This window comes from Mobula birostris, chromosome 2, assembly GCF_030028105.1.
Source record: "Mobula birostris isolate sMobBir1 chromosome 2, sMobBir1.hap1, whole genome shotgun sequence".
NCBI classification, from domain to species: domain Eukaryota; kingdom Metazoa; phylum Chordata; class Chondrichthyes; order Myliobatiformes; family Myliobatidae; genus Mobula; species Mobula birostris.
The window spans coordinates 171,816,287-171,960,465 of NC_092371.1; the positions used below are offsets into that span (position 1 = coordinate 171,816,287).

Consider the following 144,179-nt stretch of genomic DNA (forward strand, 5'->3'; position numbering starts at 1 on the left):
CAATTTGAAACTGTAAATAGTCTATGAAGCCCTGATTAACCTTCTTTAAAACAAAAACTGTTTCTGATTCTGAGTTATAGTTAAAGTATGTGCTGGCATTGGAGAGGGCACAGAGAAGGTTCACAAGAATAATCCCAAGAATAAAAGGGTTAGTGTATGAAGAGTGTTTGATAGCTCTCGGACTGTACTCTCTGGAGTTCAGAGTAATGAGTGGGAATCTCATTGAAACATGTTGAATATTGAAAGGCCATGATAGAGTGGATGTGGAGGGGTTGTTTCCTATGGTGAGGGAATCTAGGACCAGAGAGCACAGCTTAAGAATAGAGGGATGTCCATCTACAATAGAGATGAAGAGGAATTTCGTTAGCCAGAAAGTGGTGAATCTGTGGAATTCATTGCCACAGATGGCTATGGAGGCCAAGCCATTGGCTATATTTAAAGTGGAGGTTGATAGGTTCTTGATTAGTAAGGGTGTCAAAGGTTACGGGAAGAAGGCAGAATGGCGTTGATGAAATGGTGGAGCAGACTCAATGGACTGAATGGCCTAATTCTGCTCCTGTGTTTTATGATATTATAAGATAAATGACTATCCTAAGAGATATTACATTATATTAAGAGCAAAAGAGCAACTAACAAAGGATAACACAAGGTTAGGCACAGAAAGAGGCACGCCAGATCTGTGTCAAACATCAAACATCAAACTACTATTAACATCGATCATAAACACAAGATACTCTGCAGATGCTGGAAATACTGAAAGACACACACAAAATGCTGGAGGAATTCAGCAGGTCAGGCAGCATCTATGGAGTGGAATAAATAGTCAAAGTTTCAGCCCGAGACCTCTATTCCTTTTCATAGGTGCTGCCTGACCTGCTGAGTTCCTTCAGAATTTTGTGTGTGTTGTTCATTAACAACTTTTTAAAAATAGTCTCCAATTTCTCTCGGTTCCACTCATTTTCTGCCAACCCACCCCATCTTTTTAATTGCAATAGCTATTGAACCTACCAAGCCAGACATGTGGGAAAGATGTCAGGGGAAACCTACATGGACACAGGAGAACATGCAAACTCCACACAGACAGTACCAGAGGTCCAGACTGAACCCAGCTAGCTGGAGCTGTGAGGTAGTGACTCTATCTGCTGCACCACTGTAGTATGTTGCAAAAAGCTTTTGCACCAGGGTAGTGGGATCTGGAACACACCAGTTGAAAGACTGAGACCTTCATCTTATATTTTTTAAGAAACTATCAGTTTTTTAATGAGGCTGTTTAAAATGTTCTGATTGGTTTCATCATAGTCTGGTACAGCATTTTGAATACTGCAGAGAATAATGAATTCTGTGCAGCACAACGCAGAGCACATCCCTCCCAACCATTAGTTGTATCTACAGGAGGCACTGCCTCAAAAGGCAACACCAATCATCAAAGATCCCCGCCATCCAGGCCATGCTATCGTCCCACAGCTGCTATCAGGCAGGAGGTACAGAAGCCTGAAGACCCACACAATCAGGTTCAAAACCAGTTGCTATCTTTCAATCATTCAGTTCTTGAATCTACCTGCACAATTCTAATTACATCAGTATAGCAACACTGATCAATTTGCACTAAAATTTACTTCTTTTTTGTCCTAGATGTGTCCTCTCTTGTAACAATTGCATATGATTTGTGCATAATTTATGTTTTCCTTGTGAATGCTGTTTATCTGATGCTACATGCCTGTGATGTTGCTGCAAGTAAGTTTTTCATTACACCTGTGCATTCATACATTTGTGCAGACAATGATAAACAACTTTGGCTATGGTGGCAAAGGTAGGGAAAAGCAGTCAGTCTGTTAAGCCCAGTTGTAACTGGCAGGGTTATGATGGGCCACATGGCCTCACCAGGACCAAGTGTAGAGGATAGTGCAGTGCTTCACAGCAATCATAGTCCAATTTCTGCCACTGTCTGAAAGGAACTTGTACATTCTCCACGTGGTCATGTGGGTTTCCTACCACATTCCAAAGACGTACAGTTAGGGTTGGTGAGATGTGGGCATGCTACATTGGTGTCAGCATGGAGACACTGGTAGGCTGGCCCGGGCACATCCATGGACTGTATTGGACACTGACGCAAGTAATGCAGTTCAATGTATGTTTCGATGTAGATTTGAAATATAAAGCTAATCTCTATCTTCCAAAATTCAGACTAAGTTCAGTCTCACCTGGATTCTGGTCAAAATATATGGGAAAATATCATCACACTTGGAGTATTGTGCTCAGTTCTGATTGCTTCATTAGAGGAAGGATGTGGAAGCTTTAGAGGGAATGCAGAGGATATTTACCAGGATGCTGCCTTAACTAGAGGGCATGTCCTATGAGGAAAGGTTAAGCGAGCTAGGGCTTTTTTCTTTGGAGTGAAGGAGAATTACAGGTGACCTGATGGAGGTGTACAAGATGATGAGAGGCATAGATAGAGTGGGCAGCCAGAGACTTTTTCCTGAGTGGGAAGAGCTAATATGAGGGGGCATAATTTTAAGGTGATTGGAGCAAAGTTATAGAAGGGATGTCACAGGTAAGCTTTTTTACATGGAGAATGGTGAGTGCTTGGAACACGCTACCAGGGTTGGTGTTAGAGGCAGATATATTAGAGACACTTAAGAGACTCCAATAGGCATGTGGGTAAAAGAAAAATGGAGCGCTATAGGGGAAGGAAGGGATCGATTGATCTTAGAATAGGTTAGAAGGTTGGCACAACGTCATGGGCTAAAAGGCCTGTATTGTGCTGTATTTTTCTAAGTTCTGAAAAAGCAGCTTAAGAAGCATCATTCTCTGCCATGGTGAGCTTTAATAATATGAGTTACAAGTTTTAAAAAATTGATGCCTTCAGCGACACATCTTCGCGTTTGATATTCATTGTGTCGAGATACACAAGTCATCAGGCACCGTTTCCAGTGAATGCGCTGGCCTGTAAAGTAGTTACATTTGTAAGCACTATGTTCTCTGATGTTCTGGAGCTGTTGCTGTAGTGTGACATCTGCGCAGTCAAGGACTTATGGCTCTCGGTGCTTGTCCGCCCCCTGGTAAGATGCTCCTCGTTCTGACGATCGCTCCGGTCAAAGCACGAAAATGCAGTCTTAAACTCTTCCTGAAATTTGCCTTGAAAAAAGAGTAGAACCCTTTCAATCAATCATGAAATCTTCTCAGGTAATCAGTGATTAATAATAGCTGGAAAAGAAAATCAGAAAACGTGAAATTGCCCCCACCTGAAGTTAATGATCAGCAATTTTGTTTTGCTGACTAGGGGACTGGTGGTGCTGTTGGACTGGACTGCTCAATTGTTATTTTCTTTGCAGTTTAACAACTAATTGCCTGTTTATATTTTATACAACTATTTGTTTACATGTAACTGTTTAATATAATTCCTACTGGTCACAGTATGCATATGCAACTGTTCAGTGTGTCCCCTAGTGGTCACAGCTCCTGGCACGATTCTGGAAGCTTTTCTTGGTATCACATTATTTGAATATGGGCTATCTGATTGGTTTACTCTTATCTACAAATTTGAATGGAATGTTTCTTACCTATGGTACAAAAAAGTTGAACACATTGCCCTGCTATCCTTTTAGTCGTTTCCTGTTCTTTGCTCTTAGCTATTCGACATTTGTAGCTCTATGTTTCCCCTCCATACCAGACAGTGATGCAACCTGTCAGAATGCTCTCCACAGTACATCTATAGAAGTTTTTGAATGTATTTGTTGACATAGCAAATCTCTTCAAACTCCTAATGAAGTATTGCCTTCTTTATAACTGCATCAATATATTGGGACCAGGTTATGTCCTCAGAGATCTTGACACCTAGGAACTTGAAACTGCCCACTCTCTCCACTTCTGATCCCTCTATGAGGATTGGTATGTGTTCCTTCATCTTACCCTTCCTGAAGTCCACAATCAGCTCTTTCATCTTACTGATGTTGAGAGCCAGGTTGTTGCTGTGACACCACTCCACTTGTTGGCATATCTCACTCCTGTACACCCTCTCATCTTCATCTGAGATTCTACTAACAATGGTTGTATCATCAGCGAATCTGAAGATGGCATTTGAGCTATGCCTAGCCACACAGTCATGGGTATAGAGAGAGTAGAGCAGGGGGCTAAGCTCAAACCCCTGAGGTGCACCAGTGTTGATCATCAGTGAGGAGGATATGTTATCACCAATCCACACAGATTCTGGTCTTCTGGTTAGGAAGTCGAGGATCCATTTGCAGAGGGAGGTACAGAGCCCCAGGTTCTGCAACTTCTCAGTCAGGATTGTGGGAATGATGGTGTTAAATGCTGAGCTATAGCTGATGAACAGCATTCTGACGTAGGTGCTTGTGTTGTCCAGGTGGTCCAAGGCCGTGTGAAGAGCCATTGAGATTGCGTCTGCTGTTGACCTATTGTGGTGATAGGCAAATTGCAATGGGTCCAGGTCCTTGCTGAGGCAGGAGTTCAGTCTAGTCATGACCAACCTCTCAAAGCATTTCATCATCATCACCTAAGTTACAGAGAACAAGTTGCGTCTTTATTCTTTGGAGCGTAGAAGGTTGAGGGGGGACTTGATAGAGGTATTTAAAATTATGAGGGGGATAGATAGAGCTGACATGGATAGGCTTTTTCCATTGAGAGTGGGGGAGATTCAAACAAGAGGACATGAGTTGAGAGTTAAAGGGCAAAAGTTTAAGGGTAACATGAGGGGGAACTTCTTTACTCAGAGAGTGGTAGCTGCGTGGAATGAGCTTCCAGCAGAAGTGGTTGAGGCAGGTTTGATGTTGTCATTTAAAGTTAAATTGGATAGCTATATGGACAGGAAAGGAATGGAGGGTTATGGACTGAGTGCAGGTCAGTGGGACTAGGTGAGAGTAAGAATTCGGCACGGACTAGAAGGGCCGAGATGGCCTGTTTCCATGCTGTAATTGTTACATGGTTATATGGTTATATGATTATCACTATAGCTGTGAATGCTACTGGGCGATAGTCATTAAGGCAGTTCACATTATACTTCTTAGGCACTGGTATAATTGTTGCCTTTTTGAAGCAAGTGGAAACTTCCGCCCACAGCAGTGAGTGGTTGAAAATATCCTTGAGTACTCTGCCAGTTGATTGGCACAGGTCTTCAGAGCCTTACCAGGTACATCATCGGGACTTCCTGCCTTGAGAGGGTTCACCCTCTTTAAAGGCAGCCTAACATTGACCTCCAGGACAGAGATCACAGGGTCACCGGGTGCAGAAGGGATCTTAACAGCTGTAGTTATATTCTCGCTTTCAAAGCAGGCATAGAATGCGTTGAGTTCATCTGGTAGTGAAGCATTACTGCCATTCATTGGGTTTCGCATTCTAGGAAGTAATGTCTTGGTAACCCTGCAAGAGTTGTCGTACATCCGATGTCACCTCCAACCTCGTTCAAAATTGTCTCTTCATCCTTGAAATAGCCCTCTGCAAGTCATACGTGGTTTTCTGGTACAGACCTGGGCTGTCAGACTTGAATGCCACAGATCTAGCCTTCAGCAGACAGCATGCCTCCTGGTTCATCCACAAGCTGCCTTAACTTTGGAAACACACCATTCCAGTTATGGATTTGTTAACAAGATGCAAGCAATTTACTAACAACTTAAACCTAATTTCAAATCTATAATGGAAGCAAATTTGGTTATAGATGTAACACAATGCAAATAATTCAAAAAAGGGAACTTACCACTCAGAAAATTATAAATGATAGGATTTGCTGCACTGTTGGCATAGACAAGCCAATGGGAGAAGGTGAACAAAGCATAGAGTGTTGCTCTGTCATTACTACTATTAAAAATCCCAAACACTCTGTGGATGTGAGCAAACAAAAGGCAGAGTGAATTGATGGGCCAAGTCATGGGAATAAACCACAGATGTAAATTTAATGTTAAAGGCATTAAAGAAAGTCCTGGAAACACTCAGCAGGTTAGGAGAGTGAAACTGTTAGGTGAATGATTCTGAATTTAAACTACCATAAGTCTATAAGAGCAGAATTAGGCCTTTCAGCCAATCAAGTCATCTCTGCTATTCCATCGTGGCTGATTTATTATCCCTCTCAACCCCCATTCTCCTGCCTTCTCCCTGTAACCTTTGATGCCCTGACTAATCAAGAACCTATCAACCTCTGCTTTAAATATAGCCAATGACATGACCTTCCCTGCCGTCTGTGGCAATAAATTCCACAGGTTCACCACCCTCTGGGTAAAGAAATTCCTCCTCATCTCAACACTCACTCGAATTTTCTCTCCACAGAGCCGGATCTCAAATAGTATTGAGTGTGAGTACAGAAAGGAGATGGAGAGCTTAGTGACACGGATTCATGGCAACAACTTTTACCTGAACATCAGCAAAACAGAAGAGCTGGTCATTGACTTCAGGAAAAGGGATGGTTCACATGCTGCTATTTACATCAGCTCTGCTGAAATTGTGAGGCTTGAGAGCTTCAAGTTCCAAGGAGAGGCTATCATCAATAGTCTGTTCTGGTCAAAATAAGCATGGCATAGAGAGTGCCACAGTACCTCTACATCCTAAGGAACTTGAGCATGTCCCTGTTGACCCTCACTAATCTTTATCAAAACCCTATAGGAATCACCAGACCCAGAAGCATCCTGGTTTGGTCTGGCAACTGTTCTGCCCATGACTGCAAGAAGCTGTAGAGAGTTGTGGACACAGCTCAGCACATTGCAGAAACCAACCTCCCCTCTTTGAACTCTATCTACGTTTCTTGCTGCCCCTGCAAAACAACAAGTGTAATCCAAGAATCCACCCACCCTAGACATCCCTTCTTCACCCCTCTCCCGTTGGGCAGACGATACAAAGGTCTAAAAGCATGTACCTCCAGGCTCAAGAACAGCTTCTATCCCATGGTAATGAGACTATTGAACAGTTCCCTAGTAGATGGATTCTTGACCTCACAATTTATTTTGTCAAGGTTCCTGCACCTTGTTGTTTATCTGCAGGCCTTTTTCTCAGCAACTGTAACTCTTTATGCTATGTTCTCTTATTGCTTTTCCCTTGTACTATCTCAATGCACTGATATGATGAAATAATCTACATGGATGGCATGCAAAACAAAGTTTTTCCACTGTACATAGTGTTTTAGAGGCATAGAGCAATACAGGCTCTGTGACTGTATGATACTAGTATTGAGGTTTCAAGCCCTTCGGCCCAACAACTCCATGCTGAACATAGTGCCCACCCAGCTAATGGCAATTTCCTGTGTTAGACGCATAACTCTCTAAGCTCTGCCCCTCCAAGTACCTCTAAGTACCTCTCCAACTTCTATGAAGTACATACAAAAACATCCAAGTTTTATGAAGAGCTCTGATTGTTCTCTGAACTCGCGCTGACCTTCAGTAGTGGGGTGTGACCGCTCATTAAGTGTGATGTTCTCCTCAAGTAGCAGGGATCCACATACTCTGGAATGTTAGGATGTTAGCGAGGATTCACTGTGTGACTTTCTTTAATATGTGGAGGCTAATCCACAGGCAGCCACCACATGGTCCTTGACAGAGCTGGGGCTAGGTCCACTAGCATGGAGTGCAAGACAACTGGGGGCCCTTCACTACCACAGCCTTTCTCTGGCAGCCTCCACTGCCATTTGACATGTCGTCATTTCCTGCCAACTCCACTGTTGGAAGTCTCGATTGGATCACCCTTTGTCTGGAACCTTCACCTTGACCATACCACCATGGACCCTACCAGGAACTGAACACCAGACGGCTAAGTTCCAGATGACATCACTCTTAATATCGCAGGAACTCACAAGCCTGTCCACCATGACAAGATGATGATCCTCAGAGAAGAGATGGGCATACAGGTGACTTTTCACATTAGCTCCACCTCCCCACATTATTCCCTGTTTCTACATTTCTCCTTGTGACCAAACACCTACGAATCTCATTCCTGAATATACTCATCAACTGAGGATCCAGAGATCATAGAACAGCAGAATGGCAAAGAGTCATAACCTCAGGGCAAAAACATTTTCCTTAACTTCATATTGTACATCCTCATGAGCTGGAACAGTAGTATAGTGGTTAGCATAATGCCACACTTGTTTCCTTTGGGTGCTAATCTTATGCATATAGGGCCACACTCAACAGATACTTGTATGTTGTTTTATAGGACTGCTTTTATACTTACTGTGTTTTTTATACTTACTGTATCTGATCCAGAGTAACAATCATTTCATTCTTTACACTTGTGTACTGAAGAATGACAATAAACAATCTTCGACCTCAAGAACCAGGTTTATAATTATATCTTCTGAAGTGAAATTTGTTGTTTGCAGACACAGTACAGTACATGGTATAAAAATTAATACAAGTTAAAAATAAATAAATAGTGCAAAAGGGAAATAGTGAGGTAGTGTTCATGGACTGATCGGGAATCAGTGGAGGGGAAGAAACTGTTCCTGAATCATTGAGTGTGGGTCTTCAGACTCCTCTGTCAAGTGCACTGGGTATTAGACATCCAGTAATCTTGAATATCTGGTAGTCTGGCCCCACCAAAGTGCTGGGTGTTAGACTATAGGGTTTTTTATGTGGTTGCTAATCAGATTTGTGCTGGCACTCAGAAATGGTCACCAATCTTGCCTCCCAATCTACTGCTTTGCAGTTGGCATTGTAGTAGTAGGAGACGTCTCAAATAGTGATGAGTCCGAATACAGGAAGGAGACAGGGAACTTAGTAACGGGAGTCAAGACAACAACCTTTCCCTCAATGTCAGTCAAGCAGAAAAGCTGGTCAGGAAGGGGAGCTGTACACCTGCTCTTGTCTACATCAACAGTGTTGAGGTCAAGAGGGTTGAGAGCTTCAAATTCCTAGGAGTGAACATCCCCAACAGCCTGTCCTGGTCTAACCATGTAGATGTCACAGCCAAAAAAGATCATCAACACCTCTACTTCCTCAGAGGCTAAAGAAATTTGTTATGTCCCAATCAACCATTACCAAGTTTTATGGATGGATCATAGAAAGCATCATATCTAGATACATATTGGCCTGGTATGGCAACTGCTCTACACATGACCTCAAGAAACAGAGAGTTGTAGACACAGCTCAGCACATCATGGGAACTAGCCTCCTCTCTATGGACTCTGTCTACACTTCTCACTGCCTCAGTTAGGCATTCAGTATAATCAAAGACCCCAACCATCCTGGAAATTTTCTGTTCTCGCCTCTTCCATCCAGCAGAAGATAGAAGAGCTTCTGCCAGTAACAAGGGCAGGTTCTACCCAGCTGTTCTAAGAGAATTAAATGGATCCCTAGTGCAATAAGATGGACTGTTGACTTCAAAATCTACCAAGTTATGATCTTTCACCTTAGTGTCTACCCACACTGTACTTTCCTCTTTAGCTGCTTTATTTTATTCTGTATTGTTATTGATTTTCCTTGTTCTACCACAACACACTGTGCAATGATGTGATATAAATACAGTAGTATGCAAGCTTTTCATTGATAGTAAACCAATCCCATTTCCAATACCAATACCTTAATGCTTAAGGGCCTTTGAATAATCCTTCCCTTTAGATTGACTCAGAGAATGAAAACATTGATAGAAGCAGTCTGCCCCATAATTAGTTATCCAATTACTCCAACTCCCACCTCTGTTCCTCTGCATGTGTCCAAGTGATGGGCTTTGCAACTCCTTACATATTGTAAATGAAGACAGATGCAAAACGAGCTGAAAATATGCTGCTCTCACAGAATAAGGTAGGGTTTTCAGACAGATCCCTTTTGACAACCCAGGAGCTGAACATCACAAACTTTAGAAAAATTAACACTGGGAATGCTTGAATCATGGAGAGAATCACCATGGAAATAGGTTTCTGGCTGCAAATGTATTAAAATTGGTAAAGTAATTTGCGTTCCCAAAAATTATTCAACAACTCACCTTTTCAAAATATTTAGAACACTGATTGGAAGGTAGCAAAAAGCAAAAAATATCAACACCACCACAAGCATCCGTGCTGTTTTGCGTCTTGCTTGGATCTGTTTGATTTCTGCAGTGACTCCTCTAGTTCTTGACCTGGTTTGGTCTCTCCTGATGCTTTGCGTCGAACACTGCAAGGCAAGAGGCTTCCAGTTTCTTTGTATTACTGATAAAGTGCCTGGAATCTGCAATTTCAGCAGAAGGCCATGATGAGTGACCAGCTTTTAGAGTCAGAGTCATAGAGCAATATAGCACAGAAACAGGCCTTTATGGGCCTTCTAGTCCAAGTCAAACAATTAATCGGCCTGGTCCCATCGACCTGCACCCAGACCATTGCCCTCCATACCTCCATGCACCTATCCAAATTTCTCTTAAATGTTGTGAAGTTAAACCCACATCCACCACTTGCATTGGTAGCTCGTTCCATGGTCTCACCACTCTCTGACTGAACAAGTTCCACCTTATGTTCCCCTGAAATGTTTCACCTTTCACCCTTAACACATGACCACTAGTTGTAGTCTCGCCCAATCTCAGTGGAAACATCCTGATTTGCATTTACTCTTATCTTATCATAGAGTCATAGAAATCTACAGCACATTACAGGACCTTTGGCCCACAATGTTGTGCCAACCATGTAACCTACTCTAGAAACTGCCTAGAATTTCCCTACTGCATAACCCTCTATTTTTCTAAGCTCCATGTACCTATCTAAGAGTCTCTTAATAGACCCTATTGTATCCGCTTCTACCACTGTTGCGGGCAGTGCATTCCATACACCCACTACTTCTGTCTGAAAAACTTATCCCTGACATCCCCCCTGTACCTACTTCCAAGCACATTAAAACAATGCTCTCTCGTGTTAGCCATTTCAGCCCTGGGAAAAAGCCTCTGGCTATCCACACGATCAATGCCTCTCATCATCTTATACACCTCTGTCAGGTAACATCTCATTCTCTGTCGCTCCAAATAATATATCCCAAATAATATTGTATACCTCTATCAGTGCAGATCCCCTTGTGGCCAACCCCCTCAACAACAGGCATATCACCTTGGATACTGTCGGGGGGCGGTGGGGGGGCGGCGGGGAGGGTGGTGGGGATGACCAAACAGAGGAAAGTCACAGTATTCAGGTATCTGGCACCAAGTCTGCCTCTGGGACTCAGAAGGGAAGGGAGAAGAAGTGGCACATTGTGGTTTTAGGAGGTTCCTTAGCTAGGGGAATGGACAAGAGGTTCTGTGGTCGAGTGTGAGATTCCTGGATAGTATGTTACCTCGCAGGTGCCAGGGTCTGGAGTAACTCAGGTTGAGTCCTCAGCATTCTTAAGTGGGAGGGTGACAGCCAGAAGTTGTGGTCCACATAGCTACCAATGACATGGATAGGATGAGTGACGAGGTTCTGCATAGGGAGCTCAAGGAGTTAGGTGCCAGGTTATAGGGTTATGACATCCAGGGTTGTGATCTCAATTAGTGGAGAGGTTGTGGAGGCGGATGTTGGTAAGACCTCAGACAAAGTTAGGGATCAATAGGTTAAGCATGGTGCAACAAAGTTGAAAAGGAATATAAGACTAAAGGTGTTATTGTTATATCTGAATGCGCACAGTATATAGAATAAGGTAGATGGACACAGTTACAGATTGGCAGGTATGATGTTGTAGGCACCACTGAATCATGGCTGAAAGATTGTAGTTGGGAGCTTGACGTCCAAGGGCAAACATTGTATCTAAAGGACAGGCAAGAAGGCAGAGGGGGTGGCATTGCTCTGTTGGTAAAAAATGAAATCAGATCATTAGAAAGAAGTGACATAGGGTCAGAAAGTGTTGAATCTTTGTGGATACAGCTAAGCAAGTGCAAGGGTGAAACGACCCTAATGGCAGTTGTATACAGACCCCCAAACAGCAGTAAGGATGTGGCCTACTGATTACAGAGGGAAATAGAAAATACATGCCAAAAGGGCAATGCTACAATAGTTATGCAGGACTTCAATATGCTGGTAAATTAGGAAAATTAGGTTGATGCTGGATTCCAAGACAGGGAATTTCTAGAACGCCTATGAGATGGCTTTTTAACATAAGAACATAAGTAATAGGAGTAGTAGTAGGCCTGTGCCGCTGTAATGTTATTGTTCGGTGGCCGATAGACAACTCCCACCAGTGATTTTTTTTTCCCTTTACTATTCCTAATCTCTACCCAGATGGATTCAACATTCTATTCTACTCCTTATATCTTATATCGTCTCTCATATCGCCCTGATCTCATCTTTAATTAAGAGTGTTATGCTATCTCCCTTACCTTCCTGCTTATCCTTCCATAATATCTGATGTCCTTGGATATTTAATTCCCAATCCTCTCACCCTGCAAGCACATCTCTGTAATGGCCACTAAATCATAACCTCATAACCCTTTGTACTGATCTGTGCCACAAGTTCACTGATCTTGTTTCAAATACTAAGGGCATTCAAATAAAGTGCCCTGACACACATTGGCTTTAAAAATCTTGTAATCTTTTACTCTTCTGCATTTGACTTTTCTTCACTTCACTCTTACTTTTCTCTTCTTTATCTTTTGGTTTTTCTTTACCTTCATCCACACTTTTCCTTTTTATGGTATCCATACTTCTCCGACCTGTTGAACACTCCCCCCCCCACTATTTAGTTTTAAGTCCTACGTACAGCCCGAGTTATGGGATTCACTAGGATCCAGGTCCCATCCTGGTTCAGATGGAGCCTGTCCCATTGGTACAGCTCCCTCCTTCCCCAATACTGGTGCCAATTTCCCATGAACTCAAACCCATTTCTCCCACACCAATCCTTGAGCCACGCATTTAACTCTCTAATCTTCTTAACCCTGTGCCAATTTGCACATGGCTCAGGTATTAATCCAGAGATTACTACCTTTTTGGTTCTGCTTTTTAATTTAGTCGGTAGCTGCTCAAATTCTCTCAGCAGAAACTCTTTCCTCATTCTACCTCTGTCGTTGATACCCACATGGACTATGACAGCTGGATCTTTCCCCTCCCAGTGCAAATTCCTCTGCAGGTCAGATAGGCTGTCCTGAACCTGGGCAGCAGGCAGGCAACACAGCCTTCGGGACACTCTATCCTCATGACAGAGAATTCATCTATTCCCTGACTATACTATCCCCAATTACCACTACATTTCTCTTCTCTCCCACCTCTTGAATGGCTCCCTGAATTACAGTGCCACTGTTAGGTTGCTCATCCTTCCTACAGCCCCCACTCTCACCCACACAAGGAGCAAGAATCTCAGACCTGTTGGACAAGCTCAAGGGCTGAGGCTCCTCCAGCACCGTCTCTCAGACCCCACTACCTACCTCACTCGCAGTCACAGCCTCCTGTCCCTGGCCACAGACCGAATTCTGAGATAGAGAATCCAAGTAATGCTCCCCCTCCCTCATGTGCCACAGTTTTTGAAGCTCAGATTGCAGGTCATCAACTCCTGCTGCTGTCCTTGAAAATTTTCTCTGTACTCTTTCAATCTTATTGATATCTTTCCTGTAGGTCGGTGACCAAAACTGCAGATAAAACTGCAAATTGGGCCTCACCAACATCTTATGCAACTTCAACATGACATCCCAACTGCCGTACTCAGTACTTTGATTAATGAAGGCCAATGTGCCAAAAGCTTTCTTTGTAATCCTTAAATGGACATGATGATAACCTTCCGGTTAATTGCTTTACCATAAACTCACCTGTCGACACCAAAGTTTTTGAAATATTTGAAAGTAGGCCAAAATTATTAGACACAAAGGAGCCATATATGTGACAATGAAAAAGCAGATATGATATATCTTGGCATAAGTGTCATCTGTAATGAAATAACAATGATTTATAAAAGACATATTAAAAACAAACACCAGTGCAATTTTTATAGGTTATAATAATTCTGAACTATGGCTTGGTTTTAACTTAAATTTTACTTCCATTGATTAAGTAAAAAGATTAAGATGATTAACTTTATTTGTTATGTGTACATTGAAACATACAGTAAAATGCATTGTTTGCGTCAAAGGCCAACACAGTCCAAGGATGTGTTGGAGGCAGCATGCAAGTGTCTCAGTGCTTCCAGTGCCAACACAGCATACCCTAACGCTAACAGTATGTCTTCAGAATGTGGGAGGAAACCAGAGCACCCGGAGGAAACACACGGTCATAGAAACTTCTCAGACATCTGCAGAAATGAATCCTGATTGGTGATGGCTGGTGCTGCTAAGTTTTGTGCTAACTGTTTCTATATTTAACTGCTTTGTAATGTTGCTGAAAACACTTCCATAGATTCCTTTCCATTTTAGATTTCGATGAGAGATGACATCCTATTTTCTTAAGTAAGGCTCAATATGCGTGGTAATGTAGTGGTCAGTATAACGCAATTACAGTGCCAGGGACCTGGGTTCAATTCCCACTCTATCTGTAAAGAGTCTCCAGTATTCTCTTCCGTATTCACCAATGAGAGGGAACTTGATGATGGTGAAGACAATATGAGTGAGGTTGATGTTTTGGAGCATGTTAACATTAAGGGAGAGGAGGTGTTGGAGTTGTTAAAATACATTAAGACAGATAAGTCCCCGGGACCTGACGGAATATTCCCCAGGCTGCTCCACAAGGCAAGAGAAGAGATTGCTGAGCCTCTGGCTAGGATCTTTATGTCCTCGTTGTCCACGGGAATGGTACCGGAGGATTGGAGGGAGGCGAGTGTTGTCCCCTTGTTCAAAAAGGGTAGTAGGGATAGTCCGGGTAATTATAGACCAGTGAGCCTTACGTCTGTGGTGGGAAAGCTGTTGGAAAAGGTTCTTAGAGATAGGATCTCTGGGCATTTAAAGAATCATGGTCTGATCAGGGACAGTCAGCATGGCTTTGTGAAGGGCAGATCGTGTCTAACAAGCCTGATAGAGTTCTTTGAGGAGGTGACCAGGCATATAGATGAGGGTAGTGCAGTGGATGTGATCTATATGGATTTTAGTAAGGCATTTGACAAGGTTCCACATGGTAGGCTTATTCAGAAAGTCAGAAGGCATGAAATCCAGGGAAGTTTGGCCAGGTGGATTCAGAACTGGCTTGCTTGCAGAAGGCAGAGGGTGGTGGTGGAGGGAAGTACATTCAGATTGGAGGATTGTGACTAGTGGTGTCCCACAAGGATCTGCTCTGGGACCTCTACTTTTCGTGATTTTTATTAACGACCTGGATGTGGGGGTAGAAGGGTGGGTTGACAAGTTTGCAGACGACACAAAGGTTGGTGGTGTTGTGGATAGTGTAGAGGATTGTCAAAGATTGCAGAGAGACATTGATAGGATGCAGAAGTGGGCTGAGAAGTGGCAGATGGAGTTCAACCCGGAGAAGTGTGAGATGGTGCACTTTGGAAGGACAAACTCCAAGGCAGAGTACAAAGTAAATGGCAGGATACTTGGTAGTGTGGAGGAGCAGAGGGATCTCGGGGTACATGTCCACAGATCCCTTAAAGTTGCCTCACAGGTGGATAGGGTAGTTAAGAAAGCTTATGGGGTGTTAGCTTTCATAAGTCGAGGGATAGAGTTTAAGAGTTACGATGCAGCTCTATAGAACTCTGGTTAGGCCACACTTGGAGTACTGTGTCCAGTTCTGGTCAGCTCACTATAGGAAGGATGTGGAAGCATTGGAAAGGGTACAGAGGAGATTTACCAGGATGCTGCCTGGTTTAGAAAGTATGCATTATGATCAGAGATTAAGGGAGCTAGGGCTTTACTCTTTGGAGAGAAGGAGGATGAGAGGAGACATGATAGAGGTGTACAAGATAATAAGAGGAATAGATAGGGTGGATAGCCAGCGCCTCTTCCCCAGGGCACCACTGCTCAATACAAGAGGCCATGGCTTTAAGGTAAGGGGTGGGAAGTTCAAGGGGGATATTAGAGGAAGGTTTTTTACTCAGAGAGTGGTTGGTGCATGGAATGTCTGCCTGAGTCAGTGGTGGAGGCAGATACACTAGTGAAATTTAAGAGACTACTAGACAGGTATATGGAGGAATTTAAGGTGGGGGCTTATATGGGAGGCAGGGTTTGAGGGTTGGCACAACATTGTGGGCCGAAGGGCCTGTACTGTGCTGTACTATTCTATGTTCTATGTAAATAAAGCTCAAGAAGTGAAAAAGGCTGCGGAATTGTTGTTAATTTGAAGCGTCTGAAACTGTCATGATTATTAACATTTAGTAAACTGGAATATCAAATTTGCATATAACACCAAGATTGGGGGCATAGTGGACAGCAAGGAAGCTCAAAGCCTGCAGGAGGATCTGGACCAGCTGGAAAAAATGGCAGATGGAATATAATGCAGAGACTTGTGAGGTGTTGCATTTTGGGAAGACAAACCAGGGTAGGATTTGCACAGTGAAGTGATGAATGTGGTGGAACAGTGGGATTGCAGAATACAGATCTATTATTCCTTGAAAGTGGCTTCACAGGTAGATAGGGCTGCAAAGAAAGCTTTTGGCACATTGGCCTTTGTAAATCAAAGTGCTAAGCACAAGAATTGGGATATTATGTTAAAGTTGTACAAGATATGGATGAGGCCTAATTTGGAGTATTGTGTGCAGTTCTGGTCACCTACCTACAGGAGAGATATCAATAAGATTGAAAGAGTACAGAGAAAATTTACAAGGGTGTTGCCAGGACTTAAGGACCTGAGTTATCAGGAAAGGTTGAATGGGTTAGGATTTCTTGGAGCGTAGGAGAATGACAGATATTTTGATAGATGTATACAAAATTCTGAGCGGCATAGATAGGGTAAATGCAAACAGGCTTTTTCCACTGAGGTCGGATGAGGGTAGAACTAGAGGTCATGGGTTAAGGTGAAAGGTGAAAAGTTTAAGGGAAACACATGGAGAACCACTTCACTCAGAAGGTGATGAGAGCTGCAACGAGCTGCCAGTGGAAGTGGCGAATGTGGGTTCAATTTCAACATTTAGGAGACATCTGGAAAGGTACATGAACAGAAGGGATATGGAGGCTATGGTGGGGGTCGATGGCACTAGGCAGAATAATAATTCAGCATGACTAGACGGGCCAAAGGTTCTGTTTCAGTGCTATAGTGCTCCATGAATCCATGACTTAAAAAAGCCCCCTGCAGCCAGCCTGCATTCTTGAGCTAGTAGTTATGAAAGGTGAGCTTTATTTCAGTTCAGATTGTTTTTACCTTCCCAGTGTTCATCGCAGATGGTGAATAGAAGTGTTTTGTTTGCTAACTCAGGTACCATGATGTTGCACTCCATGACGGTTGCTTGAGGAATCATTATCACACAGGACACAATCCATATCGTTATGATGCTGCTTCGTGCCCGCTTGGCTGTACTCTTGAACATCAGGGGGTGACATATAGCATACCAGCGATCCAGCACAATGCAGATAAGAGTCAATACAGACACAGAAACTGCCACAATCTGCAACAGAGAAAAACAAAGAGTTATCAAATCTAATCTCTAAAAAAAATCATAAAACGCTGGAGGAACTCAGCTGGTCAGGCAGCAACTATAGAGGAGAATGAACATTCAACATTTTGGAACAAGGCCCATCATCAGGACTGGAAAGGAAGGAGGCAGAAGTGAGAATAAGAAGTTGGGCAACATGGTAGTATAGGTCAGGAAGGGACCAACCCCCCTCTTCAGTCTAGCAATAACCCACCAGTGTCACGGTAGCATTGCGATTAGTATAACAGTTGACAGCGGCAGCAATCGGGGTTCAATTCGCACTGCCATACATTCCACTGTACGTTCTCCCTTTGCTCATGTGGGTTTCCTCCGGCTGCTCCGGTTTCTGCCCACATTCCAAAGATGTACAGGTTAGGATTAGTAAGTGGTAGGTCTGCTATGTTGGTGTTGGAAGTATGGTGAAGAGGGGTGTTAGTCACTTTCTGACCGAGGGCACAGCAGCAGCCAGGCCATTGGCACTGTGGCTGCCTCTGAGGCTCAGTAGGGAAGGGTAAAGTCGGACAGAGTGATAGCAATAGGAGGCTCAGTAGTTAAGGGAGTGGACAGGAGATTCAGTGGCCATAACAGCGAAGCCATGAAATGTGTGTTGTCTCCCAGGTGTGGACCAGAAAGCCTCAGAATGGCTGCAGAATATAGTCACGGGGGAGGGTGAGCAGCCAGAGGTCATGGTGCACATTGGCAATCAATGACAGAGATAGAAGGGGGGAAGAGACTATAGGGAGTGGGGAAAGAGGCTGAAGAGCAGGACCTCCAGGGAAGTAATCTCTGAATTACTCCTAGAGCCATGTGCTACTCAGGGCAGGAATAGAATGCTAGCACAGATGAATGAGTGGCTGTAGAATTGGTTCTGGGAGCAAGGTTTTAGTTACTTGGATCAGTGTAACCTCTTCTGGGGCAAGGGTGACCAGTACACGAGGGGACAGGTTGCACCTGAACCGGAAGGGAACCAATATTCAGGTCGGGAGGTTTGCTGGTGCTACTCGGGTGGGTTTAAATTAGTTTGGTAAGAGGTTGGGAACCAGAGCACCAGTTCAGAAAAAGAGGGAATGGAGAGGCAGGTAGATGTTGAGGCCAATAAAAACAGGCAGGAACAAAATAATAGATATGGTAGAACAGATAGCCTGAAGTCTGTGTATTTTAATGCTAGAAGTATTATGGGTAAAGATTATGAACTTAGAGCATGGATAAATACATGGAATGATGATGTTGTGGCCATTACTGAGACTTGATTGTGAGAGGGACAGGAATGGGTACTTAACATCTCAGGGCTTCAATGTTTTAGAAAGGATAGAGAGGGCAGTGAAAAGGGAGGGTGGGGGAGAGTTACTACTTAGGGACAATATCACAGCTGCACTCGCGGGGGACATAACGGAAGACTCACACATTGAATCTGTTTGGGTAAAACTCAAGAATAAGAAGGGTGTAATCACTTCTGACGGGATTACACTACAGACCACCAATGGTCACCAAGACAATGAAAAACAAATATGCATGCAGATTAAGAAAATATATAGAAACAATAGGGTTGTTGTCATAGGGACTTTAACTTCCCTAATATAAATTGGGACCTTTGTGTTGCAAAAGGTTTAGATGGGGAAGAATTTGTTAGGTGCATCCAGGAGGGTTTTTTAATTCAATATGTAGATTTAGTATGTCCAACAAGAGGAGGGTTTATACTGGACCTGGTGTTGAATAATGAGCCTGGCCAGGTGACTCACCTTTCAGTGAGTGAGCAGTTAGGGATCAGTGACCCCAACTTCTCAAGTTTTAAGATAACTATAGATAATTGTAAGTATCAACCTTGTGAGAGCATATCAAATTGGAGGCAGGAACTAGGGAGAGTTAATGGGGAACAACTGTTTTTGGCAAGTCCATGTCCAACTTGTGGAGGGTGTTTAAAGAACAACTGCACAGAGTACGGGACAGGTACGTTCCAGTCAGAGGAAGGAAAAGGACGGCAAGGTAGGGAACCTTGGATGTTGAGGGAGGTGATTAATTTAGTCAGGAAGATAAAGGAAAAGTACGTAAAGCTTAGGAAGTTAGAATCAAACAGAGCACTTGAGGATTAAAAAAGAAGCCAGTAAAGAACTCAAGAAGGGAATTAGGAAGCCAGAAGGACCCTGAAACGTTCTCAGTAAGTGGGATTAAAGAGAATCGCAAGGTATTCTATAAATACTTCAAGAGCAAGAGAATAAGTAGGGAGAGGGTATGACCACTCAAGGATAAAGGGGATACATTTGCTTGTATGAGGAGGACGTGGGTGAGGTCATTAATGAGTAGTTTAATCTGTATTTACCAAGGAGAAGGACGTGAAGAGTAGGGAGATCAGTGTATTAATATGCCAGGACATTTCAAACTAAAGGAGCTGGTGTGTTGGGTCTCTTATAGAGCATTAAGGTGAATAAGTCCCCAGGGCCTGATGCAATATACCTCAGGTTATCGAGAGAGGCAAGAGAAATGATTGCTAGGACCTTGATCAATATTTTTGTGATCTCTCTAGCTACATGTGAGGTCCTGAAGGACTGGCAGGTAGCTAATGTTCTGTTATTTAAGAAGTGAACCAGGGATAATCCTGGAAACTATCGACCAGTGATTCTCTCATCAATGGTAGGCAAGTTACTGGACAGAACTATTATGGATAGGATTTTGAGGACTTGGAGAACCATGGCCTAATTAGGGAGAGACAGCATGGCTTTGTGTGAAGCAAGTAAATGTCTTTTTAACTAGATTGAGTATTTTGACAAGATGTTGAGGGTGATTGATGAAAGTAGAACTGTGGATGTTGTCTACATGGATTTTAGTATGGTGCTTGACAAGGTCCCTCAAGGGGAGATTATCCAGAAGATTAAGATACATTAGATCAAGAGTCAACTGGCCATTTGGATTCAGAACTGGCTTGCCCATAGAATCAGAGGGTAGTGGTCAAAGGGACTTATTCTGGCTGTAAGTCTGTGATCAATGGTGCTCCACAGGGACCTCTACTGTTTGTGACATATACAAATGACCTGGATGAAAATGTACATGGGTCGGTTAGTAAGTTTGCAGATGATATGAAGATTGGTATTTTGTGAATTGGGTAGAAGGCTTGGAATAGAATACAGCAGGATATAGATCAGTTGCAGATAGTGGCAGAGAAATGGCAGGTGGAGTTAAACCCAGACAAACGTTAAGTATTTCACCATGGTAGGTCAAATGTATAGAGACAATACACTAACAAGAGAGAATTTGCAGATGTTAAAAATCTAAGCAATACACACAAAGGCGTCTTCACTCTGTGGGTCACTTCTTCAGAACGAAGACTATCATCCTGGACCTCGAAGGATACCCACGACGATGACGATCCTTTCTAAAATAAGGAGCCCAAAATTGCACACAATACTCCAAGAGTGGTCTCACGAGTGCCCTTTAGAGCCTCAACATCACATCCCTGCTCTTATATTCTATACCTTTAGAAATGAATGCCAACATTGCATCTTGTTGCAAGAAACAAAAGGTTGTGATAGCAGGTGAAGGGAAAGAATTTGTCAAATATGTTCAGGCAAGTTTCCTTTCCTTAATCAGTACATAGAAGTCCCAACTAGAGAGAGTGCAATACTAGATATCCTATTTGTGAATGAGACAGAGCAGGTGACAATGGTTTGTATAGGGGAACGCTTTGCATCTAGTGATTATAATGTCATTAGTTTCAAAGTAGATATGGAAAAGAATGGGTATGTTCCTCAGGTTGAGATTCTATATCGGCAAAAGGCCAGTTTTAGTGGTATCAGAAAGTATCTGGCAAGTGTGGACTAGGACAGGTGGTTTCCTGCCAAAGGTGTACTTACTGAATGGGACAACCTCAAAAGTGAAATTTTGAGAGTACAGAGTTTGAATGTTCCTCTCAGAATAAAAGGCAGGGGTATCAGGTTTAGAGAATCATGGTTTTCAAGAGATATTGAGGCCCTGATTAAGACAAAGGAAGAGGTGTGTAGTGGATTTAGGCAGCCAGGGGCAAGTATAGTACTTGAGTATAAGAAATGCAAGAGAACACAAGGGATTTGGGAGGTCTAAAAGAAGACATGAACTTGCTCTAGCAGACATGGTGAGGGAGAATCTCAAGGGCTTCTACAGATAAATTATGAGCGAAAGGATAGCAAGGAACAAATTTAGTCCTTTGGAAGATTAGAGCAGTAATTTCTATGTGGAGTTTAAAGTGATGGTGAAGATCCTAAATGGATTTTTTGCATCTGTGTATACTCAAGAGTTGGATACAAAGTCTATAAAAATGAAACAATGCAGCAGCGAGCTCAGGAATCCTATACAGATTACAGAAGAGGGGGTGTTTGCTGTCTTGAGGCAAATTAGGGTGGATAAAGCCCCAAGGTCTGACAAGGTGTACCCTTGGATCCTGTGGGTGGGTAGTGCAGAAAATGCAAGAGCCCCATTGGAGATATTTAAAACTTCCTTAGCTATGGACGAGGTGCCAGAGGATTGGAGGATAGCTAATGTTGTTCCATTGTTTAAGAAAGGCTCTAAGAGTAAGCCAGGAAATTATAGGCCAGTGAGCCTGACATCAGTAGTGGGAAAGTTATTGGAAGGTATTCTAAGGGATCGGATATACAATATAAGTTCTTGGATAGACAAGGAATGACTATGGATAGTCAGCATGGCTTTGTGCATGGTAAGTCATGTCTAGCCAATGTTATGGAGTTTTTCCAGGAAGTTACCAGGGAAGATGATGAAGGCAAGGCAGAGGATGTTGTCTATATGGACTTCAGCAAGGCCTTTGACAAGGTCCCACATGGGAGGATGGTTAAGAAGATTCAGTTGCTTGGTATTCAATGAGGGAGTATATTGGATTAGACACTGGTTTTGCAGAAGAAGACAGAGTGGTTGTAGATAGCTGAATTATTGACTGGAGGCCTGTGGCTAATGGTGTGCTGCAGGGTTTGATGGTGGTTCTGTTGTTGATTGCCATCTATATCAATGGTCTGGATCAGCAAATTTGAAGATGACATTAATATTTGGGGCATAGTGGGCAGCAAGAAAGACTCTCAAAGCTTGCAGCGGGATCTGGACTAACTGGGAAATTGGGCTGAAAAATGGCAGATTCGACTTAATGCAGACAAGTGTGAGGTTTTGCAATTTGGGCAGACCCACTAGGCTAGATCTTGCATGGTGAGGAAGGGCATTGAGGATTGTGGTAAAACAGAAGGTTTTGGGAGTACTGATGAATAATTATTTGAAAGTGGTATCACAGATAGATGGGGTCATTTAGAAAGCTTTTGGCATATTGGCCTTCATAAATCAATGCATTGAGAACAGGAGTTGGGAAGTTATGTTGAAATTGTATAAGATCTTGAAGAGGCCTAACTTGGAGTATTGTCTGCAGTTTTGTTCGACTATCTACAGAGAAGATATAAGTAAGATTAAAGGAGTGCAGAGAGAATTTACAAGGCTGTTGCTGGGACCTGAGGCTCTGAGTTATAGGGAAAGATTGAGTAGGTTAGTATTTTATTCCCTAGAACTTAGAGCAGAGATTTAATAATGTTAGACAAAATTATGAGGGGTATAGATAGGGTAAATGCAAGCACACTTTTTCCACTGAGGTTGGGTGAAACTAGAACTAAAGGACATGGGTTAAGGGTGAAAGGTGAAATGTTTAAGGGGATGCTTCTTCACTCAGAAGGTAGTGAGAGTGTGGAATGAGCTGCAAGTGCAAGAGATGGATGTGGGATTGATTTCAACGATTAAGAGAAGTTTTGATAGTTACATGAATGGGAAGGGTATGGAGGTCGATGGTCAATTAGACTAGGCAGATTAATGGTTCAGCAGAGAGTAGGTGGGTCAAAGAGTCAGTTTCCATGCTGTGTATCCTTATAGTGTTTTATGATGGGATAGAAAGGGAGAGTAGGTGAAAGAATGATGGAGATTGGGAGGGCAAAGGAGAGTAATGGAGGAGCTCTGAGAGTGACAACTATTGACTCACTTTCAAGTACTCCACAGCTCATGTACTCAGTCTTATTTATTTATTAATTTATTTTTTTTATTTGCAAAGTTTGTCTTCTTTTGCACATTGGTTGTACTTGTGTAGTTTTTCACTGATTCTATTTTATTTCTTTGTTCTACTGTAAATGCCTGTATGAAAATGAATCTCAGGGTTGTATATGGTGACATATACATACTTTGATAATAAGTTTACTTTGACCTTTGGAAGTGTCGGTGATGGGCAGATGGAGGAGGTGAAACAGATGGGGTGATGGGAGTCAGGTGGACCAGGAGGAGAGAGAGAGAGAGAAAAAGGGCAGACAGGAGCATAAACCGATAAGACCATAAGACAGAGGAGCAGAATTACAGTAGGTCACTGAGTCTACATACCACCATACAGGCCCATTTTTAACTTCACAAAAGGCATTCACCATCAATAGAGGGATCTGTGATAATTTACCCGGTGGCAGTAACTTCTCTCCTTTTTCCTTCAAGTCTTGGCTCTCCTAGATGTGCTGATGAAGAGGAATATGGACAGAAGTTTGGAATGAATATGGACCAATTCATCACATCACAGCTATCAACCCAACTGCCACAATCAATGTTGCGTCTGAACGCCATTTAACCGAGTGCAGTAGCACAGATCTCAAGAAGAAAGAAAATCACCTTTTCAAAGTACTCACATGCAATGGCTATCCTAAAAGCTTCATCAGAAGGTGTCTCATCCAGAGAAACAACCTTTTAACTCCTACTGAACAGACAAGTAAAAGGCTAACTCTACCATACATCAGGAATATTTCCAAAATGATGACAGGACTGCACCAACCACATGGAATAATGGTAGCACACAAACTCAGCACAACCATCAGAACACGCTTCTTGAGACCCAAAGATCCAAAAGCCCACATGGAGAGAAGAAACGTAATATACCAAATCCAATATAGAAACTGTCCCCAAGCACTATGTAGGACAGATGGGGAGAAAACTATCCATGAAACTACAAGAAAATCAACTAGACATAAGAAAGCATAATCCTCTGTCACTCATCTCAGTACATGAAGATCAAGAAGGACACAAGTTCATCTGAGAAACTACAAAATTCCTGGCAGAAGCACAAAACATGAAATCAAGCAAATTGTTAGAAGCCTAGTTCTCAATGGAAACCTCTATTAACAAGCATATTGAACTGGAGCAATTTACAAACCTATATGCCTGCAAGATCGAGGCCAAAGGGTGAATCGCAGACACCAGAGTAACCAAAGCTCATGATAACCAATAACCAGGGATACTGGCTAGTGGAAACCACTCAGCTATCTGGTTGGCCAGGATCCAACGGAGACTAGCAGCCAAACAATTAGAGCAATGTGTCTGACCAATAGAAATGTGAGCACTCAGTAGAAACATCACTCAGTTGAACACAATTGATGTCACCTCAACTGGTGACAAAACACTTACGACCTAACCTTCAGGCTTGGCGAATAGCTCTACAAACAAGCAGCCAACATAACTCTACCAACAAACAACTAACCCAAGCTACCAATCTTCTCTTTCATTCCAGTTTCTGAGGTACTCAAATCATTCCATCTGGCACCAATAATAATTCCATGGTCAAAGTCATGCAGATCAGATTTCTTCCCCATTCTGATGTTTGGTCTGAATAACAATTGAACCTCCTGACCATGTCTGCATGCTTTTATGCATCGAGTTACTGCCAATGATTGGCTGAATAGATATTTGCATTAATGAGCAGGTGTTCAGGTGTACCTAATAAAGTGGCCACTGAATGTACTTGGGTCAAAATCAAAAATTCTTTTGGATCTACTTTGTTTGAATCCTTTCCTTTAGGACATTTTGACAAACTAACCTGTGAGATTTATGATCATCTTAAAATTGAACTATCTTGTTTAATCTTGCTGAAGAACTGAAACAATTTATCTTCACTTACGTCCCTTTATATTCCCACTTTTCTGAAAGCATCAATAATTCTATAGCAATGAGATCTCTCTGTAGGATTGTGACACTCTCATCAATGCAAATATCTTAGTGAGCTACACACACTTTTTCTGTTCATTTTTACTTGCTGTGATAGCATCATGATCTGCATATACAATTCCTGAAAGGCTAATCAGATCACTCTACATTAAAGCCTTGTTTGCACAGCCTTTCTCTCCAGATACAGAATTCAAATGTGTTTTAATGAGCTTTATCTACAGCCTGTTTCACTGATTTATGAGTCAACACTTCAAGACTCATTTAAAACCCCTCCACTTAAATGCATATTTCCTTTTCCTCATTTTATCCACTTCCTCGGATACACTCCCATTGGAAAATAGAGTAACATTCTGTGACCAAATGAGGGGAAAGGTATCACCCACGCCAAAAAGGGTTGAACTTAGTTACCAAGACGCAAGTGAGAAAAAGATTAAAGATATGATTTGTCACATGTACTGCATATCCAAACATTGAAAAACACTGTGAAATGCATTGCTTACGTCAAAATAAATCAGCAAAAATTGTGCTGGATAACCCCCAAGTGTCGCATGTCACAGGCAGCAGTGCCGAGATTACTACCCTTGACGTCCTGCTTCTTAGCTTCCTTCCCAACTCCCTGTATTCTTTTTTCAGGACCTCCTCCTTTTTCTACCTATGCTGTTGGTACCAATATGTACCACGTCTTCTAGCTGCTCACCCTCCCTTTTCAGGATATTGTGTATGTGTTCAGAAACATCGCAGATGCTGGCTTCTGAGAGACAAACTATCATCTGTGTTTCTTTTTCACATCCACGGAATCACCTATCTGTCCCCCTAACTATAGAGTCCCCCATTACTGCTGCCATCCTCTTCAGTTCCCTACCCTTCTAAGCTACAGGGCCAGACTCAGTGGCAGAGGCCCAGCCACCGTTGCTTCCCCCAGTTAGGTTGTACCTACCTCCAACAGTACTCAAAATGGAGTATTTATTGTTGAGGGGGATCTCCACTATATGATGTTCTCCCTTCCCTCTCCTGACAGTCACCCATTTATTTCGATTGTATTTGCCTCTACCACCACCACATGAACTCACCAATCTGTCTGAAAAACTCACCCCTCACATCTCCTTTCAACTTTACCCATTTCACATTAAGTACATACCTTGTAGTGTGATATCGGGGAAAAAGGTACAGACTGTTGAATCTATCTATACCTCTTATAATCTTTATAAACCTCTATTAGGTCTCTCTTCAGCTTCTGCTGTTCCAGAAAAAATAAACCAAGTCAGTCCAACCTCCCTTTATACCTCATACCCACTAATCCAAGCAGTATTCTAGTAAACTTCTTCTGCACCCTCTCCAAGCCTCGGTATCCTTCCTGTAATGTGGGCAACCAGAATTGCCAGTATGACCCTATTAATACAGCTGCATCGTGACTTCCTGACGTGTTATACTCGATCACAATAAATGTTCCAGGTTAAAAGGTCGGCACAGCATCGTGCTGTACTGTTCTATGTTCTATGCATCTGTTAAGTCTAAAGGGAGCAGAAGATTTACACGCACTCTGGATACCAGCTCTAACTACCATATCAGAATTAGAATCAAGTTTAATATCGCTGACATATGTTGTAAAAATTGTTTTATTGGACAGTGTGATACACAATAAAACCTACAAATTACAACTGCAACTGGATCCTTGACTTCCAGATTCTTTCTGTAATGGAGTGACACAAAGCTGAATGTGATACTCCAGAAATGCCCCACCACAGTTTTAGAAAGCAGAGGAAGAGAACACAGTTGCATGATTCCAGCTGCAGATGTGTACTATGAATGGACCTCCAACCTCTTTTTAGTAAAGCATTTGATTAATGGGAGAATGCTTCTCACCATATTTTATTCAGGACGGTTTAATTTGTATGGATGTTTCAAAGGTTTGTGTGCCAGGGAAATTAGCTGCTGACAGCTGTTTCAGCCCATTGTTACATGCCCTCTGACAATCGAGAGATTCTTAAAAGTGAACAGTTTCATACTCATGGTCTTCCAGAGGCTTGACAAGAGGGACTACTTACCTCACCATGTCCTACTCCCTACATGGAAAGATTTTATTCTAGCTCCATCTACCACTTTGCAGATGATACCACCGCAGTGGGCCACATCTCAAATAACGATGAGCCCGAGTACAGGATGGAGATAGTGAGATGGTGTCATGACAACAACTTCTCTTGCAATGTCAATAAATGAGCTGGTCATTGACTTCAGAAGGGGTGGGGGGTGGGCAATGCACATGCTTCTGTTTATATCACTAGTGTTGAGGCTGAGAAAGCTGAGAGCATCATTCCCAAGAATGAACATCATCAGTAGTACATTCAAAGTACTTATGCATAGTCATGTAACAGAGTTTTTTCTGTATGAGTAACACTCGTCCAGCCATAGGGGAGTGTTGATACTGTATGGATGGATGTTACTTTGGTGGTAGGTGGTTAGAGGGAGGGTTCTTCAAATGGCACAGAGACTGGAACAAGAAAATAATGGAGAACCCTGGACTACAACCAAGGGTGTTGCTAGAAGGTAACTGCGAGAAAGATCATGCTGAGCCTCAATAAAGTCAGAGTTAATGTTGTGTTTATTGCCATATACACTAATACATGTATGCACAGGTGCAATGAAAAACTTACTTGTGGCAGTATCACAGGCAAATAGTATCAGATAGCACATACAAAATGCTGGAGGAATTCAGCAGGTCAGGCAGCATCTATGGAAAAGAGTAAAGAACCAATGTTTCAGGCCAAGATGTTTCTTTAGAACATCAGTGTGTTACACAGGATTTCCAGCACCTGCAAAATCTCTTGTGTTTAGCATCATAAGAGTAGCATTCACAAGAAAAGCAAATTATAGAACATTATACAAGAAAGAGCATTGTTAAAACAAAGTCCATTGTAGTGGAAAGCGTCATTGAAGTAATGATTAGGGTTGTGCAGGCTAGTTCAAGAATGAAATGGTTGAAGTGACGTAACTGTTCTTGAAACTGGTATTGTGATACTTCAGGCTTTTGTGCCTCTCTCAGATGGTAGCTGTGTGAAGATAATTGTCGGGATGGCGCACTGACATGATAAAATGATGAATATAAAAGATTTACATGCCACCCATACAGATTACTGTGAATTGTGAGGATGGAAATGGAGTCTTTGGATGCAGAGAGAGAGAGAGATTTCTGTGCAGATATGAGGTGTATTCAAGGAACAACTTTATTTACCATATACATTTATATCTATTATGAATCTGTTGTAGTATGATATGCAACAAGAACCAACAGTCTATAGTTATAAAGAAAAAAGAATTGATAAAAAATAAAGTTAGAGATTTAAGTACAGTCATGGAATAAAATGTGCATAAATACCAGCATGTATTTACAATGTAAACAGCATTACAAAAAGTGGTTTAAAGTGTTTACAATGCAGTGCAGTGAAGGGGTAATAGATAGTAGGTGGTGGAAAGGGGGTTAACTAGAATAGTTGATCAGATTAACCACCTGGGGAAAGAAACTTAAAGTGGCAAGAAGTTTATTTTTGTTTTAATAGCCTATAGCACCTTTCAGAAGAGAATTTTTGTGAAGAGGCAGTTTGCAGTGTGGGTAGTGTTCACGTTGATTTTTCTGCCTGCTTCTTTGGCTGCAGTCTACCTGCAGGACTTGTATGTGTCCAGGGCAATGGCCTTTTTAAAGTTCAACGTAAGCTCAGTATCAAAGTACATGTATGTCACTACATACAACCCTGAGCTTCATTTTCTTGTGGGTATACTCATTAAATCCAACAACCATAATAGAGTCAATGTAAGACCACACCAGTTGCTGTAGTGCTGTAGTTTTTGTATATTTATGAGAGAATACTGCACCAAACCAGTCAGTGATGGCTGATGTGTGAATGCTCTCTATGAAGACAGTGGAGTATTGCAGCAGTACGTTCTGGGGAAGATGGAAATTTACTAACTGTTGAGTATATTTCTGCCAAGTCTTTTTGTTAATGGAAGAGATGTGTTTTTCCTACGCGAAGTTCTGCAAAATAATGATGCACAGGAAATTAAATGGTTGCCTAGCAAAATCAAAAGGCACCCCAGTGTCTCTACTTCATTAGGAGTTACTGGAAGCTTGGTAGGTCAATAATGGCTTCTGCAAATGTTTACAGATACGGTGAATCTGGAGAGTTGCAGCTGAGCCTGCTATGGAGTCTTCAATGCACAGGATCACCAGAGGTTGCACAGTGTTGTAGACACAACCAGCCTGTGCACAATTGCATACTGTTGACTTGCCCATTGGCCATACCATTCATAATGTGTTACAAGCGACCATCCAGATGCTCCTGCTGTTGGTTACAAGTGTCTAACACCAATGATCCTGAACAGAAAAGCCCACAAGAAGTACTGGATACCGCCGAGTCCATCACAGGAAAACCACTCCCTACCGCTGAGCACACCACCAGGTTCAGGAACAGTTATTCCACTACAGCCATTAGACTTCTGAACTTCAATCATCCCAACGCTGAACTGATTCCACAACCCATGGACTCACTTTGAAGGATTTGACAACTCTTGTTCTCAATATTTATTTATTAGTATTACTTTGTTTTATTATTTTGTGTATTTGCATAATTGGTTGTCATCTATTGCTCATTGGCTGCTTGTCTTTGTTGTGTGCAGTTTTTCACTGATTCTATTATGTTTCTTTGTATTTACTATGAATGCCTGCAAGAAAATGAATCTCAGGGTAGTATATGGTGACCCTGAGGCTCATTAGTGTTATACTTTGAATGTATGCAGTATATAGAATAAGGTAGATGATCTTATAACACAGTAAGAAATTGGTAGTATGGCATTATGGGCAACACTGAGATATGGCTGAAAGAAGACCATAGTTGGGAGCTTAGCATTCAAGGTTATAGGTTATATTGAAACAACAGGGAAGTAGGAAGGGGTGGAATGGCTCTGTTGGTAGAAAATGAAATCAATTCCTTAGAGAGAGATGACATAGGATCACAAGATGTAAAATCATTGTGGGTAGAGTTAGAAAAACACAAGGGTAAAAAGATCCTGCTGAGAGTTATATACAGGCCCTGAACAGTGGCGGAGATGTGGGATATAAATTTCAACAGGAGATAGAAAAGTCATGTAATAAGGGCAATGTTACAATAATCATGGAGGTTTTCAATATGCAGGTAGATTGGGAAAATCAGGTTGGTGCTGGATCCCAAGAGAGGAAATTTGCAGAATCCCCACAAGATGGCTTTTTAGAGCAGCTTGTGTTTGAGCCTACTAGGGGATCAGCTATTTTGGATTGGATATTGTGTAATAAACTAGATTTGTTTAGAGAGTTTAAGGTATAGGAAACCTTGGGAGACAGCGATCATAATGTGATAGAATTCACACTGCAGTTTGAGGGGGAAGATAAAGTCAGATGCATCAGTATTAAGGTGGAGTAAAGGGACTTACAGAGGCATGATAAAGGAGCTGGCCAAAATTGATTGGAAGGGGACCAGAGCAGGGATGATGGCAGAACAGCAATTCAGAAGGCTAAGAATAGAGACATCCCAAAGATGAAATAGTATTCCAAAGGGACAATGAGGAAACCATGAGTGACAAGGGAAGTCAAAGACAGCATAAAAGCCAAGCAGCATCTATGGAAAAGAGTAAAGAATCAACATTTCGGGCTAAGACCCTTCATCAGGATTGGAAAAGAAGGGAAATGAGTCAGACTAAGAAGGTGGTGGGGGGTGGGGGGGGGAGGAAGAAGTACAAGGTGGCAGGTGATAGATGAAACCAGGAGAGGAGGGGATGAAGAAAGAGTTGGGAAGATGATTGGTAAAAGATAAAGGGCTGGAGAAGGGGGAAATAATAAGGGAGGACAGAGACCATGGAAGAAAAGGAAGGGGGAGGAGCACCAGAGGGAGATGATACACCCCAGGGTTCTGGAAAAAAGGTAGCAGAGGTAATTGTAGGGGCATTAGTAAGGATCTTTCATAAATCACTAGATTCTAGATTGGTTCCAAAGGACTGGAAAATTGCAAATACACTCCTCTTTTTGAGAAGGGAGGGAGGTAGAAGAAAGCAAATGATAGGCCAGTTAGCCTAACTTAAGTGGTTGGGAAGAAGTTGGAGTCCATTACCAAGGAGAAGGTTTCAGCGTACTTGGGGGTGCATGATAAACTAGGCAAAAGTCAGCATGCTTTCCTTCATGGGAAATCTTGCCTGACAAATCTGTTGGAATTCTTTAAAGAAATAACTGGCAGGACAGATGAAAGCGAGTCAGCGGATGTTGTTTACTTGGATTTTCAGAAGGTCTTTAACAAAGTGCCACACATGAGGCTGCTTAACAAGATAAAAGCTGATGGTTTTACAGGAAAGATACTGGCTTGGGTTGAGTATTGGATGATTGGCAGGAGGCAAAGAGTCAGAAGAAAGGGAGTCTATTCTGGTCGGTTTCTGGTGACAATGGTGTTTCGCATGGGTTGGTATTGGGACCGCTTCTTTTCGCCTTCTATGTCAATGGTTTGGATGACGGAATTGATGCTTCTGTGCTCAAGTTTGTAGCTGATGCAAAGATATCTGAAGGGACAGGTAGTGTTAAGGAAGCAGCAAGTCTGCAGAAGTACTTGGACAGATGGAGAAAAAGGGTAAAGAAGTGACAGATGGAATATAGTGTTGGGAAATGTAAGGTCATACATTTTAGTAGAAGGAATAAAGGTGCAGACTATTTTCTAAATGGTGATAATTTTTGAAAATTAGAGGTGCAAAGGGTCTTGGGAGTCCTTGTGCAGTATTCCCTAAAGGTTAACTTGCAGGTTGAGTCTATGGTAAGGAAGACAAATGCAATTTTAGCATTTATTTCAAGAGGACTAGAATACAAGAACAAGGATGTAATGCTGAAGCTTTATAAGGCATTGGTCAACAACAGTTGGAGTATTGAGAGCAATTTTGGCCCATTATCTAAGAAAAGATGTGCTGGCAATGGAGAGAGTTCAGCAGAGGTTCCTGAGGATTATTCCAGGAATGAAAGAGTTAATGTATGAGGAGCTGGAGTTTAGGAGAATGAGGGGGCAATATCATTGAAATCTATCAATTATTGAAAGGCCAATATAGAGTGAATGTGTAGAGTATGTTTCTTACAGTAGGTGAGTCTGGAAAGAGAGGGAACAGCAGAATAGAGGGAAATGGATTCAAAACAGAGATGAGAAGGGATTTCTTTAGCCAGAGGGTAGTACACCTGTGGAGTTCATTGCAATGGATGGCTGAGGAGACCAAGTCATGGAATATAATTAAAGCAGAGGTCGATAGGTACTTGGCTAGTCAGGGTGTTAATGGCTACAGGCATAGGGCAGAGGAATGGAGTTGAGAGGAATAATAAATATTGTTTCAAGTTCAGTGATACAGTGTAAAGTAGGCCCTTCCAGCTCTTCCAGCCTTAACACCCAGCAAACCCCAACAAAACCAACTAACCCTAACCTAATTACGGGACAATTTATAATGACAAATTAACTTACCTGGTATGTCTTTGGACTGTGGGAAGAAACAGGAGTACCCACAGGAAGCCCACACATTCTACAGGAGGACAAAAGGAGATTCCTTACAGAACAATGGCGGAAATGAACTCTGAACTCCGGAGCTCACTGAGCTGTAATAGCAGTGCACTAACTGCAATGCTACTGTGGCACCTGACGGAAACAACCATGATGGAGTGGCAGAGCAGACTCAATGGACCAAGTGGCCTAATTCTACTCCTATGCCTTATGGTTTTATGTACTTTGATAATAAATTTACTTTTGAATTTTTTTGGGTTTTGTAACTTTTAGAGGTTTGATAAAAGCAACTGGAATCACAAGTGATACAGTATAAGGAGATGTACCCTCCTCTTTTACTATGCCGATGAAGAATTGCAGAATTCATATCAAACTATCCGACACTATCTACACACAAGGAGTAAAACTGCGCTGAGGGCATATTTTACTTTGGAGCAGAATCTGGCATTTGAGACAATTACAGAAATAAAAGTAAAACATAATTAATATTGCTCGCAGCTGAGGTAACTTGTGATATAATGTGAATGTTCGATCTTGCGGGAGAGCCAAAAATGCAAGGCATGGAGAATGCAGAGCACAGCAACTTTAATGGGAAGCTCTTAAAACATATTAAATAGTTGGAGTCGTTTCAGTTAGCGAGATCAGAACACAGCAGGTAAGGGTGGACACTCTGCAAGCTACCACTCTGCAAAATATCGGAGGAGAATAGAAGAAATTTACCAACTAACTCCACTCAGCAGGGGACAAGTGCAAGCATTCGGGATGGCATGATGGTGCAGAAGGTAGTAACTTAGTAAACACAAGAGAATCTACAGATATTGTAAACCTTGTGTCACACACAAAATGCTGGAGGAACTCAGCAGGTCAGGAGGGGAATATGCAGTCAACATTTCAGACCAAGACCCTTCGTCAGGACTGGAAAGACAGAGGACAGAAGCCAGAATAAGAAGGTGAGGGGAGGGTAAGGAGTTCAAGCTGGCAGGTGATAGGTGAAGTGAAGCCAGGTGAGGGGGAACGGCGATGAAGTGAGAAGCTGGGAGGCGCTAGGTAGAAAAGATAAAAGATGAAAAAATATAAATTTGTTTATTATTGTCACCTGTACCAAGCTGCAGTGAAAAACCTTGTTTTGCTTATCATCCATGCAGATCACTTCATCACATCAGTGCAGTATCCAGACCATCATCGTCTCTCAGCTACCATTGGGAGGGAGGAACAAAAACCTGAAGTTCCACATCAGAAGGTTCAAGAACAGTTACTTCCCTTCAAAAATTCGGTACCTGAACCAGTCTGCACAACCCTAATCACAACCACAGTGACCGTGTTGACACTTTGCACTACAATGGACTTTAATGATTTCTTTCCTGTATAACTTTGTATAATTTATGTTTTTCTTGTAAATGCTGCTTATCTCATGCTATTGAATGTGTTGCTGCTGCAAGTATGTTTTTCATAGCACCTGTGCATGCTTGTCCGCATGCATGCAGAATTGGTTTGCCCACCGAAGGCAGAGGGTAGTTAGTAGTAGATGGAGACTGTTCTGCCTGGAAGCCGGTGACCAGTGGCGTTCAGCAGGGATCTGTTTTGAGACTCCTGCTCTTTGTGATTTTTATGAATGACATGGAAGTGAAAAGGTAGGTTAGCAGGTTTGTACAAGCTTGTAGATGACATGAAAGTTGTTGGAGCTTGGATAGTGTGGAGGGTTGTTTAGGTTGCATTGGGCAGCATCCTTGTAAACTTTCTCTGTATTTTTTCAAACTCATTGATATTTTTCCTAGATGACCAGAACTCCACACAATACTGCACATTTGGCCTCACCAACATCTTATGGAACTTCAACATGTTGGAGAAAATGAAGTTATGGTTACTGAGAAAGTGATGTGCAGGTGGACAAATAATATGTAAGGGCCATAACAAGGAAGACTGAGAAATCACTGAAAGGCCTAGATAGAGTGGATAAGGAGAGGGTGTTTCCTATAGTGGGGGAGTCTAGGACCAGAAGCACAACCTCAGCACAGAAGGATATCCTTTTGGAACAGAGATGATGAGGAATCCCATCAACCAGGGGTGGTGAATCTGTGGAATTTGATGCCATAGATAGCTGTAGGAGCCAAGTCATTGGACATATTTAAAGTGGATGTTAATTTGTAAGCGTGTCAAAGTTTACTGGGGAAGGCATGATACTGGGTTGAGATAATAAATCAGCCATGATGAAATGTCAGACCTGACTCAATCAGCCAAATGGCCTAATTCTGCACCTGTCTTATGGTCTTATGGTATAATCATGGGTTTATCTTTATCTTACTAGAGGTCTGTTCAAGTGTCAGATTATCTCTGGGTGCACTGCTTTCCTCCCACATCTCAAAGATGTGTGGATAGTTTCACCAGTGAAGGTCATGTTAAAAAAAAAGTCAAAGGGCAATCAATGCATGTGCAAGAGAGAGAATATTGGAAGAATAGGATGACGTGCATGCTCCACTGGGAGCCAACATGGATCTGATGGACAGAAAGGCCCTCTTTTTTCAGTCAAGCAGGAAGGAGAAGCAGCAAATGCCTTAGGGTCCAGGACCCCTCATCAGAGGTGGGAAAGTGAAAGGTAGGGCATCTTCAGCATCATTCTGAATTTCATTGCTTGCACTCTGTCTTGTTGGGTATACATGTCACCAAGGACCCCAGCAACTTTCTACCGAAGTGCTGTGGAAAGCATTCTGACTGGTTGAACCACCGTGGCATATGGAGGCTCCAACACACAGGATTGGAAAAGGCTGCAGAGAGGTGTGTACTCAGCCAGCTCCATCATGGGCACTAGCCTCCCCATATCACAGGAGATCTTCAAACGCTGATTCTTCAAAAAAGCGGCATCCATCTTTAAGGAACCCCATCGGCGGGGTATGGCCTCTTCTCATTGTTACAATCAGGAAAGAGGTGCAGAAGTCTGAAGACACACACTCAATGTTTCAGGAACAGCTTCTTCCCCTCCGCCATCTGATTTCTGAACAAACAATGAACCCATGAACACTATCTCATTATTTTTTTGCTCTCTACTTGCACTACTGACTTAATTTTGTAATTTATTTCTTATTATAAGTTACAGCATATTTTATGTATTGAACTGTACTGCTGCTACAAAACAAAATATTTCATGACATGTGCCCGTGACAATAATCCTGATTCTGATTGTTAGTACAAGAAGAGCAGAACAAAAAACAGTGGTGATAATTGTTCACCCAGAGCAAAGTATCTTTCCAAGGTAAACTATACGAGTCTTGTGTAACACTCAAACACTTCTCTCTATAGTCTGATGAAAACTCACCATGGTAACCTAGCAGCTAGTGTACTGCCCCTACAGCTTGGGGCTTCTGAATTCAGTTCCAGCATCATCTGTGAGGAGATTGTGCATTCTCTCCATGACCACATGTGTTTCCTTCAGGTGCTCCAGTTTCCTCCCACAGTCCAAAGGTGTACTGGTTAGTAGGTCAATTGGCCATTGTAAATTATACTGTGATTAGGCGGTGGATTGTGGGTGGTGCGACTCATTGGGCTGGAGTTGCCTTTTTCCCGCTGTGTCCGTAAATGAATAATATTTTTAAAAAAATATCTGAGCATGAAGAGAGTGATGAACCAATGCAGAGATTAAGAACAGCTCTGGTATTCATGAATATGGATTTGTTATTCACCACATACGTCAAAGCCTGGGCAGAATCAAACACTTTCTGCTCGGGAATCAATGTGCTGGTTGAAAGAGGTCCATCAGTCAATGTGCAGATTATTAGTACTGCTCTGACTCTCAGTCCAACATCAGCTCTGTGCACTGCCGTGAGCAATGTCTACACCCAATCCCAGTGGTTGCAAGAAGTACAGACTGATGTATTAGGTTTCATTCATCAGTGGCACGAAGAAACATCCAAGTGGTAATGAACCAAAATGCTGCTCCATTATTTCAGCCACAGAAATGGGAACCCGGACAACTTTGTGCAATGGCAACAAGATGTTCATAGGGTTCGTGTTGAATTCATTACTGAAGCCACCTCAGATATTGGACTGTGAGGGAGCATATCAGAATCAGATTTATTATCACTGAAATGTCATAAAATTAGTTGTTTTGTGGCTGCAATACAAGGAAAAGGTTAAAAGGAAAGGAAAGGTTAAAAGTTTGAGAGAGCCATGGTTTTCAAGGGATATTGGAATATTGAATATTGGAAACTTGGTTCAAAAAAAGAGAGGGATCTTCAATAAATATAGGCAGCTTGGAGTTAATGAGGTGCTCGAGGAATATAAAGAATGTAAAAAGATTCTTAAGAAAGAAATTAGAAAAGCTAAAAGAAGATATGAGGCTACTTTGGCAAGTAAGGTGAAAATAAATCCAAAGGGTTTCTACAGTTATGTTAATAGCAAAAGGATAGTGAGGGATAAAATTGGTCCCTTAGAGAATCAGAGTGGACGGCTATGTGCGGAGATAAAAGAGATGGGGGAGATTTTGAACAATTTCTTTTCTTCGGTATTCACTAAGGAGAAGGATATTCAATTGTGTAAGGTAAGGGAAACAAGAAGGGTAGTTATGGAAAGTATGATGATTAAAGAAGAAGAAGTACTGGCGCTTTTAAGGAATATAAAAGTGGATAAGTCTCCAGGTCTGGACAAGATATTCCCTAGGACCTCGAGGGAAGTTAGTGCGGAAATAGCAGGGGCACTGACAGAAATATTTCAAATGTCATTAGAAACGGGGATGGTGCCGGAGAATTGGCGTATTGCTCATGTGGTTCCATTGTTTAAAAAGGGTTCTAAGAGTAACCTAGCAATTATCGGCCTGTGAGTTTGACGTCAGTGGTGGGTAAATTGATGGAAAGTATTCTTAGAGATGGCATATATCATTATCTGGATATTCAGGGTCTGATTAGGAACAGTCAACATGGATTTGTGCGTGGAAGGTCATGTTTGACAAATCTTATTGAATTTTTGGATGAGGTTACTAAGAAAGTTGACGAGGGTAAAGCAGTGGATGTTGTCTATATGGACTTCAGTAAGGCTTTTGACAAGGTTCCACACGGAGGTTAGTTAGGAAGGTTCAATCATTAGGATTAATATCGAAGTAGTAAAATAGATTCAGCAGTGGCTAGATGGGAGACGCCAGAGAGTAGTGGTGGATAACTGTGTGTCAGATTGGATGAGGGTGTGTAGCGGTGTGCCTCAGGGATCTGTACTGGGTCCAATGTTGTTTGTCATATATATTAATGATCTGGATGATGGGGTAGTAAATTGGATTAGTAAGTATGCAGATGATACTAAGATAGGTGGAGTTGTGGATAATGAAGTAGGTTTTCAAAGCTTGCAGAGAGAATTAGGCTAGTTAGAAGAGTGGGCTGAAAGATGGCAGATGGAGTTTAATGCTGAAAAATGTGAGGTGCTACGTTTTGGTAGGACTAATCAAAATAGGACATACATGGTAAATGGTAGGGCATTGAAGAATGCTGTAGAACAGAGAGATCTAGGAATAATGGTGCATAGTTCCCTGAAGGTGGAATCTCATGTGGATAGGGTGGTGAAGAAAGCTTTTGGTATGCAGGCCTTTATTAATCAGAGCATTGAGTATAGGAGTTGGGATGTATTGTTGAAATTGTATAAGGCATTGGTAAGGCCAAATTTGGAGTATTGTGTACAGTTCTGGTCACCGAATTATAGGAAAGATGTCAATAAAATTGAGAGAGTACAGAGGAGGTTTACTAAAATGTTGCCTGGGTTTCATCTCCTAAGTTACAGAGAAAGGTTGAATGAGTTAGGTCTTTATTCTTTGGAATATAGAAGGTTGAGGGGGGACTTGATAGAGGTGTTTAAAATTATGAGGGGGATTGATAGATTTGACGTGGATAGGGGTAACTTCTTTACTCAGAGGGTGGTAGACGTGTGGAACAAGCTTCCAGCAGAAGTAGTTGAGGCAGGTTTGATGTTGTCGTTTAAAGTTAAATTGGATAGATATATGGACAGGAAAGGAATGGAGGGTTATGGGCTGAGTGCAGGCTGGTGGGACTAGGTGAGAGTAAGAGTTCGGCACGGACTAGAAGGGCCGAGATGGCCTGTTTCTGTCCTGTAATTGTTATGTGGTTATATGGTTATATAATACATTAAAAAAAGTGAACCATTTGAACATTACTATACACTCAGTGGGCACTTTATTAGGTACACCTGCTTGTTAATGCTAATATCTAACCAGCCAATCATGTGGCAGCAAGTCAATACATAAAAGCATGCAGAAAAGATCAAGAGGTTCAGTTGTTGTTCAGAACATGTGACTTTGACCGTGGAATGATAGTTAGTGTCAGACGGGGTGGTCTGATTATCTCAGAAACTGCTGATCTCCTGGGATTTTCACACAGAACACTCTCTAAATTTTATAGTCAATGGTGTAAAAATAGAAAACATTCAATGAGCAGCAGTCTGTTGGTGAAAACGCCTTGTTAATGAGAGAGATCAGAGAATGGCCAGACAGGTTCAAGCTGTACAGTAACTCAAATAACCACACATTACAAACAGTGGTGTGCAGAAGAACATCTCTGAATGTACAACACATCGGACCTTCAAAATGGATTGGCTCCAGCAGCAGAAGCCCACAACGGGTTCTATCCTGTGCTTAACAAGGTAGCCACTGATAATATATCATGGAATTTATTACTTTGTGGTAGAAATACATAAAGGAAAATTACTATAAGTTACAATAAGAAATACAAGGGGTGATTGGTAAGTTCATGGCCTAAGGTAGAAGGAGTCAACTTTAGAAAACCTAGTACATTTATTTTTCAACATAGTCCCCTCCTACATTTACACACTTAGTCCAGCGGTTGTGGAGTATACGGATCTTGGACCTCCAGAAAGTGTCCACAGCAGGGGCGATTGATAAGTTCATGGTGTAAGGTAGAAGGAGATGAGTTATACAGCTCTCTTTACATGCATATGCAGTTCAACTCTTTGAGTGATAATGCTGAAAGTTTGAAGTTAATAATTCATCAGGGGTGATTGATACGTTTGTGGCCTAAGGTAGGAGATGAGTTATTAACCTCAAACTTTCTGCATAATCGCTCAAAGAGTTGACCTGCATGTGTATGTAACGAGAGCTGTATAACTCACCTCCTTCTACCTTAGCCCACGAACATATCAATCACCCCTGCTGTGGACACTTTCTGGAGGTCCAAGATCCGTATGCTCCACGACCACTGGACTAAGTTGTAAATGTAGAAGGGGACTATGTTGAAAAATAAATGTGCTCGGTTTTCTAAAATTGACTCCTTCTACACTAGGCCACGAACTTATCAATTACCCCACATATGTTCAATAGTAGTACAAAATGAGAGCAAAAAAATGAGGTCGTGTTTTGAGATTCAGAAATCTGATGGCAGAGGGAAAGAAGCTGTTCCTAAAACATCTCAGACACAACTTTCCAAGTGCAAGACATAAAATAATTACTATGTTACTGGAGCCCTGGAGGAAATATGTGTGGTCACAGGGAGAACGTGCAAACTTCTTACAGACAGCATTGGGAATCTAAGCCCGATCACTGGTGCTGTAAAGTGTTACACCAGCCACTATGCTCTGCCACTGGTAGGAGAATGACCTGCCCCTCTATGTATCTATGCAAGTGCACCTTAAATGATACTATTGTACCTGCCTAACCACTTCCACTAGCAGCTTGTTCCATGTACCCACCACACTCTGTGTGAAGAAGTCACCCTTAGGTCTTCCTTAAATTTTTACCCTCTCACCATAAACCTGTGCCCTCTAGTTTTAGATTCAGCTACCATGGAAATAATGTCTGTGACTATTCACTTTGTGTGGCGCATGGCCAAGTGTTTAGGGCGTTGGTCTAGAGATCTGAAGGTCATGGGTTCGAGCCTCGGCCGAGGCAGCATATGTGTCCTTGAGCAAGGCACTTAACCACACAATGCTCCAGTCTACCCAGCTGAGAATGGGCACCAGCAGAAATGCTGGGGGTTAACCTCGCGATAGGCTGGCGTCCTATCCGGGGGTGGAGGGAGTCACGTACTCTCAGTCGCTTCACGCCACAGAAACCGGCATAAGCACCAGCCTGATGGGCCATAAGGCTCATGACAGACTTTAGTCTTTAATCTTAACTATTCACCTTGGCTATTCCTCTCCTGATTGTATAAAAATCTGTAAGGTCATCCCTCAGTGTTCTACACTCCAGGAAAAAAAATGTCTCAGCCTATCCAGCCTCTTAACCTATTGAAGCTTCAAAAATAATCTGAGATTCAAGATTCAAATTTCAAGTTTATTTACCATGTGTGCATCGAAGCAAACAGAGAACTGTGTCATTTGTGCCAACAACCAACACACCCAAGTGTGCTCTTGGGCAACCTACAAGTGTCACCACATGCTGCAAAGCCAATGTAGCATGCCTCAATGGTTGTCACAACTACACAGAACACAAGCAACAAAACAAGCCCAGTTCCTCCCTCCCACCCACCCATGCACACAAGCAGTCTCTTCATGCTAGGATAGACCTTCAGCCTTTGGCCGCCAGTGAACTTGGGCTTGCAGAAATTGGACCTTAACTTCCCCAGAAGACTAGCAGACATTCACTGACTTGGCTCCGGCCTATGGGTTCGACTTCTGGACTTCATTTGACACTGCCTGGACTGGTGGCATTTCCTATGCTTGTACAATGACTTTTAAATTTCTCCAAATGCATTGAGAAATGGATACCATTTTCTCTTCTACTGGTTTTCAAGTCCAGATGAAGTTAAAGTTCAAGTTTATTGTTACCTGACTGTACATAGATACAAACAAATGAAACAACATTCCTTCCTCCAGAGCACAGTACACCCACAAAACATATCACACACAGCACATAACCCAAAATATTACCACATGCAAGTTAATAAAATACAATTCAAAATGCATATAGTGTGCAACACAGGTAAACAGCAGAGTGAACATTGAACAGCTCACTGTCCTGGTGAAGAGATCTCAGTGGTGGCATTAGTCTCACAGCCTGAGGGAAGAAGTTGTTACCCAGTCTGGCAGTCCTAATCCTGATGCTCCAATACCCGCTTCCTGATGGTAATGGGTCAAAGAGATTCCAACTACCTTCCCAGCTGATCTATTGTGGTCTGTACTGGTCCCCACTGAATCTCCCTGTCAGCTCCAAACATTCCAACAACAGTATCAGTCCCCAGTCTTATTGCCTGATAATCTCCAGTCTCCATTAAACAGATGGTCTCTCTTTGAAATCATAAAAATTTAGAGCATTGAGTTAAACACAGTGGAAATTCAACTTCTATTCTGGGTGAACGATAAGCAAAGTTCACTGCAAAATCACTTTAGTCATGAAAAATGGTGTTAGATCCAAAAATAGAAGACCTAAAGGATTAGAGTGAATGAAGATCGAGTTATTGACATTCATTCTGGTGTGTACAGCATACAAATGCTCTGTTCCAACCTGGTAATACTCTGTCTACTGCTGCATTAGTGTGAATTGTTATTTTTCTTGTTTTGACTATCATACATTTGTTTGTATTTTTACATAATCCTCTACACTCAGTGACCACTTTATTAGGTACACCTGTACACTTACTTGTTAATGCAATTATCTAATCAATCAATCTCTGCGCATAAAAACCTGCAGCCAAGGAAAGTTTCCGTTGTTGATCAGAACAAACGTTAGAATGGGGAAGAAATGTGATCTCAGTGACTTTGACAGTGGAATGTTTGTTGGTACCAGATGGGGTGGTTTGAGTATCTCAGAAACTTCTGATCTCCTGGAATTTTCATGCACAACCGTCTTTAAAATTTTCAGAGAATTGTGCAAAAAAACAAAAAAAAAAACAACCAGTGAGTTGCAATTCTGTGGGCATAAATATCTTGTTAATGAGAGAGGTCAGAGGAGAACAGCCAGTAACTCAAATAACCACGTGTCACAACAGATGTGTGCAGAAGAAAGTCTCTTGAAGTGGTTGGGCTACAGTAGCAGAAGACCCTGTGTATATACTCAGGGGCCCCAGAGAGTACCTCGGCTCAGATTGTTCATTATCTGCATGCTACCGTATATTTTTCAACCAAATTTCAGGTTTTGTTACACAGCCTAGGCTATGTGTTATACACACAAAGTTCACTACACTTCACTTAAAATGGACAGCTGGAGGACTGAGCAAAATTACATGGAATTGGGAGATAGATTTTCAGAAATAATTGCTTAATGTGAATATTTTCTCTCTGCCTATACATGGTGATATTTCCATCTCTTCTCAATGCCTATGCTCTGCAAGTTTGCTCAACACTATCTCAGTCTTTTCACATATTGTGGGAGAGTGACAATTGGGAATCACAAACATAAACTTTGGCTGAATTTTCATGCTATTAGCAAATAGCTTAATTGATTTTGTCACATACATAGTGAAAAATTTGTCTTTCATTCCATTCAGTTGAAAAACAGCGAAGTTCAGTAGTCCCTGGGTTCTGTAAGGATTTTGTTGCTGAGAACTCTGTCAATGGATTTTTCTGTAAAGTAGAAATGTTGGTCTTCTAGAGCTACCTGTATAACATCACTCTGCATACTTTTCCTATACATCTTTCATTCCATGTTCAGCCTGAACTATTCGTAAATAAACTACTGAAACATATAGTGCCTATAAAAACTATTCCCCCCCCCAGAAGTTTACATGTTTTATTCTTTCACAACATTGAAACACAATGGATTTAATTAGGCCTTTTTTGACACTGAGCAACAAAAAAAGACCTTTCAAATCAAAGTGAAATTTCTACAAATTGGTCTAAATTTATTACAATTATTACACACAAAATAATTGATTGTATAATTACTTATCCCCTTCAAGTCAGTATTTAGTAGGTGCGCCTTTGGCAGCAATTAATGTGCTGTAATGTGCTGTACTATTCTATGTTCTGTGTTCTAATTACAACCTGTGTGGATAGGTCTCTATCAGCTTTGCACATCTGGACAATGCAATTTTCCCTATTTTTCTTTACAAAACTGCTCCAGCTCTGTTAGATTGCATGGGGATCGTGAGTGAACAGCCCTTTTCAAGTCTAACCACAAAATCTCAATTGGATTAAGTTCTGGACTTTGACTTGGACACTCCAGGATATTAACTTTGTTGTTTTTTAAGCCACTTCTGTATTTTGCTGCATTCAATTTACCCTCTACCTTCACAACCATCCCAGAGCCTGCTGCAGTGAAGCATCCCCACAGCATGATGCAGCCACCACCATGCTTCATGGTAGGGATGGTGTGTTTTTGATGATTTGCGGTGTTTGACTTATGGCAAACATAACATTTAGTCTGATGGCCAAAAAGCTCAATTTTGGTTTCATCAACCTATAGAACCTTTTTCTAGCTGAATTCAGAATCTTGCACATGCCTTCTGGCAAACTCTAGCTGAGATGTCATGTGAGGTTTTTTTTAAAACAGTGGCTTTCTCTTTGCCACTCTTCCACAAAGACGCGACTGGTGGAACACCCAGACAACAGTTGTATGCACAGTCTCTCCCATCTCAGCCACTGAAGCTTGTAATTCATCCAGAGTTGTCATAGGTCACTCAGTAGTCCACTTCTTGCACGGTCACTCAGTTTTTGAAGACGGCCTGCTATAGGCAGATTTACAGCTGCGCTGTATTTTTCCACTTCTTGATGATTGCCATAATTGTACTCCAAGGGATATTCAGTGACTTGGAAATTTTCTTGTATTCCTCTCCTGACGTGTGCTTTTCCATAACCTTTTTGCATAGTTACTTGGAGTGTTCTTTTCTCTTCATGGTGCAGTTTTTGCCAGGATACTGACTCACCAGCAGTTGAACCTTCTAGATACAGGTGTATTTTTACGCTTCTCCATGGATTGTCACGTTGCCGTGGTGGAGAAGCTCGTGTGGTCCTGAGATCCTGCGAGCGATGCTGTCTGGAGCTATGCTCCTGGTAGGGTCACCAATGGCCGTAAGGTCGAGGGTGAGGTCCCTGACAAAGAACAATCCAATCAAGACCTCGACGGTGGAACAGGCAGACGAAGTTACTTCGAACTCAACAGCTGTGAAGGTGGACGAAGACTGCAACAAATTCATCAGCTCCGATCGTCATGGTTTCCATGCCATTGAAATCAGTTGATTGATGTGTGAAGTATCATGTGTTTCTTGGAGTGCAAAATCAAGTACACGTTAAACAAATACACGCACAGGCATCTTCGCTCTGTGGGCCACATAGATCAACGGAACGAACACCATCATCCTCGACCTCAAGGGATAGCCATGACGACAATGTACTTTTACTACAATCAATTGAAATATCTTGACTGCACCCAGATGATCTCCATTTAATTAAGTATGTGACTTCTAAAACCCACTGGCTGCACCAGTGATGATTTGGTGTGTCACATTAAAGGGGGTGAATACTTATGCAATCAATTATTTTGTGTTTCATATTTGTAATTAATTTAGATCACTTTGTAGAGATCTGTTTTCACGTTGATGTGAAAGTCTTTTTCTGTTGATCCTTGTGTCAAAAAAAGTCAAATTAAATCCAATGTTGTGATTCAATTTTGTAAAACAATAAAACATGAAAACTTCCAAAGGGGGCAGTGGGGTGAATACTTTTTATAGGCACTGTATAAAGTCTATCCAGGCTTACTACTATGGATAACTTCAATCCCTACAAGCAAAATCAGAATCAGGTTTAATATCATCGGCATATGTCATGAATTTGTTAATTTAGCGGCAGCAGTACAATGCAATATCATGATAATATAGAAAAAATAAATTCAAATACTATATATATATATGTGTGTGTGTATATTAAATAGGTAAATTAAAGATAGTATAAAACAGAAATAATATTAAAAGTAAGGTAGTGTTCATGGGTTCAATGTCTATTTAGGAATCGGATGGCAGAGGGGAAGAATCTGCTCCTGAGTCACTGAATGTGTGCCGTCAGGCTTCTGTACCTCCTACCTGATGGCAACAATGAGAAGAGGATACACCACTGAACTCTAAGTGAACACAAACTATGGACTTGCTTTCAAGGACTCTACAGCTCAAGTTCTCAGTATTTTTAATTTATTTATTTATTTACTTTTGAACTTACAGTTTGTTTTTGCACACTGGTTACTTGCCAGTCTTTGAATATGTGTTTAGTTTTTCTTTGACTCTATTGTATCTCTTTGTTAACCTGTAAATCCCTGCAAGAAAACTTATCTTAGGGTAGCATATGGAGCATGCCTTATGAGAATAGGTTGAGTGAATTCGGCCTTTTCTCCTTGGAGCGGCGGAGGATGAGAGGTGACTTGATAGAGATGTACAAGGTGATGAGAGGCATTGATCGTGTGGATAGTCAGAGGCTTTTTTCCAGGGATGAAATGGCTAGCATGAGAGGACATATTTTTAAGGAGCTTAGAAGTAGGTACAGAGGAGATGTCAGAGGTAAGTTTTTTATGCAGAGAGTGGTGAGTGCGTGGAATGGGTTGCTGGTGGTGGAGGTGGAAACGATAGTGTCTTGGAGTACACGGAGCTTAGAAAAATAGAGGGCTATGGGTAGTTCCAAAGTAAGGCCATGTTCAACACAGCTTTGTGGGCCGAAGGGCCTGTATTGTGTTATAGGTTTTCTATGTTCTATGTTTCTATATAGTGACATATACATACTTTTATATTAAATTTACTTTGAACTTTAAGTCACAGTCAGGTCTTCTGCAACCTTAGAAGTCACTGCAGTTGGTCTAGACGGTGCTGAGCTGCCGTCTCAATTAAGGTCGTCACAGATTTAGTTATTTTTTAAGTTTGCAGGAATGGCTTTGGGTATAGAGAGGGGAGTTATGGGTAAGGTTAGAGCTCATAGTCAGAGGTTTAGAGGAGTCAGAGGTCAGGTCTTCACTCTGTGCTCCACATTCGAAGGCCAGTGGTGTGGATGGGTAATGAAGGAGATCCAGAATGTTGGCCTCTGCTCTGTGCTCCAAAGGTTAACAATGTTGATGTACAACGAAGGACATTTGGAGACCAGACCACGGCTCCAATGGCCAGCACAATGAGCATCGCTGCTCCCATCGAAGGCCAGCAACATGCACATGTGATAAATGACATAGGGTTGTCTCAGGTTGGTGGTTCCCAGGACTGGATGTTCATGGAAGCTGTTGCACAAGGGCCAATGAGTCAGTGAGCCTGGAGTTCGGGGTCACGCTGACTCACCGGCCATAGTGCCCCGCTCATTGACTAAAAGTTGAAGACTGATGGTTGATAGAAATCCAAAAGTCAAAGCCCAATGGCTAAAGCCTGGAGACTGGTGGCCTGAGAGCCCAGAGGCATGGGGTTGGAGGGATATCTGTATGTATTGGAGGGAGGAAAGAGGCTTGTTTTGTAATTTTTGTTTTGTTGCTTGTGGCGTTCTGTATTGTTCTGCCAAATATTATGGACTTGCTACGTTGGTGCCGGAATATGTGGTAACATTTGCAGGTCATCCCCAACGTACCTTTGGTTGTGTTGGTTGCTAAAGCAAATGACAAATTTCACTTAATGTTTCAAAGTACCTGATAAATAAATGAATCTGAGTCTGAATCATTATCTTGTTAGTGTAAAAAACAGAAATAGCACTTTAAATTTAGCACTAGATTGTTTCAGCAATTCTAGCCCCAGAAATCCTCCTGAATGTGACAACAACACACCCTATATTCTCTGTATTCTGTTACAGATGAACACTGGGGACTTAGGGTGTAAGGTACTGCATAGAGCAGTACCATGCCACAGACCTCTGAACCGGTTCAATGACACCTCATCGACCTGTCCTTTCTGTGGCCAGGACAAGTCAGTGTAAGATCACAAGACACAGGAGTGGGATGAATCTGCTCCTCCATTCCATCATGGCTGATTTATTATCACTGTCAACCCCGTTCTCCCGCCTTCTCCCCATAACCTTTGACAACCTGACTAATCAAGAGCCTATCAACCTCTGCTTTAAATGGAAGTCATGCCAGTTGGTCTGTGAAGAGTAATTAAGAGGCGGCAGGGAATGTGGGGACACTTTTATAGATTCACAGAGTCATACAGCATTGAAACAGGCCCTTTGGCCCCACTGGTCTATCCCGGCCAGATGCTCATCTCAAATAATTCCATTTGTCTGCATTTGGCCCATATCCTTCTAAACCTTTTCTATCCATGTACCTGTCCATTTAAGTGTGTTAATTATACCCACCCCTACCTCTTCCCCTGGCAGTTTGTTGCACCACCCTCTGTGTGAACACCATGCCGTTTGGATTTCACTTAAATCTTTCTCTCTTACCTTAAACCTATGCTGTCTAGCTTCGGACTCACCTACCACTGGTGAAAGACTGTGACCATCCACTTTGTCCATGTCCCTCATGATATTATATACGTCTACAAGGCCAAGCTAAGTTTATGGCCATGTGCACAAGTATGGTGAAGTACAGGTACAATTAAAAATACTTGCTTGTAGCAGCATCACAGGCCCAGACTCAGACAACACCACACAGAGCGTGAATCGTGCATACATTAGTTTTTAAGTTTTAGAAATACAGCGCAGAACAGGCCCTTCCCCCTCAATGAGCCAGGCCGCCTATTTAACACTAGCCTAATTTACAATGACTAATTAACCTACTAACTGGTATATTTTTGGAACGTTGGAGGAACAGGAGCACCTGGAAGAAGAGCACGTAGTCACGGGGAGAACGTACAAACTCCGTACAGATGGCGCTGGAATTGAACTCTGATGCTAAAACCTGTAAATGTGCCTTGCTAACCTATGCTACCAAGGCACCCCTAATATCATACAAGACAGTGAAGGAAAAGACTGTCCCAAATAAGGTGTTAGTAGAAAGGCCCTTAACTGTAATCTTTTGGATCTATATTAAAGGTAAATGTAGGTTAGTTTTTTTAATTGGTTTTTATTTTAGTATATATATTTTAAAGTGTTATTATTTTATGCATAGTTTTTCATTCATTATATTTTATTTCTTTATTTTTCCTATAAATGCCTGCAAGAAACTGAAGTGAATCTCGAGGTAGTATATGGTAACATTTTGATAACTTTACTTTCAACTTTGAACACCAGCTTAATTGTTAAAAATGATGAGCTTTTTAGTAAAATTTAATACTGTTAAATTCTTTCATGATTTTGTTCAGCTGTTCCTAATTACCTCTGATCATGTGCGAAGGGATGATAGGGCCTTTGATAGCGTCAGCTGTCAAAAAGGCATCAGGCTTCCCCGTGGCTCCATTCTCCCCACATGATGGAGGCCCTCAATGGCACTACCAAGAATGGTCAGGGCAGGCAGCCAACATGAACGTGATTCAGTATGTGTGTGTTCTGGTCATTGTTTTGGTCTTTTCTTTTCCAAGAGTCAGCATGGTACCCTAGAGCTTAGCACAACGCTTTACAGAGCCAGTGATCAGGGTTCAATTCCTAATGATGTCTGTAAGGATTCAAGATTGAAGCTCATTTGTCAATGTGCATTGGGACATGCATTGAAATGTGTCATTTGCATTAATGACCAATGTTCTCTCTAAGGTATGTGCACAAACACATCTTTTGCTACTAGTGCACAAAAGAATTTAAACTGCACAAAAAAGGTTGTCACCCTCTACCTTGTTGGCATGTTAGGTATATTTCACAATCATACACAATCACATGTCCTTTTCCGGTTTCCGATGCAGATGGTGTTGACAAAGTGGATTTTGCGATGATTTGCCTGAAGATTTTAGAACTGGCTTATTTATACAATTTTTATTGAAGAAATTATCAATTCACTATGTTGAATTCCAAAGAGGCAAAGGGCATGAAGCGCAAAAGAACTGCTAGTTTATTTAGCACAGAATGGCTTAATGAAACAGTAGAAACTGCTACACCGAAACCTCATGAGGTCAGGAACGTGCAGCTACGAGAAGTATTTACATACAATACAGAATCTGGTTTTACCTGCATGTACAGTCACAATGCAAAAGTTGCTGGAGAATTTGTAAATGGGAAGAAATGGAGCGATATTTGGAAACTTGACTTTTTAAAGGGCCATTTAGCAAGCAAATCACATATGGACAGTGTGTAAAAGCTCTGGCGAGAAAATCCTTCATTACCTGCTATAGGCCTGCTACTTATACTTTGTGAGAGTGAAAACCCGGAGGAGATCAAAGTTCTTATTGACAGTGTTTTGCTAGCTGTTAAAATAATACCTCTATATATAAAATTCAGTGCATACATGTTGTTGTCATTGGTAAAAAAAATTGCACAGCACAAGATTTTTGCACACATTGGTCATTACAAATTCGAGGATGTGCTGGGAGTAAGCCGTAAGTGTTACCACACATTTTGGTGCAAAAATAACATGCCCATAATATCCGCCAGGACAACTCAGAACACAAAGCAGCAATAACAAAACAAGCTCTATTCCCCTCCTTACCCCAGGACTGGTCTCCAGCCTCCTGTCTCCTGCGAGCTTGGACTTACAGACACTTTGCAGAAATTCACATACTCAGCTCTGGCCAATGGGGCCTCAACTTCCAGACCTCCAATTTGACCCTCAATTCTCAGTCACAGCTTTACTCCCATAAGACAAAGCCACTGTTGAAATCAACTCACATGAAATCTCAGCTAGAGTTTGCCAGAAGGCATGTGCAAGACTCTGAAATTAGCTAGTAGAAGGTTCTATGGTCTGATGAAACCAAAATTGAACTTTTTGGACATCAGGCTAAATGTTATGTTTGCTGTAAGCCAAACACCACACATCATCAGCTCTCAGCTCTCGTCAAACTCTGGCCTCATTGATTCGCAAACCTGATAGGCAGGGGAGGGAGAGGGTCATCAGAGCAGAAGCAGAGTTTGTATGTTATCCCAGGGATGGCATGAGCTTCCTCTGGCTGTTTTGCTTTTCTCCCACATATATTCCAAAGGCATGTGGGTAGTAAATTGTTCACAGGTTATGGTGGTGCCAGAAATATGGCAACACTTTTGGGGTGTCCCCAGCATACCCCTAGTTTATTTTGGTCATTGACACAAATGACATATATGTGTCGGTGTTTCAATGAGCATGTGACAAATAAAGCAAATCTTATCTCTTAATGGTGTAATGGTCAGCTGGAAGGGAATTGTCTTGCTTTCTGTGGATAGGACATACCTGGCAAGAAGATACAAAAATTTGAAACAGCCTATCACCAGGGTCAAGGACAGCTTCTATTTTGCTGTTTTAAGAGCATTGAACAGATCTCTTGTAAAATAAAGATTAAGTCTCTGTCTTCCGGTCTGGCTTATCATGGGCCATTTGCATCTTGTCTATTTGCACTACATTCTCTCAGTGACTGTAACACTATATTCTGCATTCTGTTGTTGCTTCTATTTCCTTGATGTGTTTGAACTAGTCTGTCGGGATGACATGCAAAATAAAGCCTTTCACTGTATCTCACAGTATAATAAATCAATTACCAATTACTGTTGTTCCATATGGTTGGCTGGCTGACAATGCAGAAAAAGTGCCGGAGAAGCCAGGGTAGATGCATGGCTAGTAACGGGCTGCAAAAATACCATATGGATGTGGTCTAACTATACAGCCTTTGACGAATGCTGTGCTTCCAGCTGCTCTCCAGTGTCACATGGGGTGAGCAGGGCAGCCGCGGTAGAATAGTGGTCAGCACAACACTTTACAGTGCCAGTGATCACCCATCTGGATTCAATTCATGCCGCTGTCTGTAAGGAGTCTGTCCATTCTCCCCGTGACCATGTTGGTGGCAGAAGCATGGCGACACTTGTAGACTAGCCCCAGCACCACCCTCAGACTGTGTAGTCCTCCTGACACAAACTAGGCATTTCACTCTATGTTTCAATGTACAATATATATTTGACAAATAAAGCCAATCATTATCTTTAAATCTGAGTTGCTTGAAGACTGGTTTCTCAGGATGAAGATGAGCCGGACCATCTTCTTGGCTGTAAGGTTCCTGGTTTGAAGATGAGGTACTGTTCCCCTAGCTAGTCGTGGGCTTTCTTAGGACAGCATGTGAGGCCGAAGGCCTTTCTCTTTTTTTTGGTCATATCCTCAAAATGGACTCCCTTTTTTTTGTCTCTTTTTTTATGTAGTGTAGTGGGGTTTTTTTTCTCCCCACTTAAAACTCAATGTTTTTTCTTTCCTCTTCATGAACTGATAAGAGGAGAATTGCTGTTTTCATTTTTTTAATTAAATATTTTGTACTAGCTTAGCAATATCTATGATTTTGATAATGTCTATCTTAATCTTGGTTTGTATTGTTACTGATATATATATATTTGAGATAATTCTCCTCTTGATTGTATTTGTGTTCCTTTTAAATCAATAAAAAGATTAATAAAGAAAGAAAGAGGCCAAAGGCAGAGAGCTCAGAGAGGATACGAGGTGAAAAGCTGAAGTGAGAGGTAAATGGAAGCTCAGGGTCAGAAGTGTTCTACAAAGTGACCTGTGTTTGGTGTGCCCTATGTCTGAACATTGAATGTTGGGCACTGAATTGGGCATACTTGTTTAATCCCTGTTTTATCTATAAGTGCCTGGACAGTGGGAAGTGAGATGAAAATACAGCAATGAAGGGTGGCATGGTAGTGTAGCAATTAATGTAAAAATATACAGTGCAATCAATCCAGTTTCGGTTCCTACTGCTGCCTGTTTTGGGCTTGTATGTTCTCCCCATGACTGCATTGTTTCCTCCAGGTGCTCCAGTGTCCTCCCACGTTCCAAAGACGTACAGGTTAGGGCTTGTGAGCTGTAGACATGCTATGTTGGTGCTGAAAGTGTGGTGACACAAAGGCTGTTCATTACATATCCTCACACTGTGTTGGTTGTTAATGCAAATGATGCATTTCACTGTATGTTTCAATCTTTTAATGTACATGTGACAAATAAAGCTAATTTTATCTTAATGTTTGCTTACATTATTCCAACAGAGCCAAAAGTTTGCAGGACAAGTTTTTCATTGTACCTTGTGTCAATAATAAACCTGTAAACCAATATTATATCAAAGTAAACTCAAGGAGCATCTCATTCGCTAACTTAGCACATCACCATCTTTAATGTACTCAATTTCAGATAACAAGCCATCCCTGTTCATTTCAGAGCTGCTCCCGAAGTCATTGACTTAAACTGTAATCACCTTCTCTCTCCACAGAGGCTGCCTGGCCTTTCCAGGACCTCTGAATCAGGCCCTGATAAAAGGTCTGAAAGCTTGCAGGTCTCAACCCAAAACAATAAATGTTTATTCCCCTCCATAGATGCTGCCTGACTTGCATTTTGTTTGAATATCTCTAAATTAATTCCAAATTTCTGAGTATCCGCGAAGTTTTGCTTTTCCAGTTTGCATCTCACTGTTTTAGCTTTGAATTCTTTTCTCTCTTTAAACATGTTCCCCCTCTCTTCTTCTTTGTTGTTATTCCTGTTGTTTACATCTCCTCCATGCAGATCATCTGTGGGTAACTCAACTTCACTGCACTCTCTCAGCTAGCACCACATCACCTGTGTTGTTTGGTATTACCTCTCCACTACTCCCTGTTCCGCACAATATAAGATGTCCTCACTTTCTAAGTTTTCATAGTTATGATGAAAGATGGATGACCTGAGACATTAATTCTTCTGTTCTGCTAGGTTTTATTTTAGTTAGTCATAGTCATACTTTATTGATCCCGGGGGAATTACAGTTGCGCCATAAATAATAAATAGTAATAGAACCATAAATAGTTAAATAGTAATATGTAAATGATGCCAGTAAATTATGAAATAAGTCCAGGACCAGCCTATTGGCTCAGGGTGTCTGACCCTCCAAGGGAGGAGTTGTAAAGTTTGATGGCCACAGGCAGGAATGACTTCCTATGACGCTCTGTGTTGCATCTCAGTGGAATGAGTCTCTGGCTGAATGTACTCCTGTGCCCACCCAGTACATTATGTAGTGGATGGGAGACATTGACCAAGATGGCATGCAACTTAGACCACATCCTCTTTTCAGACACCACTGTGAGAGAGTCCAGTTCCATCCCTACAACATCACTGGCCTTACGAATCAGTTTGTTGATTCTGTTGGTGTCTGCTACCCTCAGCCTGCTGTCCCAGCACATAACAGCAAACATGATAGCACTGGCCACCACAGACTCGTAGAACATCCTCAGTATCGTCCGGCAGATGTTAAAGAACCTTAGTCTCCTCAGGAAATAGAGACGGCTCTGACCCTTCTTGTAGACAGCCTCAGTGTTCTTAGACCAGTCCAGTTTATTGTCAATTCGTATCCCCAGGTATTTGTAATCCTCCACCATGTCCACACTGACCCCCTGGATGGAAACAGGGGTCACCGGTACCTTAGCTCTCCTCAGGTCTACCACCAGCTCCTCAGTCTTTTTCACATTAAGCTGCAGATAATTCTGCTCACACCATGTGACAAAGTTTCCTACCGTAGCCCTGTACTCAACCTCATCTCCCTTGCTGATGCATCCAACTACGGCAGAGTCATCCGAAAACTTCTGAAGATGACAAGACTATGTGCAGTAGTTGAAGTCTGAGGTGTAAATGATGAAGAGAAAGGGAGACAAGACAGTCCCCTGTGGAGCCCCAGTGCTGCTGATCACTCTGTCGGACACACAGTTTTGCAAGCACAAGTACTGTGGTCTGCCAGTCAGGTAATCAAGAATCCATGATACCAGGGAAGCATCCACCTGCATCGCTGTCAGCTTCTCCCACTGTCAGTTGAAGTGTCATTTGTGCCTTTTCCATGGAAAGAGTCTTAGAATACAAAAAGCAGAATTTAGGATCAGATTTATTATCACCGTGGTGATAGTTGTTGTTTTGTGACAACAGTACAGTGTAATTCTAAAAATTACTTTGAGTTACAATAAATAAATGAATGAATGGATAAAGTGCATGGTAAGTAAGTAAATAGGCATTGTAAATAAATAATAAGTAAATGGAAAAGATAAATAAATATATAAACAGGTAGATAGATTTATAAATAGATTGATGAACGAATGAATGAATGAATGGAGAACTGAATGAATGAATGAATAGTACGAAAGAGGAATGGCAAGGTAGAGGAATGAACTCAATGACTGATCAGAAATCTGAGGGTGGAGAGGAAGAAACCGTTTCTAAAGTGTTGGATGTGAGCCTTCAGACTCCTGTATCTCCTTCATGATAGTATAATGTGAAGAGGTCATGTCCCAGATAATGTCATTTACTTTTCTTTACATAAACATTCCCACACCTCATCCCTTTGATATTCTACCCCTGTAATGGACTTTTATACGTGAGTTAATATTTCTGTTTGTAGTATTGGTCATGCGGTCTGACATCTTTCACTGTTGGTTACCTGAGAGGTTTACTAGTGGAAGGTAGGCATTAATAAGAGATGACTTTTGATGCATTCAGCTCATCCATGGTTTGTGGACAGACAAGCCACTGTGCTGGTACGAGCTGCAGGAACCTGGCTGAATGGCATGCCATGCACCATCCTAACCATTCACTTCCAGCACTTCCAGTCTATCAAAATGCCCTACGTCAATTGCAAAAGGTTTATCAACATAACCATAAGATATAGGAGCAGAATTAGGCTATTTGCCCAACGAGTCTGCTCCACCATCCATGATGGCTGATTGATTATACCTCTCAAATCCATTCCCCTGCCTTCTCCCCACAACATTTGGTGCCCTGACTAATCAAGAACCTAATAACCTCTGCTTTAAATATGCCCAAGGAATAGGCCTCTACAACCATGGAAGCCAAATCATAGCCTTCCAAATATGGAATTTCTAACACCTGGAGGACAAAGAGGCCATCTGTAGTTCTTCTGCCAAATCAGTTTTGGAAATCCCCTGTCATTCTTTCATTATTTTTTGGGCCAAATCCCAGATCCCCACTATTGGAGCACCTTCACAGGGACTATAACAGTATAAGAGTGCCTCACCATTACCATCCTCATTACAGGAAAGATATGGAAGCTTCAGAGAGGGCACAGAAAAAATTTACCGGGATGCTACCCGGATTAGAGAGCATGAAGAAAAGTTGAGTGAACAAAAGAAGATGAGAAGAGACTTGTTAGAGGTGTATAATATTACAAGAGGCACAAAAGGTGGACAGTCACTGACTTTTTCCTAGGGTGGAAATGGCAAATTCAAGAGGCATAATCTCAAGGTGATTGGAGGAAAGTATAAGGTGGAGAAGTCAGGGGTAGATTTAAACTTTTAACTCATAGATAGGCAAATGGATGAGCTATGGAGGAGGGAAGTGTTACAATAGATTGATTTTTGAATATCTTACGTGGAAGGAAGGATTAAATAGATCTTATAAAGTCAGTGCATCATCATGGGCTTGAGTGGTTATACTGTTCAATGTTGTATGTTCTATATTCTCTGCAATGCTCAATGGTTCTGTGACGAATCCTGTCCCTTGCCAAGAACATGCAACAGCACCACAGTTTCTGTCTACAGGGAATTTCGGAGTCTCTGAAAAGAATTATATCTCACTGCCCTGATTGTTGCTTATTCTAGATGGTTTGTTTCATTTTGCCATATTGCATTGCTTTTCCTGGGTGACTAATCTTTGCTATCAGAGGGACTTAGAAAATTAAAAAATGTGTCAGTGAACATTTGAGGAATTTCAAAGAACTCTTTGGATGCAGTTTGTGAAAGGGAAAATATTAAAATCCTCATGGAGGGAACTGGAATGATTTTATTTTGTAACGTTTTTCCCCAACTTCTGACAGGTAAATAAAACTATTTATTGAAAGCAAAGTTCTTCCAGTACAGGGAGGGAAACTTGCAAAGATAGATATTTGTTAATGGCCAGTTTCTCTGCTACTACATGACCTTGACTCAAGTACAGATACTGGGTGAGGCTGCAGAAATGATTCATCTGCTTATTTCCTACTCTGTTACAGCTCAGGGCATCAGAGTTCTGTGTTCAGTCCAGCACCACCTACAAGGAGTTTGTACTTTCTCCCTATGACAGCATGGGTTTTCTCCGAGTTGTCCAGTTTCTCTCACTGACCAAAGACGTAACTGGTCATTGTAAATTGTCCTGTGACTTTCCTCGATTTAAATGGTTGGGTTGCTTTGGGCTGGAGACCTGTTCTGCACTGTATCTCTAAATAAAAATGCTAAATAACGATCATGCGTACGTTTATGTCTTCAGGAAAGAGGTTCAACATTTCATACAGAGGAATGAATCTTCAACAGAGCAGCACGCTCTTGTTGTTACATCAGCCTGGATTTTGTCTTTTATCATAAACAAAAGGCAGATGTCCTTTAGGATAGAACATAAAAATATGAGACATAGGAGCACAATTATGATGTCATTCAGCCCATCAAGTCTGTTCTACCATTCTATCATAGCTGACTTATTAACCTTCTCAACACCATTTTCCTGCCTTCTTCCATTAACCTTTGATCCCTTACTAATTAAGAACCTATTGACCTCTAGCTTCAAGGATCAGCTTCTTCCCTTCTACCATCGGATTCCTGAACAGGCCATGGATCCATGAGCACTATCTCCTCTTCCCTCTTTTGTGCGATATATTTATTTTTCTAACAAAGTCTTGCACTATACTGCTGCCACAAAACAATGTATTACACATGATATACACTCAGTGGATACTTTTAGGGACTTGCTGTTCATGGTCTTCTGCTACTGCAGCCCTTCCACTTCAAAGTTTGATGTGTTGTGTGTTCAGAGAAACTCTTCTGCACTCCACTGCTATCACGCATGGTTATTTGAGTTATTGTCGCCTTCCTGTCAGTTTGAAGCAGTCTGGCCGATGTTCTCTGATCTCCCTCATTAACAAGGTGTTTTCACCCACAGAACTGCCACTCACTGGATTTCTTTTTTTCGTTTTTCACACCATTCTCTGTAAACTTCAGACTATTGTGTGTGAAACTGTTGTGGTCATACACTTTAGTAGTAGAAATAAATGTGTGGACTGTTTTTTAAACAGGGAAAAATTCCAAAAATCTGAGATGCAAAGGGACTTGAGAGTCCTTGTGCAGAGCACCCTGAAGGTTAACTTGCAGGTTGAGTCGGTGGTGAGGAAGGCAAATGCAATGTTAGCATTCATTTCAAGAAGTCTAGAGTACAAGAGCAGGGATGTGATGCTGAAGCTTTATGAGGTGCTGGTGAGGCCTCACCTTGAGTGCCGTGTACAGTTTTGGGCCCCTCATCTTAGAAGAGATGTGCTGGCATTGGAGAGGGTCCAGAGGAGGTTCACAAGGATGATTCCAGGAGTGAAAGGGTTATCATACAAGGAACTTTTGATGGCTCTAGGTCTGTACTTGCTGGAATTTAGAAGGATAGGGGGAATCTAATTGAAACCTTTTGAATGTTGGAAGCCTGGACAGAGTATATGTGGAAAGGATGTTTCCCATGGTGGGGGAGTCTAGGGTAAGAGGGCGCAGCCTCAGTATAGAGGGGCATCCACTCAAAACAGAGATGCGGAGAAATGTCTTTAGCCAGAGTGTGATGAATTTGTGGAATTTATTATCACAGGCAGCTGTGGAGGCCAGGTTACTGGGTGTAGTTAAGGCAGAGATTGATAGGTTCTTGATTGGACATGGCATCAAAGGTTACAGGGAGAAGGCCAGGAAATAGGGTTGAGGAGGAGGAAAAAAAAGGACCAGCCATGATTGAATGGTAGAGCAGACTCGATGGACCAAATGGCCTAATTCTGTTCCTATGTCTTATAGTCTTATGGTCCAAAATTCCTTGAGATCTACACTTCTAAGATACTCAAACCACCCTATCTAGCACCAACAATCATTTTACAGTCAGAGTTACTTAGTCAACTTTATTCCCCATTCTGATATTTGGTCTGAACAACAACTCAACCTCTTGACCATGTCTGTGTGGCTTATGCATTGAATTTACTAGCACATGGTTGGCTAATTAGATATCTGCATTACCAAACAGGTGTACAGGTGGGTACTGAGTGTATTTTTGCTACAAATTAACACCATGTCCATTTTGCCATCATAAGAAGGAACAAAACATTTACTTACTTAGATTTAACACAGAGCACAATCAGTCACAGGATCTAGAGGAGCAGAAAATGCCAATACCAAGGGGGGATATTTAGAAGGTGATTGGAGGAATGTACAGGGGGATACATTCCCCCTGAATGTACTCAGAGATACACAGAGAGTGGTAGGTCTGTGAGACACCCTGCTGTGGGTGGTAGTACAGCTGGATATATTACAGGCATTTAATAAACTCTTAGATATGCACATGAATGATAGAAAATTGGAGGGCTCTATAGTAAGGAAGGGTTAAAATGACCTTAAAGCAAGACCGTAAGTCCATAAGATATAGAAGCAGAATTAAGCCATTTACTCCATCGAGCCTGCTCCACTATTTCATCAAGGCTGATTTTCCCCTCTCACCACCATTCTCCTGCCTTCTAGGGATAGTATCAATTCCAAAGAAGAAGCATACAAATTAGCCAGAGAAAGTGGCTCACCTGAGGACTGGGAGAAATTCAGAGTTCAGCAGAGGAGGACAAAGGGCTTAATTAGGAAGGGGAAAAAGATTATGAGAGAAAACTGGCAGGCAACATAAAAACAGACTGTAAAACCTTTTATAGATATGTAAAAAGGAAAAGACTGGTAAAGACAAATGTAGGTCCCCTGCAGACAGAAACAGGTGAATTGATTATGGGGAGCAAGGACATGGCAGACCAATTGAATAATTACTTTGGTTCTGTCTTCACAAAGGAGGACATAAATAATCTTCCGGAAATAGTAGGGGACAGAGGGTCCAGTGAGATGGAGGAACTGAGTGAAATACATGTTAGTAGGGAAGTGGTGTTAGGTAAATTGAAGGGATTGAAGGCAGATAAATCCCCAGGGCCAGATGGTCTGCATCTCAGGGTGCTTAAGGAAGTAGCCCAAGAAATAGTGGATGCATTAGTGATAATTTTTCAAAACTCGTTAGATTCTGGACTAGTTCCTGAGGATTGGGGGATGGCTAACGTAACTCCACTTTTTAAAAAAAGGAGGGAGAGAGAAACCGGGGAATTATAGACCGGTTAGCCTAACGTCGGTGGTGGGGAAACTGCTGGAGTCAGTTATCAAGGATGTGATAACAGCACATTTGGAAAGTGGTGAAATGATCGGACAAAGTCAGCATGGATTTGTGAAAGGAAAATCATGTCTGACGAATCTCATAGAATTTTTTGAGGCTGTAACTAGTAGAGTGGATAGGGGAGAACCAGTGGATGTGGTATATTTGGATTTTCAGAAGGCTTTTGACAAGGTCCCACACAGGAGATTAGTGTGCAAACTTAAAGCACACGGTATTGGGGATAAGGTATTGGTGTGGGTGGAGAGTTGGTTAGCAGACAGGAAGCAAAGAGTGGGAATAAACAGGACCTTTTCAGAATGGCAGGCAGTGACTAGTGAGGTACCGCAAGGCTCAGTGCTGGGACCCCAGTTGTTGACAATATATATTAATGACTTGGATGAGGGAATTAAATGCAGCATCTCCAAGTTTGCGGATGACACGAAGCTGGGTGGCAGTGTTAGCTGTGAGGAGGATGCTAAGAGGATGCAGGGTGACTTGGATAGGTTGGGTGAGTGGGCAAATTCATGGCAGATGCAATTTAATGTGGATAAATGTGAAGTTATCCACTTTGGTGGCAAAAATAGGAAAACAGATTATTATCTGAATGGTGGCTGATTAGGAAAAGGGGAGGTGCAATGAGACCTGGGTGTCATTATACACCAGTCATTGAAAGTGGGCATGCAGGTACAGCAGGCGGTGAAAAAGGCGAATGGTATGCTGGCATTTATAGCAAGAGGATTCGAGTACAGGAGCAGGGAGGTACTACTGCAGTTGTACAAGGCCTTGGTGAGACCACACCTGGAGTATTGTGTGCAGTTTTGGTCCCCTAATCTGAGGAAAGACATCCTTGCCATAGAGGGAGTACAAAGAAGGTTCACCAGATTGATTCCTGGGATGGCAGGACTTTCATATGAAGAAAGACTGGATGAACTGGGCTTGTACTCGTTGGAATTTAGAAGATTGAGGGGGGATCTGATTGAAACGTATAAGATCCTAAAGGGATTGGACAGGCTAGATGCAGGAAGATTGTTCCCGATGTTGGGGAAGTCCAGAACGAGGGGTCACGGTTTGAGGATAGAAGGGAAGCCTTTTAGGACTGAGATTAGGAAAAACTTCTTCACACAGAGAGTGGTGAATCTGTGGAATTCTCTGCCACAGGAAACAGTTGAGGCCAGTTCATTGGCTATATTTAAGAGGGAGTTAGATATGGCCCTTGTGGCTACGGGGGTCAGGGGGTATGGAGGGAAAGCTGGGGCAGTGTTCTGAGTTGGATGATCAGCCATGATCATAATAAATGGCGGTGCAGGCTCAAAGGGCTGAATGGCCTACTCCTGCACCTATTTTCTATGTTTCTATGTTTCTCCTTGTAACCCTTGACACTCTCACTTATCAGGAACCTATCAACTTCCATTTTAAATATACCCAATGACTTGGCCTCCTCAGCTGTCTATGGCAATGAATTCCTCAGATTCACCATCTTCTGGCTGAAGAAATTACTTTTCATCTCTGTTCTAAAGGGTTGTCCTTCTATTCTGAGGCTGTGCCTAGCATCCCACAGTATAGGAAACATCTTCTCCACACCCACTTTCTCTAAGACTTTCAATATTTGATGGGTTTCAATGTGATCCACCCTCATTCTTCTAAACATTAGTGAGTACAGGCCCAGGGTCATCAAACGCTTCTCATACATTAACACTTTAATTCCCAGATTCATTCTCATGAGCCTCCTCAGAATCCTCTCCAATGACAACATATCTTTTCTCAGATAAGGGGTCCAAAACTGCTCACGATACTCCAAGTTCAGTCCGACCAATGTTTAATAAAGCATCAGGACTACATCCTTGCTTTTATATTCTAGTCTCTTGAAATGAATGCTGCCATGGAAGGTTATGTGGGAGGGAAGGGTTAGATTAATCTTAGAGTAGGCTAATAGGTGGGCACAGCATCGTGGGCCGAAGGGCCTGTACTGTGCTGCACAATTATGTCTTCTATGTTCTATTGCACCTCACCCTATGGCAACAACCCACTCAAGACTTCGGGTGACAATCGCTCCCGCTGAGCTGCTTTCAGCCACTTCCCTCTACAGTTTGTGTGTGTGTGTGTGTGTGTGTGTGTGTGTGTGTGTGTGTGTGTGTGTGTGTGTGTTAGTTATTCGGGATTTCCAGCATATGCAGAATCTCATATACTTGAGTTTCTCCAGCATTGGTCCTATTGCTCCAGACATCCCAGCCTCTGCGGTCTCTTGCGCCCACCGCCCTTGCGTCATCTAAAGTCCAAGCGGGGCTCTGCGAGCGCTAATACCGGGATTGCGAGCTCTGAGCGCACGAGAACCGGCTGGAGGCATGCTGTATATCCGTGCACTTGTCTTACAGCGAGGGAAGCTTCACCGTCTCTGGACCCATTGTGGACTGAAAAAAATAAACACTGGGTACCTCGAACTCCGGCTACTTCGTACTTCTGAGACGGGGGCGGGGGGAGAGCTGTTGAGGGACAGGAGCGGGTGAAGAGGTAAAGGTTTCTCACCTAGTATATTCCCAAGCAGAGCGACGATGAAAACGACAATGTAGGCGACGATCAGCACCCACTTGTATTCCTTGGGGTATAAGTATTCCTTCCATAGGTAGCTAATGAACTCCTGGTCGTAGTCAGCGTTCAGCTGAAGGACTACGCTGCTGTTGGTATTATTGGTCGGTGACAGATCGGTCGCCCTCTCCATCTCTCACTCGCTCGCAGCTCAGGGTCCGTTCAAACTCTACCAGTGAAGGGCAAGATGTTCCAGAACGGGAGGAGGAGAGGGTAGGCGCTTTAGAAGGTGGAGAATGATCTCAACCAACTCTGTCCGCCGATTCTTCCTAGATGGCTTTCCTACCCACCCCACCGAAAAAAAACTTTGTACTTGGGGTACTGTTGCGCCGTGGGATCCCAAAGACTACTCGGCACAGCCTTCCCTCTGCCCGTCTCCAGCGCTGTCACCGCCGGCGAAAGCGCTCCAGAAGGTGCCGCTCCCACGGAAAACTCGGACTCCCTTCAGCATTTAAAAAAATGCATTGGAGGGGGAAAATGCCCCATTCTATCTGTAGGAATCTAGTCTTCGCATGACATATTTATAAAAAGATAGGCAGCAGTTCGGGAAAGTGTCTGTGGAAATGGAACATGTAACGATACCATCCACTCTCGGGGGTGGAGGGGGGCAGTCGCCGCCTGCCTTGGGCTCAGGTGCACTAACATACAGAGAAGAGGGCGTCACCAGGAGCCACATAAAGTCTTACAGAGGCATAAGTTGTACGACAGTAACAGGGAGACATGCGCTCCTGCGTATCGATCCAGAGAGTATGGGAGGCACGCAGACTTGGATCTATACTTAGAGACATGCACCTTTACCTACATATTCAAGGGGTTGGGGGGGAGGGGTGCGCATACTTGGACCCATGTACTTCTGCATATTGATCCAGGGAGGCATATTCACTTGCATATTTAGTTGGGGACATGGGCTCTTAATTACATAGTATATTCAGAGGCATGCACAATTTCTCTAAAGATTAGCTTTATCTATCACATGTACATTGAAACATAGTGAAATGTGTCACTTGCCTCAGTGACCAACACAGTTGTCACCAGACCGAGATTGTGCTGGGGGCAAGTCTACAGGAGTCACCGTACTTCTGGCACCAACATAGCCTTATGTGCTTGGAATATGTGAGGGAAATGGAGAACTCAGAGTAAACCCATATGCTCATGTGAAGAATATGCAAACTCCTTACCGGCAGAGGCAGAAATTTCAACCCCAGTCGCTGGTGCTATAAAGCTTTACACTAAACACTACGCTACCCTGCCTTGGGATATGCGCTTTTAATTATATATATTCATGGGAAATGCTCACCTGTGTATGTTTCGGTCATGCCCCTGCTTATATAAGTTCAAAGTTAATGTAATGGGGGGGTTTATATAGGAGGCAGGATTTGAGTGTCGGCACAACACTGTGGGCCGAAGGGCCTGTAATGTGCTGTACTATTCTATGTTCTATAAACTTATCAAAATTCATGTATATCAATATATGCTATCTTGAGATTAATTTCCCAGTGGGCATTATAGTAGAATAAAGAAATGCAATAGAATCAATGAAAAACTAAACACAAATACTGACAACTAATGTGAAAAAAGAGACAAACTATGCAAATAAAAACAATAATATATAAATAAGTAAATAAATAACACTGAGAACATGAGTGGCAGAGTCCGCAGTCCAAAGGTTGCAGACCTATGACCTATTCAGAGGAGCATGCATACCTGCTCAAAAACGGGGGTTAGAACACACACAGCTGCACACAAATCTGGGAGCAAAAACTTGCATACAAACCCTGCTGCACACACTCTTGTATTTCTCGCTGTGGGTGCATGCACGCTTGTTCATATACCTGGCAGGAATGGAGTCTTGCATACTTACTCAGCAAGCATACTCACTTATAAATACATCTGAGCACACGCAGTGGCATTTATGTCTGTGTATGGACCGAATATGCACGAAATTGTGTCCATATACCCCAGGGCTTTGCTCTTCATGTGTAATCAATCAATAGAGACACACAGTCCCATCCATTTCCATGTGCCACAAACTCTTGCATAAATACCCAGTTGGCATAACATATATTACATATAAGTAGATAGCATGCAGTCTTGCACATAAAGGATCAAGGAACAACTTTATTCACCATTTACACTGACATGTATTATGAATATGTTGTGGTGTGATGATGTGACATAACAAAGTACAACCTTCAACAATTATGAAGAATAACACATCATTTAAAAAAAAGTTAGAGGTTAAAGTAGGGATATGGAATAAAACCTGCATCATTACATAAAGTAACACACACAAAGCACCAGAGGAATTCAGCAAGTCAAGCAGCATCTATGGATGCAGCTGACATTTTGGGTCAAGACTCTTCTTCAGAACTGAGAAGGAAGCAGGAGGACACCTGAATAAAAAAAGGTCAGAGGAGAGGAAAGAGGCTAGCTGGAAGGTGAGAGGTGAAGCTAGGTGTGTGGGAAAGGTCAAGCACTGCAGAAGAAAGAATCAGATAGGAGAGGACAGTGGACAATAAGGGAAAGGGAAGGAGGGGGGGATCCAGGGAGAAGTGATAGGCAGGTAAAAAGTAGAAGTTCAGAGCAGGGAATAGGGAAAGGGAGGAGGGTCTGAAAGTTTAAAGTTCAAAGTAAAATTTATTATCAGAGTGCAACCCTGGGATTCTTTTTCCTCCAGGCGTACTCAGCAAATCTATAGAACAGCAATGGTAAACAGGATCAATGAAAGAGCAAGAGCATAGAAACTGTGCAAATCCAAACATAAATAAGCAGCAATAAATTTAAAAAAGCTTGAAATAACAAAACAGAGGGTTCTTAAAGTGAGATCATTGGTTGTGGGACCATCTCAATAGATGAGTGTAGTTATCCTCTTTTGTTCAAGAGCCTGATGGTTGAAAGGTAGTAACTGTTCTTTTCCTTCCAGTAAAAGAATCCACCCCCCCCCCCATCCTCTATTCTGACCTTTTACCTACCAACTGATAAGTCTTTGGACTTGGGAGGAAATGGAGCAATCAGAAAACCATGGTCACAGGGGAGATGTACACATTCCTTATAGAAAGAGTTGGAATTGAATTCTGAGCCCACTGCTCTTCTCCCTTTACACTAATGACTGCACCTCACAGGATCCATCTGTTAAACTCCTGAAGTTTACAGACGACACAGCTGTCATTGGCCTTATCCGAGACGGTGATGAGTCTGCATACAGACAGGTGGTGGAACAGCTGGCCCTCTGGTGTGGTCAGAACAATCTGGAGCTAAATACGCTCAAGACTGTGGAGATGACAGTGGACTTCAGGAGGAGCCCCCCAGTACTCCCCCCATTCACTATACAGCACTCAACATTATTGTGTCTGCTGTGGAGACCTTCAGGTTTCTGGGTGTCACAATCTCCCAGGACCTGAAGTGGACACCCAAAGTGGACACTCTCATCAAAAAGGCTCAGCAAGGTTGTTTTCCCTACGTCAACTCAGGAAGTACAATCTGCCTCAGGAGCTGCTGATTCAATTCTACTCAGGAATAATCCAGTCTGTTTTCTGTTCGTCCATCACCGCCTGGTTTGGATCAGCTACCTAACAAGACAAGAATAGACTCCAAAGAACCATCAGGGCTGTGGAAAGGATTATTGGTGTGAAGCTGCCCTCGATCCAGGACTTATATGCATCTGGAGTCAGGAAGCGAGCAAGCAGCATCATTGTAGACCTATCACACCCTGGACATCACCTGTTCCAACTCCTTCCTTCTGGTAGGCACTTTAGATCGCTGTATGCCAGGACAAATAGGTACAAGAACAGTTTCTTTCCATATGCCATCAGTCTTATGAACACTTGATTTTTAGTCTATTATAAACCAAGTCCACCTGTACATACACAGGTATACCTCATTGTATATAGTTCACAATTATTTGCATTATTGTTTTGTTTGATTTTTGGTTCTGTACAGCGAGAGCTCAGGGAAACCGGCATCAAATTCCCTGTGTGTCCACATACTTGGCGATAATAAAGGATTCTGATTCCCCAAGTGGTAACAGTGTTACACTAACCACTACGCTACCATGGTGGCCCAAATCCTTAGGACACACGCATAAATATAAATACAAGGACACATTTTTGTATTCTTACCCATGGTCTCATACACAGATAATTAGTGGGCTTGCACCTCATTCATAGAATGAGATGCCATACCTCTTGATTAAATCCCCAATGGGCATAAAAAAATCTTGCATTCATCTGGACATGTGACATGCTGTAGTTGTACTCTCAGGCATGTACTCTTGGCTGTATCCAGGATCATACAATGATGTACAAATATTTGAGGGGCATGCATGCCCCAATGTACTAACACAAGTAGTGCACAGGGGTGTTAACACATAGGACCATGCTTAATTCCTTGTATGTTCTTATACACTGTCACACACATAAACACGAGGATTATTTGTACGTTGTATATATATAATATCTCCAGAGTGTTGTGCACAATCCTGCACACAACTGGAGTGTTGCATTCCCTTGCATATACGCTATGTGTAATGGTGGCACAGTATCAAAGTGGTTAGTGTATTACAGAGCCAGCATACACCGACCAGGGTTCAATTCCTTTTGTTACTTGTAAAAAGTGTATATACTCTCCCCGTGATCATGTGGGGTTCCTCTGGGTGTTCTGCTTCCCTTCCACATTTCAAAGGCATACGGTTAGGGTTAGTGAGTAACACTGGAAGTGTGGCAACTCTTGTGGGCTGCCCAGCATGATCTTCACTGATTTGATTTGATGTAAACAAAGAGCTTCACTGCATGTTTTGATGTTTCAATGTACATATGACAAGTATCATATCTGATATTATTGTATATTTCCAAATGGGGCTTTGGTTTCTTGCAGAATCAATTGAAGACTGTAGTGCACACTTACTTATGTACAAACATCTGGGGAGTTTGTTTCTTTGCACATATACTCAGCAGCCACTTTATCAGGTACCTCTTGTACCTCATGGAGTGGCTACAGAGTGTATGCTTGTGGTCTTCTGCTGCTATAACCAATCCAAAGTTCAAAGTAAATTTATTATCAAAGTACATATATGTCACCATATAGTACACTGAGATTAATTTTTTTGTGGGCATATTCAATAAATCTATAACAGAATCAATGAAAGACCTTGCCAACTGGGCATTCAGTGTGCAAAAGAGAACAAACTGTGCAAATACAAAAAGAAATAAATAATAGTAAATAAATATGCAACAAATACTAAGAACATAAGATGAAGAGTCAGTGAAAGTGAGTCCATTGGGTTATGGGAATAGTTCAGTGATGAGGCAAGTGAAGTCAAATGAAGTTATCCCCTTTGGTTCACGAGCATGATGGTCAAAGCATAACAACTGTACCTGAAACTGGTGATGTGAGTCCTGAGGATCCTGTACCTTCTTCCTCATGACATCTGAGAGAGGAGAGCATATTCAGGGTGGTGGAGGAGGTCCCTGATGATCAATGCTGCTTTCCTGCAACAGCACTCCATGTAGATGTGCTCAGTGGTACTGAGGGCTTTACCTGTGATGGACTGGGGCATAACCATTACTTATTGTAGGATTATCCAAAGAACATTGGTGTTTCCATAGCAGGCTGTGAATTAGCCAATCAATATAGTTTCCACCCTCACCTCTATAGAAGTTTGTCAAAGTCTTAGATGTCATGCTGAATCTTGACAAACTCCCATGACAAAGGCTGCCGTGCTCTCTTTGTATTTGCACTTACGCTTCTGGGCCCAGGATGGGTCCTCTGAAATGATAAAACTGAGGAATTTAAAGTTGCTGATCCTATCCATCTCTGGTCCTTGGGAGAGAACTGGCTTGTGGTCCGCTGGGTTCCTCTTCCTGAAGTCAATAACCTGCTCCTTGGTCTTGCTGGCATTGAGCAAGAGATTGTTGTGGTTACACCACTCAGCCAGATTTTCAATCTTCATCCCTATATACAGATTCTTCACCACCATTGACTCGGTCAATGACCGTGGTGTCATCAACAAACTTAGATATGGCATTGGCGCTGTGCTTAGGCAAATAGTCATAAGTTAAAAGCAAATAGAGTGGGGGCTAAGCACACAGCCTTGTGGTGCACCTGTGCTGGAGGAGTTTTTGCAGAAGATGTTATTGCCAATCCAAACTGACTGGAGTCAACAAATTAGGAAATCAAAGGTTCAATTGCACGAGGAGATATTGAAGCTTATTGTTTATTTTTGAGGGGATGATGCTATCAAATATTGAGCTGTAGTCCAAAGAGAGCATCATGATGAATGCAACTTTGATGTCCAGATGTTCCAGGGTTGAATGAAGAGTTAATGAGATGGCATCTGCTGTGGAGCTGTTGTAACGATAGGTAAATTGGAATGGATCCAAGTCGCTTCTCAGGTAGGAGTTGATGTATTTCATCACCAACCTCTCAAAACACTTAATCACTGTGGATGCAAGTGTCACAATGGGGTCATTGATGGCAGACCCAAATGCAAGACATAGACACTGAAGTACAAGGAACAGCACTTGACTAGAGTAGGGACGTGACAGGATTCAGACCAGGAGCCGGGATAAGAATGCAGACTTGGGCTAGGGGAAGTGGGACCAAGGCTAGAAACCATGGACTAGGAGACAATGTATCGATTCAGAGCCCGAGACTGGACAAGGACCCAGAATCTGGGTCTTGTCTCGGGCTTGGGCCCCAGAACCAAGCAAAGACATGGCTTCAGGACAGGACTTGGCTGGGGACTAGAGGCCTGAACTTGGAAGTCGGCTGAAGTCTTGGGTCTGGGTTCTTGGAGCTTGCGGCTGTGGGATCCGCCGGGGTCTGAGTTCTTGGAGCTTAGCTGCCGGCCGGGGAACACACTTCAAAGTTGCTGGTGAACGCAGCAGGCCATGCAGCATCTCTAGGAAGAGGTACAGTCAACATTTCAGGCCGAGACCACGCTGCCGGCCGGGGTCTGGGTTCTCGGAGCCTGGCTGCCGGCCGGGGTCTGGGTTCTCGGAGCCTGGCTGCCGGCCGGGGTCTGGGTTCTCGGAGCTTGTGGAGGCTGATAACTCGGAGGCTGGAACTCTGAGACAGACTGGGAACTGTACCTTAACATAAACCCAGGACTTATCCTTTGAAAAGCCAGAACTCATCTTTAACACAACACCAACATGAGACAGGACAGTACATAGACAGAGCCAGGACTTACACTTAGACAAGCCAGGACTCAACTTCTCCACACCAAGGTGGGACAAGAGCATCCATCTGGTAATGGCAGAACTGCCTGACTTACCCCACAGAGGCAAAGACAAGACAAGACAAGACAAGACAGATCCCCCCACAGGGCAACAGCAAAACAGCCTGACTTACCCCACAGAGGCAAGGACAAGACAAATCAAGACCCCCCCCCCCCCCACAGGGCAACAGCAGAACTGCCTGGCTTGCTTCACAGAGGCAAGGATAAGAAGAGACAACACAAAAGAACAGACAGTTCCATCTCTGCTCCAGAGTAGCTCCAAGTCTCAGTTTGGCCAGCAACCTCAGCTGGCTACAGAAACAGCCAGATCCCTACCTAGCACAGAATAGCTGGCAGCCTCTCAGCTGGCCCAGGAAACAGCCAAATCCATACCACAAAGACAGCTCCAACTACTGACAGCAAGGCTCCATGAGGGGATGGTTCCCCAACACAGCCTAAAGATGGAAACTAGCTGCTTTAGCCTTCCACCAGTAGGTTACTCCCAGGGGGTCTTGACAAAACAAACCAGCAGGCCACACTCAACCTCAAGGCTACTTATATGCCAAGCCCCAAGATGGGAATCAGGTGCCTATGGTTAACTCAACAGGGACAGCTGGAAGACCCGGAGTCCTGAGCCCACGGACTGGACTGTGAACCGGAATGCAGACTTCACGGACCGGACCATGACAGTAAGTACTACTGGACGATAGTCATTGAAGCAGGTTACCACATTCTTCTTTGATTCAAGCCTGCTCAAAACAGGTGGGTAACTCAGACTGCTGAAACGAGAAGATAAAGATCTCAGTGAACATTCCTGCCAGTTTATCAGAACAGGTATTTAGTACTTGGCCAAGTACCCACAGGTTTATACTGTAGGTGTAGAATTAGAATTAGAATTTATTTAAATCTAAAATCCACTTCACAACATGAGGGAGAAAAATATTTGTGTTATGACTCTGTTGCAATGTACAGACATGTGAATCTAAAAGTCTAATGATTTGTAGAAAGAAGCTGTTCCATAGCCTGTTAGTCTTGGCTTTAATGCTGCAGTAGTGCTTGCCAGACAGAAGCAGCTGGAACAGTTTATGGGTGGGGTGGCTTCCAGGCCTTCTTTCCACACTTGCTGATATAAATGTCCTCAATGGAGGGAAGTTTACATCCACAGATGCACTGGTCTGTAAGTACCACTCTCTACTTACTGCCTGTACCTAATAAAGTGGTGACTGAGTGTCTGCTCAGGAGTATTTATGCTTGCACGTAACTCCAGTATGCTTGTATAGTCATCTGGAGAGGACTGAACATGATCTGTCTGGAGTGTGTCCACTTGCAACGGCAAGGGAGTGCATTGTTCCCAAAGTTAGCGACCAGGAAAGAAACATGGATGGTAGTTTGCCTTCTAGGTGCCAGGGCCCAGGATGTTTCTGATCGTGTCCCCAATACCCTGAAGTGGGAAGGAGAACAGCCAGAGGTGGTGGTACATATTGGTACCAACGACATAGGTAGAAAAAGGGAGGAGCTCCTGAAAACAGACTACAGGGAGTTAGGAAGGAAGTTCAGAAACATGAGTTCAAAGGTAGTAATCTCCGGATTACTGCCTGTGCTACATGACAGTGAGTATGGGAATAGAATGAGGTGGAAGATAAATGTGTAGCTGAGGGATTGGAGCAGGGGGCAGGGATTCAGATTTCTGGATTATTGGGACCTCTTCTGGAGCAGGCATAACTGGTACAAAAAGGACAGGTTGCACTTGAATCACAGGGGGACCAATATCCTGGTGGGGAGATTTGCTAAGGCTATAGGGAGAGTTTAAACTAGAATTGCTGAGGGTTGGGAACCAAACTGAAGAGACAGAGGAAGAGACAGTTGGCTCACAAATTGAGAAAGCTTGTAGACAGTGCGAGAGGGAGGATAGGCTGTCATGGTCCGGTCCATGTAGTCCGAATTCCGGTTCACGGTCTGGTCCGTGGACTCAGGACTCTGGGTCTTCTAGCTGTCCCTTGTTTCGGTTGAGTTAATCATAGGCACCTGATTCCCATCTTGGAGCCTGGAATATAAGTAGCCTTGGGGTTGGGTGTGGGGGGACTGGTTTGTCTTGTCAAGATTCCCTGGGAGCAACCTGCCAGTGGAAGGCTAGAATGGCCACTTCCCATCTTTAGGCCGCGTTGGAGAACTATCGCTTCATGGAGCCTTGCTGTCGGTAGTCAGAGCTGTCTTTGCGGTATGGATTCAGCCATTTCCTGGGCCAGTAGAGTGGCCGTCAGCCACTCTGAGCTAGGTAGGGATCTGGCTGTTTCCATAGCTAGCTGAGGTTGCTGGCCGTAATTGTGACTCAGAGCAGCCCCGGTGCAGAGATGGAACTGTTTGTCATTCTTCGGTGTTTGTCTCTTCTTGTCCTCGCCTTCGTAGGGTAGATAAGGCCATTCAGCTGTTACTCTGCAGGGGGATCTGTTTGGTCTTGTCCTCGCCTCTGTGGGATAAGTCAGGCCATTCTGCCGTTGCCCTGTGGTGGGGGGACCTGTCCTGTCTTGTCTTTGCCTCTTTTGGGTAAGTCTGGCTGATCTGACATTACCTGATGGATGGACCTGTCCCACCTTGGTGTGGAGATAAAGATGAGTTCTGGCTTTTCAAAGGATAAGTCCTGGCTCTATGTTGATGTACAGTTCCCAGTCTGTCTCCAAGCCCCAAGCCCCCAGCGCCGAGACCCCATCCCCGAGCCTCAAGTCTCAAGACCCCAGCCGTGTCCTGTCCTGTAGCCATGTCATGTCCTTGCCTGGTTCTGGGGTCCGAGCCTCTGGCAAGACTCAAGTTCTTGGTCCTTGCCCAGTCTCTGGCTCGGACTCCAAGCACAGGCTCCTAGTTCATGGTTCGTACTCCTGGTCCTGCTTTCCGAAGCCCAGGCTCCTAGTTCATAGTTCCTTGTCTAGTCCATGTCCTAGCCCTAGTCTGCATTCTTGTCCCTGCTCCTTGTCTGTATCCTGTCACATCCCTCCTCTACAGTCCTGTTCCTAGTACTTCAGTGTCTTTGCCTTGCATTTGGGTCCGTTCCCAGCATCCCCCTTTGTGACATAGGCAGGTGATAGAGAAGGGATGCATTCAGATTGATGATTTAAGATGTGTCTATTTTAATGCAAGGAGTATCATGATCAAAGCAGATGAGCTCAGAGCGTGGAACAGTACTTGGAGCTATGATGTTGTGGCCATTACAGAGACTTGGATGGCTCAGGGGCAGGAATGGCTACTTAGAGTGCCAGGCTTTAGATGTTTCAGAAAGGACAGGGAGGGAGGCAAAGGAGGTGGGGGCATGGCACCGTTGATCAGAGATAGTGTCACGACTGCAGAAAAGGAGGAAGTCATGGAAGGATTGTCTACGGAGTCTCTGTGGGTGGAAGTTAGAAATAGGAAGGGGTCAATAACTTTACTGGGTGTTTTTTATAGACCACCTAATAGTAACAGGGACAGCAAGAAGCAGATAGGGAGACAGATTTTGGAAAGGTGTAATAATAACAGGGTTGTTACGGTGGGAGATTTTAATTTCCAAATATTGATTGGCATCTCCCTAGAGCAAGGGGTTTAGATGGAGTGGAGTTTGTTAGGTGTGGTCAGGAAGGTTTCTTGACACAATATGTAGATAAGCCTACAAGAGGAGAGGCTGTACTTGATCTGGTATTGGGAAATGAACCTGGTCAGGTGTCAGGTCTCTCAGTGGAAAAACATTTTGGAGATAGTGATCACAATTTTATCTCTTTTACCATAGCATTGGAGAGTGATAAGAACAGACAATTACAAAAGCGTTTATTTGGAGTAAGGGGAAATATGAAGCTATCAAGCAGGAACTTGGAAGCATAAATTGGGAACAGATGTTCTCAGGGAAATATATGGCAGAAATGTGGCAAATGTTCAGGGGATATTTGCGTGGCATTCTGCATAGGTATGTTCCAATGAAGCAGGGAAAGGGTGGTAGGGTACAGGAACCATGGTGTACAAAGGCTGTTGAAAATCTAGTCAAGAAGAAAAGAAAAGCTTACGAAAGGTTCAAAAAACTAGGCTAGATAATGAAAGAGATCTAAAAAATTATAAGGCAAGCAGGAAGGAGCTTAAGAATGAAATTAGGTAGATAGATAGACATACTGTATTGATCCCGAGGGAAACTGGGTTTCGTTACAGCTGCACCAACCAAGAATAGAGTATAAATATAGCAATATAAAACCACAAATAATTAAATAATAATATGTAAATTTTGCCAGATGGAAATAAGTCCAGGACCAGCCTATTGGCTTAGGAGATCCAGAAAAGGCCATGAGAAGGCCTTGGCGAGGAGGATTAAGGAAAACTGTCACTGAATGCAGGTACAGCAGGCAGTGAAGAAAGCTAATGGCATGCCGGCCTTCATAACGAGGGGAATTGAGTATAGGAGCAAAGAGGTCCTTCTACAGCTGTACAGGGCCCTGGTGAGACCACACCTGGAGTATTGTGTGCAGTTTTGGTCTCCAAATTTGAGGAAGGACATTCTTGCTATTGAGGGAGTGCAGCGTAGGTTCACAAGGTTAATTCCCGGGATGGTGGGACTGTCATATGTTGAAAGTTTAGAGCAACTGGGCTTGTATACACTGGAATTTAGAAGGATGAGAGGGGATCTGATTGAAACATATACAAACGTAAGATTATTAAGGGATTGGACACGCTGGAGGCAGGAAACATGTTCCCGCTGACGGGTGAGTCCAGAACCAGAGGCCACAGTTTAAGAATAAGGGGTAGGCCATTTAAAACAGAGTTGAGGAAAAACTTTTTCACCCAGAAAGTGGTGGATATGTGGAATGCTCTGCCCCAGAAGGCTGTGGAGGCCAAGTCTCTGGATGTTTTCAAGAAAGAGATGGATAGAGCTCTTAAAGATAGCAGAATCAAAGGTTATGGGGATAAGGCAGGAACTGGATACTGATTGTGGATGATCAGCCATGATCACAGTGAATGGCGGTGCTGGCTTGAAGGGCCGAATGGCCTACTCCTGCACCTATTGTCTACTGTCTATTGTCTATTGTCTAAAACCCCAAGGCATTTTATGTATGTGAAGAGCAAGAGGCTAAGACGTGAGAGAATAGGACCGATCAAGTGTGACAGTGGAAAAGTGTGTATGGAACCGGAGGAGGTAGCGGAGGTACTTAATGAACACTTTGCTTCAGTATTTGCTACAGAAAAGGACCTTGGCAATTGTAGGGATGACTTACAGCGGACTGAAAAGCTTGAGCATATAGACATTAAGAAGGAGGATGTGCTGGAGCTTTTGGAAAGCATCAAGTTGGATAAGTCACTGGTACCAGACAAGATATACCCCAGGCCTCTGTGGGAGGTGAGGGAGAATATTGCTGAGCCTCTGGCAATGATCTTTGCATCATCAATGGGGATAGGAAAAGTTTCAGAGGATTGGAGGGTGGCAGATGTTGTTCCCTTATTCAGGAAAGGGAGTAGCGATAGTCCAAGAAATTATAGACCAGGGAGTCTTACTTCAGTGGTTGGTGAGTTGATGGAAAAGATCCTGAGAAGCAGGATTTATGAACATTTGGTGAGGCATAATGATTAGGAATAGTCAGCATAGCTTTGACAAAGGCAGGTCGTACCTTATGAGCCTAATCGAATTCTTTGAGGATGTGACTAAACACATTGATGAAGGTAGAGCAGTAGATATAGTGTATATGGATTTCAGCAAGGCATTTGATAAGGTACCACATGCAAGGCTTATTGAGAAAGTAAGGTGGCATGGGATCCAAGGAGACCTTGCTTTGTGGATCCAGAATTGGCTAGCCTGCAGATGGCAAAGAGTAGTTGTAGACAGGTCATACTTTGCATGGAGGTCAGTGACCAGAGTTGTGCCTCATGGATCTGTTCTGGGAGCCCTACTCTTCATGATTTTTATAAATGACCTGGGTGAGGAAGTGGAGGGATGGGCTAGTTAATTTGCTGATAACTCAGTTGCGGGTGTAGTGTGAAGGGCTGTCAGAGGTTCAGGTGGGACATTGATAGGATGCAAAACTGAGCTGAGAAGTGGCAGATGGAGTTCAACCCAGATAAGTGTGAGGTGGTTCATTTTTATAGCTCAAATATGATGGCAGAATATAGCATTAATGGTAAGACTCCTGGCAGTGTGGAGGATCAGAAGGATCTTGGGGTCCGAGTCCATAGGACACTCAAGGCTGCTGCACAGGTTGACTGTGTGGTTAAGAAAGCGTATGGTGCATTGGCCTTCATCAAACATGGGATTGATTTCAAGAGCCAAGAGGTAATGTTACAGCTATATAAGACCCTGGTCAGACCCCACTTGCAAATCTGTGCTCAGTTCTGGTCACCTCACTACAGGAAGGATGTGGAAACTAGAGAAATGGTGCAGAGGAGATTTACAAGAATGTCTTACTAAATCTTTTACTAGCTCTTCTTTCAGTTAGTCCTGACGAAGGGTCTCAGCCCGAAACGTCGACTGTACCTCTTCCTAGAGATGGTGCCTGGCCTGCTGCGTTCACCAGCAACTTTTATGTGTGTTGCTTGAAATTCCAGCATCTGCAGATTTCCTCATGTTTGTGTTTGTTTTTACAAGGATGTTGCCTGGATTGGGAAGCATGCCTTATGAGAATAGGTTGAGTAAACTTGGCCTTTTCTCCTTGGAGCAATGAAGGATGAGAGGTGACCTGATAGAGGTGTATAAGATGATGAGAGGCATTGATTGTGTAGATAGTCAAAGGCTTTTTCCCAGGGCTGAAATGGCAAACACGAGAGGACATAGTTCTAAGGTGCTTGAAAGTTGGTACAGAGGAGATGTCAGGTCAGGGTAAGCTTTTTATGCAGGGAGTGGTCAGTGCATGGTATGGGCTGCCAGAAACGGTGGTGGAGGTGGATACAATGGGGTCTTTTAAGAGACTCCTGGATAGGTACATGGAGCTTAGAAAAATAGAGGGCTATGGGTAACCATAGGTAATTTCTAAAGTAAGTACATGTTCGGCACAGCATTATGGGCTGAAGGGTCTGTATTGTGCTGTAGGTTTTCTATGTTTCTAAGTACATCGGATGTTGAACTGCAGTTGTTTAGTTCTACACTATTTAATCAATGAAATTATAGTCTTAATCGAATACAAAAAAGATCTGTCAAAGGTGGTGTCTAACACTGCAGGAGCCCAGAGATCAGGGAACAGTTATTTCAATAATTAGATCGTTCTGGAATTAAAATGATGGCATTGCTAACCAGAACTCTACCAGATTTGCGTAGCTTCTCATCCACCTACATCCATGTGATACAGTGTTGCAGATTGCACAGATGCAAATTGCTCCAAAAAAAATCAGTGTCTTAACAACCAGTATTCAATCCTTAACATTTTAAATAAATTGCCAAACTATCTGTCATCTCCTTACACTTTTAAATTCTAATGCTTCTCATTGGAATTCTATCATATAAGGCTAAACTTTATTTTTGTGAAGTGGAGCACAGTGGATGTTTCCACAGTGATCTGAGGGCACAGCTTCAAAACAGAGGAACATTCTTTCAGATCAGAGCTGAGGAGGAATTTCTTTAGCCAGAGGGTGGTAAATTTGTAGAATTCAAGTGGAGGCCAGGTCATTGGGTATATTTAAAGCAAAATTTGATAGGTTCTTGATTAATAAGTCTATCAAAGGAATATGGGGAGAAGGCGGAGAACGGGTTTGAGAGGGAAAATAAATCAGCCGTGTTCGAATGGTGGAGCAGACTCGATAGATCAAATGACCTAATTCTGCTTCTATGTCTGATGGTCTTCTGACCCTAGAATATGAGGGGTGATTGATAAGTTTGTGGAGTAAGGTAGAAGGAGTCAATTTTAGAAAACCCAGCACATGTATTTTTCTACATAGTCCCCTGTACATTTACACACTTAGTCCAGCAGTCGTGGAGCATATGGATCCTGGACCTCCAGAAAGTGCCCATGGCAGGGTGATTGATAAGTTCGTGGCCTAAGGTAGAAGGAGATGAGTTATAAAGCTTCCATTACATGCACTTGCAATTCAACTTTTTGAGTGATTATGCAGAAAGTCTGAAGTTAATAATTCATCGGGGTGATTGATAAGTTCGCGGCACAAGGTAGAAGGAGATGAGTTATTAATTTCAAACTTTCTGTGTAATCACGCAAGGAGTTGACCTGCATGTGCATGTAACGGGAGCTGTATAACTCATCTCCTTCTACCTTAGGCCATAAACTTATCAATCACATCTCGTATAATCAGTGAATGGCTGTCCTTATCATTGCATGAAGTGCCAACTCTTCAAAGAGCATGCTGATCAGCCTACAACTGCACTGTCATTATGTGTAAAAATGAATTACTGGTCATTAAAATCAGAATCGGCTTTATTATCACTGTCTTAAATGATATGTATATAACTTGTCTTTTTCTACTTATTTTGCAAAACACAAAATCAAATTCACTATTGAACTTATTTTTATAAAAACAACATAATCTTCTACAGGCCATGGCTAAAAAATTACTCTTAAGACTAGTCTTCACTAGGCTACTACTTAAACTGAATTCACTTAGATCTAAATATCAAAATGGTTATGCAATTTATTCAATATATTCTGGTACTTGAACACCGTTTCAGCAGCTTCTACAGAGATTTTGTCAGCCAAAGGCTGAGGACAATAAATTTTCTTAGATTTTTTGCATGAATATTTGGGATGCATAAATGCTTGATTAATGTATCTTTAATGTACATAGCTTCCACACAGGACCACCAGACTAAAAAAAAAACATGATGATTAAATATAGAGGAAAAAACTGAATTACAATAAGTATATATAACAGTTTTGTTTTACCAGTCAGGGTTGTTAGCCTTGAGCTGAACCCCAAAACCTGGAGGACACTGGACCACTCTTAGTCTGGCCTCTACCTTTTCACCTGCTTGACATGGGTGACTCTACCAAGTATAAAGCTCTGTATCCAGCCAATATAGCTCTTCAGGTCATTGAAGCACAAAGGCCTCCAAACCAGGATAAGGTTGTGGTCTTCTTGGAGGTTTCTGTAGTGCATTAATAAAAATTGGTAAAGGTCAAAGGGGAATTGCAAATTTCTTTAGATTCCCAAGGAAGTAGAGGCATTAGTGAGCTTTCTTGGCCATGGCTTCAACGTGGTTCTGAAGTCTTTGTAACATGATCAATGCTAAACATGCTTCCTGTTACATAAGGATAAAAACCTAGGGACCATGGGAAACCACCAGCAATACAGATTTCATTGAGACTGGACAACACATGGCATTGGCCGCAGTCCACAGAGACTTGAACTGTGTTGCAATATCAGATGATAAGTCCTTCGGACAATGGAATTCTAGATTCATGCAGCACAAAAACAAGCCATTTGGTCCACCAGGTCCTTGCTGGCCAAGATTCCCATCCAAATTACTCCAATTTCCCACCATATGAACCCCCTGTAACTGCGTGGGTTTCCTCCAGGTACCCCAATTTCCTCCACATTCCAAAGACATTTCGTTAGCATTCGTGAGTTATGGGCATTCTATGGTGGCACCAAAGTGCGACAATGCTTTCAGCCTGCTCAGCACAATCCCCACTGATTTTGTTTGATATAAATGATATATTTCACTCTATGTACATGTGAAAAATATAGCTAACTTTTATCATTATAACCTTCTAGACCTTTGATATCCATGCACCTGTCCAGGTGTCTTTTAAAAGTTGTTATTGATGAGGCTACCAGTATAGGTGTTGTGCTGAATACATGCTCCAGGACTGGAAGACCAACCATGGCAACCTAAATTTGTAACTGCAGGGCATTTTGTAGATGGCATGTACTTCAGTGCTGGTGGTGGATGGTGTGTAAAACCACCAAACAATGGGATCATGTGGAGCTTCTTGGAGACTGTTGGAGCTGTACTCATCCAAGTGAGAGGATTCCATGAGTAACCCAATTTGTGGCTTTTAGTTGTTTCAAAAAAGAAGGTTGTATTATCAGGAGGTAAGCAAATACTCAACATTTGGTGGTGAAATAAGCAGTCAATGTTTTGGGCTGAGACCCTTCATCAGGATTGGAAACGAAGAGGGAAGAAGCCAGAATAAGAAGGTGGAAGGGAGGAGGAGTAAAAGTTGGCAGGAATACCCTCAGTTTCTCTCTCCCAGTTTCTGATTTCTACACCTCTTTTCCGCCCCCCCCCCACTTCCTTATCAACCTTCCCACTCACCTGGTCTTACCTATCACCTGCCAGTTCATACTACTTCCCCTCCTCCTACTTTCTTATTCTGGCTTCTGTCTCCTTCCTTTCCGGTCCTGATGAAGGTTTTAGGCTCAAAGGCTCGAAACGTCAGATGTTTATTACCCTCCATAGATGCTGCCTGACCGGTCAAAGGCCTTTATAGGTTACAACACGACATGGACAGGACATAAAACTGGACTGAGATGTGGCAGACAGAGTTCAATCTGGAAAAGTATGATGCTCCTTAGAAGGTTGAATTGAAGACAGTGTAGAGGTTAATGTCAGGATTCTTAGCCATATAAGGAAATAGAAAGATCTTGGGGTCCACATCCATAAATCCTTCAAAGCTGCAGCATAAATTGACAGGTTGTTAAGAAGGCATATGAAGTGTTGTCCTTCATTAATTAAGGGGTTTAATTCAAGAGCCATGATGTATTGTTGCAGCTCTATAAAAATTTGTTAGACACAGTTTAGGCTATCATGACACTGTTACAGTTTGGGACATCTGAGTTCAGAGTTCAATTCCAGCTGTAAGGAGACTGGATTTCATCAGGGTGCTCTGGTTTTCTCCCAAATTCCAAAAACATACCTGTTATTAGGCTAATTGCTCATTGTAAATTGTCCTGTGATTAGGCTAGGGCCTGCTCCATGCTTAATCTCTTAAATCAAATTAAATAGACAGGCTCGGGACAGACTTTAAAAGAAATACTTGGAGTATTGTGTTCAGTTCTGGTCACCACATGATGGGGAAGATGTGGAAACCTTAGATTAGATTAGATTATGAGGACACACAGTCCTCGTTTATTGTCATTTAGTAATGCATGCATTAAGAAATGATACAATGTTCCTCCAGTATGATATCACAGAAACACAAGACAAACCAAGACTGAAAAACTGACAAAAAACACATAATTATAACATATAGTTACAACAGTGCAAAGCAATACAGTAATTTGATAAAGAACAGACCATGAGCACGGTAAAAAGAAAGTCTCTTAAGTCCCATCATCTCACACAGACGGTAGAAGGAAGAAAAACTCTCCCTGCCATGAACCTCCAGTTGCCGATGCAGCATCCTGGAAGCACCTGACCACAGCCGGCTCTTGATTCTGTCCAAAAACTTCGAGCCTCCGACCAGCCCTCTGACACCAAGCACTAAGCACCATCTCTGCTGAGCGCTTCGACCCCGGCCCCAGCAACAGGCAATAGGCAAAGCCGAGGATTTGGGGCCTTCCCCTCCGGAGATTCTCAATCGCACAGTAGCAGCGGCAGCGAAGCAGGCATTTCAGACGTTTCTCCAGGTGTTCCTCTGTGCTTCTCATGGCTGTCTCCATCAAATCAGGATTGTGCACGGTACCTACTTAACAAATATCGATATCATTTCGGAGCGGCCACGCGTGCTGCGTCACACCGCCATCTTCTCTTCACCTCCTGAAAAAAACATTCTGTGCCAAACTCTGGGGAGGGATCTCCAGGTGGACATAAAAAAAAAAAGAAACAATGATATACTAAAGTGCTTTCAGAGAAAAACCACACACACACATACAGAGGAGGTAGAGGAGATTTACCAGAATTCTGCCAGTCGTAGAGAACAGGTCTTATGAGGAAAGCTTGAGTGAGCGAGGGCTTTTTTCTTTGGAATGCTGGAGGATGAGAGGTGACTTGATAGAGTTGTATTAAAATTATAGGAGACATAGACTGAGTGGACAACCAGTGTCTTTCTCCCAGGGTGGCATTTATCCATATCAGAAGACATCAGAACCAAAGTGTGGGGTTATAGAATACTATGAACCATACCTTTCAGCCCGTCTAGTCTGTGCCAAATGATTAAGCTTCCAAGTCCCATTGACGTGCACCCGGACCGTAGCCCTCCACACCCCTCCCATCAGTTTACCTTTCCGAATTTCTCGTCAATGTTGAAATCGACCCCACATCCAGTGCTTCAGCTGCACACCTTGTTCCACATTCTCACCAACCCTCTGAATGAAGAAATTCCCCCTCATATTTCCCTTAAGTATTTCACCTTTCACCCTTTACCCCATGATCCCTAGTTCTAGTCTCACCCAACCTTAATAGAAAAGCCTGCTTGCTTTTACCCTGTATATACCCCTCATAACTTTGCATACCTCTATCAAATCTCACTTCAATCTGCGACACTCTGGGGAATAAAATCATACCATATTGAAACCTTTCCCTATAACTCAGGTCCTCAAGTCCTGGCATCATCCTTGCAGGCTTTCTCGACACTCTTTCAATCTTATTTACTTCTTTCCTTAGGTAGGTGACCAAAACTGGACACATTATTCCCAATTAGGCCTAACTAACATTTTATATTGGACAGCTGCTGGTGTAGAGGCATCTGCACCGGACCTCAAGGTGAGTAGTTTGAATCTGGCCAGCTCCTTGCATGCTTTCCATCTATGCTGGGTTGGGCATTGAGCTAGTAACCAAGCCTCATAAAAACAGGCAAATGCTGGAGAAAAGGCAAGGTTGCTGTCCGATGTGCCGCAAGCCACAGACAGGGACATCAAGGTCTTATACAATTTTAACATAACATCTGAACTCCTGTATTCAATCCATTGATTTACGAAGGCCAATATACCAAAAGCTTTCTCTATGACCCTATCTACCTGAGACATATTCCCAGATCTCTTTGTTCTACTGCATTGCTCAGGGCCTTAACACTCACCGTGTAAGATCTACTCTGATTACTACACCCAGATTGCAACACCACACACTTGTCTACATTAATTCCTTGGGCAATTTTTCAGCCTATTTTTCCAGCTGGTCCAGCTCTTCAGCTGGTTTTGATAGTCTGCTTCATTGTCCACCAATCTTGGTGACATCTGCAAACTTGCTGAGCCAGTTAACCACATCACCATCCAGATCATTGATGTATACTAGATGACAAACAATGGACCCAGCACCAATCCCTGTGGCACACCATGAGTCACAGGCCTCCAGTTAGAGTGCCAACCATCTATAGCCCTACCTGGAAGAAGCCAATGCCTATTCCAATGTCCTCCAGCATTTTGTGTGTATTTCAACTATTCCAATTTACTACCTCATCTTGATTTCCAAGCGACTGAACCTTCTTGACCAACCTCCCATGCAGGACCTTGTCAAAGGCCTTGCTAAAGTCCATGTAGATAACTTCTATTACCTTGCTTTCCTCAACTTTTCTGGTAACTTCCTCAAAAAATTCTATAAGATTGGCTAGACATGACCCACCACACATAAGTCATATTGACTATCACTAATCAGTCCCTGTCTATCCATACACTTCTACATATAGTCACTTAGAATTCCTTTCAGTAACTCTTTCCCATTAATGATGGCAGGCTCACTGGCCTATAATTTTCTGGCTAAGTTTTAGAGATTTAGAGACATAGAAAACCTACAGCACAATACAAGCCCTTTGGCCCACAAAGCTGTGCCAAACGTGTCCTTACCTGAGAAATTACCTAGGGTTACCCATAGCCCTTTATTTTTCTGAGCTCCATATACCTGTCCAGGAGTCTCTTAAAAGACCCTATCGTATCCGACTCCACCCACATTGCCGGCAGCCCATTCCGCGCACTCACCACTCTCTGAGTAAAAAACTTACCCCTGACATATCTCTGTACCTACTTCCAAGCACCTTAAAACTGTGCCCTCTCGTGCTAGCCTCAGGCACACCACTGGTCACCAACCTCCATGCAAAATATGACCCATGTACAACCACTCTTTGCCTTCTGTGGACAAGCCATTTCTGGATCCACAAAGCAATGTCCCCTTGGATCCCATGCCTCCTTACTTTCTCAATAAGTCTTGCATGGGGTATCTTGTCAAATGCCTTGCTGAAATCTATATACACTACATCTACTGCTCTACCTTCATCAATGTGTTTAGTCACATCCTCAAAAAAGTTCAATCAGGCTCATAAGGCATGACCTGCCTTTCACAAAGCCATTCTGACTATTCCTAATCATATTATGCCTCTCCAAATGTTCATAAGTCCTACCTCTCAGGATCTTCTCCATCAACTTACTGACCACTGAAGTAAGACTCACAGGTCTATAATTTCCTGGGCTATCTCTACTCCCTTTCTTGAATAATGGAACAACATTCACAACCCACCCATCCTCTGGAACCTCTCCCGTCCCATTTGATGATGCAAAGATCATCACCAGAGGCTCAGCAATCTCCTCCCTCACCTCCCACAGTAGCCTGGGGTACATCTCGTCCAGTCCTGGTGACTTATCCAACTTGATGCTTTCCAAAAGCTCCTGCAGATCTTCTTTCTTAATATCTATATGCTCATGCTCTTCAGTCCTCTGCACCATACCTTCAGCAGTTTGATTGGGGCACGACTATGAAAGCACATGAATGTCAGCCAGTGAGAACAGTGAGAAGAGTTTAAAAGGAGACAGATTTATAGAGCAGGTGACAGAGTAGAGGGAGATAGAGTAGGAAGTCTTTGGCTCAACGGGGCTTCCCTTTTAATCCATCCTACTCTATCAAGTCTAAAACAATGGAACATTGAGCTGCCAGTTCTGCCCCTCCTGTGATGAAGCTTCACATATGGCTACAATGTCATAAGTCCATGTGTTTATCCTTCTTCCCTACAATATCCCTTGCATTGAAATATTGAGGCTTCGAGCATTAGTTAGAACTTTATTGACATTAATCAGGACAGTGAACTTGTAGTGTACTTCATTCAATTGCTAAAAACATAATGTCTAAATTTAAAATAACATCTGAGGTGTTTAGAATGACACCCAAGTTACAACTGAATTAAAAACAAACAACTCTAAAGTTAAAAGCAAGAATGGATGTCCCATTTAAGTTTTACATGTTTTAAAATCTGATTATTAAACATAAAATGGCAGCAATAATTAAAGCTGAATTTAAAAAAAGAGAGATCTGTTATCAAAGGAAGATAGCTGCCCTATTTAAATACAGATATTGCACAGGCTCATGTATTGCACTAGGCCCGAGTGTCTCTGGACTATGGGTGGGGGGGCATTTTCCAGTTGCACAACAGCCCTGGGGGGAAAAGTTGTTTCTCAGTTTGGATGTTCGTGTAGAGATATGTCTGTATCATCTGCCGGATGGTAGGAAATTGAACAAGTGATTACAGGAGTGGGTTGAGCCTATCACAACGTTGCGAGCCTGCTGTAGATAGCATGAGTTTAGCTGATTTCCATAGCTGGTAGTTGTGTCCCCATGATGTTCGTTGCAGTCCTGATAACTTGTTGAAGTGCTTCCTGGTTGATCTTGCTGCAGCTAGTGTACCATACTGTCATGCAGTACGTCAGTCTGCTCTCAGTTAAACATTGATAATCCTTACCAGCAGCTTTTGGGGCACATTTGCTGTCTTTGAGCTCCTAAGATAGTATAGAGGCTGCAGAGCATTCCCTACTACTCTCGAGCTGTTGATGGCCCAAGAGAGCTCCTCTGTGATGTTCACTTCCAAAAACTCAAAGCAGGACACCCTTTCCTCTGCTTCAACATTTGTAAGTACTGGAGCTTGTTCATGAAAGGTTATGGTGACTGCATCATGCAGACAGTTTCTGCACTTCCACTATCTATGAAGTTTCATTGTTACTTGTAATTAGTTCCACCATGCTCAGCCTTCTGATTCCTGACTTGTATGTATTGTAAAGGTGCAGCTGAGCCTTCCCTAATATCAAGGTGGTGCTGATAGTTTAAGAGAGCTCCTCTGTGATGTTCACTCCCAAAAACTTAAAGCTGGAGACCCTTTCCACTACTTTACCATTTATGAGTAATGAAGCTTGCTCATACCTTCTTGATTTCCAGACATTGATAAGGATTTCTTTGATGTTTTGATGTTGAGTGAAAGGTTATTCTTATTGCACCACGCAGACAGTTTCTGCACCTACTCTACGAATGCTGTTTCGTTGTTATTTGTAATTAGTCCCACCATGCTTGAACTTTTGTTTCCTGACTTTTTATGGACAGTCTTCAACACCTCATTGATTGTAGGGAAGGCTCAGCAGCGTCTACATGTAACATGCTGTAAGGTTTAACAGCTAACGTAATGGCTTCTCTGTAATGTTCCACTGCTAAGGTAATGGTTTCTCTGTAACAGCAATGTTTCGGTTATGACTAGAGATAAGGGAGCATGTCAGCCAATGAGCGGGGTGTTGTTCTTTCCTGTGTGCCTGGGAGCTGGGAATTCATGGTCTTTTGCCAGGGAGAGATGAGGAGAGAAGATGCAAATGGAGAGAGTTGGTAGACCACGGATGGAGTGGACTTGGAGTGAGGGTCCGAAGGTTAGCGATGATCGGAGGAGGTCGATGGTGGACGAATGGCTTTATTAGTGAGCTCCAACATTGCGCATTAGACTGTTTCATGAGAATGGGCCCCTTTTTCTTCTTTTGTTTTCTTTACTAACCATATAGTCAAATTAAGAATTATGAAGCTCAAACATTTAATCGCATATTGTGTACTGTTTGTTATTTCATTGTACTGATTTGTAACAGGACGCATCGCGCAGCATCTGCCCAAATGAGATTTCTTAAGTTTGAGTGGGCCAGAAGGCAATTATCCCCTATATTAAGCCGCTAGCTGAAGTGAGAGTTACATATGCCATCTAAGGAGGTTAAAGGAGAAACATCTTTCTCCACTACCACTCCACTATCTGTTGTGGGTCTCTGGTTCCCATCCCCTTGCAACTCTAGTTTAAACCCAACCCCATGTTGCACTAGCAAACCTCTCCACTAGAGTACTAATCTCACTCCAGTTCAGGTGCAGACCGTCCCTTCTGTACATGTCCCTCCTTCTCTGGAAGAGAGCCCAATGATCCAAAAATCTGAATCCCTCCCTCCTGCACCATCTCTTTAGTCATGTGTTAAACTGCATGATCTTTCTACTTCTGGCCTCACTAGCATGTACAATCCTGAGATCGTAACTCTGGAAGTACTATCCTTTAAATTGGCCTTATCTCCCTGAATACACTTTGCAGGACCTTGTTACGCCCCCTACCCATGTCACTGGTGCCAATATGGACCATGGCCTCTGACTGCTCACCCTCCCACTTAATTATGCTATGGGCTTGATTGAGATATCCCTGACCCTGGCACCTGGGTGGCAACGTACAATTCCAGAATCTTGTTCTGGTCCACAGAAGCTCTTTCTGTTCCCCTAACTAATGAATCTCCTATAGCTACAGTTCACTTCTCTTCCACCCCACCCCCATCTTTCCTTCTGAACTACAGACTTTTGATTTGACTGCTGTGGCTTTCTTCTGCTAGGTCATTCCCCCCCCCCCCCCCCCACCCATAGCATCCAAAGTGGTATACCTGTTATCAAGGGGATGGTCACAAAGGTACTTCGCACTGGCTATTTAGCCCCTTGCCTCTTCCAGAAGGTCACCCAGTTACCCATGTCCTACACCTTGGATGTAACTACCTCACTGTATGTCTTGTCTTTCGAATCCTCAGCCACCCAAATGATCCGCAGTTCATCCAGTTCCAGCTCCAACTCCTTAACACAGGCTCCTAGAAGCTGCACCTGGCTGCACTTCTCACAGTTGTAGTCATTGAGGATATTGCAGGTCCCACGGCATTCTCACATCCTACAAGAGGAGCATTTCACGATCCTGCCTGGCATCTCAACCGCTCTAAATGTCCAATAAGAAAGAAAGAAACAATAAATAAATAACAAAAAAGAAAATATCTACCTATGGTTTATGTCTCTCCTCGCTGAAGCCTCGATGAACCAAAGGCTCAACACCTCACTCTAATGCTGGGCCACTTGCATCATGGCTGCTCTGTTTAAACCTAACGTTTTTTAATTGGACTTGTCAAGTGCCTAATTATGCACAGTTCAGTGGCTCCTTGGAACTGTGTGCAAAATGTTTCCACTGCCCCCACTTGCAACTTTTAAATTCTCTCCCTCTACACAACCCGATGCCTCCTCGTGACTGTGGCACACACAAATGTCACACAAGAATGTACATTCTTATATTCTGAGTGGAGAAAAGTTTAAGGTAGATGTCAGAGGTAGTTTTTTTTTCCTCAGAGAGTGTGAGTGCCTGAAAGGAACTACCAAGGCTGATACATTAGGGTGTTTAAGAGACTCTTATGGTAGATGGACGATAGAAAAAATGGAGGGTTGCGGGCTGTGTAGGAGGGAGAGTTTAGATTGACGTTGGAATAGTTTAAAAGGTCAGCTTAATATAGTGGGCCAAACGGTCTGTACCGTGCTATGCAGCTCTATGTACAAATCACTACAGGCCGCCCAGTCTGATGAAGGGTCTTAGCCTGGAACCTTTACCTCTTCATAGATGCTGCTTGACCTACTGAGTTCCTACAGCACTTTCTGTGTGTTACTCACATTACCCAGCCCCTAACCTGCTCACTTGGATGATTCAGTTGAACTTCATGGCTGAGCTCATGAGAAGCAGGGTTATTGTAGATCAGGGGCTTTGGGATGGTCTTGCTAGAGATTAATGTTGCCATGTCCAAGAAGGTGAAACAGTACCTCATGAGGTTAAAGTCTGTGCCCATTAACCCTCATCAATTATTATAGATACACACAACACAGAAAGCATTCTGGCTAGATGCAGCATAGCTTGGTACGGCAACTGCTCTTCTCATTACTGCAAGAAACTGTGGAAAGTTGTGGGCACAGCTCAGCATATCACAGAAATTAGCCTCCCCTCCATGAACTCCATTTACACTTGCCGCCTTAGTAAAGCAAAGGTTCAAAGGTTTGTTTATTATCAAAGTATACAACTCTGCAATTCTTCTTCTCTGGGTAGCCATGAAACCAAGAAAAAAAAGGAAGACAGCACGATTATTAACCCCTAAATCCCACCTCCCCACATAAAAAACACAAATAAAAAAGGAACACGCGCATCAGCTCCCAAATCCCTCCTCCCGCACAAAAAAATCAAACAAAACCAGAACAGGCACACCAACACCCCCTCCCCAATCACTACTCTCACACTAAAGTTGAACAAAACGAAAGAGACACATCAACCCCCAAATTCATCTCCCCGCACAAAAAAACCAAGAAAGATTAGGTGAAAAGCACAGAATATAAAAAAAAACTATTAAGACTGGAAAAAGTCTACAGTCCAAGCCCACATCCAAAACCTGGGCAACATTCTCTGGGCACAGCAGCAGGCTCTCCTCTCTCAAGTACAGAGTGATCAAAGGACAGGCAGCCAGCGCTTATCCTCCGCACTTGCCTCTCTGCTTCAATATCCCTTATCGCTTTAATCGGCAAAATGGATTCAAACATCAGCTTTTGCCTGGTCCCTCAGCCTTCCCAGCAAGAGATTTGCACAGGCTGCCTCTTTCTCCCAAAATCCTCACAGAGACTGCAGAATTCTGGAACACCCAGATGATCTCTAAACTTCCGCATTTGCCTCGATGTTTCAATCTCATTTGTTACTTTAATCGGCAAGCAATGGAAGCTTTAATTAACAAAATGGAGTCAAACATCAACTCACGTGCTGTCCCGTAGCCTGCCACACTGAGGTTCACCCACACTGTCTCTGACTCCTGGAATCCTCTCAGAAACTCCAGAACGCTGGGGCACCCAAACAATCTCCAAGCAGCAAATTACAGGCTCCAACACTTCCAGAATCACATTCAACATGATAAACAAACATAAGAGACATAAAAGTAGTGAAATATATGTCTTGATGATCTATTGGAAAGATGTCAACTGAAGGAGCATTGTAGGCAGTTACCATTACAACATAATCAAAGACTCCACCCACCCCTGATATTCTTTCATCTCCCCACTCCCATCAGGGAGAAGATTAAAGCACATACCACCAGCCTCAAGGACACCATAATGCTTTCCTACATCTCTAGCTACAATGCTGAGCTGACCTTTTAACCTATTCTATATCAATTTAACCATTCTCTCCTACATACATCTTCATTTTTCTATCATCCATGTGCCTATCTAAAGACTTCTTCAATATCCCTAATGTATCTTCCTCTACCACCATCCTCGGCAGGGTGTTCCATGCACTCACTGCTCTACGTAAAAAGATTACATCTGATATACCACCTTTATTTTCCTCCAATCTATTTAAAATTATGCCCATTCATATTAACTGCTTCTGCCCTGGAAAAAATCCTTTTGGTGTCTGTAACCCTCTATACTCTTCCCATCCATGTAACTAACCAAACTTCAATCAATCCCACATCCACCACTTTCACTGGCAGCCCATTCAATACTCTCGTCACTCTCTGAGTAAAGTTGTTCTCCCTCATATGCCCCTTAAATATTTCAGACTTCACACTTAACCTACGATGTCTATTCTAGCCTTATCCAACCCTAGTGGAAAAGGCCTGCTTGTATTTACCCTCTCTATATCCCTCAATATTGATCTTCTCTCACTCTCCTATGCTCCAGGGAATAAGATCCTAATCTGTTCAACCTTCCGCTATAACTCAGGTCCTTGTTTTGGAAATTATTTCAGAGAGTCATACAAAATGCTGGAGGATCTCAACAGGTCAGGCAGCATCAATGGAAAAGAGCACAGTTGACATTTCGGGCAGGACTGATGGATTTTGGCCCAAAACATCAACTGTACTTTTTTCCATTGATGCTGCCCGGCCTGATGAGCTCCTCCAGCACTTTGTGTATGTTGTTTGGATTTCCAGCATGTGCAGATTTTCTCTTGTTTGTCAGAGAATCATATTCTGTTTTAGCGCATGATCAGCAAGCATATTGTTCTAACTCAGAAGTAATTACCACAACCTTTTTTCACTGATGCTTGCTTTTATCACCTTAACCTTTGAATAGCTCGTCAGGTTCCAAAAAATTTCACAGATTTTCAGTTTTATTTACCACAAGCAGTTTTCCACCAAGGGAATGAAGGCAGTGATAAATAACCTCATCTTCATTCATATTCCTATTTTATGATTTTATCTGCTGGGGAGAAAAGAAAAGAAACATCAGATATCCACTCACAGAAATATAAAATGTCCACCACAGTTACAAATTGAATCACCATTCTGCTTTACAGAGTCATAGAGCATTACATCACAGAAGCAGGAACTTTGACCCATCTCGTTCATGCCAACTTGTTGTGTCCTGCCTAATCAATTTACCTGCACCCAGACTATAGCCAGCCATATGCCCCTTCTCTGTGTTCCTATCCAAAGTGTCCTAGAGACCAACTTGAATAGCATCTCCACCACGATAAAGCAACACCAACTCTAATGATAGGTCATGTCATCCAAATACGTAACTCACATTGCCAGCAACAGATCCTTTACTCCCAGTTGGAGGAAGTCAGCGAGCCCCTGCTGGCCAAATGATGCATTTTGAAGATGACATCAAGGTGACCCTGAAAAAATTCAACATTACATCTAAAATCTGGGAAGACATTGTACTTAATAGATATACCTGCAGGAAATCTGTTCAAGAGGGAACTAAGCTACATGAGAATAACCTCTGCTGTGCCGCAGAGAACAAGGGGCAACTGTGAAAGGAGAGACTGAATACCCAAAAGAATCAGCCACTAACCACAGCCTCCAATTATTTGTTCCCACACTGCACCAGAGTATGTGGTGAATTGGTCTCTACAGCCACCAGGGCACTCACTAATAGACAGTCACTAGGGAGAACATCGTATAGTTGACTTGAGTGATTGTACTACTTTTGCAGCATTATCCAGCAACAGAGATTGTCCTTTAAGACTGAGCCAACCACCAGGTGTTCATCTGCACTGATCCTGCACTAATCCCATTCTATTCTCCCTTCATTCCCATCAACTCTCCCAAGATTTTCCCACTGACCTCTACACTAGGGACAAATTACAGTGCCTCTCTATGGGTTCAGTCTATACTTCTCACTACCTCAATAAAGCAGCCAGCATAACCAAAGCCCCCATCCACCCCGGGCATTCTCTCTTCTCCCCTCTTCTGTCAGGAAAAAGCCTAAAAGATCGTAACATCAGGCTTAAGGACAGCTTCTCTCCCACTGTTATATAACTCTTGAATGGTTCCCTAGTACAATAAGATGGACTCTTGAACTCGCAATCTACCTCATCATGATCTACACTGCACTTTCTCTAAGCTGTTACACTTTATTCTGCATTAGAACATAAAATACAGAACTTTACAGCACAGTCCAGGTGCCGACCTTTTAACCCATTCTAAGATCAATCTAATCCTTCCCTCCTACATAGCCCTTTATTTCTCTATCATCCATGTGCCTATCTAAGAACCTCTTAAATGCCCCAAATGGATCTGCCTCTACTGCCACCCCTGACAAGACATTCCAATCACTCACCACTCTCTATGTAAAAAAAAGATTACGTCTGACAAACCCCCTTACTTTCTTCCAATTACCTGAAAATTACGCCCACTCATACTAGTCATTTCTGTCCTGGGAAAAAGTCTCTTCGTGTCCACTCTATCCATTCCCTTTATTGTCTTGTACACCCTGGATGAGAGCTTCACACAGGTTGGGGAGAAGAGTTTAAAAACGGAGCATTTCGCAGGCACTGGCACTTTAGCGGCAGACCAATCGATTCATGATTCATTAGCAGGAGCAAGTAAAAGTAAAGCAGGATCAAAGTAGACCGGCCATTGTGTGAGTGGACTGTATAGGAGTGGAACTTGAGGCTTCGGCAAGGAGGCACGGGTAAATAACAGGTAAGGCTTTCGTAGTGGTTGAATAAAAAAGTCACTAAATTACAGCTAATTAAATAAAGTAGGGATAGAAACATAGAAACATAGAAACAGAGAAAATAGGTGCAGGAGTAGGCCATTCAGCCCTTTGAGCCTGCACCGCCATTTATTATGATCATGGCTGATCATCCAACTCAGAACACCGCCCCAGCCTTCCCTCCATACCCCCTGACCCTCGTAGCCACAAGGGCCATATCTAACTCCCTCTTAAATATAGCCAATGAACTGGCCTCAACTGTTTCCTGTGGCAGAGAATTCCACAGATTCACCACTCGCTGTGTGAAGAAGTTTTTCCTAATCTCGGTCCTAAAAGGCTTCCCCTCTATCCTCAAACTGTGACCCCTCGTTCTGGACTTCCCCAACATTGGGAACAATCTTCCTGCGTCTAGCCTGTCCAATCCCTTCAGGATCTTATACGTTTCAATCAGATCCCCCCTCAATCTTCTAAATTCCAACGAGTAGAAGCCCAGTTCATCCAGTCTTTCTTCATATGAAAGTCCTGCCATCCCAGGAATCAATCTGGTGAACCTTCTTTGTACTCCCTCTATGGCAAGGATGTCTTTCCTCAGATTAGGGGACCAAAACTGCACACAATACTCCAGGTGTGGTCTCACCAAGGCCTTGTACAACTGCAGTAGTACCTCCCTGCTCCTGTACTCGAATCCTCTCGCTATAAATGCCAGCATACCATTTGCCTTTTTCACCGCCTGCTGTACCTGCATGCCCACTTTCAATGACCGGTGTATAATGACACCCAGGTCTCGTTGCACCTCCCCTTTTCCTAATCGGCCACCATTCAGATAATAATCTGTTTTCCTATTTTTGCCACCAAAGTGGATAACTTCACATTTATCCACATTAAATTGCATCTGCCATGAATTTGCCCACTCACCCAACCTATCCAAGTCACCCTGCATCCTCTTAGCATCCTCCTCACAGATAACACTGCCACCCAGCTTCATGTCATCCGCAAACTTGGAGATGCTGCATTTAATTCCCTCATCCAAGTCATTAATTTATATTGTAAACAACTGGGGTCCCAGCACTGAGCCTTGCAGTACCCCACTAGTCACCGCCTGCCATTCTGAAAAGGTCCCGTTTATTCCCACACTTTGCTTCCTGTCTGCTAACCAACTCTCCACCCACACCAATACCTTACCCCCAATACCGTGTGCTTTAAGTTTGCACACTAATCTCCTGTGTGGGACCTTGTCAAAAGCCTTCTGAAAATCCAAATATACCACATCCACTGGTTCTCCCCTATCCTCTCTACTAGTTACATCCTCAAAAAATTCTATGAGATTCGTCAGACATGATTTTCCTTTCACAAATCCATGCTGACTTTGTCCGATCATTTCACCACTTTCCAAATGTGCTGTTATCACATCCTTGATAACTGACTCCAGCAGTTTCCCCACCACCGACGTTAGGCTAACCGGTCTATAATTCCCCGGTTTCTCTCTCCCTCCTTTTTTAAAAAGTGGAGTTACATTAGCCACCCTCCAATCCTCAGGAACTAGTCCAGAATCTAACGAGTTTTGAAAAATTATCACTAATGCATCCACTATTTCTTGGGCTACTTCCTTAAGCACCCTGGGATGCAGACCATCTGGCCCTGGGGATTTATCTGCCTTCAATCCCTTCAATTTACCTAACACTACTTCCCTACTAACATGTATTTCGCTCAGTTCCTCCATCTCACTGGACCCTCTGTCCCCTACTATTTCTGGAAGATTATTTATGTCCTCCTTAGTGAAGACAGAACCAAAGTAATTATTCAATTGGTCTGCCATGTCCTTGCTCCCCATAATCAATTCACCTGTTTCTGTCTGCAGGGGACCTACATTTGTCTTTACCAGTCTTTTCCTTTTTACATATCTATAAAAGTTTTTACAGTCCGTTTTTATGTTCCCTGCCAGTTTTCTCTCATAATCTTTTTTCCCCTTCCTAATTAAGCCCTTTGTCCTCCTCTGCTGAGCTCTGAATTTCTCCCAGTCCTCAGGTGAGCCACTTTCTCTGGCTAATTTGTATGCTTCTTCTTTGGAATTGATACTATCCCTAATTTCTCTTGTCAGCCACGGGTGCACTACCTTCCTTGATTTATTCTTTTGCCAAACTGCGATGAACAATTGTTGTAGTTCATCCATGCAACCTTTAAATGCTTGCCATTGCATATCCACCGTCAATCCTTTAAGTGTCATTTCCCAGTCTATCTTAGCTAATTCACGTCTCATACCTTCAAAGTTACCCCTCTTTAAGTTCAGAACCTTTGTTTCTGAATTAACTATGTCACTCTCCATCTTAATGAAGAATTCCACCATATTATGGTCACTCTTACCCAAGGGGCCTCTCACGACAAGATTGCTAATTAACCCTTCCTCATTGCTCAAAACCCAGTCTAGAATAGCCTGCTCTCTAGTTGGTTCCTCGGCATGTTGGTTCAACAAACCATCCCGCATACATTCCAAGAAATCCTCTTCCTCAGCACCTTTACCAATTTGGTTCACCCAATCTACATGTAGATTGAAGTCACCCATTATAACTGCTGTTCCTTTATTGCACACATTTCTAATTTCCTGTTTAATACCATCTCCGACCTCACTACTACTGTTAGGTGGCCTGTACACAACTCCCACCAGCGTCTTCTGCCCCTTAGTGTTACGCAGCTCTACCCATATCGATTCCACATCTTCCCGGCTTATGTCCTTCCTTTCTATTGCGTTAATCTCTTCTTTAACCAGCAACGCCACCCCACCTCCCCTTCCTTCATGTCTATCCCTCCTGAATATTGAATATCCATGAACGTTGAGCTCCCATGCCTGGTCACCCTGGAGCCATGTCTCTGTGATCCCAACTATATCATAATCATTAATAACAATCTGCACTTTCAATTCATCCACCTTATTATGAATGCTCCTTGCATTGACACACAAAGCCTTCAGGTGCTCTTTTACAACTCTCTTAGCCCTTATACAATTATGCTGAAAAATGGCCCTTTTTAATGCTTGCCCTGGATTTGTTGGCCTGCCACTTTTACTTTTCTCCGTAGTACTTTTAGTTTCTACCCTCACTTTACACCCCTCTGTCTCTCTGCACTGGTTCCCATCCCCCTGTAGTGAACTAACCTCCTCACGCCTAGCCTCTTTAATTTGATTCCCACCCCCTAACCATTCTAGTTTAAAATCACCTCAGTAGCCCCCGCTAATCTCCCTGCCAGGATATTGGTCCCCCTAGGATTCAAGTGCAACCCGTTCTTTTTGTACAGGATGATGCAGGATCAGATGATGTGCTGTAGCTACATGATGTGGGAGCTGGCAGACCCCATAGTGATTCCTGGAGATGACATCTGCAGCAAGTGTTGGCTGCTCGAGGAACTCAGGCTCAAAGCTGATGACCTGGAATCTGAGCTTCAAACACTGTGGCACATCAAGGAGGGAGAGAGTTACCTGGATTCTCTGTTTCAGGAGGTAGTCACACCCATTAGATTAGCTGCCTCAAATTCGGTCTGTGGCCAGGGACAGGAGGGTGTGACTGCGAGTGAGGTAGGTAGTGGGATCTGAGAGACGGTGCTGGAGGAGCCTCAGCCCTTGAGCTTGTCCAACAGGTCTGAGATTCTTGCTCCTTGTGTGGGTGAGAGTGGGGGCTGTAGGAAGGATGAGCAACCTAACAGTGGCACTGTAATTCAGGGAGCCATTCAAGAGGTGGGAGAGAAGAGAAATGTAGTGGTAATTGGGGATAGTATAGTCAGGGAATAGATGAATTCTCCGTCATGAGGATAGAGTGTCCCGAAGGCTGTGTTGCCTGCCTGCTGCCCAGGTTCAGGACAGCCTATCTGACCTGCAGAGGAATTTGCACTGGGAGGGGAAAGATCCAGCTGTCATAGTCCATGTGGGTATCAACGACAGATGGAATGAGGAAAGAATTTCTGCTGAGAGAATTTGAGCAGCTAGCAACTAAATTAAAAATCAGAACCAAAAAGGTAATAATCTCTGGATTAATACCTGAGCCACATGCAAATTGGCATAGGGTCAAGAAGATTAGAGAATTAAATGCATGGCTCAAGGATTGGTGTGGGAGAAATGGGTTTGAGTTCATGGGAAATTGGTACCAGTATTGGGGAAGGAGGGAGCTGTACCAATGGGACAGGTTCCATCTGAACCGGGATGGGACCTGGATCCTAGTGAATCCCATAACTCGGGCTGTACGTAGGACTTTAAACTAAATAGTAGGGAGGTGTGTTCAACAGATTGGAGAAGTATGGATACGATAAAAAGGAAAAGTGTGGATAAAGGTAAAGAAAAACCAAAAGATAAAGAAGAGAAAAGTAAGAGTAAAGTGAAGAAAAGTCAAATGCAGAAGAGTAAAAGATTACAAGATTTTAAAAGCACAATGAGTGTAAGGGCACTTTATCTGAATGTACTTAGTATTCAAAACAAGGTCAGTGAACTTGAGGCTCAAATCAGTACAAAGTGTTATTACAAAATGGCCATTACAGAGACGTGGTTGTAGTGTGGAGAGGATTGGGACTTAAATATCCAAGGATATCAGGTAATATGTCAGATGGGCACAGGAAGGTAAGGGAGGTAGTGTAACACTCTTAATTAAAGGTGAGATCAGGGCGATAGTGAGAGACGATATAAGATCCAACTAGCAGAATGTTGAACCCATCTGGGTAGGGATTAGGAATAGTAAAGGAGAAAAATCACTGGTGGGAGTTGTCTATCGGCCATTGAATAATAACTTCACAGTGGCACAGGCAATAACAGAGAAATATATTAGCATGGATAGAGAATTGGTTAACTAATAGTAACTTGCCAAGTCGCCAAGAGTAGTCAGAAACTGAAAGATCGGGAAAACTTTAGAAAGCAACAAAGAACCATTAAGTGATCAATAAAGAAAGAGAAGCTAGATTATGAAAATGAGCTAGGACAAAATACAAAAATGGATATTAAAAGTTTTTATAATTGTATGAAGCGGAAAAAGGTGGCTTATGTTAACATAAGTCCCTTGGAGGATGAGAAGGGGAAATTGATATTGGGTAATGAGGAAATGGCAGAGGCTTTGATTGACTATTTCATGTCGGTCTTCATGCTAGAGGACATGTCTATCATGCCAAAGAGAGATGTTATGGATACGGTGGGAGGTGAGGACCTTCATACAATAGCTATTACTAAAGAGGTAGTGCTGAGCAAACATGTGGGCCTGAAGATAGGTAAGTCCCCTGGTCCTGGTAGAATGCATCCCAGGCTACTGAAAGAAATGGCAGAAGTTATAGTACAGGCTTTGGTGATAATTTACCAAAATTCTCTGGACTCTGGACATGTCCCAGTGGATAGGAAGAAGGCGAATGTTATGCCACTGTTCAATAAAGGATATAAGCAAAAGACAGGTAACTATAGGCCAGTTAGTTTAACATCTGTAGTTGGGAAAAAGTTTGAAGCTATCATTAAAGAAGAAATAACAAGGCATCTGGAAGGAAATGGATCCATCAGGCAGACACAGCTTGGATTTTCAGAAGGTGTTTGATAAGGCGCTGCATAAAAGGCATCCATAAGATAAGGAGGCATAGAGTTGGGGGTAATTTATTAGCATAGGTAGGGAATTGGTTAACTAACAGAAAGCAGAGAGTTGGGATACATGGGTGTTAGTCTGGTTGGCAAACAGTGATGAGCGATATGCCGCAGGGGTTGGTGCTGGGCCCGTAACTGTTAACGATGTACATTAATGATCTGGAAGAGTGGGCCATAAGACCATAAGATATAGGAGCAGGAGTACGCAAGTCGGCCCATTGAGTCCGCTCTGCCATTCAATCGTGGGCTGTTCCAATTCTTCCAATCATCCCCACTCTCCTGCCTTCTCCCCATACCGTTTGATGCACTGGCTAATCAAGAACCTATCTATCTCTGCCTTAAATGCACCCAATGACTTGGCCTCCACAGCTGCTCGTGGCAACAAATTCCACAGATTTACCACCCTCTGACTAAAGTAATTTCTCCGCATCTCTGTTCTAAATGGACGCCTTTCAATCCTGAAGTCATGCCCTCTTGTTCTAGACTCCCCTATCATGGGAAATAACTTTACCATATTTAAACTGTCTTTTAACATTCGGAATGTTTCTATGAGATCCCCCCTCATTCTCCTGAACTCCAGGGAATACAACCCAAGAGCTGCCAGATGTTCCTCATATGGTAACCCTTTCATTCCTAGAATCATTCTAGTGAATCATCCCTGAACCCTCTTCAATGTCAGTATACCCTTTCTAAAATAAGGATCCCAAAACTGCACACAATACTCCAAGTGTGGTCTCACAAGTACCTTATAGAGCCTCAACATCACATCCCTGCTCTTATATTCTATACCTCTAGAAATGAATGCCAGCATTGCATTCACCTTCTTCATCACCAACTCAACCTGGAGGTTAACCTTTAGGGTATCCAGCACAAGAACTCCCAAGTGCCTTTGCATCTCTGCATTTTGAATTCTCTCCCCATCTAAATAGTAGTCTGCCTGTTTATTTCTTCCACCAAAGTGCATGAACATACACTTTCTAACATTGTATTTCATTTGCCACTTCTTTGTCCATTCCTCTAAAATACCTAAGTCTCTCTGCAGGCTCTCTGTTTCCTCAACACCACCCGCTCCTCCACCTTTGTACCATTGGCAAGTTTAGTCACAAATCCATTAATCCCATAGTCCAAATCACTGACATACATCGTAAAAAGCAGCAGTCCCAATACCAACCCCTGTGGAACTCCACTGGTAACCAGCAGCCAGTCAGAATAGGATCCTTTATTCCCACTCTCTGTTTTCTGCCGATCAGCCAATGCGCCACCCATTCTAGTAACTCCCTTGTAATTCTATGGGCTCTTATCTTGCTAAGCAGCCTCATAGTCATAGTCATAGTCATAGACATACTTTATTGATCCCGGGGGAAATTGGTTTTCGTTACAGTTGCACCATAAATAATACATAGTAATAGAACCATAAATAGTTAAATAGTAATATGTAAATGTGCAGCACCTTATCAAAGGCCTTCTGAAAATCCAAGTACACCACATCTACTATATCTCCTTTGTCTACCCATCTTGTAATCTCGTCAAAAAATTGCAGTAGGTTAGTCAAGCAAGATTTTCCTTTCAAGAAACCATGCTGGCTTTGGCCTAGCTTGTCATCTGCCTCCAGGTATTCTGTAATCTCATTCCTAACAGGCAATTCCAACAACTTCCCAACCACTGATGTCAGGCTAACAGGTCTGTAGTTTCCTTTCTGCTGCCACCCACCCTTCTTAAATAGCGAGGTAACATTTGCAATTTTCCAGTCATCCGGTATAATGACAGAACCTATCGATTCTTGAAATATCATTGTTAATGCCTCTGCAATCCCTTCAGCTACTTCCTTTAGAACTGGAGGGTGCATTCCATCAGGTCCAGGAGACTTATCCACCCTCAGACCATTAAGCTTCCTGAGCACCTTCTCAGTCGTAATTTTCACTGCACAAACTTCACTTCCCTGACACTCTTGAATGTCTGCTATACTGCATGTGTTTTCCACTTTAAGACTGATGCAAAATATGCATTCAGTTCCTCTGCCATCGCTGTGTCTCTCATTACAATATCTCCAGTGTAATTTTCTATTGGTTTTATATCTACCTTCAACTCTCTGCGACCCTTTATATACTTTTAAAAACACTTCTTTGATATTCGTGGCCAGCTCCCTTTCATAATTCATCTTTTCCATCCTAATGACCTTCTTAGTTTCCCTCTGCAAGTTTTTAAAAGTTCCCCAATCCTCTATCTTCCTATTAGCTTTGGCTTCCTTGTATGCCCTCCCTTTTGCTTTTACTTTGGCTCTGACTTCACTTGTCAGCCATAGCAGTGTATCTAAGTTTGCTGATGACACTAAATTGAGTGGAAAAGCAAATTGTACAGAAGATACAGAGACTCTGACGAGAGATATAGATAGGTTAAGTGAGTGGGCAAGGGTCTGGCAGATGGAGTACAATGTTGGTAATGCGAGATCATCCACTTTGTAAGGAAAAATGAAAGGCAGATTATTATTCAAATGGCAAAAATTTGCAGCATGCATGTATCACAAAATGTTTGTTTGCAGGTGCAGCAGGCTATCAAGAAAACAAATGGATGTTGGCCTTCATTGCTAAAGAGATTGAATTTAAGAGCCGGGAGGTTATGCTGCAACTGTACAGGGTGCTGGTGGTGCTGCGCCTTGAATACTGCGTGCAGTTCTGGTCTCCTTACTTGAGGAAGGATATACTGGCTTTGAAGGGCATGGTATTGGGAAAATGTTATTGGGAAATTGGCACTGGGAAAATGGGTATTGGTACTGTGGTTGCAGCAAGTTATCGGTCTGCTCCTGAGGGAGGAAGAAATCAGTGGTTAGTCACTGATAGAAAAGCCAGCAATTCGTTAAAGATCTCTCAAAGCTATCAGCATGATGCTTATTCACCTCCATAGATTCTCCCTGATCTGCTGATTTCTTCCAGTAATTTTGTGTGTGTTTCCCTGGATTTCCAGCATCTGCAGAATTTTTTGTGCTTATAAAAAAAGCCAAGCCACCAGCCTCTCCTCTCTTCACTATAAACGTTTTGCACTGTATCTTAGTTCTACATACTGTTCATTCTTCCACAGCTGCATTTCTTGATGATGTACAGTGCCTTGAAGATTGTGGTATGATGTGCTGGCATTGCAGAAGGTTCATATTAATGATCCCAGGAATGATGGGGTTAACGTATGAGGAACATTTGATGGGTCTGGGTCAGTACTTTCCAGATTATAGAAAAATGAGGGGGAATCTCATTGACCTTCCTCATCTTATGAGGAAGGAAATACTGGCTTTGGAGGCTGTGCAGAGGAGGTTCACCAGGTTGATTCCAGAGATGAGGAGGTTAGTCTATGAGGAGAGATTGAGTTGCCTGGGACTGTACTCGCTGTAATTCAGAAGAATGAGAGGAGATCTTATAGAAACATATCAAATAATGAAAGGGCTAGAGGCAGGAAAGTTGTTTCCACTGGTAGGTGAGACTAGAACTAGGGGAGATAGCCTCAAGATTTGGGGGAGTAGATTTAGGACAGCGATGAGAAGAAACTGCTTTTCCTGGAGGGTAGTGAATCTGTGGAATTCTCTGCCCAATGAAGCAATGGAGGCTACCTCAGTAAATATATTTAAAACAAGGCTGGATAGATTTTTGCCAAGTAGGGAATTAAAGGTTGTGGGGAAAAGGCAGGGTGGTGAAGATGGTCAGATCCGCCATGATCTTATTGAATGGCAGAGCAAGCTTGACGGGCCAGATGGCCTACTCCTTCTCCTATTTCTTATGTTCTTGTGTTCTTATGTTTGTCAAGTCATCTCTCAACCTTCTCTACTCCAAAGAGAAAAGCTCTCGCTTACTCAATTTAATCTCATAAGATATGCTCCAGACAGCATACTGGTAAATCTCCTCTGCATCCTCTCTAAAACTCCCACATCTTTCGAGGTGACCGGAACTGAACACAGCACCCCAAATGCGGCCTAACCAGGGGTTTATAGAATTGCAACATTACCTTGCAGTTCCTGAATGCAATCTCCCCGATCTCCCCGAGTAATTAAGATCAACACACCATCTGCCTCCCTAACCACCCTACCAACTTGCATGGCATTGTTATTGTCTTACCTTGTTCTACCTCAGTGTAATGATCTGATCTGAATGAATAGTATGCAAGACAAGCTTTTCACTGTATCTCAGTACATGTGACAATAATAAACCAATTCCAATTCAAATTCCAGTTAACCTACCTTTCTTAATGTCTTTGGAATCTGGGAGGAAGTCTGAGCACTCAGAGCAAAACCACCTGTTCACAAAGATAACATAGGAACATAGAAACGTAGAAAACCTACAGCACAATACAGGCCCTTCGGCCCACAAAGTTGTGCCGAATATGTCCCTACCTTAGAAATTACTAGGCTTACCCATAGCCCTCTATTTTTCTAAGCTCCATGTACCTATCCAAAAGTCTCTTAAGAGACCCTATCGTATCAGCCTCCACCACCTTTGTTGGCAGCCCATTCCACGCACTCACCACTCTCTGCGTAAAAAGCTTACTCCTGACATCTCCTCTGTACCTTCTTCCAAGCACCTTAAACCTGTGCCCTCTTGTGGCAGCCATTTCAGCCCTGGGAAAAAGCCTCTGACTATTCACACGATTAATGCCTCTCATCATCTTATACATCTCTATCAGGTCACCTCTCATCCTCCATCGCTCCAAGGAGAAAAGGCTGAGTTCACTCAACCTGTTTTCATAAGGCATGCTTCCCAATCCAGGCAATATCCTTATAAATCTCCTCTGCACCCTTCCTGTAGTGAGGTGATGAGGTACAAACTCCACTCGGTCAGTAGCTGAGGTCAGAAATGAGCACGAGGGATTGTGAGGCCTCAATTACTCACCGCAATGCTGAACTGATTCCTCAACCTATAGGGTCACTTTCAAGGACTCTGCAACTTGTGCTCTCAGTTGCTTTATTTACTTTTCGTACAACTTTTTGCACATAGTTTGTTTGTCAGTCTTTGTTTTTTTTTGTTATTTCTTTATTTTCCCATAATTGGCTGCAAGTGAATTAATCTCAACATAGTATATATATCATCATATAGGTACTATAATAAATAAATTTACTTTGAACGCTGAGCTTTGAACCGTTGTGTCACTGTGCTGCTCAATATTGGAGATATCTAAATCAATTTAATGTGCAGGTGGATGAACTCAAGTATGGGCCACTTGGCCACTTGCTCAACACAATAAGAAGTATATAAAAAATTAAATTAAATAAGTAGTGCAAAAAAGGGAGGAAAAATATGCCAATATGTAGTGTTCATTGGTTTAGCGCTTAGATCGATCTCTTGGTTCAGATGGACAGGCTCCGAAACTCCTCCAGTTCGCTTGCTCCAACTCCGTCTATGGCTCCAATTCCTTTTCAGCTACGTCTCAACCTCACTCCAATCACTTTTCCTAAAGCTCACTCCAATTTTACATCACACCCACACGCCTCGACCTTCAGGTCAGCCTCACTTTCACTTGCTTCTTCATTGTTTGTGGTGATCGTTTACCATCAGAAACAATGTTATTAATAAAGTCTTCAGGTTTATTTCTTACTTTGGGAACTGCCAGTAAATTATCATTCGTCTTCAGTATAGCCATCTTAAGCCATAAGTTAATTGTGCACCATGATGATTTAATCATAAAGCATACTCCACCATATCTGCCTTTAAAACTCTCGAGTCTTTGTGGAGAATCGTGAAGTCATCGAGCTGCAACACAGCATCTGAAATGGTTGGGGATAGCCATGTTTTCATGAAGCAAAGTACACACCAGTCCCTGATGTCCCTCTGGTGCAGCCATCTTGCTCTGAGGTCTTCAATTCTATTTTCCAGAGAATGTACATTCACCAGCAGTTTAAAGTAAACTTATTATAAAAGTATGTCTATGTCACTATACATTATACTCCTTTGTGATTCATTTTCTTGCAAGCATTCACAGGAAAATAAAGAATTACAATAGAATTTATGAAAAACTATAAATGACAAAGACTGACAAAAAACCAATGTGCAAAAAAGGCAAATCATTCAAACAATAAAATAAAAAGTTAATTTGAGTTGTTGAATCCTTGAATGTGAGTCTATAGTTTGTGGAGTCAGTTCAGAGTTGAGGTGAGTGAAATTATCCATGATAATCCAGGGTACATGGCAATAGCTGTTTCTGGTGGTGTGGGACCTAAGGCTCCTGTAAAATTGCCCGAAGTATTTAGGTGAGTGATAGTATCTAGGGAAATTTGATGTGAATGCAAGGAGTTTCATGTAAGATTAGTGTAAATGGGTTGAGATGGTCAGCATGGACACAATGGGCTGAAGGGCCTGTTTCCATGCTGCAATGCTCTATCACATTCAATAACTTCCACCAGGTTCAGTCCCAAGCCCAGCTGAGAAATGAGAAGGGTTGGGCATGGGTCAACCAAGAGCTGTAGAAATGCCATCAGAAGTTCCAAAAATCTCATCCCTGGGAGAGGAAGAATCTTTGTCTGGAAGGAGTATGAAGTTGTGTATTGAAAGCTACAAGTCTGTAGAAGCCATAGAGCCAATCAACCTGGAGGCCAGATGAAGAACACCGGACAATGTGACCTTGAATCTGACACCAAGAAGATGGGCTACACTGAGGAACAACTTGAAAGATTGGCCCAGAACAGGGGACTTTGGAGAGCTGCTGTTGGTCACCTATGACCCAGTGTGGGTGATTGGGTTAAGTAAATTAAGTTAAGTGTTAGATACAATACAATGTTAACAAAAGTGATTCTTATAGTTTGAAATAGAGAAAAGTAGTAAAAGAAATTATATAAGACAGGAAGCAAATATAATTAACAGTTATTTTCACCTTGGAAAGCAATTTCATCAGAATAACTGCTTCTCTGACATACGTCAGTGACCTCAATTTCAAAATCTGTCAACAGCACAACACAGAAAAATAAATTTAACAGTGAAGAAGACAGCAGAATTTTTTAGGATCTAGGAAGATTACAGAAAATATTCACAGTTATGTTACTGGGACTGGAGGGCTTGAGATATAAGGAGAGACTAGATAGGCTGAGGTTTGCAGAGGAGGCTGGGGTTGCCATTATGGCATTCTGGGGAAATAGAGATGCTGGTGAGCGTTCTGGGCTATGGTGTCTATGTGATTGGCCCAACACAGGCTATTGGTGACATCTACATCAAGGAACTTGAAGATTTCAACCTTCTCCACCTCAGCATCACATACAGGGACATGTGATCCAGCCTGCTTCCTGAAGTCAATAGCCAGCTCTTTTGTTGGCATTGAAGGAAATCTTGTTGACTTGCACCATGTAACTAAGCTTACTATCACTTTCTTGTACTCCCACTCATCGTTATTTGAGATGCATCCATGATGGTGGTGTCATCTGCAAACTTATAGGTGGAGTTAGAGCAGAAACTGACTATGTAGTCATAAGTGCATAAGACCTTAAAACATAAGAGCAGAATTAGGCCATTCAGCCCATCAAGCCTGCCCCACCATTTGATTGTGGATGATTTATCAATCCTCTCAACCCCACTCTCCAGAGCCGCATGTGGCAACAAATTCCATAGATTCACCACCCTCTGGCTAAAGATGTTCCACCTCATCTCCATTCTAAATGGATATTCCTCTATTCTGAGACTATGCCTTCTGGTCCTAAACTCCCACACCATAGGAAACATCCTCTCCACGTCCACCCTATCTAGGACTTTCAACATTCAATAGGTTTAAATGAGATCCTTCCTCCTTCTTCTAAATTCCAGCGGGTACAGGCTCAGAGACATCAAATGCTCCTCATACAATAACCCTTGCGTTCCCAGAATCATCCTTGTAAACTCCTCTGAGCCCTCTTCAATGCAATCATATCTTTTCCTACACCTCAAATTTTTGAATTTTCTCTCCATTTAGAAAATAGTCTATGCTTTTATTTCTTCCACCGAAGTGCATGACCATAGATTTCCCGACACCATATTCCATCTGCCACTTCTTTGTCCATTCTCCTAATCTGTCTAAGTCCTTCTACAGACCCCTTGCTTCATCAACACTACCTACCCCTCCACTTATTTTCGTATCATCTGCAAACTTTGCAACAAAGCTATCAATTCCATTATCCATGTCACTGACATATAACGTAAAAAGAAGTGGTCCCAATCCTCACCCCTGTAGAACCCCACTAGTCACCAGCAGCCAACCAGAAAAGATGCCCTTTGTTTCACACTTTGCCTCCTGCCAATGCTCTACCTTCTGCTAGTATCTTTCCCGTGCTACTACGTACTTATCTTGTAAAGCATCCTCATGCACAGCACTGTTCACATGCCTTCTGAAAATCCAAGTACACAACATCCACAACATTCTTTGTCTATCTGGCTTATTATTTCCTCAAGAATTCCAACTGATTTGTCAGCCATGGTTTTCCCTTAAGAACAGTGGTCCCCAACAACCGGGCCGCAAAGCATGTGTTCCCAGGCCGCAAGGGAACAATATGAGTCAGCTCATTCCCTGTCACGCCCACTGTTGAACTTAAACGCACGTGAGGTCATTATCCACGCGTCATCCATGTCAGCGCAGGAAGAAGATCAACTTCTTGAGCTTGCAAATGATGGCGGGCTGAAAAGTACGTTTGACATAACATCTCTGCCGGCATTTTGGATCAAAGTCAAGGCTAAATATCCTGAGATAGCCTCGAAAGCACTGAAAACGTTGCTTCCACTTCCAACATATCTCTGCGAAGCTGGGTTTTCTGCAATGAATGCAACGAAAACTAAATTGGGGAATAGACTGGACATAAGGAACCCCCTTCGAGTATCGCTGTCTCCCATCACCCCTCGATGGGACCATCTTGTTGCAGGGAAACAAGCCCAGGGCTCGCACTGATTCAGCGATATTGGTGTGTTGCAATGATTTTATATGTTCATACGAGGAAAATATGCGCCTGTGTGCTTAATATCCAAACGTTACTTAAAATGTTATGATGCTATTGACTTACAAGTGATTTATAATTGACATATCGCTATATTTATGCGAGGAAAATATGCGCTATGTGTTTAATATTAAATTCGTTAGATAAACCCTTTTAGAAACAAAATTGAGTGAATTAGACACTTATAAGTGACTTATAGTTGACTTATCACCTATATTCCGGTCATGATTAACAACCCCCTCCCCACCTCCAGAGTTGCTAACTGTCCCGTATTAGCCAGGACATCCCGTATATTGGGATAAATTGGTTTGTCCCATTGGTTTGTCCCGTATTTCCCCCGCTAAGGTAGAGCATTCGTATGAAACCTTTCGTGCCAAAAAAACGTAAAGCAAAGAAGCAATTACAATTCATTTATATGGGGAAAATTTTTGAGCGTTCCCAGACCCAAAAATTTGCTTTAAATTTTGAGCTTGAACTTTGAAACGCATTGACACCTTGTGCTCACACCATTCTGAATAGAATCCACAGATCACAATGACAAATTCAATCCTACTTAGAAAAAAAAAGAAGCAAAATACCGTAGATACATTTATTCATCAAGGAGATATTTAGTGAATGTGACAGCTTTAGGATTCTCATTGCAGAATCATGCTCACAGTTGATTTGCTTCTGTTAATGTATGCTTTGGACCAAACCATTTTCACATTTATTGTGAAGCAAGCTAATTTTGTAAATATTCACATGAAAGAACATGAGAAGCTCTTTTGGGAGTTTTAGAATTTACTTTGAAGTGATATTGTTCTGGTTACATATCAACAGTAAGATTATCACATAGTTCCCTAAAATAAGAAAAGATTAGAGATTAGCTTTATTTGTCACACGTGCATCACGACATTGAAACATACAGAAAAATTTTCCCTTTTGCATCAGCGACCCCAACCCAGGCTGAGATTTGCTGTGGGAAGCCTATAAATGTCACTATGCTTCCAGCACCAACAAAGCATGGCCACAACTTACTAACCCTAACTTGTATGTCTTTGGAATGCAGGAGGAAATCAGAGTACCTTGAGGAAATCTTTGCAGTCATGGGGAGAATGTGCAAATTCCTTACAGACAACAGTGGAAAGCGAACCACATTCTTACAGCTGGTGCTGTAAAGTGCTATGCTACCATGCTGCAATAAAAGTTCGGCTCTTGACCTCATGGTGTACCTCATTATGATCTTGATCCTTATTGTTTACCTGCACTGTTCTTTCTCGGCAGCAGTTACACTATGTTCCCCATTGTTGTTGTCTTACCTTGTTCTACCTCAATGCACTGTGTGATAAACTGATCTCTATGTACAGTATGCAAGGCAATGTTTTCACTGTATCTCAGTTTGTGTCAATAATGAACCAATGCCCATTCTGCTTTTGAATGGTTAGTTGGTTGGAAAGGAAAGTTTTAAAGGGATATGGACCAAACTCAGGGAAATGGCATATTGCTCAGCAAGGATGGGTTGGGCCAAAGGGCTTGTTTCTATTCTGTATAACTCTATGACAAGTATTCACTATTTTTTTTACAGAGTGCACTTCTTTTTTACATGATGAAAGAAAGATTTTCCAGGGAAGCCAGTAATTTTACCAGAGCCACAGGAAGTATACGTGGTAGGATCTGTGGAGCTCAGAAAATAGGTCCCTATTTCAACTATAGAATCCTACCACAGTGAGTTGGAAGGGAAAGCAGGAACAGATATCATCCGAGGAACCAGTTGCCAAATCACCGAGATTTCCAGACATTCAGACAGTGGCTGTTCACAGTTTTTACTGTATAAGCAATACTCTTCCTGCCACAGGAGAGTGTTGATACTGTATGGATGCATGCTGCTTTGACGGGAGATGGTTCAAAGTTAGAAGTAAGTGGATTATCAACATGCATAAAGATCACTATATACCACTCTGAAATTCATTTTCTTGAAGGCAATCAGGGTGGAACAAAGAAATACAACAGAATCAATGAACAACTACACACAAAGACTGACAAACAACAAAGGTGCAAAAGAAAACAAACTGTACAAATTAAAATACCGTATATCAAATAATTACTGTAAACATAATTAAATGCATTAATTAATAACATAGAGAACATGAATTGTAATTTCTTTGAAAGTGAATCAAGTAGTTTGTGGAATCAGTTCAGTATGGCAGGAATACTTGATGATGCACTCTTCTCACCACTATCATTGGACAGGAGGAACAGAAGCCTTAGTTGCTACACCACCAGGATCAGGAACAGTTATTACCCTCACCTCAACTCTCAACTAATTCCACAGCCTGCAGACTCACTGTCAAAAATTCTTTACAACTTGTTTTCTCAATATTACTTTTTATTTGCACAATCTGTCTTCTTTTGCACATATTAAATAAATGTACATGTAACAAATAAACCTAAATGTGAAGTTGAATGTGTTCCAGCTGCAAAATCCTGTACCATGTGCGATGAAGACGAGCACTCTATGCACCTTAATCAACAAACTCCTCCCTGACCTGTGCTGCTGCTTTCAAGAATTTGCGGACCCGTGCCCCAAGGTTCGCCTGTTTATTAATGCACCCTAGGGCTCTACTTTTGCAGTGCAGGTCCCGTCCCTGTGTCCCATCAAACTAAATCACATCCTGATTAAATTCTATCTGCCAAGTTCTGCCCAACTCTCCAACCAAGTTGCTCCAAGTTTACTAACAGCTTTAAATTTGCTGCATTAGCAAAGATTGCTATATGCAAAATAAAATTATTACCAATAGTCATTAAATATACTTAGAGGTCACCTTATTAGGTACCCCCTGTACCTAATAAAGTGGCCACTGAGTGTGTACTTGTGGTTTTCTACTGCTGTAGCCCATCCAGTTCAAGGTTCAACTTGTTGTGTGTTCAGAGATGCTCTTCTGCACACAACTGTTATAATAAATGATTATTTAGTTGCTGTCACCTTCCTGTCAGTTTGAACCTGTCTAGCCATTCTCCTCTGACCTCTCTCATTAAGAAAAGGCATCTTCACTCACAGAACTGCGGCTCACCAGATGTTTTCATTTCTCACACCATTCTCTGTAAACCCTAAAGACTGTTGTAAGTGAAAATCCCAGAAGGTCAGCAGTTTCTGAGGTACTCAAACCACCTTGCCTGACACCAGCAATGATTCCATGGTCGATGTCACTGAGATCACATTCCTTCCTCATTCTGATGTTTGGTCTGAACAACAACTGAACCTCTTGACCACATCTGCGTGCTTTTCTGCATTGAGTTCCTGCAAAATGATTGGCTGATTAGATATTTCCATTAATGAGCAGGTGTACAGGTGCACCTATTACAGTGCCATTGAGTAAACTGTACAATCCAAGTCTGTGTCTGGCAAAATAAAAACAGAATATTCTGGAAATATTCAACAGGTCAGGCTGCTTCTGAGGAGAGAGACACAGTTCACAGAGAATGTGTCTGATAGAGTAAAACCAGGGTGACCAAGGGAATAAAATGGAAACATTTAACCAGCAACCCCATCACATAAACACTTTGGGCTACAAAAATTCCAAAAGAAACTCTACAGACCTCATTCAAGGGAAGGGAAGGATCTTCACCTAGAAGACGTATGAAGTTGTGTGGTGAAAGCCTCAAGTTCTTGGAAGCCACACGGCTGATCAACCTGAAGCCAGTTAAAGAACTCCTGGTGATGAACACCTGGGGAAAATTCAAAAGACTGACCCAGGACAGAGGACTTTGGTGAGCTGCTGTCGGCAGCCTATGCCCCAGTAGAGGTGATGGACTTCACTGTCTAACAACTATAATCAAGAATCAAGGATTAACTTTATTCACCAGATGCATTTACATGTATTAGGAATTTGCCATGTGCTGGCATGATCTGCAAAAAAAAACAACATTCAACAATTATGAAAAATGAAGAATTATAGGAAAGATAATGTTTGAGATTAAAGAATAGCTATGGAATAAAATGTGCTTGGTCCATATCCCTCCATTCAACAGTCAAGGATCAACTTTATTCACCATTTATATTTACATGCATTGGGAATTTGCTGTGGTGTATTGGCGCAAAATGCAAAAAAAAACAGCGGCATTCAACAATTATGCAGAGTGAGGAACTATATAGAAAAAAATTTAGAGGTCTTCTTCGATGATCGTCACTTTGTTGTGATGGAGAAGCTTGTGAGTTCCTAAGGTCCTGAGAACAATGCTATCTAGAGTTTAGTCACCCAGTGCTTGGCTCCTGGAAGGGTCACCCATGGTAGTAAGGTCAAGGAGAAGGTTCCAGACAAACAGTGAGCCAATCAAGACCTCAATGGTGGAGCTAGTAGAAGAAGATGGCTCATCACAACAACATTGAAAGTAGAGGAAGGCTGCAGCAGTGAAGAGTCCTCAGTGATCTTGCACCCTATACCATTGGACCTTCAGCTTAATCTGTCAAGGATTGTGTTGTGGCTTCCCATGCATAAGATTCCACACGTTAAACAAAGCCACGCAAGGTGTTCCCCATTAAGAGAAACCCTGGGGAGAACATCATACTTAACTTGAATGATTGTTCTATTGCTATTAAGAAGTACAGAAATTGAATAAAATGTGCATAAATATTAAAAACCAGTTTGTAATTTACAAACGCAAACAACATGAATTCTGCAGATGCTGGAAATTCAAGCAACACACATCAAACTTTGATGTGTGTTGCTTGTAATTTACAATGTAAGCAGCATTATAAAAAGAGTTTTAAGATGTTTATAGTTCTGTGTTGTGACTGAGATAATAAATAGAGATGGCTCGGATGTCTAACTAGAATGGTTGATCAGATTAACTGTATGGGGGAAGAATATTTTATGAAGGCGTGAAGTTTTTGTTTTGAAATAGCTTTCCAGGAGGGATATTTTGGAGAAGACAGTAGGCAGTATGGGTTGTATTCTCAAAGATTTTTCCTGCTGTTTCTTTGTACTAGACACATATAAGTCATGCAGTGTTTGTAGACTGCAGCCAATGACCTTTCTGCTGATCTGAGTTAAGTGCAGTTTTTGTATATTGCAAGAGGATGCTACATTAAACCAGACAGTAATGGCTAATGTTATGTGAAGGATTGCTCCAAAGAAAGAATTCTAGACCACATTTGAATTTCTATAGTGATTTTAATTTCCTTGAATACTAATACATGGAAAAATGGTCCAACATGAACCTATTCTACACCAAGGACAGGTTGTTAAAACAACCCAGAGTTTACTTTTCACTCCTTAATAGCCCCAGGACAGAAAAAAATAGATGCATTTTTGAAAGATATGTGTGAGAGGTAAAGCTGATACACTGCTTCAGAAATAATCATCACTGTGATAGGCTCCAGTTGTTTACAAATGACAGGCAAATATATCGTAGCAGCAACAACCTGCTGACAGAAATCAGTGGGCTGAGCAGCCTGTGGGGGAAAGGAAACTGTCAACATTTGGAGTTAAAACCCTGCATCAAGACACATACATCACAGAGTGAATTTACTCTTGAGCAGAAGCTACTGAACAAATCAAAGGGGAAACAGATTATACGATAGATTATACAATTTGACAGCAGAATCCTAATAATCTGTTCTCTGATTATTCAGGAATTTTGATGATTAAAGATTAGTTTTATTTGTCACATATACATTGAAACATACAAGAATACAATGAAATGTGTTGCTCATGTCAGAGGTGTGCTGAAGGCAGCCCATAAGTGCCACCATGTTTCCAGCGTCAACATCGTATGCCCACAATTTACCAATCCTAATACATATGTCTTTGGAATGTGGGAGGAAAGTGGAGTTGCTTTCAGCAGGAGATTTGATTGGGAAAAGTGCACAAATGCAGTAGCTTGTCATTGCGCAAGGCCACTGAGAAGGTTCCGTGATAAAAGGGAGACACAGCCTAGCGGAGTGGTTGTGGAAGGAGCGGTCATTGGAGTAGCGTCAGTCAGAGTACTAGGGCTTTGGCAAGGGCGGGCCTAGGGGAGGTAAGGAGGTAAGATGTTTTCAGATCTCTTTCTTTCTCCAACTGAAGAATGGTGAATAATGCTGCAAGGCCAGTTTTCTGGCCTGGGTGTCTGCTGTGGGATATCCTGGAGATTTCCAGCTTCCTCGATAGCCACATCCACACCAGATGCATCAAGCTGCAGCTTCTTAGAGACTGAGTTAGGCAAATAGAGCTGCAACTTAATGACCTTCAGCTTGTAAGGGAAAGTGAGGAGGTGATTGGTAGGAGCTACAGGGAGGGAGTCACACTGGGGCCACAAAAACAGAAAACAGGGAGTTAGGAAGGAAGCTCTGAAGCAGGACGTCAAGAGTAGTAATCTCGGAATAGCTGCCTGTGTCATGTGACAGTGAGGGTAAGAATAGGATGAGGTGGCAGATAAATGTGTGGCTGAAGGATTGGAGCGGGGGCAGGAATTCAGATTTCTGGATGATTGGGACCTCTTCTGGACCAGGTGTGACCTGTACAAAGAGGACAGGCTGCACTTGAATGGGAGGGGGGCCAATATTCTGGAGGGGAGTTTTGTTAATGCTACTGGGGAGAGTTTAAACTAGATTTGCAGTAGGGTGGAAACTGAAGTGAAGAGGCAGAGGATGGTGCACAAGTAGAGACAGCTTGCAGGGAGTTTGTGAGGAAGGATAGTCAGATGATAGAACAAAGATGCACTCAGCCTGATGGTTTGATATGTGTCTATTTTAATGCAAGGAGTATCATAAACAAGGCAAAAGAACGTAGAGCGTGGATCAATACGTGGAACTATGACATTGCGGTCATTACAGAGACTTTGACGTCTCAGGGGCAGGAATGGTTGCTGAACCTACCAGGTTTTAGATGTTTCAAAAAGGACAGGGATGGAGGCAAACAAGGTGGTGGTGTGGCATTGCTAATCAGGGATAGTATCACAGCTGTAGAAAAGGAGGAAGTCATGGAAAGATTATCTACCGAGTCAGTGTGGGTGGAAGTCAGAAACAGGAAGGGTGCAATAACTTTACTGGGTGTTTTTTATAGACCCCCTAATAGTAACAGGGACATCAAGGAGCAGATAAGGAGTCAGATTCTGGAACGATGCAATAATAATAGGGTTGTTATGATGGGAGATTTTAACTTTCTAAATATTGACTGGTATCTCCTTAGCGAAAGGGGTTTAGATGGGGTGGAGTTTGTTAGGTGTGTTGAGGAAGGTTTTCTGACACAATATGTGGACAAACCAACTAGAAGAGAGGCTGTACCTGATATGGTATTGGGAAATGAACCTGGCCAGGTTCAGATCTCTTGGTGGCATATTGGAGGTAGTGGTCACAACTCCATTTCCTTCACCATCACGCTGGAGAGCAATAGGAGCAGGCAATTTGGGAAAATATTTAATTGGGGTAGAGGGAAATATGATGTTATTAGGCAGGAGTTGGAAGCATAAATTAGGACCAGTTGTTCTCAGGGAAATGCACGGCAGAATTGTGGCAAATGTTCAGGGAACATTTGTATGGCATTCTGCATTGGCATGCTCTAGTGAGGCCAGGAAGGATGGTAGAGTAAGAGAACCATGGTGTACGGAAGATGTAAAAAATCTAGTTAAGAAGAACAGAAAAGCTTAGGAAAGGTTCAAGAAACTAGGTACTATTAGAGCTCTAGAAAATTACAAGGTTGCCAGGGAGAAGCTTAAGAGTGAAATTAGAAGAGCTAGAAGGGGCCATGAAAAGGTCTTGGCAAGCAAGATTATGGAAAACCCCAAGGCATTCTACAAGAATGTGAAGAGCAAGAGGATGGGCCGTGTGAGAATAGGACCAATCAGGTGCAATAGTGGAAACATGTGCAGGGAGTCAGAGGAGGTTGAAGTGGTACTTAGTGAGTACTTTGATTCAGTATTCACCAGAGAAAAGGACCTTGGCAAATGTAGGGACAACTTACATTGGACTGAAACACTTGAGCATATAGAAATTAAGAAAGAAAACGTGCAGGAGCTTTTGAAAAGCATTAAGTGAGGTAAATTGCCTGGATTGGATGAGATATACCCCAGGCTACTGTGGGAAGTGAGGGAGGAGATTGCTGAGCCTCTGGCAATGATCTTTACATCATCAATAGGGATGGGAGAAGTACTGGAGGATTGGAGGGTTGTGAATGTTGTTCCCTTGTTCAAGAAAGGGAGTAGATATAACCCAGGAAATTATAGACTAGTGAGTCTACTTCAGCAATTTGTTGGAGAAGATCCTGAGAAGCAGGATTTATGAGCATTTGCAGAGACATAATCTGATTAGGGATAGTCAACATAGTTTTGTAAAGGGCAGTTCGCACCTTACGAGCCTGATTAAGTTCTTTGAGGATGTAATAAAACAGATTGATGAAGGTAGAGCAGTGGATATAGTATATATGAATTTCAGTAAAGCATTTGGTAAGGTTCCCCATGCAGGGTTCATACAAAGCAAGGAGATAAGGAGCCAAAAACTGTTCACAATACTCACAAGTGTGGTCTGACCAATGCCTTTTAAAGCCTTAGCGTTGCATCCTTGCTCTTATATTCTAGTCCTCTCAAAATTAATGCTAACATTTCATTTACCATTCTTACTAGTGTCTCAACCTGCAACTTCTGTACCTCTGAGTTTTGAATTTTCTCCCTATCTAGAAAATAGTTTATGCCTTTATTCCTTCTACCAAAGGGCATGGCCATGCACTTCATTACACCTGTAAAGCACCCGTATAAGGTAAACCTATCACATTACAGCTAGAAATGTTGCTAACCATTGACTAGTTCATATTCTTATAGCTGTGGGACTGGGTCATAATCAGAATGAGATTTATTGTCACTGCCCTATACACAGTAAAATTTGTTGTTTTGTTGAAGCACTACAGTGCAAGACATAAAAATTGCTGTAAATTATTTAAATAAACAAATAGTGCAAAAGGCATATAATGGGTTCATGCGTCACTCAACAATCTGATGGTGGAGGAGAGAAGTTGTTCTGACTGTGCTCCCTTGGAGAAACACCAACACCCCACTTCCTAACTTGTGTAAAGAGAAGATATTCTTTAAAGATTAGCTTTACTTGTTACATGTACATTGAGAGATTAAAATGTAGATTGAAATGCATAATTGATGCCAAATCAAATCAGTAAAGATTGTGCTGGGCAGCCTGGAAGTGTCACCATGCCTCTGGCGCCAACACAGCATGTGCACAACTCACGAACCCTAATTCAAATGTCCTTGGAACGTGGCAGAAAACCTGAGCACCCAAAGGAAACACATGCAGTCACAGGTTGATCGCACAAACTCCTTACAGACAGTGGTGCAAACTGAACCCTGATCTTACAGTTGGTGCCGTGATAGTGTTACATTAACCAGGACACTAACTTTCTTTTACTGGAAAATGTATTATAAAGCTGTGTAACATCTGAAAAACCAGTAAATGAGAATTAGGATATACTTCTGATAGGCTGGAATATCTGCCAGTCAGGCACCATCAAAGTGCTGGGCGTGCCAGATTACTGGAAATTTTGTATATTTAAACATTGAAGTACATTCAGGATTCAAGATTCAAGAATCAAGATTGCTTGTTGTCATTTCCAGTACACAAGTGTAAAGGAGAACAAAATAATTGTTATTCTGGATCTGATGCTGCACAAAAAAACACAATAAGACCTAGAACAAAATAATAAAGAAAAATACAATAAATATAAATACATAGAATAGCTTATATACATAGATTGACTGTCTGTCCATTAAGTGATGCCAGGCACAGGAGGTGACTGGCAGGAGATGATACAGTAGTGGTGTTGGGGGTGGAGGAACGGTGGATGTGTTAGTGAATGGAGATGTTGATTGGCCTTAGTGCTTGGGGAAAATAACTGAAACAATGTGGGGTTATGGCCCGGTTCAGGGGGAGAGGCACTGATGTGGATGAACATTTCACTGACTTTTAAGAAGAAACTGTGCAGAATTAAAGGAAAAACAACAATGCTTGGCCAACAGAGCTGTTAACTAAACCTCTCAAGCTGAAGGTTAAGACTGACACAGTGGCTTGGAATCACTTACTGAATACTAAATAAATACCACTCCTTTACAGTGATAATTTAAACACTAGTCTTCTTTCCCAGGACAAGGATGAGGATGAGAAGGGAGCGTTGATGTTGTGATTTTGGTCAGATCTCGAAAAGACTGGAACGAGAGGAAGGGAGTTAAATACCATCACAATTAAACACTAATTGGTTGGCATGCATACTTACAAGTGTGATTGCTGAACACGTTCTGCAGCCTACCTGCAAAGGGACGCAGACTCCATGGTAGACTCTGAGGTTGTGACAGTAACGGTTTTTGAGTCTAGTGGTCCTGGTGTGGATGCTACTTAGCCTCCTCCCTGATGCAAGTGGAACAAACAGTCCTCAAGCAGGGTGTGTAGGATCTTTCATGCGAGATTGAATATCATTTGTCATTGAAAGATTAAGGATTTATATTAGTTTGTGAAGGAATACGCATCAATCCACAGTGTCACAACATTATTGTGGTAGGAGGTAGAGGAGTCTTAGATCCCCCGTCACCAGGTTTAGGAACAGTTATTATCCTTCAACCATCAGGCTCCTGAACCAGCATGGATAACTTCACCCACCTCAATTCTGAACTGACTCCACAACCCATATACTCACTTTCAAGGAATTGACAACCCAGTATTATTTATATAACACCAGGGTAGGAATTGTACTTGAGTCTGGTGGCATGTAGTAATTGGAGTATTAATGGAATTAGCATTTAATAGTTCTGAAATTCTGCTGGTTTGGCACATACAAAGTATTGAGTGTGCAGAATTAAAAGCATTTTAATGTATAGAGATGTAAGCCCAACAGATACAGCTACAGGAAAGATGCCTGCTATGTAACAACTGTGAGAACAAGCAACACATCAATAAGGATTGTCTGTTTCAATTCAACTTTGCTCAGTCATACAGACTTGTAACTTTGTAACTGAAGTTCTTACTCATTATGTGACTTTCACAAATTGCTTTCAAGTGTCACTTTTAATACCAAAACCTCCCAACTACTTATTTCATTCCCCATTCCCCCTCACCTGGCTTCACCTATCACTGCTAGCTTGTACTCTTCCTCTTCCCCAATTTTATTATTCTGGCTTCTTCCCCCCTTCCTTTTCAGTCCTGGGGAAGGGACTCGGCCCAAAACATTGACTGATCAATCCTCATAGTGGGAGAGAGAGAGCAATTTCAAGTTCCTGGGTATCAATATCTCTGAAGATCTAACCTGGTCCCAAAATATTGATGCAGCTATAAAGAAGGCAAGTCAGTGGCTAGATCTCTTTAAGAGTTTGAAGAGATTTGGTTTGTCACCAAAAACACTTGAAAACTTCTATAGATGTACTGTGGAGAGCATTCTGACAGACAACATCACTGTCTTATATGGTGGGTGGGGCTTGGACACAGGAACGAAAAAGGTGACAGAAAGTTGTAAAATTAGTCTGCTCCATCTTGGTTGCTAGCCTCCGTAGTATCCAAGACATCTTTAAGGAGCAGTGCCGTAAAAAAGCAGCATCCATTATTAAGGACCCCTATCAACCAGGCCTTGCCCTCTTTTCATTGTTACTGTTGGGAAGGAGGTACAGAAGCCGGAAGGCACACACTCAGTGATTCAGGAACAGCTTCTTCCCCTCGGCCGTCCTTTTCAAACATGAACATGAACACTATCTCAACTTTGTTTTCATATATAATGTTTCTGTTTTGCACTATTTAAATCTATTATATATATATATATATATATATATATATATACACACACACTTACTGTAATTGATCTACCTATTTATCTCTTTTTCTTTCTTTATTATCATGTATTGCATTGGACTGCTGCTGCTGCTAAGTTAACAAATTTCATGATACATGCCGGTGATAATAAACTTGATTCTGATTCTGTTTGATCTTCTCCGTAGATCTGCCTGACTTACAAAGTTCCTCCAGCAAACGTCTTGAGTGGCTAATCATGTGCTTGACAGTCAATAGTTTTATAATTTCTCTGGTGTGATTTGAGTGTTGTTATTAATAAATGACTCTTGAGGCTAGAAACACAGCAACACCATTTGAAGGTACAAACAGAGTTGCAGCTTGTATGCGGCAGTGTTAGCCCTTTATTTAGGGTGGCACGGTAGCTCAGCAGTGAGGGTTATGCTACTACAGCACCAGCATCGGTTCAGTTCTGCTGCTGTCTGTAAGGGGTTTCTATGTTTTCCTCATGACCTTCCCTCAGAGTGCTCTGGCTTCTGTCCACATTCCAAAGACATACGGGTTAAAAGGTTAATTAGTCAAATGGGTATAATTAAATATTAAAGATTACCTTCATTTGTCACATGCATGTTGATGTTATACTTTATTCTGCATTGTGATTTATCTATTTATTTATATAGATATACTGCATGATAACAGGCCCTTCCCACCTAACAAGCCCATGCCACTCATTTGACTAATTAACCTATTAACCCGTACATCTTTGAAATGTTGGGAGGGGGGGGAGCCAGAGCACCCGGAGGAAACCCACACAGTCACAGCGAGGTCGTACTAACTCTTTACTGAGAGCAGTAGGTATTCAACTTTGATTACTACCACTATAAAGCGATTGCACTAACCGCTACGCCTTGCCACCCCGATATCTTATGGTCTTAGTGCAACGGCAGCCTCCTCAGCCGTTTGGCCATCTCCTTGATAAAAGCAGAGGTATCTGTCTCCACTAGAAACATCAGATTATTTCAAAGTGTTCCTTTTATTTCTCATTTGTTTGTAGATTACCGTTTTTCACCTTGTGTTATTGAAAACTATAATCATAGATTAACTTATGAAAACCCATCATGCATCAAATTATATCCTGCTATATTTTGATGTAAAGGAGATTTTGAGAAGATTGGCAAGTGTATTAAGGGGAAAGAAGATTAGTGGAAAGCATCAGCCATGTGTGAATGAAGTGTTGACAAATTCCTGACAGGCTTGCCTACAAACAGCAACATTAATGGAATGTGGGAGACTGAACAGTGATCTGATATCATGAGGTACATAGACAGGCTGAACATCTTTATAGCATAACATCTTTATCCCAGAGGGGGTATGTTGAAAGCCTTAGGTATAAGATCAGGGGCAAGAGATTTAGAAGTTATATCAGGGGCAGCTTCTTCAACCAAATAGTGGTGCATATTTGGAATGAGATATCAGAGGTAGTGATTGAGGTGGTGTATGTTTTTCATTTCTGATTTCCTCATTATTGGAAAAGTGTGGAAGCTTTTGAGAAGGTACTGAGGAAATTTACCAGGATGCTTCCTGGACTAAGAACGTATTTTATCTGGAAAAATTGAGCAAACTAGAGTTATGACATTGTAGCCATTTGTGAGACCCCTGTATCTTGCAGGAGGGGCAGGATAGGCGTCTCAATATTCCGCAGTTCTGTTGTTTTAGATGTGACAGAGCAGGAGGAATTAAAAGAAGAGGGTGGCATTAGTAGGAAAATATCTTCGGGTTGAGATTCCAAACTGGAGAAAGGTCAATTTTGATGGTATCAGAAATGATCTGGCAAGTGCGGATTGGGACAGGTTGCTTTCTGGCAAAGGTGTACTTGGTAAGTCAGAGGCCTTCACAGGTGAAATTTTGAGAGTACAAATCTTGTATGTGTCTGTCAGAGTGAAAGGCAAAGATAACAAAAGTAGGGAACCTTGGTTTTCAAGAGACATTAAAGCTGTGGGATTAAGAGAAAGAAGGAGGTGCATAGCAGATATAGAAGCTGTTTTTGAGCCTCGTGGTACGTACTTCCAGGCTCTTATGTCTTCTGCCCAATGGAAGTGGGGAGAATGAAGAATGCCCAGAGGGAGCAGGGTCTTTGATTATGTTGTCTGCTTTTTTAAGACAGTAAGAATTAGAAACTGAATCCACAGAGGGAAGATTGGTTTCTGTGATGTGCTGAGCTGGGTTTACAACTTTCTGTAGTTTCTTGTAGCCATAGGCAGAACAATTACCATACCAAACCGTGATGTATCTAGACAGAATGCTTTTTGTGATGTATCGATAAAAAATTGGCAACGGTCAATGGGAATGTGCTGAATTTCTTTATCCTCCTGTGTAGGTAGAGTCACTGCTACCCTTTACTGGACATGGCATCTATGTGAATGGACCAGTGCAAGCTATTGGTGCAATAAAATTTGTAGCAATATATACTTGTGGCCACTGAGTGTATGTTTATGGTCTGCTGCTGCTGTAGCCTATCCATTTCAAAGTTCGATGTATTTTACATTCGAAGTTGCTCTTCTGAAAACCGCCATTGTAATGCATGATTATTTAAGTTACTGTCGCTTTCCTGTCAGCTTGAACAAGTAAGGCCATTCTCCATTAACAAGGCCCACAGAACAACCAATCACTGGATGTTTTTTATTTTCTCTGTACCATTCTCTGTAAACTCTAGAGAATGTTGAGTGTGAAAATACCAGGAGATCAGCAATTTTTGAGATACTCAAACCTCCCCATCTGGAAGCAACATTCATTCCACGGTCAAAATTTCTTCCTCATTCTGATGTTTGGTCTAAACGACAACTGAACCTCTTGACCATATCTGCATGCTTTTATGCACTGAGTTACTGCCACATGATTGGCTGATTAGATATGTGCATTAACAAGTAGGTGTACAGGAGTACCCAATATAGTGGCCACTGAATGTATTTTTGCTACAAGTGAACACAACATCCATTTTGCCATCATGAGAAAGGATACCTATGATAAGACATCCATTTACTTAGATTTAACACAGAGCAGAGTCAGTCACAGCATCTACAGGTGTGAAGATCGGTTTAAGATTAGCTTTATTGTCACGTGCAGGTTGAAACATACTGTGAAATCTGTCATTTACATCAAATCAAATCAGCAAAGATAGTATGATAGGTATTCAGGCAAATAAATTGTATGGTGCATTGTTATGGTCAGCAATGAGAATTCCCTGTAGTAGAAGCCACCGACACAGAGTGAACATTATTATTCAGCAAGGAGTCCAGAAATGGATTAGGTTAAAGCACTTGATACTGAAGCTGCACATGAAGATTCATTCCCATGTGGGCACTGAAGGCACAGCTCTTGCATTACAATCAGTGAATGTCCGTTTCCCGCTCACAGGTGCCAAAAGAGCTCAAGAGACAGAGTGAAATAAGCTTCTGAAATAAATTTGCAAAGTTTGGATTGGTTTCTTAGTGGTCAAGAATTTTAATTCCAATCTCCATTCTCATTTCAACATGTCAGTCCATGCAAACATGAGCAACACATGTCAAAATTGCTGGTGAACGCAGCAGGCCAGGCAGCATCTCTAGGAAGAGGTACAGTCGACGTTTCGGGCTGAGACCCTTCATCAGGACTAACTGAAAGAAGAGCTAGTAAGAGATTTGAAAGTGGGAGGGGTAGGGGGAGATCCAAAATGATAGGAGAAGACAGGAGGGGGAGGGATGGAGCCAAGAGCTGGACAGGTGATTGGCAAAAGGGATATGAGAGGATCATGGGACAGGATGCCCAGGGAGAAAGAAATGGGGGAGGGGGGAAAACCCAGAGGATGGGCAAGGGGTATATTCAGAGGGACAGAGGGAGAAAAAGGAGAGGGAGAGAAAGAATGTGTGTATATAAATAAATAATGGGGGAGGTGGGGCATTAGCAGAAGCTTGAGAAGTCGATGTTCGTGCCACCAGGTTGGAGGCTACCCAGACGGAATATAAGGTGTTGTTCCTCCAACCTGAGTGTGGCTTCATCTTTACAGTAGAGGAGGCCGTGGATAGACATATCAGAATGGGAATGGGACGTGGAATTAAAATGTACGGCCACTGAGAGATCCTGCTTTCTCTGGCAGACAGAGCATAGGTGTTCAGCGAAACGACCTCCCAGTCTGTGTCGGGTCTCGTCAATATATAGAAATCCGCATCGGGAGCACCGGACGCAGTATATCACCCCGGCCGACTCACAGGTGAAGTGTCGCCTCACCTGGAAGGACTGTCTGGGGCCCTGAATGGTGGTAAGGGAGGAAGTGTAAGGGCATGTGTAGCACTCGTTCCGCTTACAAGGATAAGTGCCAGGAGGGAGATCAGTGGGGAGGGATGGGGGGGACGAATGGACAAGGGAGTCGCGTAGGGAGCGATCCCTGCAGAAAGCGGGGGGGGGGGGGGGGAAGGGAATGATGTGCTTAGTGGTGGGATCCCGTTGGAGGTGGCGGAAGTTACGGAGAATAATATGTTGGACCCGGAGGCTGGTGGGGTGGTAGGTGAGGACAAGTGGAACCCTATTCCTAGTGGGGTGGCGGGAGGATGGAGTGAGAGCAGATGTGCGTGAAATGGGGGAGATGCGTTTGAGAGCAGAGTTGATGGTGGAGGAAGGGAAGCCCCTTTCTTTAAAAGAAGGAGGACATCTCCCTCGTCCTGGAATGAAAAGCCTCATCCTCTTCTGCCATGATGAGACCACTCTCAGGCTGGAGGAGAAAACACTCATATTCCATCGAGATAACCTCCAACCTGATGGCATGAAAGTCGATTTCTCCAACTTCTGATAATATTTTCCCCTCCCCCTTCCCTCTTCTTCAATTCTCAACTCTGGCCTCTTGCATCTTCTCCTCACCTGCATATCATACCATATCCCTACCTCCCACCAATGCCCTTTCTCTTTCCTTTTCTCCCATGGACACACTCGTCTTCTATCAAATTCTTCAGCCTATACCTTTTCCACCTGTCACCTTCCAGCTTTTTATTCATTCCCCTTCTCCACCCATCTGGCCTGAGAGTTGGACTTAATTCAATATTGTGGTGTAGGCTGAGAGGTCTGCTCCTGTGCTGTTCTACATTCTGATTTCATAGACCAGAGCTTTGAAATGTCACAAACCTCCAAAGATCATTCCTAGCTTTTTCTGGAAAAGATCGCAACTAGTTTTCATGATTGTCCTTATCTTGAATTGCAGGAAAACACATGTCATATTGTCGTCAAAGTTCTGTCCTGTTATCTCCCTGCTGGGTTCTAAGATCAATGCTAGTCTAGTGCAGATGCATTGTCATTTGCAGCTTTGGTGAATGTAAAAATCAGAACTAGATCATTCACTGTAATAGCAGGGAACACGTCCCCATACTGAGTCACAGATATCAGGATCTGTCTCTCCGAATAAATTTTGAGACTAGGGGTGGACCAACTGAAAATCCAGAAAATGGTGTTGTTTTCTTATTTTTAGATTGGAGTATCAATGGCTGCAGACCAGGAAAGTTTTATAATACAGATCAACCATGATATAACTAAGTCAGAACCAAGTAGGTCATCCACACTGGTTACTGTCTGTTACGCTGCTGGCGTTTAGGGCAACAATGAAGGTCCTCTACCTCGGTCTGTTGTTGACCATATACTGTCGATCTTCTACACTAATGCATTAATGCCTTGTTTTATTCTCCCTGCATTCTCATTAACCAACCCCAGGTTCAACCACAGGGTCATATAGTACAGAAGTTTTCTGTGCATCATCACCTTACTGTGGAGGAGAGCTTGTGATTTCCTGAAATTCCAGGAGCAATGAGACATAGAGACATAGAGAAGTACAGCATAGAAACAGGCCCTTCGGCCCATCTGGTCCATGCTGAAATCATTTATCTGCCGTTTGGAGTGTAGCCATCTGCCACTTAACTCCTGGTAGTGTTGTACGTTTCCCCAAATAAAAATGGCAGACACATTTTATGTTTAAGATAAGCCATAAGAGCTTATTTATTGTACTCTGAGCACTGAACACAAAGTGTGGTAAAAGAACTTTATGTGACTACATCATCATGTTAGACCAGCCTCTTAAAGTAAAACCCCAACTTAATGTCAGTGATTGTGAAATATATACATTTCCACCAATTACATTACCGTACAGGGTCACCCTCGGAGGTAAGGTTCAGAACCAAGCCCTCAGTGGTGGAGCTGGCAGAAGATGATGACACATCACGATGACAGTGAAAGTAGAAGAAGGCGACAGCAGCGACGTGTCCCCAGTCATTTTGTAATCCGTGCCACTGGACCCTGACCCCAATCTGCCAATGACCATGTAGTGGCTGCCCTGCATCAGCTTCCAATGTTAAACAAAGTCATCTCCATGAAGGGAATCAACCCTAACATCTCAGATATCTGGATCCTGGATCGGCTTCTGCAGCCTCCTAAGGACCCCAATAGACAATCCCCTAGGAGAACATCATACTTGACTCAAGTGACCACCTTACTACTGCTACTACAGCACAGAATCAGGCCATTTGGCCCAACTTATCCATACTGACCAAGATGCCCATCTTAATTCGTCCCATTTGCCCCATAACCATCTAAGCATTTCTAATCGATGTACCTGTCCAAATGCCTTTTAAGTTTTGTAAGTGCCACAATCACTTTCCCTGGCAGCTTGTCACATATACCCACTACCCTCTATGTGAAGAAGCGGACCCTCAGGTCCCTATTAAATCTCTCCCCTCTCACCTTCAACACGTGTTCTCTAGTTCTTGATTCCCAACCCTGTGATACACTTTTCAGATTCCTATTTTGATGGTGAACCTTTAGTTTCAAGTTGTCATTCCACAATGAACTTTGGCTAGAGCAATTTTTTTCTCCAAAGCTGAGCTTCCTATAATGACCAATATCATTCATAAGAGTTTCAAGCAACTTATAAGCAAACAATCTGTTCCATTTGGCTACATCACAGGAGTTGTGGCCAGTGGGTGCTTGGATGCTGCCAGGCAAGTATGACCTGGCATTAGATCCAGCTAAGCAAGGCACAGTTATGTGATGGTTAGTGCAAAATTTTATAGCACCAGTGGTTACCAATTAGGGCTTAATTCCCATTGCTGTCTATAAGAAATCTGTTTGTTCTCCCTGTGACTACATGGGCTTCTTCTGGGTACTCCAGGTTCTTTCCATATTCCAAAGATGCACGGGTCAGGATTAGTAATCTGTGGGCGTGCTGTGTTGATGCTGGAAGCATGGCACCACTTGTGGGTTGTGACCAGCACATCTTCAGACCGTTTTGGATGTTGATGCAAATGACACACTTCACTGCATGTTTCAATGTATTGATACCTATGTGACTATTATGCTTTGTAACTCCAGAACATAAAAACTAATTATAAGAAAAAGACGTGAACCCAGGAGAATGGGTCTTAGCTTAAAGCGAGAAGCACACGTATCATGGGATTACACCATAATGTATGCAGTTCACATATATCCCATAATGAATTAAACAAACAAAGGATACTATATCAGCAACATATTTACAAAATTACTCAAATATTACTGAAATATTAAAAACACAGCACACCTCCCTGCTAAGCTATAAACTGCAACTCAATATAGAATGTATCTCAATTTATATACATATACTATATAAAACAACTACAGCATAGTGAAATTTAAATTGTCCCATTCAGGCCTAAAAAATTTAATTGCTGTGGAGGCTTTCTTACTCTTGTGGAATAACATATTTCCTGACAAGAGGAATCACTCTGCTTGGCAGGTGAGACTTGTAGCTATGAAACAGTCTCAGGTTCTGGGGCCTCTTCTGTGGTGAAGGAGTTGGCTCTGAGACTGCAAGAAGTGGTTCTGACAGCCCTAGATGCCTTTCTTCACCTTTTCTACTTGTTTTTTTTAATCTCACTTACTGTTTACTTCTTCTAGTTGCTTGCGAGTATCTCTGAATTTGCTAATTTCTCAAGAAATTAGGTCTCATTTATTCTCTTCCATTTCAGTCATCCTCCTCTTTTTCCGTTTTCTTCTTTCTAGGATGTACATCTTGATCTTGTGAAGGTGTATTTAGTTCACTGAAGTTTTCTTTTATTAATCCTTCTATTGTTCCCTTTACAATCTGATCTCTCCTTTTGCAACATCATCTGAGGAATCCTCTCTTTTTATATCTCCATTGATTAGTTTCTTTTTGGCATTCCATTTATCCAGCTGGGAAAGCAGATTTTTGTCTCCCACTTGAAGTTCAATCAATAACCTTAATGCTCACAGAGTACATTCTGGTTCTTTGTACTCATAAAAGCCAATTGCTTGCAACTTTCCTGAAATTCCTTGAACTTTCTTCCGGATTAAAACCAAGCTGCTTTTCTCAAGTAACTGCCTGATTATATACAAGTCTTTCTTAGATATGATGCCTTCAAAAAATGTTGCAGTTGGAAGACTGTTTTCATTACTTTCATGCTTCTTCTGAGCAGTATGATCCTTCCTTGATCCAATATGCCTTCTCACCAGAAACACAGGGGTTGGCACCAACACCTGCTTGCCACTTGTTGGGTAATATTTCATGATAGACAGCATGGAGACTGTTGTGGCATCATCCACTACCTTTCTTAATTCGTTTTCAGTAAACTCTGTTACAGAGGATGTGGCATGCAAATGGTGGATGGATCTCCAATCAAGTTATAGTTGTTTCAGCACTCATGTTCCCACAATTCTGGCCCTCCTGTTTTCACCACATACAAGCACAATGTGGCTTGTTGGTTGTTGTAGTTCACTGTTACAAATGTCATTCACAAAGGAGTTATGTTTTATCCAGTATAAGTTCTTAGTTGGAGACCTTCGGGCTTCAGTTCAGTATCTTTGAAATGCCATTCAAAATTATTTTATGAAATGCCTGAAACAGCCGAGCCAGTGTTTAAAAACGCAAACATGAAGAAATCTGCAGATGCTGGAATTTCAAGCAACACACATAAAAGTTGCTGGTGAACGCAGCAGGCCAGGCAGCAACTCTAGGAAGAGGTACAGTCGACGTTTTGGGCTGAGACCCTTTGTCAGGACTAACTGAAAGAAGAGCTAGTAAGAGATTTGAAAGTGGGAGGAGGAGGGGGAGATCAAAAATGATAGGGGAAGACAGGAGCAAGAGCTAGCCAGTTGATTGGCAAAAGGGATATGAGAGGATCATGGGACAGGAGGCCAAGGGAGAAAGAAAAGGGGGAGGGGGGAAAACTCAGAGGATGGGCAAGGGGTATAGTGAGAGTGACAGCAGGAGGAAAAGGAGAGAGAGAAAAAGAAAAACAACGTGTATATAAATAAGTAACGGATGGGGTACGAGGGGGAGGTGGGGCATTAGCGGAAGTTAGAGAAGTCAATGTTCATGCCACTAGGTTGGAGGCTATCCAGACGGAATATAAGGTGTTGTTCATCCAACCTGGATGTGGCCCATTCCCATTCTGATATATCTATCCACGGAAGGATGGAGTGAGAGCAGATGCGTGTGACCCCTTCTCGCAATTCCTCCGTCTCCACCGCAACTGCTCTCAGGATGAGGCTTTTCATTCCAGGACGAAGCAGATGTCCTCCTTTTTTAAAGAAAGGGGCTTCTCTTCCTCCCCATCAACTCTGCTCTGAAACATACCTCCCCATTTCACGCACATCTGCTCTCACTCCATCTTCCTGCCACCCCAGTAGGAATAGGATTCCCCTTGTCCTCACCTACCACCCCACCAGCCTCTGAGTCCAACATATAATTCTCCGTAACTTCCGCCACCTCCAACGGGATCTCACCTCTAAGCACATCTTTCCCTCCCCCTCTCTCTCTGCTTTTCACAGGGATCGCTCCCTACGCGACTCCCTTGTCCATTCCTCCCCACCAATCTCCCTCCTGGCACTTATCCTTGTAAGCGGAACAAGTGCTACACACTCCCTTACACTTCCTCCCTCACCACCATTCAGGGCCCCAGACAGTCCTTCCAGGTGAGGCGACACTTCACCTGTGAATTGGCTGGGGTGATACTGTGTCCGGTGCTCCCGATGCAGCCTTCCATATATTGGTGAGACCCGACGCAGACTGAGAGACCATTTCGCTGAACACCTACGCTCTGTCCGCCAGAGAAAGCAGGATCTCCCAGTGGCCGTACATTTTAATTCCACGTCCCATTCCCATTCTGATATGTCTATCCACGGCCTCCTCTACTGTCAAGATGAAGCCACACTCAGGTTGGAGGAACAACACCTTATATTCCGTCTGGGTAGTCTCCAACCTGATGGCATGAACATTGACTTCTCAAACTTCCACTAATGCCCCACCTCCCCCCGTACCCCATCCGTTATTTATTTATTTATTTATTTATTTATTTACACACATTCTTTTTCTCTCTCTCCTTTTTCTCCCTCTGTCCCTGTCACCATACCCCTTGCCCATCCTCTGGTTTTTCCCCCCTCCCCCTTTTCTTTCCCCTAGGCCTTCTGTCCCATGATCCTCTCATATCCATTTTGCCAATCACCTGTCCAGCTCTTGGCTCCATCCCTCCCCCTCCTGTCTTCTCCTATCATTTTGGATCTCCCCCTACCCCTTCCACTTTCAAATCTCTTACTAGCTCTTCTTTCAGTTAGTCCTGACGAAGGGTCTTGGCCCGAAACGACGACTGTACCTCTTCCTAGAGATGTTGTCTGGCCTACTGCGTTCACTAGCAACTTTTACGTGTGGAGCCAGTGTTTAGTTCCATTTTAATTAATTTGCCATGCCCTTCTGGTGCATGCCATATTGCCTGTCTATTGTTAGTTTTCATATTATAAAACTCAAGGATACCCAGTCCTGTATCACTCTCATTATCAAAACTTTCATCACTAGAATGCAATTTAGTGCTCGTTATGAGATATTGAGGCTCTGGTGAAGAGCAAATGGAGGTCCATAGCAGATATAGGCAAGTAGGAAAAAAGAAGCTGCTTAATGAGTACAAGAAATGTAAGAGAACACATAAGAAAGAAATCAGGAAGGCTGAACTAAGGCATGAAATTGCTCTGGAAGACAAGGGGAAGGAGAATCCTCAGGGATTCTACAGATATGTTATGAAGCAAAAGGATTGCAAGTGATTAATAACAAGGTAGTGTTCAGAGACTCATGGAAATCTAATGACAGTGGCCGTTAGGCTCCTGTACATCCTCCTGATAGTAGTAATGAGAAGAGGGCATGTCCTGTATGGTGAGGGTCCTTCATGATTGATGCTGCCTTATTTTGTTTATGTATCACAATCTAATATGGCCATAAAACAACAATATTAATTATATTAAACCTTATTCTGATGATGGAATGGGCTGTGGGCTGTGACTCTGCGCTGTCTTGACTACTTTCATCTTGGAAGGTAAGCTACCACCCAATGTATATTACAAACTCAAAACCTGGCAGTGCAAGATTCCCACAACGGCACAGCTATGCAAACATTCATCTCAGTTTGCAGCTGGAAGGTGATGAGATTGTGCCTTCACAGCCATGAAGCCGACTGATTCTCTTGTCTTAGACATAGACCATCTGGAAAAAAATTATGGTTTTCACTTTTGATACTGCCGTAAGTAATCCTTGGCTGCCTTGACAGTTCAAAGCTCTGGCCTGCCATCCTGGAGATTTACGGTTTTATTCGCTGCTCTTCATTGTGTCTGCTGCAACAGTGAGTCTTCTAAGCTCAAAGTAAATGTATTATCAAAGTACGTACAGCACATGTCACCATATACTACCCTGAGATTCATTTTCTTGCGGGCACTCACAGCAGAACAAAGAAATATAAAGGAATCAGTGAAAAACTACACACAAAGACTGACCAACAAACAATGTTCAAAATAAGACAAACTGTTTAAATAAAAAAAAAGTAAGCAGATAATGCTGAAAACATGAGCTGCAGAATCACTGGAAGTGTGTATATAAATTGAGGAAACAGTTCCTTTCCAGTACTGATGAACAGACTCTGCTCGAAATGTTGACTGGTTATTCCTCTTGATATTGAAGCCTTTCGAATATTGAGAGGCTTAAATAGAGTAGATGTGGAGATGGTGCTTCCTAAAAGTGGGTGAGTCTAGGACCAAAGTGCACAGCTTCAGAATAGAGGGATGTCTATTTAGAACAGAAATAAGGAAGAATTTCTTTAGCCAAAGGGTGGTGAATCTGTGGAATTCATTGCCATGGACAGCTGTGGAGACAAATCATTGAGTATATTTAAAACAGGCGTTGATAGATTCTAGATTAGTAAGGGAATCAGAAGTTATGGGGGAGAAGGCATGAGAATGGGGTTGAGAAGGATAATAATTCAGCTATAATGAATGACAGAGCAGACTCAATGGGCTGAATGGCCTAATTTGACTTCTGTCTTAAGTTCTCATGGTCTTACATTGAAATGCCACAAACTACACAAGTTGTAGTTGTTGTGTACAGTGTGATTTATGACCCAGGGCCAGTGATGGAGAATGAAATAGGCACTACATTTATTTAGCACTGTTCTCATGGCCTCAGGCTGGTCCAATGTGTTCATATTGCTATACTGGTTTGTTGTCATGCCATCCATACAAGTTACTCCATCACATCAGTGATTGAGTAAATGCAAGTGAAAGAAATTACAGAAATCGGAATAAAGTGTTACAGTTGAGAAAAATGTAGCCAGACAGTAAGATACAAGGTCATGATGAGCTAGATTAGTGGTCACCAACCTTTCTAAGCCCAAGATCCCCTACCTCGACCTCAGTGAAAGGCAGGATCTACCTACTAAATCGTTTAGTGAAAAAACAGTTCAAATTGTACTTCCAATTTGAGGCCTTTTATTTGGGCAAATTGTATTTGAATTACACAAAATACTTTTGTCAAACTTTCAAATTAATTCAAACAAGAAAACTCTGTAACTAGCATATCAAACAGGGCATAGCTGTCTTTCTTTAAGAATATTACAATACTTCACACCTTTAACTCTAAGTTTCATTATTTAATTTTATTTCAACACGAAAAATAAATGAATAAAAATTGACTGTTGCACTCAGTGTGATGACTGGAGCTGAATACTTTCTGCTAGTTCCCTGAAATTTGGCTCATAACTACAGACAGACAGTCTGATACAGTCTGTGGGGTGTAGGGTTGCTAACTGTCCCATATTTCCCCCGCTAAGGTAGAGTGTTCCTATGAAACCTTTCATGCCGAAATGCTTTACACCAAAGAAGCAATTACCATTAATTTATATGGAAAAAAATTTTGAGCGTTCTCAGACCCAAAAAAATAACCTCCCAAATCATACCAAATAACACATAAAACCTAAAATAACACTAACATATAGTAAAAGCAGGAATGATATGATAAATACACAGCCTATATAAAGTAGAAATAATGAAGATTAAGCCAAAAACGATTCATGGGGTAAAAAAAATCGGCACGTACACGTATGCGCACACTGGTGCCCAAGCAAGACTTCATGGTCATGGTAGTCTTTCTCAGGGTAAACACAAATGTCCGGGGATTTGACTGCTACTTTTGTCCCTTATTTGGGAGTGAGAAAGTTGGCAACCCTAGTGAGGTGTCTGTCAGTAAGTCAGCTCCTGTACTTAGATTTAATAATTTTCATCTGTGAAAATGCAATTTCACATAGATAAGTTGACCCAAAGTAGGCACTGACTTTTAGTGCTATAAAACCAACGCACACACCGCACATTGCTCAGCCCCATCAGTAGTAATTGCCACCAGTTTATGAATGGGGTTGTCATTTTCACGGACATATTTTTTTTAAACTCATTGTAAATATCCTCACCTCTTGTTCTTTCCTTTAATTGCAAAAGAGTGAAGAAGTCCTCCTTTGTTGTAAAATCCTGGAAAGCCATTCTGAAAAATACAAGCTGAGCTGTTTGCATTACATCCAGGGATTCATCGAACTGTAGTGAAAAATATTCACATCCTCTGACGGTGACTCTACCCTCCTTGTCATTGTTGCAGGGCCAAGCGGTATATTATGTATTGCGGTTGTGATGCCGTTTTTGTTTTTAAAGTCATTAAAAACCGTCTCTGCGGTAATGACCATTGCTTCCTTGAATAAATCGGCATCTGTAAAAGGTTTCTTGTGTTTAGCCAAAAGGTGACTTACATGAAATGATGCTTCAATAGCAGCCTTATTTTGAGCAGTATGTTTTGTGGAAAACGATTGCTGGGCCTTCAACCCCGATTTCAGCTCAACTTTCCAGGCACGAATTGTGCTCTTTGGGGGGTAGGTGTCTTTAAATTCCTGGTGGTTGGTGCTGCGGTGCCACTCTAGATACCCTCTTTTAGTCAGTGCTTGTGTTTGGTGGCACAACATACATACACACTTGTCTTTCACCAAGGTAAATAGAAATTCCTCTTCCCATATGTTTCGCCTTCTTTCGTGGAGCCTCCGCTATGCTATCAGGATATCACGAACGATTGCTGATTGTGTCGCCTCTGATCTGGGCCGACATTTCCGTGCCGGGTGGCACCTAATTAATTAGCTTGTTTATTTCGGCTTTTTTTCTTAAAGATGTGCTGTGTGCATCCCGACTACCGCTGCACCACTGCATTCTTCGCGGCCCGGAGGTTGGAGACCACTGCTGTATATTGATGTTTGCGACAGTCTGTACTCTTATCTAATCTGATTGGTCACTTTGACGCAGCACAAGCTACACTGAAAACACGGTGCATGGCGGGGGAACTACACACATGCGCACTGGACAGAAAGAAGGGAACTAAACCCCCGCAACCCGGAAACAATCTCTCTTTACTTTTTAGCGAAAATATTGCTATATTACCATTATCCTAATCAGTATTACTTACTTTTATAATGCTCACATTACAACAGTATTTGTGTATTTATTTTTGACTTTTCTTCAGGATCTACTGGGAAAGTCTCAATGATCGACCGGTCGATCGCGATCGACGGGTTGGCGACCCCTAAGCCAAATAGTACCTTCAAGGGTCAACTTATCACACAATAGGTTCATTCTATAGTCTTATAACAGTAGGGAGTAGGGTAGAAACTGTCCATGAGCCCAGTGATACTGTGCCTTCAGGCTTTTGAATGTTCTGCCAGATGGGAGGGGCAGAAGAGGGAATTTCCAGGGTGTGTGGGGTCTTTGATTATGCCGACTGCTTTACCAAGACAGTGAAAAGTATTGACAGAGTCCCTAAAGGGGTGGTTGATTTCTATGCTGTAATGAGTTGTGGCCACAACTTTCTATGATTTGCAGACACAGGCACAGCAGTTGTAATACTAAGTTTTATACATTACCTTCACTGAGCAGGAGATTTTCACTTAATTTAATTATATAAGTTACAAAGAGAGGTGAAGCAGGTTGGGACTTCTTTCAGAAGAGCATAGGAGATTGAGAGGTGATCTTATAGAGGTTTATAAATCATAGTGAGCGAGGTCCTCAATGAATACTTCTCTTTGGTATTCACCAATGAGAGGGAACTTGATTATGGTGAGGACAATATGAGTGAGGTTGATGTTCTGGAGCATGTTGATATTAAGGGAGAGGAGGTTTTGGAGTTGTTAAAATACATTAGGACGGATAAGTCCCCGGGGCCTGACGGAATATTCCCCAGGCTGCTTCACGAGGCGAGGGAAGAGATTGCTGAGCCTCTGGCTAGGATCTTTATGTCCTCGTTGTCTACGAGAATGGTACCGGAGGATTGGAGGGAGGCGAATGTTGTCCCCTTGTTCAAAAAAGGTAGTAGGGATAGTCCAGGTAATTATAGACCAGTGAGCCTTACGTCTGTGGTGGGAAAGCTGTTGGAAAAGATTCTTAGAGATAGGATCTCTGGGCATTTAAAGAATCATGGTCTGATCAGGGACAGTCAGCATGGCTTTGTGAAGGGCAGATCGTGTCTAACAAGCCTGATAGAGTTCTTTGAGGAGGTGACCAGGCATATAGATGAGGGTAGTGCAGTGGATGTGATCTATATGGATTTTAGTAAGGCATTTGACAAGGTTCCACACGGTAGGCTTATTCAGAAAGTCAGAAGGCATGGGGTCCAGGGAGGTTTGGCCAGGTGGATTCAGAATTGGCTTGCCTGCAGAAGGCAGAGGGTCATGGTGGAGGGAGTACATTCAGATTGGAGGATTGTGACTAGTGGTGTCCCACAAGGATCTGTTCTGGGACCTCTACTTTTCGTGATTTTTATTAACGACCTGGATGTGGGGGTAGAAGGGTGGGTTGGCAAATTTGCAGATGACACAAAGGTTGGTGGTGTTGTAGGTGGTGTAGAGGATTGTCAAAGATTGCAGAGAGATATTGATAGGATGCAGAAGTGGGTTGAGAAGTGGCAGATGGAGTTCAACCCGGAGAAGTGGGAGGTGGTGCACTTTGGAAGGACAAACTCCAAGGCAGAGTACAAGGTATGTGGCAGGATACTTGGTAGTGTGGAGGAGCAGAGGGATCTGGGGGTACATGTCCACAGATCCCTGAAAGTTGCCTCACAGGTGGATAGGGTAGTTAAGAAAGCTTATGGGGTATTAGCTTTCATACGTTGAGGGATAGAGTTTAAGAGTCGCGATGTAATGATGCAGCTCTATAAAACTCTGGTTAGGCCACACTTGGAGTACTGTGTCTAGTTTTGGTTGCCTCACTATGGGAAGGATGTGGAAGCATTGGAAAGGGTACAGAGGAGATTTACCAGGATGTTGCCTGGTTTAGAGAGTATGCATTATGACCAGAGATTAAGGGAGCTAGGGCTTTACTCTTTGGAGAGAAGGACGATGAGAGGAGACACGATAGAGGTGTACAAGATAATAAGAGGAATAGATAGAGTTGATAGCCAGCGCCTCTTCCCTAGGGCACCACTGCTCAATACAAGAGGACATGGCTTTAAGGTAAAAGGTGGGAAGTTCAAGGGGGATATTAGAGGAAGGTTTTTTACTCAGAGAATGGTTGGTGCATGGAATGCAATGCCTGAGTCAGTGGTGGAGGCAGATACACTAGTGAAGTTTAAGAGACAGGTATATGGAGGAATTTTAGGTGGGGCTTATATGGGAGGCAGGGTTTGAGGGTCGGCACAACATTGTGGGCCGAAGGGCCTGTACTGTGCTGTACTATTCTATGTTCTATGTTCTATAAGACATGACCTCTAGTCCAGGTAGCATCTTGGTGAACCTCATCTGCACCTTCGCTAAAGCTTCCACATCTTCCTATAATGAGGTGTCCAGAACTGAACATGATACTCCAGGCACCAGGAATTCTGCAGATGCTGGAAATTCAAGCAACACACATTAAAGTTGCTGGTGAACACAGCAGGCCAGGCAGCATCTCTAGGAAGAGGTGCAGTCGACGTTTCAGGCCAAGACCCTTCGTCAGGACTAACTGAAGGAAGAGTGAGTAAGAGATTTGAAAGTTGGAGGGGGAGGGAGAGATCCAAAATGATAGGAGAAGACAGGAGGGGGAGGGATGGAACCAAGAGCTGGACAGGTGATTGGCAAAAGGGATACGAGAGGATCATGGGACAGGAGGTCTGGGAAGAAAGACAAGGCGGGGGGGGGACACTCAAAGCTGCTGTGCAGGTTGACAGTGTTGTTAAGAAGGCATATGATGTGTTGGCCTTCATCAACCATGGGATTGAGTTCAAGAACCGTGAGGTAATGTTACAGCTATATAAGACCTTGGTCAGACCCCTCTTAGAGTACTGTGTTCAGTTCTGGTAACCTCACTACAGGAAGGATGTGGATACTATAGAGAGAGTGCAGAGGAGATTTACAAGGATGTTGCCTGGATTGGAGAGTGTACCAAATGAGAATAGGTGGTGCGTACTTGGCCTTCTCTCCTTGGGGCGACAAAGGATGAGAGGTGACCTGATAGAGGTGTATAAGATGATGTGGGGCATTGATCCAGAGGACCAGTTTTGTCCCTTACATCCCTTTTGCTCTTAACATATCTTTGGATTCCCTTTCATCTTGTCTGTTAGAGCAACTTCATGTCTTCTTTCAGCCCTCTTGATTTCTTTCTTAAGTGTTCTCTTGCATTTCTTATACTCAAGTACCTCATTTGTTCCTACCTGCATACACCTGCTATGTACCTTCTTTTTTTCCTTAACCAGGGCTTCAATATTTTGTGAAAACCAAGGTTCCATAAACCTGTTAGCTTTGTCTTTTATTCTGACAGGCACATACAAGCTTTGCATCCTCGAAATTTCACATCTGAAGACCTCCCACTTTCCAAGTACACCTTTGCCAGAAAACAGTCAGTCCCAATCCACACTTGTCAGATCCTTTCTGATACCATCAAAAGTGGCCTTCCTCCAATTTAGAATCTCAACCTGAAGACCAGACCTATTCTTTTTCATAATCACTTTGAAATTATGGCATTGTGATCACTAGATGCAAAGTGTTCCTTTACACAAACTTCTGTAAGCTGCCCTGTCTCATTCCCAAATAGGTGATCAAGTATTACACACTCTCTCATTGGGGCTTCTGTGTGCTGATTCCTGAGCACATTTGACAAACTCTATCCCATCTAGTGCTTTTACAGTATGGAAGCCCCAGTCAATATGTGGAAAGTTAAAATCACCTACTATCACAACCTTATGTTTCTTGAAACTGTCTGCGATCTCTCTACAAATTTGTTCCTAAATCCTGCGGATTGTTGGGTTGTCCTTACTTATTCCTCAGTTCCACCCATAAAACCTCACTAAATGAGTTCTCCAGTCTGCCCTGACATGATATTTTCCCTGACCAGTAATGACACCCCTCCCCCTTAATCCCTCTCGCTCTGTCACATCTAAAATGATGGAAACCCAGAATATTGAGCTGCAATTTCTGCTCCTCCTGCAACTGTCTCGCTAATGTCTACAATATCATAATTCCATGTGTTGGTATGCCCTGAGCTCATTTGTTTATCCCATGATACTTCTTGCATTGAAATCTACACAACTGAGAACATCAGTCTCACCATGCTCAACATTTTGATTCCTGACTTTGTCGAGAGTCTTAACAACATCTGTCAGCACAACCTTTCCACTATCTGTTCTGGCACTTTGGTTCCCAACCCACCTGTGGGGGAGTCTAGGACCAAGAACACAGCTTCAGAGTAGAGGGCTCTCCATTTATAACAGAAATGAGGAGGATTATTTTTTAGCCAGGATTTATTGCCACAGGCGGTTGTCGAGGCCAGGTCACTGGGTGTATTTAAGATGGAGGTTGATCGGTTCTTGAATAATCAGGTTATGGGGAGAAGGCAGGAGAATGGGGTTGAGGGGGGAAATGGATCAGTCTTGAAATGGTGAAGCAGACTCAATGAACCGAATAGCCTAATTCTTCTCCTAGCTCTTATGGTCATATGTTCTGTCCTACCATGCAGAAAATGGACATTCCTTACAGAATTGGTACATCAGTACATAACAAGTTGTCCAGTGCAGCAGATATTTTAGTTAATTTAGAGATACAACACTATAACAGGTCCTTCCTGCTCAATGAGCCCCTGCCCCCAACTGCACCAATATAGCCAATTAACATGTTTGCCTTTGCACTGAGGGAGGAAACTGGAGCACCTAGAGGAAACCTACGCAGTCACAGGGAGAAAGTACAAACACCTTACAGATAACAACAGAATTAAACCCTTGTTGCTGGTGTTGTAATAGCGTTGTTAACCACTATGTTACCGTGCCCCACCATATAGATGTGATCCTTTGGAAACTAAAATTTTAAGAGGCAGAGAGTCAAGAATTGTATTGCAAACCTTATACAGAGAGTATAATACTATTACCGCCCCAGCGACCTGGGTACAATTCCCATTGCCACCTGTCAGAAGGTTGCGTGTGATCCCTGTGGCCACATTGGTTTCCTCCTGGTGCTCCAGTTTTCTCCCACATTCCAAAGGTGCACAGATTGGTAAGTTAATTGATCATCTGGATGTCATTGGGCTAGAAGGGCCTATTACTGGGCTATATCTTTAAATATTAATAAATGAATATCATGACCAGGGACAATTTTCTGTATCATGGCTGTTTGTGAACAGTCCCTTCTGGATATACCATTTATCATGATTCATCTTGAAGAAAATGGGCATTTATTGTACAATTGATACACCTATGCATAACAAATTGCCCAATTAAACTTTTATTGCCATGGACAAATCTTTTCCTAATTCTGGCATTGGCATGAGGTTAGATCCAAGGGCATTTTTCTGGATGGGGATGCCTGCAATCATTGCGAACCTTTGCATTCACAATGCCTGCCTCTGTCCTGTGAGAACAAGATGCAGTTTTCGATTTTGTTTTACAGAGTGCAGTAAACAGCTTAATGCAACAGAATATTGCAAACTGAAAGACCATAAGACCGTAGACATAGGTGCAGAATTAGGCCATTCAGCTCATTAAGTCTGCTCCACCATTCTATCACAATTAATTATCCATCTCAATTAACCTTTGATGCCCTTACTAATCAAGTACTTCTGGACATCCACTTTAAATATATCCAATGACTTAGCCTCCTCAGCCATCTGTGGCAATTAATTCCACAGATTCACCACCCTCTGGCTAAACAAATTCCTCCTCATCCCAATTCTGAATGGACATCCTTCTATTCTGAGGCAGCACCCTCTGGTTTTAGACTCTCACATTCTATCTAGGCCTTTCAGTGAGATCTCCCCTCAATCTTCTGCCTTGATACTAATCCACCATATACCTACTTAAATGTTCCGTTGCCCCAAATACCCTTTATACATGTTGTCAGGGGATTCCTCAGCCCACAGAGGTTACACAGTCACGTGTAGGAGACATGTATTGAATGTTCAGCTGAGAGGGCTGCTCAGAATCAGGTTTATTAACACTGACACACAGTGTGTCTTTAAATGTATTCTTTTATGGCATCAGTACATTAAATATTACTCAATAAGAAATATAAAAAATCATTAAGTTGTGCAAAAGAGAACAAAATCACGAGGTAGTGTTCATAGGAATTAGAATGAGGTTCATTATCACGGAAAAATGTGTTGCTTTCTTGCAGCAGTACAGTGCAATACATTAAAATATACTTTAAGTTACAATAAAAAGTATAAAATATAAATGGGTAGTGCAAACAGAAAGGCAAAATAGTAAGGATTATGGATTCATTGAACATTCAGAAATCTGATGATGGAGGGGAAGAAGCTGTTGAGTGATTGAGTATTGGGGATCCTGATTTGATGTGATACAAGCAATGCATTTCACTGTATATTTTGTTGTTTTGATGTATACTTAAATAAAGCTAATCTTTAATCCTCCATCATCAGTGTTTAACTGATGAAAGCTCTGGTGGAATGTGGTGGTTAGAGGAATGTGGTGGGCATGCTTTGATACTTCATGTTGTGCACATCTGCATATGGTGAAGAGGGGGCTTGGTTGAGAGCCTGAAGATGCACACTAGTGGTATGAGATCACTGCCTGCAGTCTTGAATTTCTCCAATAGGCAACAAGTCCTTGTTACTAATATTCTGGCCCACTGCCCCAGATTCAAGATTGTTTAGCATCATTTCCAGAACACAAGTGTAAAGGAGGATGAAATAATTGTTACTCTGGATCCGATGCAGCACAAAAAAACACAAGAAGATAAAAAAACACAAGAAGATTAATAAACCACAATAACCGAAAATAACACAATAAATAAAAATATATAAGGTGGTTTATATATATAAATTGATTGTATGCACTAGGCACAGGTGTGTCTGCACATAAAGAGACGCTGACTCTGACAGAGTAGTGGTGGGGCGGGGGCGTATGGAGGACTGGTTTAGTGGGTGGAGGTGTTGATCTGCCTTACTGCTTCAGAAAGTAAATATTTTTGAGTCTGGTAGTCCTGGTGCAGATGCTATGTAGCCTCCTCCCCGATGGGACTGGGTCAAACAGTCCATGAGCAGCACACATAAAATGCTGGAGGAACTCATTGGGCCAGCAGCATCTATAGAAAAGAGTAACGGTCAACGTTTCACCCCAAGACCCTTCTTCAGAGCTCCTTCAGTCTATGAGCAGAGTGGGTGAGATCCTTTATGATGTTCCTGGTCCTTTACCGACACCTTTCTGTATATATGTCCTTGATGGTGGGTAGGCTGATGCCAGTGATACATTGGGTAGTTTTGACTACCTGTTGTAGAACCTTTCTGTCTACTGCAGTGCAATTTCAGTACCATGCAGTGATGCAGTTTGTTAGGATGCTCTCTACTGTGTGACTATAGAATGACCCGAGTATAAATGTGCATAGTCTAGCTCTTTTCAGCTTCCTCATTTATTAATACCTTGGCCCACTGCCTCAGATATGTCCATGACCTCCACAGAGGCTATTCTATTACAGCAGAGCCTTAACTTCAATGGTACTGTAAAGAGTTTCATAGAACATAGAAAATTACAGCACATTACAAGCCCTTTAGCCCACGATGTTGTGTCAACATTTTAACCAACAACAACAAACTACATGCCCTCCATTCTTCTTTCATCCACGTGCCAATCTATGAGTTTTTAAGAATGTCCCTAATGTAACAACTTTCCCTCCGCTAGGCCGTTCCACTCACCCACCCCTCTCTGTGTAAAAAAAGCTATCTTTGACATTTTTCCCTATACTTTCCTCCAATCATCTTAAAATTATGGCCCCTTATGTTAACAATTTCTACCCTGGCTGCAAAAAGTCTCTGGCTGTCCATTCTATCCCCCTTGCCTCTTGTCATCTTGTACGTTTCTCATCCTTCTTCTCTCCAAAGAGAAAACCTTAGCTCACTCAACGGATCCTCGTAAGTCATGCTCGTCAACCCAGCCAGCATCCTGATAAATCTCCTCTGCACCCTCTCTAAAGTTCCTCATCCTTCCTATAATAAGGTGGCCAGACTGAACAGAATACTCCAAGTGTGGTCTAACCAGGGTTTCATAGAGTTGCAACATTACCTCATGGCTCTTGAGATTAATCCCCTGACTAACAAAGGCCTTCTCAACCACCCTTTCAATTTCCAGCAACTTTGAGGGATTTATGGATGTAGACCCCAAGATCCCACTGCTGCTCTGCACTGCTAAGAAACCCATCATTAATCTTGTACTCTGCCTTCAAGTTTGACCTTCCAAAATGTATTACTTTACGCTTCTCTGAAGTATATTCACAGTTTTGAGAAATCCTGTTAGGGGGTGCAAAATCCTACATGAATACAATACCTTTCTTCTCCAAATTTTTGCTGAATTTTCAGACCCGCCCTTATCCCAAGCAACAGCTTTGAATCAGGAGCTTAGTTAGAAGTGAGGAACATTCTCCTCTGACATGGTTGTGTTCTTGCTTTACATCATTTTGGCCAGTAGATGGAGCATCCTGGTAGTCTCGTCCCAGGCCTGTGGTATACATTAGAGAAACACACACAAAATGCTGGAGGAACTTTGCAGGTCAAGTAGCATCTGTGGAGCAAAATGAATGGTTGCTATCTTGGCCTGAAACAGCATTCATCTCCCCCCATAGATGCTGTATATTGATGCTACAGCCAAGAAAGTTCACCAAAGCCTCCACTTCCTCTGGGAGCGAAAGAAATTTAGCACGTTCCCATCAATCCTGCCGGGCTATGTTGGAGGGAAGTGGTAGATTGATCTTCGAAGAGGTTAAAATGTCAGCTCAACACCATGGGCTGACGAGCCTGCACTGTTCTAATAGCCACCGGGACAGTAAGGAACAGATACGCGATCAGATTAAAGAAACGTGTAAAAATAATAGAGTTGTTGTCACGGGGTGGGTGGGGTGTGGGGTTCAACTTTAGACTGCGACCTCTTAGTGTAAGTCAAGTCAAGTCAAGTTCATTGTCATTTTCCTATTGATATGTATACCATCAAACAAGACGTTTCTCTAAACCAAGGGGTAAAGCACTGTTGTATCCATAACACACGTACTACATAATAAGGTATGAAAGTAAGAATGAAAACTACAGATGGATTACATATAAATAAACAAGCTAGAGTGCATAAATTAAGTATTATAAGATAAAGAACAGATTAACCAGAGAAACTTTGAATGTGGTGTGGCAGGGAGTACATAAGCCTAATGGCCTGGGGGAAGAAACCATTTCCCATCCTGACCATTCTTGTTTTTATGCTTCAGAGTCTCCTGCCTATTGGTAGAAAGTCAAAGAGGATGCTGGATGGATGGGTGGGATCCTTAATCCTAAGGGCCCTGCATACACAGCGATCCTGATAAATGTCCCCGATGGATGGTAGGGGGACTGCTATGATCCTCTCAGCCGTTCTCACAAGTCTTTGTAGGAACTTCCAGTCTGATGCTCGGATGCTCTCATACCACATGGAGATGTAACTTATCAGGCTGCTCTCAATGTTGCTCCTATAAATTGCAGTTAAGATTTGGGGGAGTCATAGGGAACCTCACTTTCCTCAATCTCCTTATGAAATGGAGACACTGCTGTGTCATTTTGTTCAGGGAGGTCATATTAAGGGACCAGGTGAGGTCATCCGTGATACGTGCTCCCAGAAATTTGGTGCACTTAACTCTGTCTACGGAGGACCCCTATATTCACAGAGGGGGTGGCTTATCTGCACCTTCCTGATGTCCACAATGATTTCCTTGGTCTTCTGCACATTCAGACTTGGTTTGTTCTTCTCACACCAGACTACTAGCCTCTCCACTTCCTCTCTGTACTCTGACTCATCATTGTTGTTGATGAGGCCAACCACTGTTGTGTCATCTGCAAATTTGATGCTACAGTTTGAGCTGAATCCTGTGTCACAGTCATGTGTCAGCAGTGTGAAGAGCTGTGGGCTGAGCACACAGCCCTGTGGAGCACCAGTGCTCAGGCTAATGGGACTAGAAACATTGCTGCCCACATGAACTGACTGTGGCCTTCCTGTTAAGAAGTCCAGGATCCATTTGCAGAGGGATGTGTTGATGCCCAGCAAGGACAATTTCCTCACCATTTTCTGGGGTTCAGTAGTGTTAAATGCTGAACTAAAGTCTATAAGCAGCAGGCTGGTATATTTTCCAGGTGTGACAAGACAGAGTGGAGGTCAGAGGCTGTTACATTATCAGTTTTGAGTGATAAGCAAACTGGAAAAGGTCGAATGTAGCCAGACATGGGGCTTTAATGTTCTCCATGGCCAGCCATTCTAAGCATTTCATAAAGGTTTAGTTGGAGCAGAAATTGTTAAAGCGTATCCAGGAAGGTTTCTTAAATCAATATGTGGATGGTCCATTGAGAAGAGGGGCTATACTGGTGTTGGGTAATGAGCCTGGCCAGGTGACAGACATATCAGTGGGTGAACAGTTAAGGAACAGTGACCACAACTCCTTAACTTTCAAAATAGCAAAAGACAAGGATGGGCATGCTCCTTGTGGGA

At 42.5% G+C, this 144,179-nt stretch overlaps 1 protein-coding gene across 1 annotated transcript; it reads right to left on the reverse strand.

Moving 5' to 3' along the window:
• Positions 1–2,914: 2,914 nt before the first annotated feature.
• On the reverse strand, positions 2,915–62,685 carry hcrtr2 (hypocretin (orexin) receptor 2). The gene is made up of 7 exons (XM_072280400.1): positions 62,493–62,685; positions 62,271–62,377; positions 17,135–17,378; positions 13,666–13,781; positions 9,919–10,142; positions 5,711–5,832; positions 2,915–3,135 (listed from the first exon to the last, which is right to left on the reverse strand). Exons 1-7 carry the CDS (start codon positions 62,683–62,685, stop codon positions 2,915–2,917), a joined length of 1,227 nt encoding a protein of 408 aa, XP_072136501.1.
• Positions 62,686–144,179: the final 81,494 nt, after the last annotated feature.

Bases quoted from the DNA above. Each gene is read 5' to 3' on its own strand.
- hcrtr2 (XM_072280400.1), bottom strand. From the start codon at position 62,685: ATGGAGAGGGCGACCGATCTGTCACCGACCAATAATACCAACAGCAGC. The intron at 62,378-62,492 runs GTGAGAAACCTT...TATTTTTTTCAG, and splicing joins TCTGCTTGGGAATATACTAG to TCCACAATGGGTCCAGAGAC. The intron at 3,136-5,710 runs GTAAGTTCCCTT...TCTTTTTTCAAG, and splicing joins CATTTATAATTTTCTGAGTG to GCAAATTTCAGGAAGAGTTT.